The sequence below is a fragment of the Pezoporus occidentalis genome, unplaced genomic scaffold, assembly GCF_034315485.1.
Source record: "Pezoporus occidentalis ecotype Australia unplaced genomic scaffold, CSIRO_AGI_Poc_V1 ctg49, whole genome shotgun sequence".
NCBI lineage: Eukaryota > Metazoa > Chordata > Aves > Psittaciformes > Psittacidae > Pezoporus > Pezoporus occidentalis.
Genome location: NW_026915824.1, coordinates 2,725,957 through 2,849,334, shown reverse-complemented (window position 1 = coordinate 2,849,334; position 123,378 = coordinate 2,725,957). Strand labels below are relative to the sequence as shown.

General features: G+C 44.0%; 1 protein-coding gene and 1 long non-coding RNA gene across 2 annotated transcripts; one reads left to right on the top strand and one right to left on the bottom strand.

Moving 5' to 3' along the window:
- Positions 1-37,687: 37,687 nt before the first annotated feature.
- On the top strand, positions 37,688-111,449 carry TET2 (tet methylcytosine dioxygenase 2). The gene is made up of 10 exons (XM_062636703.1): positions 37,688-37,845; positions 87,017-90,401; positions 92,674-92,764; positions 96,360-96,453; positions 97,585-97,793; positions 98,610-98,760; positions 101,280-101,369; positions 103,890-104,027; positions 105,028-105,388; positions 106,692-111,449. The coding sequence occupies exons 1-10, from the start codon at positions 37,816-37,818 to the stop codon at positions 108,101-108,103; spliced, it is 5,961 nt and encodes a 1,986-aa protein (XP_062492687.1). The 5' UTR covers positions 37,688-37,815; the 3' UTR covers positions 108,104-111,449.
- LOC134173033 (uncharacterized) lies at positions 69,576-105,309 on the bottom strand. Its single transcript, XR_009968106.1, has 7 exons — positions 105,189-105,309; positions 102,304-102,393; positions 85,511-85,569; positions 84,738-84,814; positions 82,990-83,209; positions 78,792-78,947; positions 69,576-70,180 (listed from the first exon to the last, which is right to left on the bottom strand). It is a non-coding gene; the product is annotated as an uncharacterized LOC134173033 (long non-coding RNA).
- Positions 111,450-123,378: the final 11,929 nt, after the last annotated feature.

Sequence of the window (123,378 nt, the reverse complement as noted above, 5' to 3'; positions counted from 1 at the left end):
GCTGTGGGAGGAAGGTCTATGGCTGCCATTAACCTGCACATCCTCTCCAAAAGATGTGCTTCTGCAGAGGCTGATGCTGCCTGAACGTGTCCATCCCAGTCAGGGAGACAGCCAGCAGCCCTGTGTCTCCAGTCTCAGGGGCTGCTGTTGAGGCAGCACTGCATGCTGCTTTCAGCCCAGCTTGCACGGGTTCTTTTGTAAACTAGCTTAGCTGTTTTATACACACTCTGTTCCTGGCAGAGGGGTAAGCAAGAGGTTGGGAAGTCCCTCTCTTCTGCCACCCTCAAGCACATGCAGCAGTTTCACTAGGTCTAGATTTCAGCACTACAACAAAACTTCTGGGATTTGGTTTGTTTGGGGTTTTTTTCTGGTTTTGTGTGGATTTCTTTGGCTGGCGGAGGAGAGGAAGAGAGTGTTTTAAAGTCTTTTAAGGCAGGAAAAAGAAACAACTCAATAAATCAGTGCTTTGTTTTACTGCACTGGCTTAAGACAATATCCTTAGGATATTATTAATTAATGATCTGATCTTTACAGCTTCTCCACAGTAGGACAAAAGTTGGCAGAACAGAGAAGCTCCAGATGGAGGAAGCCTTCTGCATCAGATAAGGCTTTGTGAGTGACAGGCTCCTGCCACTCACAGTTAAGGCCACAGACATAAGCTGCTTGTTATGTTGCAAATCAGCTAAAAATACCCCAAATGCAAACCACTGTCTTCCTAAGCCACTTGTTGCATCAGAGGCACTCAGAGTCTAAAAAACAGTTCAATTTGGGTATAGAAAGCACTTCTTTTTTTAATTGAAAGAAAAAAGTTTACAGAAGTGAAAACTAAGAGAGGAAAGGCTGAGCTGCAGCCACAGCCCAGCTTCAAACACATCCTGTTTAAAGTTCGTGGAATAAAAAGTCACAGCACTTGCAGATGCTCTGCTTGCTAGAACTGGGTGAAATTTTAAACTGATTGACTTGCCCTTTTTTTTTTTCCCCTGTAAAAACTGTAATTTATTCTCTATTCTAAGCTCTTTTGAGTAAGCAGCTCATATGGGTTTGATGCCAAGTGCATGGTAATAATAATACTAATCTAGAAGCCATTGGCAAGGCTGCAGAGCTCTCTACAAGGTTTGTAGTGCACGGGCAGGAGACCTCTAAGCCAGCATCTGAAAGGCTTCTTCAAAAAGAGGAAAGTTAGACGCAAAATCTTTACAAAAGAATTATTTTCAACAAACTAAAATGAAGGTGATAAGACAGAAATAGAGAGCATGAGGAGCAATCCATCACCATACAAGCTACACTGGCCAAGCCACATCCCCTCCATTGCTTTGACCCCTACTTTAGCATTGTGGAGACACACACAGCTTGTCTTGCTCCTTTCAGGTTATTGAAACACTTTGGGCCATTGATGCATAAGAGGTCCCTGAATGAGCCCGAATCTCAATTTACATGGTCAGGTCTAGGTTTCACATGGACTGACCCACAGATATTGATTCAAACCCAAAACCCCTGCTCATGTCTCCTGTTCCCAGTTCTCATCATCCCAGTTTAGCTACGTTGCAGTAACCACTTAAACCTTCTCCTCAAAGCTATATGATCTTCCGTATTATTGGAGTGGCCTTTGTTTAACTAATGAAGATTAAGCATTTCATTTTGCCTTCTAAAATATGTGCTCTGTATCACCTCATGGTTTTAAAATGCCTGGTAGGATTAAATCTAAGACTTTTCTCCACTGGGTCCTCTAAGGCTTCTACAGTTTGAATCTGTGGGTTCTTGATAAGACAAGAGGATACCAAATAAATCACTGGAGTTTGTTAAACAGTCATCATTTCCCCCCCCTCCATGTTCACAAAGGAAAAAATAATCTGAATTTTAGATTTCAAAAGCTGATCTCACTTGAGTCTCCTTCTATTCCAGATAGGGATGTTATACTCGCTGTCTAATTAAGAAAGAGATGGATTAAGCAATAGATTTATCACCTACCTTGAAAATTACCATAACCGTTATTATAATAGTAATGTCTACATCTGGGAGGATCCAAAAATGCTTAACCAGATAAAGAAATCCTGTTTCCATTGCACATGTGTAACAGGAGTGGCTTCTGGAACATCTCCAGGCTAAACAATAATCAAGTCAGGAGTTAACCTGGTGTGTATTTGTGCTATATGTAAAGCACATGTGAAGGGTCTGCACTCTTGAGTTTCCACAGTGTAATTCCTCGGCTTGAAGATGTATGTGTACAGAAGGAATAATAGTGGCCCACCCCCAACAAAGGGAAAAAAAAAAACAGAATCACTTTGCTAAGGATGGATTTAGATCATTTAGGTGCCTAAATCACAGAATGGTTTGGGTTGGAAGGGACCTTAAAGATCATCCAGTTCCAGCCCCCTTGCCATGGTCAGGGACAGCTTCCACTAGACCAAGTTACTCCAAGCCCTCTCCAGCCTGGCCTTGAACACTGGCAGGGATAGGGCAGCCACAGCTTCTCTGAGCAACCTGTGCCAGGGTCTCATCACCCTCACAGTAAAGAATTTCTTTCTAATGTCTAATCTAAATCACCCCTCTTTCAGTTTGAAACCATCCCCCCTTGTCCTGTCACTATATGCCTTTGTAAAAAGTCCCTCTCCAGATTTCTTATAGGCCCCCTTTAGGTACTGGAAAGTTGCTGTAAGGTCAAACAGCAGACAAAAATGTTAAATCCACAGCCAGATCCTGAAATTCCTCCTTTAGATGTTGTGGGAGCCGTCTATGCATCTCTTTAAAAAAATGCATAGCTCCTCAAGAGCCTTCATCTCTGCTTCTGGAGAGACAGGAGTATTCCTGTCATGGCAGAGATCCTGCTGGCTTCCTACCTGCAGCAAAGCCCTAACAGGGTAACAAAAATAACAGCAGATAAATGCTCACATGCCCTAAGGTGTTGGATTAGAGTAACCTGTGAGGAAAGGAGAAGGCAATGGTGGCAGCTACTGTGCTAAGGTGGAGAATACAGAAAGCTTTCCCACAAACCTCATCCTTCAGGCCAAGATGCAACTGCAGAAACACATCTTTGTTACTGCATTCCCATCCCATTTCCAAAGATCATTTCAGAGACTCCTCAGGGCAGCACCTGGAAAACCCCACACCTCCAGAGCAGCAGATGCCCATGACACCGGCCAGCACGCCGGCACAGGAAGGTTTGGTTTCCAGGGCACAGCCAGGCTACCTAAAAGCTGCCGGCTGCACCTGGAAAGCGGGTGCTCAGCAGGTGCCTGTTTTAAGACAGAGGGGGAACCTAAACGTTGCACTTAAACCCCTTAAGTCAGAGCAACGTGGCAGAGAATGGTTTTAACAGAGCGTGTAAATCACGGCAGTTTGCAGTTGTAGCTAGCTTGATCGAATCGTGCGCTGCAGTCGGTATTTCTTCCAGGCCAGGAGGAAGATTATCATCTGTTGTAAATTGTCATACTTCAGAATAGCACATTAATTGCTGTGATAATTTATACCAGCTGAGAATCTCCCCCAGGGACTGTGTTTATTACTCAGCTTTGTGTCTCAGACAATAGAGGTTTCTATCAGGGATGGGGTCCTGTGGTACTTTCATCATACCCGTAATAATGGAACGCAATATAAACCTTCTGTCTTTCCATTTTGGGTAACCAATGCATCAACTGAATTGGACTTAATTGCACAACAGTGGAAGTGGAGCCTGGAAACACTGATGGAATTCACCTTTGGGGGGTTTCTTTCCTTGTCCCCCCTGGTTACCTTTTACCAAATGATCTCCCATCTATTTACAGTGCTGTGGAAAATGTGGGATTTTACTCACATTTCAGTGCACAAATAGCCAAGCTACATTCTGTCCTTTATAAAACCAATTTTCAAAGGCATGTGGGGAGCAGATGAGGAGGGTGCTTTGGGGGTTAAACTGCTCAGCACTTGAATTTACCCAGCTAAATAGTGAAAACATTTTTGGCTCACTTCCTCGAAATATGACCTGTCAGTTGTGTTCAACTTGATAAGGTCTTTTAGAGCTAAAAGTAGTTGAGTGGGTAGGGCTGGCAACACCCTGCGAAGTTGCTTTGCTTTTCTGTTAAAAGCTGAGCCCTGCAAAATGTTCTTTATTAATGATGTAAGCATTAAAAAAAAAACCAAAACAAACCCAAACTTGCAACCCAAATAACCAACTTACAGTGATAGCCCAAGGAAAATGCATTGCATGGGGAATGTCCTGGGGTGCCTCTCCTCGCATCCTTCTCCCTGGGTTCCCTACTTGGGCTTGCTGCAGCCTGTGGTAGGACCAGCCCAAGAGAGATGCTGACAGCCTGGCAGCTATGCAAACCCAGGCCCCCAAGCAGAGGCTGACCCATGTTTTTAGTAACTCATGGTCCAACATACATGGCTGCAGCTGGTCCCTGCTCTGAGCCCATGAGCAGCGGAATAAGGTGTCATTTCTAGAGGCATATGCCTGTTGCTGATAAGCTATGCTGTATTTTGTCCTAGTTGACTGTGCTGTGTGTAGACATGCTGTATAGGAATAAGCCAAAGCACCAAAAGCCTTGAACAAGCTGGTTAATAACACCATGCTCACCCAAGCAACACATTTCCCTCCCCAAATGCGCAAATATAATCCCAGCAATTCACACTCTTCAGACACGTTTGCCCCCAAGGAGCGCAGGGAGGGAGCATGACAAGGAGCCACAGTGCAGGGACCAGCCCCAGGGAGCAGCATCCCTGCAGGATCCAGAAGTGCAGGCGGGTGAGGTGAGCTTTTTGGCTTTGCTGGCACTGAGCACAGAGCAGGCGGGTGTGAAGGACTGGCACAAGGCCCTGCTTGGGGCAGGCTGCCCCACTGTACCGCAGTGCCCGCACACAAACGTACAGGGAGGGTGGGTGGGATAGCTGCTGTGCAGTAGAGTTAGCTGGGAGCAGGCTCAGGTCTCTCTGATGAGCTGCCCCTTGTTTCATGGGCTGTAAGAAGAAACAGCTCATTAATTCTCACTCCTGAAGGCACCTCGGAACCCACTGGAGGTGATTTCTGAATCCGAGGGGATTTCTGTAACCGGCCCACCTGCCCCCAAGCTGGAGAGCACTACAAGCTTTGCAGGAGCTCTTTTGTTTGCTGTGTGGCACCATTTCCCCTGTTCTAACAGGATCTAACGATCCGAACAGCACTTGGAAATGTTTAGACCCAACATATTCCCGGTGGCTGCTGGAGCTGCCACCACCTGCGAGGCAGATGGGAGGAGTGGGGAGGGAGCAAGTGGGGCCTCCGGAGGATGGCCAGCACCTCTAGCTTTTGATGATCTCCAGCTTTGATGGAGTAACGGGTGGAAACGCCCTTCCGACACAACAGGCCGGACCTTCCAGGAGGCTGGACCTGGGCATCTGCATATTGGCAACCAGCCTCCTCTGGAGATGGACATTTCATCTGTGTCCTGTGTTCCCGTTTGTGTAATGCTCTTGGGTATCAGGAGCAACACCACTGCCCAGCTGAGGGGTATTACTCAGCCTGAGAACAGTATCTGGGACAGAGCCCTAGCCCAGCACTGTTACTAGTTATTAACCTGAATTCTGATGTCCCTATTTGGAGAAAAAAACCAACAAAACGACTTTGTTGCATGAAATTGGAAAAAATTGGAGGATTTTTTGATATCGGAGGAGCCTAATACCAAGATGATTTCTTTCCAAATTCAAACAGGTAGTAGCAGCCATAATTTCTCACCCCCACTTCCCTCCGCTAACATGGTAAAAAGTCTTTCCCATACCCCAGCTTTTGGGAGGCTTGCTCCTGCTCTATGTGAGGCTGAGGGAGGGCACCCTGTGGGGCACAAAGCATCTGTGTGCCATCACACACAGATGTGCCATCACCACCAGGACATCATAATCTCCCTCCTGCTGGCCCCACCACAAGCTGTAGGGGCGCAAAGTCAACCAGGTTTTCATGGAGGTGTCTTTTGCGTAGGTGGTGTCTGTTGGTTGAAGGTGGCCATGGTAGGTCAATACCTGACAGTGAGACACTTCTGGCAAAGCCTTATTTTGAAGGGCCTTTGTACATCTTGCTCTCAGTCACTGCCCCCTTGGCCCTTTGTGAAAGTCTCCTGCAGACTCAGCCCTCTAATGGGGTACTTCCAAACAACTACCTGCCACATCTGCCAGCCCTTGCACTTGTGATGTATATACATGTGTGTTTGTACAGGGGGGTGTGCTGGGGGAGTCTACAGGGGGAAGACGTGCAATCAAAGCAGTGACCTCAGCACTTATTCCAGCCACACTTCCGAGGACCAAAGATAAGATCTACGTTGCCAAAAGACCCAAGGGCTATTGCAACCGCTGGGATCCTGCCCAGGCACCGTTCATCCTTCCTATCTCTGACAAAAACCAAAACAGGCTCACTTGGAAACTCACTGCAAAGGAAATTTGCTTTTAGAAAATTCAAGCCAACGAGTTAGCCAGGATCTGTAAGTGGACAATCTTCTCCAGAGACAGCAGCTATCTCAGAAAGGCCAATGTAAACTCACTTTTTAAATAAGAATTAATATTCATGGGAAGCCTCACGTCAGTTTTGTGTAAATCCTGATCTTGTTCATCTGATGGTGGCTTGTCACCTTGCACTGTGGGTCTAAGCTGTCCCACACTTTTATTGTCAGTGAAAATAAGGTAATTTTTAAGAGTTTCACTTACTGTTTCCAGTGCAGCCTGACAAGAGCATTGGAAATACTGGTGATGTTTCATAGTTTAAAACCCTCCAACAGCATCTGTGTCAGCCAGTGTGATCAACAAGCTGTCTGGCAATAGCCCCCCATGGTAAAGTGATTCAGACGTAACTGGAAGCATGGGAAACCAGTAAGGTGTGAGACAGTCATTGCTCCTGAGAGCCATGCTGTGCTGTAATGACAGCACTTCACCCCTGTTAGAGACCCCTTGACTCCCAGGCACCAGCACACACTTCCAGTTCACCCCAGTGACAAGGACGTGTTGTTTCACCTCTTTTTCCTCCAGTGCATGGCCACCAGCCTGCACGGTGCTTTGCTGTTAGAAATGTTGTATCCTGGATCTTGCCTCTTTGCAGCACCAAAGTGGGAAGGGTTGGGACTGATGAACAATGCGAAGGGCAGCAAAAGCCGTGCCACCTCCCCAGCCCTCTTCCAGCAAGGAAAGCTGGAGGCTGCAGGAGCAGCCACATCCTCAAGTTTGTACATGCTTAATAACTCGTTAGCTGTTGTGCTCAGCAAATTGTTGGTCTCGGGCTTTTTTCGCCTGGTTGCTGAAGCACAAACGTGATTCCCCATGAAAACATATGATTTTGCTCCCAACCTGTTGGTTCAGGTTTGTGCTCCCAGTACCGCCTTAGCAAAAAGCTAGGAGGGAAGTGGCTATTAAGCTGCTGAGGCCTTTGATCTGGTCTGTTATGTTTTACAAGGCTTTGGAGCTGGACAGAAGTTAGGTCCCTGTGCCTCCGCTCCACCGCTGCTTTGAGAGGGAGGGAAGCAGCAAACACAGCCAAATGAGCCCTCCTTGCCTGTCCTAAGGGCATCCTTTGGCCTCCTTGGGTTTATGGGATATATTGTGGTATCCAGGGACCAGCAGTGAGAATTAGCTCTGGCAGGGCAGGGCAGCAACAATCCTGCTCCCTCCTTGCCACATGGCATTGCCAGCAGGACACCCTCACCCTCTCTGCAGAAGAGGCTTTCCAGGGGCTGCAAGGGAAGGAAGATCAGGACCAGGCAACAGGGCTGGCAATAAACCTCCCTCCAAGGAGCCCTTTCTTTGCTTCTAAAGGTTTGCATAGGTGGACTTTTCTGCCACATGGTTTGTCTTGAAGCTCGGTTGACCTCACCCAAATGCACTCTGTTGCTTTCATGGTATTGATGACACACTTTGATACAAACTGAAGTTGTTCGGTTTAATGCCTGGCAAGGTTTCCCTCTGTGGGAAATCTGATATAGATCTCTTTAGCAAAAACTTAAAATACTTTCAAGACACTGCATACAAGAAAAAGAGCAAAAGAAAAAGAGAAAGAAAAAGAAAAAGGAAAAGAAAAAAAGAAAAAAGGAAAGGGAAAAGAAAAAGAAAAAGGAAAAGAAAAAGTCTTTAAAATAGCCCCAGCTACTGAGATTGCTATTTGTGCACTTTACAAAATGCGCTCTCCTTTGGGCTGGGAGAAGCAATGTGGTGAGCACATTGCAGCAAAGAGGTCAGAGCCTGTGGCTCTTTTCTTCCCTTTTGTTTGAAACATCTACAAAGTGGCTGCAATTTTTTCCAGCCATTGGCTATGGCGTGCTCAGCCCTCAGGCTTGTTCCAGAGCTGCAGAGGATCCCACTAGAACCCGGGGCAGCCACAGCTCCACACCACTGCAAGCCAACACTAGAACATGCACACAGCACTGCATGTTAGAGGCTGCTCCTGGAAATATGAGGCTAAAGGGATGAGGTTTTCTGCTGCAGAGAACCATAAAGTCAGTTGCAGCAAGCTTGGGTTGTGTTTTAGCAGCTTCACCCTAAAAAACCCCCTTATACTCTTGTACAGCAAAGGCAAGGCAAACCCTCTCTGCTCCAGAGAGAAGTTTACATGGAGAAAACTCAACCTCCATCATAACACGTTTGCAGAGTTTCAAAGAGTTTCACAGCATGGATAAATACCACAACTACGGTTATGTTATAACACCTGGAAAAGCAGATTAGGTCAGTCTGATAAGATGCTTAAACAATACCCCAGGTTAATTTTAGTGCAGTTAAAATTTCCTGCAGTAGTCCATTAATGCAGATGTCTGTGACATTTTACTGTCCAGCATATCTTGCAGTAACTCCCAGTGACCCTTGGTGCCCCTCTCATACCAGTCCTTGTAGTGGCAGTAAGTTTGCACAGAAGCATCCATTCTCCTGCACTGAATCCCATAAAATAACAAGGAGAGCATCTGGAAAAGGACTGAGCTTCCTTTTATTTGACAGTCTCACATTAACATTAATGAGGATGAAAAACAAACCAATAAGCTGTGAGGTGTAGCTGTTGGCAGGGGCAACACAAGTCCTATAAACAATAAAAATCAAGGTTGTCTGTCAATGAAACTTAGTAATTAATAATAAAAAAGCCCATTAAAAATAATTAAAAAAAATAGTAAAAAGGCATTGAGCATATTAGTTCTTCCTCACCAGGAAGTCTTATTGACTTCCAGAAACGGAAAAAATCCTGTTTGTGATTACACCTGCTTTGGCCAGTTTCTCTGGCAGGGAAGTCTTTGGGACATCCCTAAGCCATTGTCACTGAAAAGGCAGCATGGCAAGCCATGGTCACTGTGCATCACAGCAGCTTGTGAGAGCATCCCCGCCCTGTGTCTGCACCTCTGCACCTCTGACTCAAGTTCACACAAAAGAGATTTTTGGTGCCACCTGAAGATGCGGGCAGAGGTGAGGAATAAAGTCACAAGGCAAGAATTGCAGAAGACCAGGTTACATTTGCCCCCCTTAGTATGACAGACAGAGATTTGGATGCAGGAGAGATTCAGGGAGTGTGTGAACTATGGCCACTCCTTTCTTTCCCATGCTGGAGAAAAGCAGGGCAGCACCCAGTTCCCATAAGCACCAGCTCAACATCCCTTCCCATGCCCAGCACTTGGCTCAACCCTCCCAGTGTCCTAGTGGAAAACTCACTACTACTCCAGTGTTGGACCTAAAGTAGCTTATTTGTCTTCACCTAACTTAATAAGAAGGTGAAGGGCATATTCTCTGGTTGAAAGGTACTGATATACAGGGAAGAAAAGTTGAACTCTGTCCATTTTCCATCTGAATTGCATCCATCAGAGCCAACTCTGCTTTTCTGAAGTTGGGGATGACAGGGACAGCTTCTTTGCTCAGCATCAGTGAAAACCAAAGTTTCATATATAAAAAAGAACATTTCCCCATGTACAAATAAAGCCTTGGCTGAAGTCCCTGGGTAAGATACATCTGTGGTAAGTCTCTCCAGTGGATATAGAAATCTGTTAAACACTTCCATCTGCTGAGAAGTCTGGCTATCAATTTGTCCTTGTAAATTCTTAAGTGGCATTGGTTTTCCAACACTGAGAAAGAAAGGAAACTGTATTTGTGGGAAAACACAAACCCATAAATATTGCATGGACACTCACGTACACAGGAAAAAAGTGTGGCATGTAATGCAAAGGCTTGCTCTTGCCAATCAGCACGAAGATTTCAGGAGTGCTCACAAACTCTTCATGAAAATGGCCTTTTAGGCAGGCTGACATCACCCAGATGTTTTTAATTACAATGACTCTGGGACTAATTTCTCTCCTTATCTGTTACTGCCCTCCAGCATTGGTTCCTGTTGATTAAATCTGCCTCTGTAACAGAGTACAACTTTGCTTCTGGACATAAAATGGCTGGAGATGTTCAGTTTCCTGGTGCAGGGGTGTTAAGGCTTCACTGTGTTTTCACATGAGCTAACACAAATAAGGGAGATCAGGTCCATAGCAGGCTACCCCTTTTTCTGTGCTGTGGGTTCACACTGTGTCCCTGTCCCTCTCTCTTCTCAAAAGTAGCCTTACATAACTGCATATCCCCAGACAGAAGCTGTGGCCATGGTTTCCAGAGGAGACCAGGACCCATGGCTTCATGCTGAAGAGCAAGATCATCTTTGAACACAAGGTCCTGTGTCCTTAGCGTTAGAAATAGCTCATCCCATGAGTGCAAGCCCTTCTCCCTTCCAGAGGAGGGAATCTCACATACCATAGTTTAAGCCCTCTCCCAAATCATGCCTGCTGGGAGAGGCCCCTCTTGTGATGGGCAGCAAAACATTTCCATGGTGCAGAAAATGATCACTTCTCCAGGTGGAGAATGGCTGTGCTCAGAGGAAGGGAGAGGGAAGGCTTATGCACTGAGGCCCTGGCTCTGAGCTGGAGCAAAATGGCCATACCAGCACAGTCTGATAGGAAAGCAAAAGTGACATGAGCAAGCAGCAGCCCAGGGTCCCAGCAGCAGCCAGCGGTGTATTTTCTTTTAAACCATTAGTGGTTCTCCAAGTTTCCGAGCACTTTAAAAAGCCCTTTATGAGCGTGGAGCAGGATTTGGGTTCATTAAATAGTGTCATTCATTTTTTGTAAATCTCTGGGAGGACATAACATCAAAGCCTCCTCTGGAGAGGTATTTAGTCATTATTTTTCATTGGCTTCTGTGAAGAGGTGCATATTGCGTACAGCTTGGAAACAGATTCTCTGAGACACCTTAAGAAAGACACAGAGATGCCTCTCCTCTCCACAGGTGCACCCCCATTTGATGCCCCCATTCAATATCGAACATGGGGTCTAAGGTAATCTATTTCTCTGTTTCAACCCTAGAAATCCCGCTCCATGGTAACGTTATTAGTTTTTATGAACTTCCCTTTACATATTTAAAGTGACTGTAGTTCCAGTAATGACTGTAATTGTTCCAGGCACCCATTAATTTTGATTTATTAACTTATTCAATTTTCTGTATTGTAGTTTTGCCCACTCTATAAGTAATTCACTGGTTTAATATTGTGGGTCAATACTAATCATATAATCTGTAAATTGTTTAATTAATAATAATTAGCACCTCCCATCAAGAGCTTGTTTTCCTGCAGGAACACCATTAATGTGATTTTTCAGAATAAATCTACCTGTTCCCTCCCCCAGCTGTCTGGTCAATTTGTTTCACCATTAAAGATGCTTTAAGAAGCCACAGTAGCTTGCCACCTGCCATGATTTTACCAGGTCTCTTACCATGCTTTCTTAAAGCCTTGGGCCTTCAGCTGACTAATATCATGGGAACCTGGTTTCAAGTATAATAAAGACGTGGTGATACACCATATGTGTAGGAAAAGTCCTTGCAAGCATAAACAGCAGTCTCAAAACCCAGAAGGTAAATAAGAACTAAAAAGATATACATACATATACATATATATTCTTTTAATTCTTATGATTTTAAGCTGATGACGCTTTTTCTGAGCCTACCATTATATTTTAATATTGCCCATTGGCATTACTGCAGCATTTAACAAGGAATGCACCTTAAATAACAATATTTAAGCCCCCTACATAAAGATCTCTGCAACCCCTCTATGGCGTAGTCACTTAGTCTTTCTTGTCAGCACAATGATAAATCACAGAAATGAATACTCAACTTAGTAAATATCTGCAAACCAAATACTCATCTTCCAGGAGGGTTTGTTTTTGTTTTTTTTTCCCAGAAATAACTTAAAGCTACTTTCTGAAGTTAAACTGAAATTAAACCCCCAAACCCCACACATTAATATGCAGCGACTTGACCAGTAACAGCAACAGCAACAAGCTGGTACACATCAACAGGTTGGGATTGTTCACAACCATTTTAACATAGGAGCTGAGCAGGAATGGAAAGGAATTAGCAGGCAGTGGGCTGAAAATCGGAAAGATACTCACCTGCACAGTGGCTGGGCAAACCTGGCAGCACATCTTGTGGGTGCCAGAAGCTTTCAGAGGTTTGATAAAGGATCAGATGAACCCCTACAAGAGAAATCCCTCCAGTAACATTATACAGTGACTTTAGCTGGGGAGTTTTTGGTGGGAAACCCTGCCATAGCTCTTCTTTTCCCTGGGTGCCCACCAGTGCATCAGACAGAAAATGCTGTCCACTGCTACACCTCCACCTACTGCTGGGTGTGACTTCCACCAGCAGGTCTTGTCCTGCATGGCTTTTACACCCAGAAGTGAAGGCAAGGGATCAAAGGTCCTGCTGGAGGATATGTGCTACCCAAGTGGCTCAAAAAAAACCACTGCTAGCACAAAGCAACAATGGAAGCAAAAGACAAAATATACATACACCAAAGTTTTACAACATGGCTGTAACCAAAGTGATTGTTTCTCATCCCACTTCCTACTAGTATTTCACTATGAAGAAGAGATCTGCTAGATATAATCAGCTTAAACCACTTATCACTTTTGTTTCTACGCTAGTGTCAACCCGGACTTTCCATATGGTCAACAGAAATGCATACAGAGCAGCACACACAGCAGCTATTATTCTCTCAGTACCTTCTGAACCAGCCCAGGAAATGTGGTTAACCCTACAAGTGGTACAGCAAAGCTAGCAGTGAGACAGCAAATGAAACGACATGGAAAAAGAAAGATCAATATTCCTATTTTTACACGGGTAAGAGAGTGATGCAAAGGGAGGTGAAGGAAGAGCTCAAGCACCACAGAGGAAGCCCACAACAGACCTGAACAAGGTCCTCCATCTGTCCTTCCTCCTCGTGCTCCCCTGCATGGGACAGTCCCTACTTTGTGTGGTTTTACCACATACTTGCCTTTCCTCCCCTGAAACCAGCTCTCCTGAAGCAGGCGTCCATTCCCAGTTTGCTCTTTCCCAAAGGAATGGGAGGCAAGGGAGCAATTACTGCACATACGAAGTGTTTCAGAAAAATACGGGAGTTAACATTAACTGCTCCCAGGATGTTTTAATGCTGTCAAAACGATGTTTACTGCAACATAGCTGGAAAAGGTGTTACAAATGCAATACTTGGCAGTTGTTTTATCTTAATCTTCCATGTTAAAAATTAAAGACTGTATTAATACAGTGTCAGTGTTACTTAATAGTACTCTTTTATCAAGTTGATAAGATGGTAGCTAATTATTAAATGAGTTAATGTATGTCTTGTTATTTAATCTACCATGACTGATAATGAACTGTGTCAAATACTTATTAGATACTCATTCCCTCTACACCTAGCTGACACCAACATGGCCCACAATTAAGTGCCAGCGCTCGCTCACTGCCAGACACAATCAAGCTGTCAAACATGATCCTGTTAGCTATTCCTTGCTCCTAAGTGGGATATGTGTCATACTCCATTTGTCTGGCCCCAGAAACTGTCCAAGAAAGAACAAAACGCGGGTGAGTATGGCAGGTCGAACTGGTTTAGGTACACCCAGAGGTAGCCAAAACCATCAGTGAAACGTTGGTGACAAAACCGAAATAGAGTGAAATCACCATCATTGGGTTGGGGGTTTCTGCTACACCTTGCTCTTGAGGAGACATTGAGGCAGCATTTGGGCTAATAAGGGGAAGGGCTGATGTCTAAGGGCTGATGTCTTGTGGGCACGCAAGTTGAGCTCTCCTTCCCACCAGGCATTGCAGCCACCTCCTCCTCGCAGACCAACTTGGAGAGCACAGTTGTGCACAGACAAGGGTTGCACCCAGGAAACTCATCACAGTTCAACACCATCTGGGAGCTGTTGCTGCTTGACTACATGGTGCATGTATCCTTTTGTCACACAGACGTGACTATCCCACACAGACCCCCTGCTCTCAACCACCATGGGGTGGCCCAAGGAGCAACTGTCCCTGCTCCTGTCCCCACCTCCCAGCAGCTGAGAAATGTCCTCTTGGCTAGTCCTTCACTGTCTGACTTGCAGAATGGCAGCAAAAGCAACAATTTTGTCTTATACCGACATTCACACAGTTCAACATCAGCTTTTTCAGTGTGGTGGTAGCAGCAACCCAAACACAGCTGAGATACTTCAGGGTTCATCAGGCCTTAGAAACTTCATCGAAACATCCTTGAAGCTTCATTGCAAGAAGCAGAGCTGGAACCAATTCAGACATGGTTTTTGGTCGCAGCACTGCCAAGACTGAGGCCCAGAAAGAATGGAGAACAGGAGGAAGATGCAAAGCTCAAGATACCTGGTTTGCTTTAGGCCTTCTCAAATAGCTGCTCTCTCACCACTAAAAGAACAATTTCCAGTCAAGCTGACACTATTGTGCTCACCTTGCACATCAAAAAATGCACCCTTCCCTAGCAGAACCCCCTGGAATTTCCTCACAATCGTCTAGAAACACTAATACCATTGGGAAGATTTCAGCCAGAGGAGCATTTGCTGAACAACTGCAAGGGCCATACTGCTAGCTTACCAACCTGACCCATAGTTTTGTCTTTGTTTCAGGGAGCTGAAGCTTGAATTCATCACTTAGTTGTGAAGCTGGCTTCAGCTCACGTCCACTTTAGAATATCTTGGCCAGTGGAATGTTCCTTCAATCAGCTGTAAAGTCCTGGTTGCATGTCAGCTTGCTAAGTGCAGGGGGTGCATAGGATTTAAAAAGGCATCTGTGTCTCTGTTTATGCCTCTGGAAAACATCCCAGTGGGCTTTCATAGGAATCTGAAAGCTGTGAAAATTAAGGGTTTGAGTTAATCACCCACTATTCTCACTTCTGGAGAAGTTTGTATAGCATCTAGCAGAGTTAGGACGAATCTCAGCCAGGACTTTTGGCCCCTAAGTTGTAATAAGGCCTTGCAAGATGCTAGGGCATTTTGAAGTTCTTTTTATTGGGGAAAACCAAGAACGAAGCAACAGGGTATTTTATTTTATTTGCTGACTTACTTGAGGGAAAGGGCAGAAAACAGAAAGGATAATATTAAAAATCAAACATAACTTCAGCTCATATGAAGTCTCAGGAAAAGGTTTAGTCCTAAAAAAGTAAGAAAGTTGTTTGTTTGCTTGTCAAAAAGTCAATTTAAAATAGATTAAAATAGATTAAAATACAGCCTGTATAAGAACAGCTTCCCACCTGCTTGTGAATGCCTAAGGGAAATTACCTGAAAATGCAGAAATTGTTATAGAGATCAAACAAAAACACTTATCTGTGATTGCTGGACTTATCTGTTTGTCTTAGGACTAGCAGCAACAGCTCCCATTGTTACAAATAAATTTGGTGCTGTGATTTGTATTCTCTTCTTCTAACATCTCCTCCACCAAGATTATTCAGGAAGGATTCAGTTTATGAAGGAAAATGGTTTCCTTAGCTACTAAATAAAGGCAGATTGAAGAGACTTGGCCAGGTAAACGAGAAAGGGAAAGAGAGAAAGAAAAATAGCCAAAAGCTCTTTAGAGATCTTCTTTCCATTTAATAACTTTACAGCTGGACCTGCTAGTATCTTGAAGATGTTGGAAGATCCCCTGGGAAACTCCTCACATTTCTGCTATGTCCTGGCTCTCACCCTGCCTATTCAATAAATAATTATTATAGTTTTAAGCATTTGCAGAAGGAACTTCCTGTTGCTAAGACTGCTTAGGCTCCTGCCAACTTGACAAGCCAACACTGCACTGATGATACCAGCATCAAAGCCAAAGAATAATTATCCGGTTTATATGAAGCTGAAGGGAAGTGGGTGCCCCTGCTAGTTTGTAATCATTTGCCTTTGGCCAGTGGCCATAAGGACTTGTCTTCATGGTACGCCCTCAAGTTTACAGCTTTCTTCTGGGAAAAGCTGTGCCTGTGCAGCTCCCACTCAAGGATGAAAGTGGGTGATCATGCTCCGCTAGCTCTTTTAAAGAGGCAATTTTAAAGTGAATTGAAGAAATTTGCCCTCTATCTCCTGTGTATGCCCAAAATGTATCCTGAAACAGAGCAGGATGGACAGTGTAAAATACCAACATCCAGACAATCCGTTTGTGTCCCACTTCCCCCAAAGGCAGTTAGAGACCCTTCCTCCATGAGCTGTCCCACCTCCAACTGCAAACACACATGGGAGAAGACAAGTCGCTCCTGCCTGAGCTACTGCACAGTGTCGCTGATCTGCAGTGTCAGCAAACATCGAGGGGGTGTTGAAGAGACAGAGTGGGACTTTACTCAGAGGAGTAAGCTGCATGGGCATAGGGATCAGAGCTGCTCCTGGTAACTTCTAAGCCATGGAACTGTCATTTCAGGGAGGATGTAACTGTCAGAGGAGTTACTTAGTTAATCATCAGGGGACAGATCCATTATACAAAACAAAGGAAAGCTCTATCCGTGGGGCTCCCCAAAATCAATTACTGGAAAGAGTGCTGTGGCTCCCTGGAACCACTGTTGGCTTAACTGATTATTTCTGATTTAATACAAATAACACATTCCTCCTCACACTTTCATCCACTTGCTTCCTGAAGGTCAGCCTAATGCCTGTGTCAGGATAAAATGCACGATGAATCCCAAATCAGTGTTGCTGCTGCCTTTCACAGATGAAAATTTAGCCGTTACATATTTCTGAGGACTTGATTATTCCTTTAGGTGCAGTGCTGAGCTCCTCCTCCAGCCCTCTGTGCGAGAGCAGGTCCTGGGACATGCTCAGACCATTATCCATTTCCAAGGACAGTTCCTTCATCTTTCTTCCTTTTCCCCCAAAGGTGATAGAAAGTCTGTACTGAGGCACAACAACAGCAAACTGTGGTGCTCTTCCTGAACAGAACAAACTCTGTTCATCTACCTCCCAGTTACTCCTCAGAGGAAAGATGTAAGCAGATAGATAAACACACGTGTCTTGGCACTGCAAGTCTTCAGACAAGAGTTAGGATGAATTTCTGAATCAAACACAGTTTTAAGATAACATCAGATTTTCCACTAAGAAATACTTCTGCAAATATTTGGTAAGCTTGCTTTTCCATTAAAACATCTAAAATCAGAATCCTTTGATGAGGAGGAAGGAGAAAGTGAGAAATTTTGGCTATAAAGTTCTATAATTTAAATCTCTCTCACAGAAGCTGGAATTTATTTCTCAAGCACTGTTGCCTCCACACCTCAGGCTCCCTGGACGGACATACTTGTGCATTTTTCATCACGGGCTGTCCCACACATCCCACCAGTAACCCTAGAGGTGGTGCTTGAAGAAGTCAGTGTACCTGCTCAGCAATGCAATGCCACACACCCGGTGTACAACAGCATGTGGAGACCAGGGAGGTGACCCCACTGGTCAGTCTGAGGAACCCCATATTCCCAGGCTGGAGCCACCATCTCTCCCTGCCTCCACCAGCATCAACCCCTTTCCTTTCTCAGCTGCTGAGGAAGAGCATTTCACTATGCACTGTGGCTGGGGAACTGACAGGGAAAAAGCTATCTAGGAACCCTCCCTGGATCCTGGTAGCTCTGGAGACTTTCTAAGTGAGTTCTTTTATATCTGTAAGGAAACCAGCCTGTCTTCATGCAGCTGCAAGGGTTGTTCGTGCCAAGTTGGGGCAGATGTAAAAACCATTGGTTTGGCTCTGCAGTCTCCCATCCCACGGGTTTCAGTCACTCACCCATCAGCCTTCCCACCTTGCTTTCTCCAGCCTCACTGCAAAGGGTGGCACAACAGAGCACTGCACACCCTGAGGACAGTTAGCAAGATTTAGTCTTCTCTGTTTTTTTTCACTGTTAGTGCTTAAATTCACAGACCAGGTGTATTTGTATGGCGAGAGAGCAGTAGGCTCTGCGATGTCAATATTTTCCCCTTTGAAGGCGAGTGATACTGAAACTAGCCTCTTTTTCTTCATCTATTTTTTGCTAGCCTTGTTTTTTTTTTAATGTGCAGTAGGGAATATTTTAGGAAATGTTTTCTCTTCACAGCTTCTTTTTCCCCTGTAGTAACCCTTTTTAGAATGCTGAGTATATGCTTCCCCAGGTAAACGTGTATCTGAACACACAAGCAATTATTCTATTTTCATATAATCAATTATTTTTAGTTTCCATGTTCATTTCCTGCTCATTTGACCATGTAATAATTAATTAGCATTAATTATCTTAGATTGCACCTTCTCCATCTACATACACATTCAATTAGAAAGGCAGACTTTTTACAGCTCTCTTCCCTTCAGAGGCACCATACACAAGCATTGAAAACATACCCATGGTGAGGACCCGTGCTGCACCTGCTAGAGTATTCTGAGAAACTATGACTTGTTTTTCAAGAAATGCTGAAGTCAAAATCTAAACCACAAACCCACACGGTCTCTGCCGCTTCCATGCAGGGGCTGGAATTTCCCCCTCTCCCTTGCTGTTCCCCACATCTGTAGGGGTATTTCCTTCTTGGAAGGAAGCATATTTCTTTACTCTGGATATATGTCTACCTTCAAAGTCCTCTCAACCTCTGGACCGATCTCATGGCTCTTTGATGTCCATCTGCTCATCTCCCATCATCTCCAGCTGATGCTCGCAAACACCCAGTTTAAAGCCCTCATGCCCCCACCCTTGTTAACTCCAGCAGCTCTTTCTCATCACCTCATGGGCCAACAAGTACAGCAAAGGACCAATATCTAACTAGCTTTACTGCTGACAACTGAAAGCTGAGTATGTGCTTTGTCACTCCAGGTGAGTGTTTTGGTTTCCTTCATAGAGGGACTTCATAGTGCCCACTCACTCCAAGGAGAGGCATCTGGGGAGGCTTTTCTGGTAGTATGGCATTTGCAAGCAAACCATCTCACCAGCTTCAGCCAAATCCTGCATGAGTGAGACTGGAAGATGCTGTGGTAATTGCTGCCCTCCTAAAATATTAGGGATGAGATGGCAAGGAAGATGGTTATTCATGAATAGCTAATGCTATCTGGATACCACATAATCTCATCTGTAAGACAAAAAGAAAGCAAAAAGCAAAGAGTACAAACAGCCCAGTCGGCGCTGATCAGCATGGTGGGAGGGAAGTGGTGGCATGATTTTCCTAGAAGACCAACCACGGAAGACAGTACCCCTGGGACTGAAGCTTTTGAAGGGCCGGCACGAGGAGATGAATCATCTGGGCATTGAAGAAAACCATAAAAATAGAAAAACCCCCATTGAATGTGAGACTGTGCAGACGATGTCTGTCTGTGAGACTGATGATGCAGATGAATCATCTGCCACCTGCACTGACTCACAGGAGTGGCAGCCACGTGCCATGGGAAGCAGTCAATGGCAACCAACAATGCTGCTGAACCCCTGAGCCTGCACACCGGATGGGACCACCATGAACCTGCTGGAGGGAAGGAGCCAGGGATGGTGGGGGATGTGGCCCACTTCATCTCCTGATGTCACTGACTCAGACCTTGTTCATCAATAAATGTTTTGGTGTATAAACGCTGCATATGCATGTGTGTGTGTTTATCTCTCTGTATATACGTGTGCCATTTCCTCCCCAAACAGATGCTGCAAGGAACAAACCTGGCCTCTAGGAACAGCTGCAGGTGCAAAGCCCCCCACCTGCCCACACAGCCAGATGCTCAGCTGCAGCGGGGAGAGAACCACCAACACCCCTCTCACCCCAACAAAAGCACAAGGCAATGGGAAGGGAGTGGGGAGAGAGGTGCAGGAGCCACTGTTTTGCTCTGATCCCTCACAGGGCAGGGCAAGGAAGCCCAGAGAGCAGGGAAAGGGAAACACTGAGAGGGGATCCAGGCAACAACCATCAGCCCCTCCCACTCCCCATCCCACCCCCCCCCGACTCACTGTTCCAGCTAAAATTGTGCACATACATACACACATATTTTTATATACATCTGTATGTACACTGTTCTTGCTTCAGGTTACCCATTGCCAAGACTCCAAGCATGCAACCCTTCCCTCCCGATGGCTCAATCACATTCTCCTCCCAAAAGAGCTGCTGCAGGAAGGACAAGCAGGTGCTGCTGTCACTGCTGTTGTCCTCGTGCAAAACTGGGGGAGTGAGGCAAGGAAAGGGAGCCCCTCCCTGGAGCACATGCCTGGGACCACATCTCTCCTGTCGGCACTGGGGTGCTGCAGTACTGACAGCAAAAGGGGTTTTGCTGCCTCTTTCCCAGGTGGCGGTGCCCGTTGCTGCTTTCCTGGAGGAAAGTCACCTAACCTAGAATCACAGAATGGTTTGGGTTGGAAACAACCTTAAGATCATCCAGTTCCAACCCCCCTGCCATGGGCAGGCACTTCTGCAGCTTTTCCTTTTCCTCTCCAGTTTCCCCTCCTTATGCTGCCTTCCTAAAAATAGCAGGCATTTATTCCTTGATGTCACCAATGGCTGGGCTTGTTGGTATCAGATGAGGCAAGGAATGCCTACATCTCATGCCAGCTTCTGCTTTGGGCAAAAGCAACATAGTCCCACTCATAAGGATGGGGGCTCTGCTGGTTCCAGGCAGGACCAGCCTCCCTGTACACTGCCACCCCAACTGATTGAAGCTGTAGATCAAAACTACCTCCCATGTTTCCATGTACCAGAGGGATGAGGAGGCTTACCCTGCAGGAGGTTTGTGGGCTGATCAAGGAAAACCATGTTGAGGCTGTATTTTGAAGTCTCCAGCCTGGTTTTAACTGGTGGCCTTGACTTTGCCCTGGAGCATCTCAGAGCATCTACCAAAATGACCTTTTGTTCTCCCTATATCTGCAGGAGGATTTTTAGGGGGTGTCTCCCTGGGATTATGGTCTTTGATATCACAGAAACATGGTGGGATGGCTCCTGTGACTGGAGTGTTGGAATGGAAGGTTACAGGCTCTTTAGAAAAGACAGGCCCAGCAGATGGCGAGTTGCCCTTTATGTTAGGGATAGGCTGGAGAGTATGGAACTCTGTCTGGGGACAGGTGAGCAGTCAATAGAGAGTTTGTGGGTCAGGTTTAAAGGGAAAACAGCAATGGGAGACATTACTGTGGGGATCTGTTACAGACCACCTGGTCAAGAGGACTCTGTGGATGAAGCACTCTACAGACAGACAGGAACAGCCTCACGTTCGCAGGCCCTTGTTCTCATGGGTGACTTCAACCACCCTGACATCTGTTGGAAGGACGGTACGGCCCGGCACAAGCAATCCAGGAGGTTCCTCAACTGTGTGGAAGACAACTTCCTTCTGCAAGGAACAGAGGAGCTGACAAGGAGAGGTGCTGTGCTTAACCTCGTGCTCACCAACAGGGAAGGGCTGGTTGGAAATGTGATGCTCCAGGGCAGCCTTGGATGCAGCCATCATGAGAGGGTCGAATTTGAGATCCTCGGGACAGTGACAAGAGCGTGCAGCAAGCTCACTGCCCTGGACTTCAAGAGAGCAGACTTTGGCCTCTTCAGGAACCTGCTTAGTAAGGCTCCATGGGATACAGCCCTAGAGGGCAGGGGGGCCCAAGACTCTTGGTTGATATTCAAGGATCCCCTACTACAAGCTCAGGAGTGTTGTGTCCCAACCAGAAGGAAGTGCAGCAGGAGGGCCAGGAGACCTCCTTGGATGGATAAGGAGCTCCTGAGGAAAATTCAAATGAAAAAAGAGGCTTATAAAAGGTGGAAGCAAGGACAGGCGGCCTGGGAAGAGTACAGGGATGTTGCCCGGGAAGCTAGGGACCAGGTTAGGAAAGCTAAGGCCCAGTTAGAACTAAACTTAGCTAGAAGTATTAAAGATAACAGGAAGGGATTCTAAAAGTACATAGCAAATAAAAAACAGATGAGGGAGAATGTAAGCCCCCTCAGGAAGCTCTTGGGAGAACTGGCTACACAGGATTTGGAGAAGGCTGAGGTTCTGAATGACTTCTTTGCCTCAGTCTTCACTGGCAAAGGCTCTGACCACACCACCCAAGTCTTGGAAGGCAGACGCAGGGACTGTGAGAATGAAGACCCTAGGCCTGCTGTAGGAGAGATCTGGTTCGAGACCATCTTAAGAACCTGAATGTACACAAGTCCATGGGACCTGATGAAATCCATCTGCAGGTCCTGAAGGAGCTGGTGAATGAAGTTGCTAAGCCGCTGGCCATCATATTTGAGAAATCATGGCAGTCAGGTGAAGTTCCCAACGACTGGAAAAAGGGCAGTATAACCCCCATTTTCAAGAAGAGGAAAATGGATGACCTGGGGAATTACAGAGCAGTCAGTCTCACCTCTGTGCCTGGCAAAATCTTGGAGCAGATTCTCCTGGAAGGCATGCTAAGGCACATGGAAAACAACAAGGTGCTTGGTGACAGCCAGCAGGGCTTCACTAAGGGGAAATCCTGCCTGACCAATTTGGTGGCCTTCTATGATGGGGCTACAGAACTGATGGACAGGGGTAGAGCAGTTGATGTCATCTACCTGGACTTGTGCCAAGCGTTCAACACTGTCCCACACGACATCCTTGTCTCTAAATTGGAGAGACATCAATTTGATGGATGGACCACTCAGTGGATAAAGAACTGGCTGGATGGCTGCACACAAAGAGTTGTGGTCAATGGCTCAATGTCCGGCTGGAGACCAGTAACAAGTGGTGTCCTTCAGGAATTGGTGTTGGGACCGGTCTTGTTTAATATCTTTGTTGCTGACATGGACAGTGGGATTGAGTGCGCCCTCAGCAAGTTTGCCGATGACACCAAGCTGTGTGGTTCAGTTGATACCCTGGAGGGAAGGAATGCCATCCAGAGGGACCTCGACACACTTGTGAGGTGGGCTGATGCCAACCTCATGAGGTTTAGCCATAACAAGTGCAAGGTCCTACACCTGGGTCGGAGGAATCCCAGGCACAGCTACAGGTTGGGCAAAGAAGAGATTAGGAGCAGCCCTGTGGAGAAGGACTTGGGGGTGTTGGTTGATGAGAAAATGAACATGAGCCGGCTTCAGTGTGTGCTTGCAGCCCAGAAAGCCAACCGTATCCTGGGCTGCATCAAAAGGAGCGTGACCAGCAGGTCGAAGGAGGTGATCCTGCCCCTCTACTCTGCTCTCGTGAGACCTCCCCTGGAGTATTGTGTGCAGTTCTGGTGTCCTCAACATCAAAAGGACATGGAACTGTTGGAACAAGTCCAGAGAAGGGCCACGAGGATGATCAGGGGACTGGAGCACCTCCCGTATGAAGACAGGCTGAGGAAGTTGGGGCTGTTCAGCCTGGAGAAGAGAAGGCTGCGTGGAGACCTCATAGCAGCCTTCCAGTATCTGAAGGGGGGCTATAGAGATGCTGGGGAGGGACTCTTCATTAGAGACTGTAGTGATAGGACAAGGGGTAACGGGTTAAAACTTAAACAGGGGAAGTTTAGATTGGATATAAGGAAGAAGTTCTTTCCTGTTAGGGTGGTGAGGCAGTGGAAGGGGTCGCCCAGGGAAGCTGTGAATGCTCCATCCCTGGCAGTGTTCAAGGCCAGGTTGGACGAGGCCTTGGGTGATATGGTTTAGTGTGAGGTGTCCCTGCCCATGGCAGGGGGGTTGGAACTTGATGATCTTAAGGTCCTTTCCAGCCCTAACTATTCTATAATTCTATGATTAAGCAAGCCCAACTTATTTATTCACTCAGCCTCCCTTGAAATCATCTTTGGCAGACGAGATCAATCCAAACCACCCCACAGTTCTCCATCCCATCATGTACATGGGGACCAGCCACCAGTCCAAGTCCAACCAGTGCACAGAGCTGAAGGAGCGGGGGAGGATGGTTCTCACACCAAAGGATGCGCTGCTACCTGGGTGTATCTGCCTCTGTCACTTCTCAGACCCCTCCAAGAAAAGGTGTCTTCCATGGAGGAAATGTGTTCACCAAAGCATCCCTCAAGTCCTGGAGCAGGAGCCAGCCACATCCAATGACTCTCCTTGGCTAGGGGTGTGTGCAGCCCTCTCTCAGGGGGCAGTCAATAGGATTACTGTGGTTCATTACAGACAAAAGCGGAGCTGTCAGGTTTTATTTGCTTACATAGATTTTGGTGTGTAAAGTAACACCAAGGAGCTAAACTTTGCTGGGCAAATTATTTTCCTCACACTGGGTTAACGATTTGTACACAGATAGTTATGCCAGGTTTTCCATGCTGACAAGACACTTTCAGAGGAGGTGGTTACAGTCCACCACATTTTGAAGCCATGACCGAAAATCAAGCAACATTCCCTTGGGACAAGCTTTCCCAAAAGCAAGACTCAGGCAGATGGTGTTCGTATGAAGGTTGCCCATGAATGCAGATCCCTCCTGCAAAGCAGATATAGGGATGCAAAAGTTGGCCTCAGGGCCAGCATCCCAGCCAAATCTCTACAGGAAACCTCCTGACATCTTCATAGCTGTGCAAATGAGAGAGAGAGAGACTTACACACAAGCACCAGGGGGGCAGAATTTATGTCCCTGCGCATTTTAAAGCCTTTTAAACTGCCTTGCCTATAGTTAAATGGCGTAAATGAATTAATGCTTAACACTACCACAGGCTGCAGCAGTAGCTGACACCCCCAACAGCGTTTCACGCCTGAGGATGCCGAAATGGCAGGCGCTGAGCAGTGCAGGCAGCAGCCAGCAGCTTCACACCTCGGACAGCCAGGGGAGGCTTGCAAAGGGAAATCTTCCATAAGGACAAACAGCAGCGCCGGGAGCTGGCGCTTTGAAGCGTCTCCAGAACACAGTGTTTCCTCCAGGCTGCCCTCGCAAGCTGGAGGGGATGAGGAGGAGGGCAGGGAGGCTCAGGAGAATTTCCTCTCTGCTTGGCTAGCATAGCTCTGGGATGCGCCAACGAGGGCCAGGGCTGCATGAAGGAGAGGCTGCCAGGAAGAGGGGGCTCTCCCATTCTCCCTTTTTCTGTGTTGAGAGTGGAAGGGTTTGAGTGGGAACAACCTCCCTGTTCATGTTAAACAACACCTTGTCTTCATCTCTCTTTTCCAGAAGGATTATCTTCCTGCCTGACCCAAACTCCATGACAGTGAGCTCTTCCTGTGTCCCTCATGCTGCGCCCTCAGGCCAGGCAACCCCTCAAAACAGGCTTGAGCCTCCACAGGCTATGGGAACACCAGCATCACCTTCACCCATGTCTCCTTGGAAAACAAACCCAATAAGGGACAGGAACAGAGGATGAGGATGAAGAGACAGGTGGGACCAGCAGGCTGATGTCCCCAGCACACAGCAAGGCTCACATCCATCCTGGCTGCCCTTGCTGTGGACTACACCAGCCCAAAATCAGGCTGCCAGTGCTCAGCCCCACGAGCGATGAAGCCTTTCCCCAGACTGCCTTCTGGGAACCACAATGCTCTTGTTGGAGCAACAGAATAAGCCAGGATAAAAAAAAATAAATCCAAAACCCAACCACTCTTGGATGTTTCTAAATGAGAACTTAAGTGGCTGCCAGCCTATCTGCTGATAGCAGAAAGCAGATTGCAAGTGTAACAGGATGCAATCAAGTCAGACGATTCAAGGGAGAGCACCAGAAGGCTTAATACTGGGACTACTGTCATTCTCAGCCTTTGCTAATGACTTAACGATTGTTTGCACTGATTTGTGTTGGCTTCGATGCACAGAGAGCAACACTTTCTGTTCAACACTGGGGGAGACCATCAGGGATTTTACTGACTAGCGGATGGATGCCTTCTCTGAGATATATATCTCCAACACTTCAATGTTAAATAAATACGTTGAGGAAATGAACAACTGTCCCTCCATCGCCCCCCTAAAAAAAGTCAAGTCTCCAGATTGGGCACTCAAAGGGTGAGCATTTTATAGGCAATTTCCTATCCAGCAGCATTACCTCAGGCAGGACTCAGTAGGAGTTGGTGTCACTGAAATCCAGCAAGAAGCACCAAAAGGAGAGAAGAAGTTTCTGCTACACAGGGCCACCACTCTTTGTGGGGAAATCCCTCTCTAGATTCCCCCTCTTGCAACAGAGAGCTGTGCTGCCCTCTTATATTAGATGGGTTAAAGCACAGGCAGGGCTTTAAAGCTTTAAAGTTGGGCCAACCTGTCTCTCTCTGAAATTTCTCTTCTGACTAAAGATCTGTATGTTTAAATTAAAAGCATTTCTCTGTGCTTGGGTTGTGAGCTTTGTTGCTTGTTGAGCTGTGCTAGTGGGTGCCTGTCCTTCTTCAGGATGCTCTGCCCTCATGATTCATCCTTTGCCAGCACAGAGGCACTTTGGAAAGAGGTTCCAAACCCTCATCCTGGGAGGAGCAGCACCAAACAGAGCAGGCACGTGGGGATGGCCATCACGTGCGTGTACACTCCAGTCACATGTAGGAGACTAATTAGTGAGCGGGAGGTAAGTAATGACAGCTCCGTGCCTATTGTGTGGCACCTAACAGCAGGCAGAGTGTCAACGTTTTTTTATCAGGGGCTTGGAAATAGATGTTAATTGTTAATTCCCATTTAGCGCTTCCCTCGGGATGAGGCTTGGCATACGGTAAGTATATTTTCAAAATCCACTGGCAGAAGGGAAGCCTAAAAGTTAAGTGAGGAATAGTGGAAAAAAAGCCCACAACAACAACCTGGAAAACAACACGATAGTGGCAAGCAATAAATCTATTAGGAGGGACAACCCCATCGCCTCAGGATACTGCAACATCCCACCTGTGGCACCTGGTTCGCTTCTCCTCCCCTCACTGGACGGTAACATCAACAGCGTCCTGCTTGCCCCACACTCAGGCTGGCCAAAATTTGGGACCCCTTAAAACAGAGCTGGGAAAAGGAGACAGATGTAGGTCTCCCACTTCTGCAATTCCTCTGGGGGAGCCATGCCTTAAAAAAGAAGGCTTCCACAGCTGCAGCCTGTGGATACTGCTGCAGCTGCAGTGTTGGGGCTGCCAACAAGCTCCCCCAGAAAGAAAAGGGTGATGCTTTTCTGTGGGACCAGAGTGTGGAACAGGAAGGTGGCTGAAAAAAGGAGCATGGGAGGGGAGGGAGGGAGGACCAGAGGAAGATGAGGCCAGGACAAGCTCTTCATCTGTCAGATTTCATTACACCTCACCCTTCATACACAGGTCAGCGTGCCTGAGTCACCCCAGGACCAACCCTAATGCACCCATGACCCACACTCACCCCAAGAACTGGGCTCTGGAGTCGCCTGTTTTCCCAGCATCCTCACCTTCGAAGGGGGATCCAGAAAGCTGCTGCTCAAGGCTCCAGTTTTGGAGTCATTACCTGCTCAAACCCCAATGGTTCAATGCAGAGAACACAAAAGTTATCACAAAAGTTAAAAGTCACCTTTTTTAAACCAATCTCACAGGACTTTGCTGACCAGTTCACAGGGGCTTTCCTGAAAGCATTTATGAATACATGTGCATGTGTACATATCCTGTCACTAACCTAATACGCACATGTGTATATATGGTGTCTGCTTTCGCTTGAGAGAGGTGCTTTGCCTTCAGCACAGCTGACCTGGTGAATTCTCCCAGCCGATGCTCAGAGCTGCTACAAGCACTGGCCTCGGCAAACGTCAGCTCTGTTGCCTGTTCATTCCCTCTAATGCAATTAGAACAAATTAACATGGGTGACTAGATGTGAAAGACAAATGCACCTCACCATCTTCATTTATTAATTTGAGTCCTGCCCTTATCACAAACTTGCTGCTCTCTTGACCTCCCTCAGATGGAGCACCCCTTTTTTTGTTGCTAGAAGATTAAGAAGAGCTCTGGCAGGGAGGGACGGCCAGCTGAAATGGTCTAAGCCACGGGAGCCTTGCAACAATAGCCCACAGAGTTTCTTTTACGAAGCAAGACACAGGTGGGAGCTTCACAGGCTCACTGGTGAGCTAACAGCCGCCTCTCTTGACTCCTTCAGCAATCCCTAGCTTCAAAAGCCCTGGAAGGAGTGTGCAATTAATACCATTACAATTGTTCTGCATGGGGCATTGTGCACTTCACATCTTTGCTCTTGAACACCAGATGTTTGCTCACTGCAATGACATCCAGTGACAGGGCAGACATCCTGAGCTTAACCGCTCATGTTGTGCTTTAATCACAGTAACAACACAAATGACATAAAATCATGATCCACAGACTAGATCAGACCACACAGTTGTCTTGCCTGACCTGTCATACAGCACAGCCTTTAGGTAACCAGCTGAAGAACCACAGTGTGTCTTCTAGACAAACCCTTGATGGAAAGACTCTCTCACTTCCCCTGCTAAATTGTTTCACAATTTAGGAAAAGAATGCCACGTGCTTTTGAAAACAAGAACCTTTTGGACTGGATTTTCCTTAGCTTTAGGCCCTGTCCACTGTGTTTTGTTTTGCCTTTGCCCAAATTTGCAGCTACTGAGAACGTTTCCCTTTGTGGACATTTGAGGACTGTTATTTCAACCTTGCCTTTCCTAAAACAAATAGGTTGAATTTCTTCACATCTTTCAGAGGGAGACAAGATTTTTTGACCTCAGGAAAAAGGTCAGGAACTGACAGCAACCTCTCTGAACCCTTTCCAACCTGTCGACATCACTCAGATGTGCATCCCCCACTCCCAAATGCATATAGCCTTCCAGTAATCACTTTGAATATCCCTGTTCCCCTATGTATTTCCCATCAGAATTTTATCTCCTTAATGTGACTTCACATTTACATATTTTTATCATATTTAAGTCATTTAAAGATGAATCTTGGCTTTGTTGGACTACCATCTTTATAAATCAAAGAACGCTGTCCCTTCAATTCGCTCCTCAGTTTACAGATAACCGTATTTTCTCAATGCATATTTTAATATTCCAGGTTCAGTCCACGCCCCAGCATCCCAGAAAAAAGTAACTTAAATTGTGCCACCTCCTTCACCTGTGACAACGTGGCCTGTAACTCTGTGAGTGCAGACAGCCCAGCAAAGAGGACATCTGCACAATTTATCTTACTTTCAGCACCCAGGTTTTATTTTCTGCATGGTCTCCAACTGGGATGCTGCTGTTCTTCCTGAGACACTTAGAAAAGTCCATAACTTGTTGGCGTGATGGAAACATGGATCCTAGAAGGGCTGCAGCTCATTTCCTAGTCCACCCTTGTCCTGCATGGGTGGATGCATCCTGACAGGCTCCGTCCTACTGAGCTCCCCATGCAGCATCTTCTCTAGGTAACTTGTTTCAGTGCAAAACTCTCTTTACAGTCAGAAACTATTATATTGGCAATAGATGTGCCTTGTTGCCAATTATCCCAGGTTTTTCTTGCTTTATTTCCCATGGATATGAAGGGCAGTTGATGATCAGCATTTTAATGGAATTCAATACAGAGCAGATGACATACCATGTCCGGCTGCCAAATCACAATTCAGAAGTCCCAAACCCTTCTGCTTGGGGTGAGACCTTTGCTGTATAAGCTGTCATTACTGCAGGCCACCTCTGAACTCCTGCATCTAATATATTAACTGGACACACGGCTCTCCAGCTGGCTGCATTTCTCCATCTGACGCTTCGCCAAGCTGTGAACATCAGAAGCAAATACACTGTGGGGCGCAGTTTGCCCTCAGACAGCACTGTCCAGCTTCTGGCTCCAGCACAGCAGCCACCAGTGCCTTTGGATTCTTTTCTGCTGTATGTCCCTGGTGTCCCTGGGCACACTGAGCCTGTGCCCCTCTTGGGGACTGATCCCCCCATGGGCAGGGGGTAGGTGAAGTCCTTCACTGCCGGTGGGTGACTGCTTAGCAGATGTTCACACAGTACCTTCCCAAGCATCCCCCTTCCTACCAAGTGGGCTGTAACAACCTTCCTCTTGACACCCTCCTCTTTTCCCTCTTTATCTATCTCCAAACTCATTCAATAAATCTTCGCCTTGCTTCCTCCTGAACGTCAGATGAAGAACAGCCTTCCTTGGTATTTGCTGCAAAATTTAACTCCTGTTTTCTCAGCTTAGTTTTCCTGTGCCCTTTCCTATCTGTCCTTCCAAGCTGCAGTCTGTCCCCCAGAGTCTCCATGGTGTCTATTAAATCCTGCTTTGCTCCTCTGTGGAGTGCCCAAATACTTCCTGTTTATTTTCTGTACTTCTGGCATGATTTCTGAGGGATTTAATAACAAATCTGTTTATCTTTGCTAAATCCCTCTGCTGATAAGGGTCTTATTTACAAACAGAAAAGCAAAGCAAAGTCTGTATGGAAGTAAAAATCTCATAAAGCAGGTTTCTAATTCAAGGTGGCCCTAAAAGCATCCAGCAGCTGAATTTTCTGAAGATGCCAAAGAACTGCCCTCTAAAACCCCTGCCCCTTAAGCTGTTTCAGTTTAGGGACCTCTGGTCAGTAGCTCCCCCACTTGCTTAACACAGCAGAAAACTAAGGATGCTGTCATGCAGGCATCCACAGCTTTTTCTGGATGGAAATTAAATGAACACATTGCAGACTACATGGCATTTGGTGTCTGCAGCCACAGACAATCTCCTTCTCTTACAGCAATCACTTTTAATACATCTCCTAATTTTCCAGAGATGGAATTAGCAAGGCAGAGATTGTTCCAATTTTTTTTTTTTTTTACTTTTTACTAGCTTCATAAAATCATTTTTTCACTGTCTCCCAACTCCCCATTAAGGTAAGGAGAAGACAGGGCAGGTTGTCATTGCCGAGAAGCACTGCAGCTATTTTTCATTTTGACAGCCAGTGGCATTTTACATCGGAGGCACCAGCTGTGTGGAAAAGTGCACGATGCTGGGTTAAGGCTGACCACAGGCCATGCTTTGGTCCCCAGCCATGCCCCGAGGCACCCACTGACCAAAAGCAAGTCCCATCTGCTACTGCATTGCCCCACTGCCCACCAAAAAGGGAAGTGAGATAGTACGTTTTGCCCACGGAGAAAGGATGGCAAGAATGAAAGCTCTGCCTATGAGCCAGCCAGCTTTTCCCCACTGTCCAAACATCCCAAAAGAAGGGAGAATTTGGGATTTTCTTTTTAAGTTGCTCAGTGTGGCAAGTACTTTTGCTGGTACCTTGTAGCTGCGGAGCACTGCCAGCCTATTCCTCTCGTTCTTCAAATCCTCAGACAAAAATGTACTTTTAAATAGTTATAATGTGGTGATGGTGTGTCTGATGTATGTCTGCATCTTTCAGCAAAGCTTTCTGTGCTGGTTTTGTCTGTGACAGAGCTAATAATCTTCATAGAGGCTAGCATGGGGCTATGTTTGGGGTTTGTGCTGGAAACAGTGTTGATAACTCAGGGATGTTTTCCTCACTGCTGAGCAGTGCTTACACAGAGTGAAGGCCTTTTTCTGCTTCGCACACCACCAGTGAGTGGCTAGGGGTGCACAAGAAGTTGGGGGGGACACAGCCAGGACAGCTGACCCAAACTGACCAAAGGGATACTCATACCATATGATGTCATGCTTGGCATATGAAGCTGGGGGGAGAAGGAAAGAGGGGGATGTTTGGAGTGATGGGGTTTGCCTTCCCAAGTAACCATTACATGTGGCAGAGTGCTGCTCTCCTTGAGGTGGCTTAACATCTGTCTGCCCATGGGAAGTGGTGAATGAATTCCTTGTTTTCCTCTGCATGAGTGGCTTTTGCTTTACCTTGAACTGTCTTTATCTCAAACCACGAGTTTTACCTTTTACCCTTCCGATTCTCTCCCCCATCCCACCGGGGCACAGTAAGTGAGCAGCTCTGTGGGGCTTAGCTGCCGGTTGGGGTTAAACCACACTCTTTTCTACAACTTTTTGAAGAAAGTAGAAATAGACTGTATAGAACAGCCCCACATTCACCCAAGAAAAAAGGATCAAATGCACAGCTCCTTATCCAGTTGCAAAACCTCAGGCTATTGCCAAGGAGCTTCGTGTCTTGCTCCTGAGAAGCTGATAGCTCAGCTAGGACCACAGACAAACTGCTCTACCAGGGAAAGAAATCAAAAGAGACAGAGACAGGTATAACATTTACCTTCTTTATACATTGCTTCTAGATTAGAAAATCTGCACTAATGATATCACAGGTATGCACACATTTACATTGCTTTTGAATTTACATTTAGCTGCTTAAATGAACACTGCAAAGATGTTAGCTTTGCACATAGCTTTTATTTATAGGGCAAAATTGATTTAAGCAGTATTTAACTCAACACAATTGTGCCTGCACTAAGGGTATGAACAAATGTGACACAGTTGCTTCTGCTCAGGGGCTGAGAGTTTCTTAATCGTGGGGGCAATGACAACCCCACGATTATACTTAGGCTTCTCATTTGGGTGTGCTGGGAGAAAGGGAACCAACAAGGAGAGTGCCACTGAATTTGTTAAAAAGTTTGATGATTAGAAATGAAAAGGTAAAGCTCTTTATGAGTCTCACAGCCATGCAACCTCTGCCTTTTCACACTCCTGTCCAGACACACAGCTAAGGCTCCTTCCAAAGGGCAGCATTTACTGTATCACACCCAACTCCCTGTGTGTCACCCAGTTTAGCTGTTTCATCAACCCCTGCTGGTTTTTCCTCAGCCCTTTTCCCCTTGCAGAACTTTCTCAGCAGTCAGCTTTCACAGAATCACAGACCCATAGAATGGTGATTCTATGATGATTTTTATCCAGACACCTTAAGGTGGATAAAAAGGCACCTTAAGGATTACCCAGTTCCAACCCACCTGAAACAGGCAGGGACACCTTCTACTAGAACAGGTTGCTCCAAGCCCTGTTCAACCTGGCCTTGAACACTGCTAGGAATGGGGCAGCCACAGCTTCTCTGGGAACCTGTGCCAGGGTCTCACCACTCTCACAGTGAAGAACTTCTTCTTAACATGCTCTTGTAAAAAGACCCTCTCCAGCTTTCTTGAAGGCTCCCTTTAGATACCAGAAGGCTGCTATAAAGTCTCCCCAGAGTCTTCTCTTCTCCAGGCTAAATCACCTTAACTCAGACTGTCTTCAGGACATATCTGCCAGGAAATGGCAGGCTGCACTGCAAGAAGTGGCACATCTCCCTGGCTTCTCCAAGTCAACGGTGAGACCTCTTCCACCTACTTGGTAGATGAACTGTAGAAAATGACCGCATTTCTGACATCTAAAGGTGCATGTTTACACACTGGAAAGTATCTAACTATAAATGACCAGTACTGATTCCCTGAGACTGTCACTGGAGACACCAACAGACACCAAGCTTACCTGAAACAAAGCCACCTTTCCTCAGTGCCTAACTATAGACACAGAGAGCATGTCTTCAGACGCCCAGTTTGAAAGTGTGGTTGCAGGAAATAAGTGCTCAGTCACTCTTCATCTTCTACTGCCATTTAGGGCCGGATTCAGTTTCCAAAGAGAAAAGACACCAGAAGTCAACCGTAAAGTGCCACCCCTCAGGAGAAACCAGAGACCAGGTCTTCATTCCTCAGCCTGCACCTTCTCCTACAGGCCCATGAGAGGGGTCTCTGCTTCTCTTGTGTGAAGGATTCAAGATTTTACTCCCACAGCCATGGAAAAGCAAGCCTGGGCCCCCAAAAGGACAAGCTCTACCTTCAAATCTGGAGGAGGTGTTCCTGCTTCACCTCTCGTCTCCATTACCCTTGCTCCAGGGCCAGGGTCTTCCTCACACCAGGGCATGTGTCCCAGCCACAGCCCTGAAGACAGGTACGGCCCACTGGGTGCTGCCCAGGCTTTTCAGCCACAAATGCCCAAGCAGTCACAAGGCTACAGTCACCTTCAGAGCCATGATTAAAACAACACAAATTTAATTGTGGCCCTGAACTGGGTTTTGTGCAGAAATTTTAAGCCAAAGCTGAATTAGGCCCAGCAAGCTATGCAGAGCAGGTAGTTAATATAACCCCCCTGATTCTTCACTGCAGGGTAAAGAGTGAGAAATTATTTGCCCTGTACATCTTCCCTAATGTTTTCTGCAGAGGTCTGGGAGGGGGGCAATCACATTCCTTCAGTAAATCAGGCTTGCTTGTTGCAGCTCTAGAGTTAGGAGGAAACTTTGGCTGTGGCTCATGCCCTGGCTGCCCCAACATCCTTCATGGTGAATGAGCTTTCCCTCTAGCAAAGGGGCAAGGCCCACACTCTTCTAAACCATTGCTATAATTGCATGTAATTATGCGTTGTACTCACAAATGATCTAATTGCCAAGGGGCAGGATGCTTTTTACCTGACATTTTGCCTCACTGCAAGGACCCCCCCAGGTGCCTGTCCTGCGGTCGCACAGTGACCATCAGACCTCTGGGCTTTATCGCTATTAATTCCCTGCTCAAAGAGATTGAAACACATCATTCTGTTCCCAGCAGATCTCAGAGGACAGCAAAAGCTGTTCCTGCCCAGGATAGCAGCAGACACTCAGTCTGGAGTGAGGTTTTTTGATAAGATTCCCAACTCCATGCACTTAATCTGTAGAGATGTTTTGTTTGTTTTTGCTTTCCATTTCTCACAAAGTCCAAACAAGAAGAAATGTCTCTGGATTAGCCCTAGAAATAGCTCCAAAATACCACAAGAGCTAAGTGCATTTCAGCACATTTCCAAGGAAGCTGCATATCCATTCTTTACAGCAGACACTTGTTTCAAAAATGCCTGCAACTTCTGGCTGGGAGCAGCACATTTGGGCAGTAAAAGGCTTTCCCCCCCTCAACTCTCTAAGGATGAGAGCATGAGAGGGTTTTCAAAGTCCCTCTTCACTATTGGTCAAGTTCAGGCATTTTTTTTCTGCCCATTTGATAAGTAAAGATACGGCAAAGCAAAACGGATCAAATTTTTTTCATTCAATAAACACATTGAGGCCGACAGAACTCCAAGGGAGAAACCAGATCCCTGTCTCTCTCATTAGGCTGCTAACAGATACCAGGAAACGTGCACTGTAGAGCAAGATGCATTTGACAGAGGCATGCGTAACAGAAAGGTGTTGATTTGGGAGCCAAAAGATCCTGTGGCTTGTCAAAATGCGGCAGGACTATGGGATGGCACCGGGTCAATTAGGAGGCTTGTAGGTCAAGATAGCTGAGCACAACCCCAGGCGAGCAGGAGAGGCTCTGGTAAATGAGCCTTGTGCTCCGGGAGGGAAGACAGCACTGCTGGTTCAGCAGGATGGATCCCGTGTTTATAGAGCCTGGTGATTGCAACAGGCTGTCATTAGGGCAGTAAAGTTAAAAAGGTAAAAAAAAGAGAAAGAAAAGAACAGAGAAGTGAACCACACCTATGGCAGGAAGCATTTCAAAAATGCTAGCTTCTCTCACATTCATACGTGCAGGTCAGACACACATGAGCTGCCGCTTTCTTATGCTCAGCACAGGAGCACAGCCGGAAAAGAAAAGAATCGCAGCCCAGTGTGAAACTCCTGCTTGTGGCTTTGGAATTGGTGTTTGTTTTTCGTTTTATTTCTTTCTTTTTGCCCCTTTACACACCCAGTCAGCCAGGTTTGCAGCTGCTTCCTGGGGCAAAGGGAAGAGAGGGCTGTGCTCTCACTGGAGCAGGGAGCTGGTCTGGCAGAGTCCTGCCAAAACCAGCCACCTGCTTTTCCCAGCCCGACGGGAGTGCAGGCATGGACGGATCTGAGCCATGCAAAGGAGGGTCACTTCACTCAGCACAACGCAAATAAGGGAGAGCAGCACGGAGGCAGAGGCCCTGCCAAACCCCCTTGGTGCCCTGCCCTGGTTGGGCAGAACAAGACATGCACAGGATATAGGGATCTGCAGGTGCTTCAGGAGTGGCTCAGGAGTAGACAGCGCTTCACACCGCTAAATGTGCTCGATCTCGGCAGTGTCAGCTGGATGTGTCACACCAGTGGAAAACGCAACCCCAAGCTTTAAACGCAGACTTGAAAGAGTTTCAAATACTGATTAAAGCCTGATGGAAATCAAGCAAGAGCTGTAAAAGCACAAAAAAAATCTGGTAAAGTTGAGACGGTCTTTGACGGTTATTAGCATCATTTACTCTTCCAGAGGCAGAGGCTGAGCCTATTTGTACAGGTTTAGGCTGCACAAGACACTCTGAAGCCAATTCTGTGGAGGCAAACACAAGGACCTTTGTCTAGAAACCCCACGTATTTTCCTATGGGACAGGGCTAGCCAGATCAGCACCTTTCCAAGGGCCGGGGAGCATGAGCTGCCCAGTGCAGGTGTGGCAGGAATGACACTGCCACCTGTGCAGGGCTGTTTCAGCAAGTGGTATTGGCAACCTTCGGTCTCCACTCTGCTCCTGAAATGTTTCACCAAAATTAAAGCAAAACCAAAAACCAGAGAACAACCTGCGATGCAAAAACCTAATACCCGCCATGATCTGACCTTCCTAGAAGTCACTCTGATATGCACCGAGTGTGCAGGGTTTGGCATCTTGCTAATGCTCTTTCTCACCAGCCCAGGGGACAGTCGGGGATCCCGGGAATGATGAGCACAGCGGCTGCAGACCTCCTCCTGCTCCTCCTGGGGTGAAGAACACATTCGCGGGTGGGAGAGGGTCTGTCCGGTAACCTAATGCTCTCCTAAAATTCCCCCCCTGGCCTCGCAACGCCTTCCGGACAGGCCGGAGTAAAGCAGCTCGGGGTCTGCACGGCGAAGGGGAGGCGAGCGGGTCAGTACGCGCTCAGGGCTCCGGGGTTCGTCGGTGTGAAACCCCAGCGCCGGTTCCCTGAGAGGCGGGTTTGCTCACTCCGCTCCCCGCAGCCGCCCGGCTGGAAGGGGTCCAGCTCCTCCGGTGAAGCGGGGCGGCGCAGGGCGGCGACGGCAGCGGCTACCTGTCGCTCGCCTGGGGCGAGGTCTGGCACACCGGGGAGGGCACCGAACTCCGCTCCCTGACACCAGCAGCCAGACCTCCTGCGCGCGGTACGCACGGAACCGCTTCTCCTGCGGAGAACAGTGAGAGCGAAGTTCGGAGCGGTGCCATCAGTCCCGCTCACACGGCGCTGCGGGCTGTTATAGCCCTCTGTGTGTCCCGCTGTCCTGCGGTGGGACATCCCCGCTCACGGGCCCGGCTGCCTGCGGACACGGGACTTCATTCTGGGGAAACCTGGGCAGATTTTGTTATTTTAGATTGTTTTCTGTCTCTTCTGGACGGGAGCTTTTCTTTCACGCTGCCCGCCGGCTACCGAGCGGCGTTACCGGCTCCCAGCCCCCGCCGAGCCAGGGGGACGAGCAGGCGGGCTCCCGCGGCGTGGGAAAGCGCCGCCGGCCCCCGGGGGAAGAGAATGGCGATGGGGAGGGATGCGGGACGGGGTGCCCCGCGGACCCGGCTCCCGCGCGGCGCAAAGCGGTGCGAGCAGAAGAGGAAGGGGAGAGGGAGGAGAGGGCAAAAGGGGGGGGGACGGGGACCCCCGAAAGGGCAAAGAAGGGCAGCAACCGGACACCCCCCGTGAGGCGGTGCCGCGGGAGCGGTGACGGGGGCGCTCCCGCACCGGCTGCACGGGGGCGCCACGTGAAGGGAAGGGAAGGGAAGGGGTGCCATGTGGGGGGTGGTGGCGGGGGGAAAGGTGGGGGTGTGCATCGCGCGCTGGGCGGCGCGGCGCGCGGGGCGGGCACCGACGTCAGGGCGCCGCGTGCATATTGATGCGGGGGCCCGGCCGCTTTCGTCAAGGAGCAGAAGGAAGCAAGATGGCGGCCCTATAGGAGCGGGGAGCGCGGCGCCCGGCTGTGCGTGCTGGATGTCGGCAAGGCTGAGGGACGCGGCAGAGGTCAGAGCGGGAGCCCCCCGCACCGCCCGCTTTCCCCGCGGCACCACGGGGTGTCCGCGGGGCCGCGCCGCGCTGCCGGGCGTCGTTTTGGGGGGTGGGCGCCGCCGCGGCTCCCCCAACATGGCTGACTGACAGAGGCGGCGGGGGGCGCCGCGGGCCACAGCCGCCCCCTCCCCGCGGGGCCGGCCCCCAACTTTGCCTCGCCGCCCCTCCCCGCGCCTTTGTCTGCGCGGCGGCGGCGGCGGGGGACGGCGGCGGCAGGCGCCCCGCTGCTTGAGCCCGCTCCGGTCGGCCGGCCGGCCGGCGGCTCCCTGCCGCGGGACTGCCCCGCTGGGACCGGCTTTCCCATCCCCAACCCGCGGGTTCCCGGGTCCCGAGCGACAGCAGCGGCGGCGGGTCCCGGCTTTGTGCCGCTCCCCGGCCCCGGTCGGACACAAAGGCGGGCGCAGCCTCGGGGAAGGGGGAAGAGAGGGGGGACTTGCGGAGTTTGGGGAGGACGGGAGCGGAGGGACAGGCGAAACGCGGTGCTGGGGGGCTCGGGAGAAGTGTGTGCGGCGGGGAGGAGGGGGCCTCGCTGCGGGGCCTTCGTTTTGCCGTGCGATCTACACGCGCGTTTTGTCCGCGTTGCTAAATCCTGCCGTCGGAGCCGCTTGCACAATGTGGCCACGGGAAGGGGGAAAAAAAGAGTTAGTTTCTCGTGTATGTTCCCCTAAAATAACGCTTTCGGCGAGGTCAGGCTTGTTCCCCGCCAGATGACAGACAAGAGCAGGAACCTGACCACATTGGCGAGCCGGACGCGCGGCACTGTGCGCTCGCATCGTGGCATTTATTGGCGTTAAATCACCCCCTCGGATACTAGCAATCGTTCTCGTGCCCTTAGCTAAAAGAAGGCTTTTCGGCTCGCGGTCTGAGTCTTGGTAATCTAGCAGACCCCTTTCTGCTAAGTAATTTTCCTTTTCGGAGGGTGAGGTGAAGGGAGAAGTGATGTGGTCTAGCGTGTGCTGCTTCCATCGAAATGTTGCAACCAAAGATCTCATCGTAAGATTTGTTTTCCATGATGAGCGGCATGGAAACGTGCGGGCTTTGAGCAGTGATCAGCAGCTCTGAATATCGGTTCAGCGTTATTCTTTTTATTATTTTTTTCCTTTTTGAATGTGAAGTTTAGGAGTTTCAGAGGTTAGGAGGTAGTGTCCCTCCAGTGAAAGCAGGTCAGTGGGTGTTGTTTGTCGGCTAATGAGGCCGTTCCATTTGCATGTTAATGGCAGGTTGACTTACTGCAGCAGGGGGTGAGTGTAGTAACGTGTACATTCACATGTGTATCTGCATGTGTATTCCACTACGGCACTTTCTCTTGTGGTTGTAAAGTGCAAAACAGGACGTGGTTGCCGAAGATACTCAACAGGGAGATGTTAATGGTCAAGAGTCGTGTATAAACTGGTGATGGGGGGGATCTGACAAAGTTAAAAGGAGGGGGAAAACAACACAGTGGTAGATGTGGTGTCCTTTTAAGAGATGTCCTTGGCGTGTCATACTGACCGTAGATTATAAATCATCTCTTCTTCTGGGAGTTAGACAAATTTCCTTAAGTGGTGTGTGATGAACATACTGGTTCCTCTTACCAGTAGCCACGGAAAATGAGCACGTTTCTCTGAGCCCTTAGGGTGCCTGCCCCTCAACTACTGTTACATTTCCCAAAACTTCTTTCATTCTTAGTGTTTTTTTTTCTCCTTTTCCTATATGCCTTAATTTTTTACACCCCTCCAGGTAAAGGTAATCCTATGCAGTTTCTATATAGATTATAGTTTATATCTCATTGCTAAAGGTCCGTGACTAAAAATGGCCATGTAACAGTCTTTAATAGACTGCCACACAGAAACGCTACTTCTCTGAGCTCTTTCTGTCTGAAACGCATGGCTCTTTAGCTGCTACTGTCCTTTGACATTTTCTGTTCTCACTTGCTACATACCTGTCTGGTCTGTTTTAAAAAAAAAAAAAAGACTCAAAACTGGATACAAACACTGATACTTTGTTGCATCTTCATTAGACAGTTCTGTGTAGTTCTTTTCCTGCTCTCAATTTATAGTCTATTATGTGTAAGTCCCTTATGTCATGAAAACATTGGTAAATCTAGCAAGTCAGGAACTTCTAGTTTGCCGGATCTGCTGCTGTTAACACTTTGACAGGATGTGCATGTCTTGGATTTTATCCTCCAGAAAACCAACAATTTGGAATCAATGTAAATAAATCAGTGTTGGGCAATATTTTATCTCTTCCTCAGAGTCATGGAAAACATAGTGTGAACCCTGCCACTGAAGTCAGAAAACATTTAAACCTAGCAAACAGGGGGTAGGGAGGAGGAAAGAAAGGGAAGGCAAAGGTGTGAAAAATAACAGTGCTTCAGTAGTGGGACTAAACTGCTGTTTACATGAAATAAAGAAGTCAGAAGTCATCTTTTGGTGTAAATAGTTCTTTCATTTTGGAAAGTGACATAAAAAAACCTTCGTGAAGGCATTCAGGCAACCTCAGAAAGTGGCTGGGTATTACCCATTTCAGAACTAATTACTAACAAACTTTCAAAAGAAGAAAAAGTTGAATGGGAGGCACTGAGCCTCCCGAATTTGCCGAACTATCACTGTTCGTATTAAGGCTTTTAACAAGGACTTTGGCATTGTACTGATTTCTGGCTTTTAGCCAGGGAAACTGGTATTGTTTTGATATAGTGCACATGGTCCTAGACTTTGGCATGTCAACATTGTTTAAAGAACAAGAAACGTGTGCCCACTGAGGAGTTATTATGACGGACAGACTTCCAAGGTCCCTTGTTGGCACCAGTGCTGTGCTGGGTAGCAGAAATGGGAGGTTGTAAATGTTTTGGTTTGTGGGTGCAGAATCAGGAGACCCTGAAGTTGTTGCTGGGACAGAGATTTCAGCAGCCAGAGTTGAAGGAGCCGTTGTTCCCTCTCGCCCAGAGCACTCCAGATCCTGCTGGTATTGTGTCTCCTAAAGGAAGAGAAAAAACAACCCCCCACCTCGTCATGTTGTGAATGCTCCATCCCTGGCAGTGTTCAAGGCCAGGTTGGACAGAGCCTTGGGTGACATGGTTTAGTGTGAGCTGTCCCTGCCCATGGCAGGGGGGTTGGAACTAGATGATCGTAAGGTCCTTTCCAATCCTAACTATTCCATGATTGTATAAATCTACTGTTCAGGTGTTGAAAAACACAAAGTTGGGACTAGACTAATGTTACTGACCCTGTTTGGGATTACAGAGAGTGCTTCACTTTTAAGTTACTTGCATGGGCAGTAGAGTGGTTTTCTCAGAGTGTGCCTAAACAGTGACTTTAAATCCTATGCTCTCTTTCGTTCTGAGTAGGAGATACGTCGTGTGTTTCCACAAGTAAGGTTCTTCTTTAAAAAAACTGTCCATTTTTCAAGGTGGAATTTCAGATGAGCTGTCAAATTTGGCTTGTCACAGACAGTGACCCTACTGCCTCTCTCACTTGACTGCCACACAGTAGCTCTAAGCTTGGCAGCAGCATCTGTAAGCCAGCTCCACAATTCGAGCCTGAAAGTGGTAGGACAAAGTTGCCAAGTTTCAAGTAGAGTTGGTGGTTCTCTTGGAAACTGTGCTGGAGAACACAACGACAGATGATTTTGCCAAATAATATACAGTATTTATGTAGTCCAGCTCTCTGATTGCTGTTAAGGCAGTCAGCCAGCAGCAGTAAGTGTTGTGACATCATTCTGAAAGGCAATGTGCTGGTTCTGAAATGGAGTGGGATGTACTATGATTCATTATTAAAAAAAAATAAAAATAAAAGCTGTAGTCTGAACAGAGATAAGGCATATGACTGCATCATGGCTGAAAGCCAGAAAGGGAATTATATGAATCAATCACACTTGTAGCATTATTCCAATCCCATACTCCGTAAGGCAGTGAATACCTTCTTACTCATTTAATGATATTCTGCTGGAAAAATATCCTTTTGAACACTGAACAAGTAGCTAGTAACAAGTTGCCATAGTTCCAGTTGGTACAGTTTCAGATCATTACTGCTTGCGTGTTCGATTTGCATAGCTTGTCCCAATATCCTAGTTAATAAAATGTTACAAATGGAAAGTACCATGAGTAATCATCTTCTCAGTCATCCATTGAAAAGAAGTCACTTCTGCCTTCCCTTAGGGTAGACAAGTATCTTAAAAGAAAAATCCACCCGTTTCCCAAGGAATTGCTCTGTGGGTGGAGACAAAGGTGGTGGGTGAAGGAATAAAATTCTGAACCGTTAGCATCAGATGGACTAACCCCGAGGAAAGCTGATGACTGACCCCAAAAGGTTGTTTGGGTTAAAATACTGGGAGTGTGCCTCTCATTATGTAGCAGGGAGTAACAGAAGGAGAAGTAGGAAGAATGGCTAACTAATTTCACCCATGTATCTCTCTCTGTTCTTGGAAAAAAAAAATAAAATAAAATTAGAGCCCTGCCTTACAAGAGGCTCAGAAAGAGTGTTTTACGAGTTGTTCATGGTAGAGGACTAAAATCTGGGGACAATTTAAATAAAGCTGCTATACTTAGAAAAACATTTTAACAATTAAAAGCCATAAAGATTTAGATTCCTGTCTGTCATTTCAAGCAGGCTTGTTCTTCTCTGTCAAACACCTTACAAAAAGCTGAATCATCTCAGCAACCTGAACAAAATTCAGGCTGTCCTTCAAAACCAAAGTTTTCCATGGAGGTGTGGATTTCAAGTTGGAGTGTTATTGTCATGTAGCATACATATCACAAGAAACCCCAGCAGGAGTATTCTTACAGAGAAATAAAGACTTGCAGTATGGAGGCTTCAATTTGACCTAATTCTCAGTGTGTTGTATTCCTCTTATTAAAAATAATAATAGAAAAAATAAAGGCAGTATTTCTGTTGCAGTGCATGATGGAATAGGCTTGTTCTATGCTAAAGCTCAGCAAGAAAGGAAAAGTCATCATCTTAATCCCAATCAAGGATGCTGTTTCTTTTAAGACAATTTCAAAGAAGTGAGCAAGTGACTGGTCAGCTAGATAAGATATCCCGGAATAGCTAAATAACCAAATACCCCTTGGAAGTGTCTTCCATGGGTACAGGGCAGTAGCCCAGGCACTTTCTGGTTAATTACTGTGATGCAACGTAGACAACATGAAATAACATACTCTACAGCATTACCGCTGACCTCAAATATACTCCATGTGGGTTCTCAGCATATGAAGATTGGTTTCACCAGGTGTATACATCGGGGAGGAGAAGTTTCCAGGTTTAAGTCGAATTTTTTGGAGGCCTGTAAAGAAGATCATGACTTTACGTGAGCTACCCTATCCTTAAAGTTACATTTTGATGATAAAAATTTAAACAACTTCTCTGCTTCATCTCCTTTCTAATAATGCATAAACAGTCCAAGCTTTGTCTTCTAATGTCCTGGCGTGAGCTGCTTTAGGTCACATCATGTTGGAAAGTGATTTGGCTCCACTGCAGTAATAGTCTGGCTTACCAAGCGGGTAGATGTTTAGGTCAGGAGGATGACTCTCCATGCGGTTGCACGCACGTGGCTAGAGTGTTTACAAACAGTGTCCCAGCATCCTCGGCAGCTGCCTCGACGCAGCCAGTGAGGACAGAGTTCTAGGAATGTCCCTGGTCCTCACGGGCGGTGGAGGAGGGGAAAAACTAAAACCTCACAGTTTAAGAAAACATATCGCAGTTTGGATTTTGGCTGAGCTTTCTGCATCTGTGTTGCATTCTAGATCCTTGGGTCCTTTGTTAGATGCTGCTGTTTTTTTACCCCCGCTTGAGCGCAATGCGGGCTCTGTTGACGTGTTTGCCTGGAACAGATTGACCCTAAGTATGAGATGGGGGGTTAAGGGAATTGTTGCAAAGGTTTCAAATGATTTCTGTGCCTCCCCCTACCCTCTTAAAAAAATTATAAGGAATTCAATCCCTGAAAGTTTTCATGACAAAACAGCTCTTGCAATACAAGAATCCCACTGTAAATGGGTATATATTTTTCCTTAATGAGGCATGACTCACTGCCTGTTAGCATACTAGAACAATTCCCTTTTTAAAGAACAAAAAAAGAGACAGTGAATCCTACTAACTTTATAAGTAAAATCAAATAGCTGAAAGTCTTTATTACTTAATGAGACATGTTGACACAAAGAGGCGTTGCTGTTACGAAAGCTAATACCACTGCAAGGCAAGTTTTGGATTTCCATTAGACGTAAGAAGCTTGGTGGAGATTTCTGCATTTACTCAACCAAATGAATAATGCCACGAATGTGTTGTTTAAAGGGGGGAGGGGGGGGAGGGGAAGGGAAAAAGGAGGGGGGAAAAGTGGTGGAAATTATTTGGGTTGTGTTGCCAAGATGGTTTCAGGAAGCACAGATGAAAATACATGGTAGCTGGTCAGAAGCACCCAACCGACAATATGTTTCATGCCCTCCCCTGTGGACCTAAACCAAAGCTGTCAGACAGGTTCTCATCTCCAAAGACAAGTAAAGCCTGTACGGTGCGTGCACTGTGGGCAGAGATTCTGCTCCTTATCCAGAAACATTATTTTCCAGTCCCATGCAGAGTTTTCAGACTTTCTCATGCAGTTTTGCAGCAAGTGCTCGGGATGGTGTGCAAAGTGCATTGCTTGCCATGTAAAAAGAATCCTAAGAACTGTTTTTTCCTAAGCAGTTGGTCCAAGTGTCTCTTCCATATTCTGAATTTGTCTGGATGAGTCATGGTATTCACCATCATACAACACAGTATGAAGGCCAGTCCACAGACCTTGTTATACACATAACTTCTGCTATTAATTGTATGTTCACATTGGCTGCTTTCATGTTATGTTTATGTTCATTACATCACTGTATTTTTGTTATTACACTACAGTGGTTCTCACCTGTCATTTATGAGACACAATTATTCGGGTCACATCCAGAACCTGCTCCTGTTTCACTAAGCTCTTCACCTCCTTTTGTTTTGTTTTCTGACTTCTTTTTGACCCACAGTTTCAATTACTCTTGCAGCAGCTGGCTAGCAGAAGGTAGAAAGCAAGAATAAATAATATATGAAAAAATATGTGACAAAGGCATTTCTGAGTTTGCATTGACTACTTGTTCCTTCTCTGGCCACTTTTAGTGCTGTTAGAGAGATCAAAGGGCAAATGTTAACCCTGGGCCTAATGCTGACAGAAGAGTTTTGCCTTCAACTTCAGTGTCCTTTAGTAAAACTTCCCATATTTGTCCCTTAGCATGAGAGACATGCTGTTTGTGCAATACTCTCTCCCATTTCATGCCCCTGATACTTTTTTTTCCATCTTTGTTTAATCTATTTGTTCTTTCAGTACTACTTCACTTGTGTTTGAAGTCACATACTTTGAAGTTATACAATTTTTATACTTGCCAAAGGACACAAAACTCTTTCAGCTCTTATGTAAGCAAAAACGAGAAAAGAATGATTGCATATTTCCTCTTGTGTGCAAGTAGCATTATTGTCCTGTTCATGGTAAAATCAGGAAAATGTATTGTTGCAGTAAAGCAGGAGTTGCTCCCCTTCTCCCAAAGTTACTAAAGTTCGCAGAAGTGAGATAGATATTTCCTTGAAGCTTGAAGTTTATGTATAGCTTAACAAAAGGAATGCAATTTGTCCCTGAAAGAGAACATAAAAGGAATGCAATTTGTCCCTGAAAGAGAACATATGAAAGCTGGAAAATACATTGGACTCGCCTCTCCCTGGAACATGGAGAAGTGGGCGTGTGTGTATATATGTGTTACAGACCTTCACATATTGTCTTTTCAAATGACAAGCTTTCTGTTCCCCTAGCACTCCTTTGCTTATTTGTCTGTTTGACTTCAAACCAAAAAGGTCTGAGGTATTACTAAAATGGCAACGGTAAAAATCAAAACCACGAAAGCTGAACAACCGAAAAGGGTCAGACTTAACACTTATTTAACACACATAACCAGTAGACATTTTGGGGGAAAGAAAACCTATGCTAGTGATTCTCCATTCAACATGCAATCGGTTTGTGAGTGTACACATCAATACCCAGGAGCAAGTGAAAATATTGACCAAAGAATGAAGAGCACTCTCAATATTCATAAACGTGAAAAATGCACAACACAGAAAAATACAGCGTTTCAGTTCCTTGTTTTTTCTATGGTACTCTCCATACTTTCCACAGAACATTTTTTTCTCTTCAGATAAGTTTGGACCTGTACTTTTCTGTTTCCCTGTAATCCTTACTGCAGAGAAGAAGCTTTTGTCAGTGTGAGAAAACAGTAGAAAAAATAAAAATTGTGCTAATCTATTTTCTTTCTCTGTTACCATATGTAATGCCCAAGAAGTGAGAAACCAAGTAGGAAAGCAGATTTCTATGCATTTTTCCACTGTGCCTATGTTGTACAGTTGACAAGATGTCAAGTATAGGTGGCTTCCCTCCCGCCCCCAAATGCTGTCAGCTGACTTGTGATCCTGCAAACTGATGGCAGTCCTTGCCATTTTCACAAAGCTCTGTTCATTTTCCTTGGGCTCACAGAGCTGCAACAACCTGCTTGTGTAGAGGCACTTGCAGGAGTGAGGCACCTAGTCACATATTTCTTCTTTGAGCAGGGAGGAAATGGATGGAAAGATGCAGGTATAGAAACTCCGAGCTAATTTTTGCTTTTGAAAAACCCAACCTTTTCAAAATAGTTGCAAGTTAACATGGCTTTTTTGCTTTAAAATATAAGCTCTGGCTAATGGATTGAAAATAAGTTTTGCCTCTGGAAGAGTGAGTCTGTAACTACCTACCGAATAGCTGTTTTCTTCTTGAAACAACTGCTACTAGCTGGTTGGACAAGATAGAGCATGAGTTTAATTCAGGATGGCAACTCTTATGCTTCTAAATATAAAGAGAGTGGATAGAGTGAAATTAATTATTGCACGTTAGGAGGCACCTCATATCCCAGGCACAAAACAGAATCCTGCTGTGCTTGGGGCTGTACAAACATAGCATTTTTGTCCCAGTTTGCTATTTAATTCAGTAGACAAAGAAAAGGGGTCTGGAAGTGCACAAGAGGCCAGAGTGTTAGTAACTCTTGTTTAGAACGCAAAGCAGAGGCAGGCAGCTCCCTTCCAAACCCCAAAATATTTGCAGTAAATAAGGCAAAGCTGCTATTGCTACCTTCTCTGTCTGAGTATTGCAGAGTTCCTACTCAGCATTGCTACAGTCTTTTCCCTAGGGTGCCAATATTAATGAGCAGCCAAAACATCCAAAGAGTAAGAGACAGGATACAAAATTAATAAGCAACAACTGAGAGCCAAAGCACACACAGATCACGCAACATGGCACAAACCCTGCTGAAGCCATTCGTTTCAAGCGCCTTTTTTTTAACCCTAAAAGACATACAGGAAAGCTGTGGTGTAGATGGGAACTGAACCCATATCTCCTAAGCCCGAGTGCTTTACCCATGACACCCTCTTTCCTGCTCATTCAGAGGTTTACAGATAGTTTTCTCTGCTTACTAAGATAACAGAAGTATCAATTTTAAGAAACAGAAACCAGACTCAGAAAGCAGCAGCTTTTCACTTCTTTCACAAGTTGGTTTTCAGTAGAATTTTCTGTTGATTGACAGCATGTTCTTGGGTGTTGCTGCATCAAGCTTCAGACCTTTAAACCAGTAATGCTCATCCAAAACAACCCAGCAAATGAATTACTGTCACTTATCTCCTTAGGAAAGAGGATGGCTTTTTGTGCACTGCTTTGACTGCAGCACTGTTGAAACCCTCCACTCCCAAGTGAGAAAGGGTGCAGGAAAGGATGTTATCTCAGTTTTACTAGTGCTGCAGATGTCTCTGGGTGCCTCCAAATAAATAAGCAAAATGTCACAATGAGCTAATTATAATTAAAAATAGTTTGTTGTGCTGGTTAATTGCAGTGTGTGAAACAGAGTTGTGAAATGTCATTTCAATAAGTAGGTACTCCAATAACTCTCATTAACCTTTAATACCCTTGATCCTCCTATTCATTCAGGCAAGATTTCCCACAGTCTGCAAACTGTTCCTGCACATCAGCTCCAACCTACTACACAACTCCTGTTTTGATCTGTTTTATCAGTTGAAGGTTTGTTAAGGGTTCACAAACCCTAACACTAACATCATACTCAGTAGCAGAACTCAAGGGAGAAGAAATGAGCCACCGCCAAAACCAACTTTAATTTGTTGTCAGAAATTTCTGCCGGAGATGGGATGTGACACAACCGTAACAGTATTCATAGCTTTCTGTGCAACAGTCACCTGTTATCCTAGTCCTGAATCGAAGACAGGAAACTTTACTGTCTCCCTCTGGTATTTTGAGAGTTCTTTTGCTGTGGGTAGTCATAGCTCAGCCTGCCTGTTTTGGTACATAGTACATTTAACTGGGAGCCTACCCTAAGTAACTTCAGCACATTCACAGGCTCGTGATACAATCCCCGATGAAATGCATTTGGAAATAAAATCCAACGGGTAATTTAGCTCATGCAGCATCTCTGGATACTGACAGAGGCAGCTGACTGTGAAGAACAGATGGATTTTTCCCTGCCATGTTTCAAGATTCAATAGTGCTGCAAACTGCTTTGGAAAAGATGTAGCGGGAGCACTCAGACCTTCTTCCTGCAGTTGCTGTTCTCCCGATGTCGGTTTGGAGGCTCAGCCGGCCGTGTCCCCACGTGGCTTGCGTGCACGTGGCTGCGCTGTTTACAAACACCATCCCAGGTGTCCCCAGGGCGAGAGGGTGCCACGCTGTGGGACCCAGCTCCCTTCACGTAGCTTGTGAGACACCCTGGTTTTCACCCACATTCATGGCTGCTCATAGCAATTGTGACCAAAGGCAGGGCTGCGGTGGGCTGGTGGAGTCTACTAGCTCACATGGGTTTGCTCAGTTTACACTTAAGCAAAATTCAGGCCAGGGGTTTAGAGCAAGGTTGTCCACACTGAGTCAAAAATAGAAACTTCATTGCTTGATAGAGTAGTAGCACTGGAAAGCACTAGCTAGACACACACCAGTGAGGAAGGTGCTTTTCTGCTTTCCAGAGATGCTGTTAGGGAATTGGGTAACATTTACAGTACGGCAGGATTTCAGAAAGTCTGTGGGAATGAATGGGCCCTTTTTTTTTTCATTTTCCACTAACAAACTGGGGAGGATCACTTTTTTGTCCAGGTTGTTGATGGGTCTCAATGGAACACAAGTAGCTTGGAGCACTTAGTATTTGAAACTGCAGTTGCATTACCACTGGGAGAAGACTGTCTTGGTTTTGCTTTGTTTCAGCAGGCCGTTGGCTTACAGCAAGAAAAGAGGCTTGAACAGCTGTGTATTGCTGCATTAAATGGCTTCCCATAGCTGAGGCACAAAAAGACAAAGCATGCTTCTTTCCAGCCGCTCAGCTAAAATTGTATTGACTTACTTTTTGCCACTCCCCTCATGAGTTCAGAGTTCAAGGACTCATGTATCTACTGTACCTTGAGTTCAGATAACAATATACAGGTACATGGAGGGAACCAAACAGCAAAGTTCCTGTTCTTCAAAGACAAGCATTTTTCTGTGCTTGCTCCCCTGTTTTGTTTTGGGGTGTGCGCTGTTTATTTTTCTCCTTTTATTTTACTCTCCCTCCCCACACCCCTCCCGCTCACTCTCCGCTGCTTGCACACCATCTTCCAGCCACCTCTCTGGCTTGCCTGGCTGAGAAGTGCAGACTCAGCAGGGACTGGTAACACTTTAACTCTTTCTCCTATTCTCAGCTTTCCCAGCAAAGGTCAAAGGAAACGAGACTTACAGCTGCACTTGAAACAGAGCCACTATAGGAGGGAGGGACAGCAACCACAGGCTGTTGCGCCCCACCATTTTTTTTTTTCTTTTTCCTGAAGCATATAAAGTGCATGGCTAGGGTGAGACGAAACTTTCTATAGGCTTTGGGTGGCTGTATCTGCTAATTTCTCGTTAAGAGGAAATGAAAGACTTGGGACTTCTGTTTGTACCGGCCATATCTAGCTTCACGCAACCTCTACTGATACAAACAGAAATAATTTAGGAGTTACTTCCTCAAATGGCTGAAACGTGATCTTAATTTCATCAGTGCAAAGCCAGCAGAAAGCTGTTACAGGCACGAAGTCTCAGTTATCTGCTTCTGAAGTCATTTTGGAAACTTTGGCTATGTGCCCTTATACAATTATTTTTCCTAATAGCTATAGTTTTTCATTGTGTTGTGGGACCACACTGGCTCCAACTTCAGTGACTTAGGGCAGAAATGAGTTTTATTTTTCTTGAGAGCAATTCAGCACTGCCCTTTACTTAGAGCTGAGAGAAGGAACCTGCCTGGACACCATCAACTTTTGCACATGTGTGCCACATACAGGGAAAGGTTCCCATTTGCCCTTCAGACAACTCACCATGGTGTTTCACAGGGCTGCAAGGGGTGCACGCCAGTGCCGGGAGTGTTGGCGCTAGTTGGCTTAGTGACATCGACACTGGCGCCAAGGTTTACCTCTCGGCTCAGCACTCTAGGTCATGCTGGTGTCTCACCACGTGTTCCCACGCACGTGGCGGCAGTGTTTACAAACATGACCCCAGAACTCTTACGGGCAGTTATGAAAGAGTCAGCGAATGCCACATCCCGCGTGCAAGGGTGACCGAGATCGCCGGTGCTGGGAGTGAATAGCGGAGCGCTCGGACTGAACGCAGGCTCTGAGAGCACATAGGGTGTTCAAGGCAGATGATATTGCTCCCAAACTGTTTTGAAATATCATTGCCACCATGAGAGAGTTTTCCACCGTAATCTAAATATAGCTACTATTAACTAGCAGGAGTGGTGGGTAAGTGATTCAGCAGCTCAGGGATAGAAGTGACTGTGTTCTTCAGCTCCGTAAGTCTGTTTCTGTGTTGAACTGACTCAGAAAGCATGTAGAATTTTCAAAGTGGGAAGGAACTGCAAAGCTGACTTACTTTAGCTAAAGGAAAAGAACACCGTGTAATCATGTGGTTCCTGATTGACAGCTCCTTTTTTATTCCTTTATTAACACTTGGGCACTAATGAATGCTGTGTAGTCAGGTTGTGACCATCCATTTAGGAAATAGATGCCTTAGTAGTTTCAAATGACATACCTCCATCTACAAAATATGAATGCCACTATATGGCTGACCAGATTTTTTGACATGAGCCTTAAGAGAAAAATGCATAGAAATGCCCCTTTAGCAAACCAGGCACTCTATGCTCAACTGTCAAATGTCCTCATTCTATCTTCATATATCTTTTTCTTAAATCACTTTTGGATGCAGTAGATACATACTTTTGAAAAGTGTTCTTCCTCACCCATGAAGTTCTTCAAAGAAGTTTGTATTGTACCCCAAATTACTTTAAAGCAGCTTCTTTCCTGGAAGTTAGCAGTTTATTGTAAAATTGAAGTACGTGGTCAGAAAATTACTTTTTGTCAGATTCTAGCGTTCTTGAAGTTTTCTCAGAATTACCCATATGTGGAGGAAGACAGGCTATGTAACTGTGAGTGGCTGCCAAAGATAAACAGAGCTTTCTTGAAAAAGCTGCTAAGCTAGCAGAAATAACCCATGCTTGTTAATAAATCACTTCCAGTTTTTACTTTTGGAATCAAGGAATTTAATCCCAGCTTTGCAAAAGCCTCCTGAATGGTGAAGGATTTTTCTTTTGCCTCCCAAACAGAAAGATTGACCTTTCAGAAGCAGATGAGATGGTAGAAAGATGGTAGTTCTGTTTTATATTAGTTACTATGATACATCACAGCATTTGTAATTACCATAATGACAAAGCCGTTAGGAAAGGTACACTACAAGCTTCTCCATGCCTCTTCTCCAAAGCAATTCAATCTCATTACTAAATAAAAGTTTTGTAGGTATAAAGCCAGTCCGTAGTCTTCACCTTTCCCGTCCATACCCATGGCAGCTCTGCGTCAGAGTGTCGAGGCTCCTGCAGAGTTTTTCACTGTGTAAACAAAACAGGAGAGGCCAACACATGTCCACTCTGGCCTGGTCACTAACTCATGCCATGTGGTCAGATAGCTCTAACCCGAGCAGGTGGTGTGCTCTCTCTGCAGGCCGGCCCCTGGCCTCTTGCTGGGTTTGCCCAGTCTCCCAGCTGATTTTTAACAGTGCATTTGGGATGTGAGCAAATGTGCTTGCATCAGTTATTGATATCTTTTCACTACTGAATGTTCATTACAGTGTTCATTAGACTGTGTGCAATAGACCTAGAAATAGGAATGGAGAAATAGGCCACTTTTGTATGTTATTTTAAGAGTTCTTTGTGGCATTTCTCCTGCCTGAAGAAACCAAATCCACCATACTGTAAAACTGTACAAGTATGGGCAAACTTTGAGAAAGGAGAACTAGAGCCTTACTATAAAATCTTCTCTAAGTGTATAAAGCTTTTCTCATGAGTACATCATCCTACATCATCTGGACTCCTCCAGAAGCCCTGAAAACTTTAAAAAATGTTCTGAATCAGTAAGTACTGAGGTTTACAAGGACTAGTGTATTAGTATTTATGTTGTCTGTGGGCTTTACCAGTACATTTAAGTTAACCAGATCTATGCATATATACAAATTCTGTCTGGTACATCTTTGTTGTGGTTTAAACCTTGTCGGCTACTGCTGAACCCAGGACAATCTTTGACTCAGAGAATCTTTTTACTGTTGGACATTTTCTTTTGTTGACATTTTCTTTTGTTACACAAAGAGCTTCTTTTAGTCATCCAATGAAGAGAATAAAAGGAAAGAAATGCTGCTTATGATGAAGATTGTTTTATTCAACACTTTTAGTTGGGGGCAGGATAGAAGCAAATAATGTAAGATTACCATTGGATGCTACAGGGTGAATACCGCCATTGTGTCAGTTTAGATGAGTATCTCAAAATAAATACAGACTCTGTCATGGGTTTGTCCTCTAGGTAAAAAAGTAATGGAAATCTTGTTTAACAAGTTCAACAAAGGCACACCTAAAGTTTAATTATGTCTTGATGCATGGGTGCAATTCTTACTAAGAGTTTTACCCAACTACCAGAGAACAGGCTTGGCACTTCTGATTTTTCTTATACTTAGAACATATGCTGATCAGTAGTCATGTCAGTGGTGCATAGTCTGGGAAAAGAATCCTTTAGCATAATAAACAACTATCCCCAGTCATAGCTTTTTCTGCAACGTGTGTGTGAGAGAGAGCAAGAGATTATTCACCAATTTGTAGTTTTCTGCCAATCCCCTTTGCCCCCCACTCCCTTCAAAAGCCAATCTGCAAAAAAAGCAGGGGAAGATGGAGATGAAATAGTGCCTGTGGTATTTGCCAGAGGGATTTTTCATTAATGTCTCTTGGAGCTGGGAATCTTGGCTGGGATCTGAATTGTGCTACCAAAATTCGCAGCACTGAATGAGGCAGTGGGAGGACTCCCTGACCCAGAAGGTAGACAGACAGGGACCACATTGTTCCTCAGTCTCTCTTACTCATTGCTTTCTCAGCAGAAAACAGTTCCTTAACAGACCAACTACTTATTCTTTTTGTGCACAGAGAAGAAAACATACAGAACACCTGCTTGACACTACATTATGTTACATTAACAACTGCCCACAGCACTCAAAGGCAAGGTAGGAACATGCAACAGGCCTGCAGAATATCTGCTCAGCACAAGCCACAGGCAGAAAATGCTTCCCAGCACCCTACTTAAAACAAGTCCTGTTAATTTGAGAGTCACAAGAACTACAATGTGTGCAAAAGAGAACAAAACTAATGAAAGAAACAAAGTACTAGGGAACGCATGCAGGCAAATGCCCAGAGATGTTCTTAGGAAAGCAAGGAAATCCCACATTCTAGAGTAAGTTTAAAAAACATAAAAATTTTCTGAGCCATGCCAGCAAAGGCTCTTAATTTTCATGGTATTATACCACTGAGGTGCTGACATTTCTTCCCACGTCTTCCAGTACAAGAAACACTACTGTGCTTTGCCCACCAGCCTGCCTTTGGCCATGGCCAACCTCCAAAGTTTCAAAATACAGTGTAAGATTACCCCCTATTTCTAAAAGCCAAATTATACATCAGTGAAAGAAAACAGCATTTATAAAGTAACAGGCAAACGGAAGAAACCCTGATTTATGAATTCAGTAGAGATACACCAGCAGAGCAAAATCTTCTCCTCATGTTTCACTGTACTGGCAGCTTTTTTTTTTTCTTTCCTAATTATTTTTCCTTGCCATAAGTCCATGAGTATGGAGAGAATGGGTGTCTCAAGCATGGTAAGTATCATGAAACTCCATGTAAAAGAATGTAATGTAAAGTTCTGATACAGAAAACTGGGGTTTGTTTCATTTTTGGGGGAAGGATAGTCAGTGTCTTCTCTTTGTGAGCCCGTTATGGCCTGTTCAAATTTGCTTGCACCCTCATCCAGGAAAATTTTTACCAGGAAACTAAATGGAGTTTCCATGTACCAGTGCAGAGTGATGAGAAAGGTGGCCATGTTGTTCCTAAAAGTTCTATGGAATAGCCATGGAAGAGAGCATTTAATCCATTTTCTTCTTCCAAGGCTGATAAATTGTAACTTTCAGTTTTGACAAATACTTGGATAATCTGCTCTAGAAGACCTTTGCTAGCGCAGATCCTGTGTCCTTCCAAGTCTTCTCGTTTTGTTCAACTTTGTTCCTTTTAGGATAGATATAGCATTCCAGCTGAGGCTTTGCCAAGGCTGAGAAGAAAAGTAACTTAATTCCCAAGAAAGCCATACAAGCAGCTACAACCTCTGTAAAAAGTGCCCTTTTTCTTAAAAGGATTGACATCAAGTACTGATTGTACTCGTGATTATTCCTGCCTTCTGAGACATTGCATACGAGAAACCCCAGAACAACTTCAGGAAAAAGGCTAGTGTGTGAAAACAGAGAAGTTGCTATCATCAAGGAGGAGGAAATGCATACTGTGGGAATCTTAAAATAACTAATTACGCATTTTTGTGAGAGTCCGTGATACTCTATACTCCACATTTCTCAGAGAAGGACCATGTCTGTGCAGGCACACTGCTGGTATCCCATGCATAATGTGAAGAGCGCTCCCCCAAAGAAGATTTGGACCATGTCACATACAGCTTAGTGTGGGTACTTGCTCAATGTGGCACTAAAGAGAAGTGGCAAAACCAGATGCAGCGCAGTACTTAATAGTATGTATGATTTTGTTAAGCTGGTTTTGTAGTGGATGGAGATAGAAGCATGTTTCAGAGAATGCAAAACACTAGAAGAGGTTTCTCATGAGCTACAAAAGCCAGAAGCATGTAAGGGAAGATCTGAATTCTCCTCCTTTTGTTCCAGTGAAATTTTTGTATGAAATTCGCAGATTATGAGCACTGCTAGGGTATTCTGACTCCAAATACTCCTGGGCTGGGTCAGGGCCTCAAAATGGGCAGCACAGAACAAGGGAGGAGGAAGTTGAGCATAGTGAAAGTAACACTGGAGGGTGGGCTGGATACCATACATTAAAGGCAGAGAAGGGCTCTCAAGAGCTTACCCTTGGCTCTCTAGCACAGTCTTGAAGAACAAGAGTATTTGAAGAAGTAACAACCAACATATTTCACATTGCTGAAAGGAAACAAATACAATTGGGTGTGGTTAACCTAAGGACCTTGCTGTCAACCTGTTGCCAATGCAGATTCTTTTGTAAGTAGCAGCCATTTCTGTGAATTAGGCTCCAGCTCCTTAGGATACACCTCCCTCCATGCAGGGGTGGGGGGAAATATGTCTCATGGCTTTGGCTGTAAGCTGGAGGTTGGCTGAATATATTACTGAATGTTTATACCTTTCTCTGAGGCATCTGCCCTTTAGCAGACTATGATAAAACCAGACACTTGTTTGCTCTGGTGTGGCACTTCCCAGGTGCTGCTGGCTGTTTCCCTGTGTCCTCCCTCCTCTAATGACTTTCCACAGTATGCCTGGGAATCCTGTTATGAAAACAGGGTCAAGAAAAGCTGTTACTGGAGCAATATACACATAGTGACCACCTACCCAAAGAACTTATTTTCTTCATTTGTTTGTTTTTTTGCAACACCCAGAAAGTTGTAGTTTATGCCACCAGCAGCTAGTGTGGTCACTTAAACAGTTCTTTCTAAAGCAGTGGCATGAAATTGTTCTAAGAAGAGCAAACCACTGTTGTGTTTGTTTTATAAAGATTAGATTGAAGGAAGAGGAAAAAGCTCTCTCGTGTAGTTCTCTCCTTTTGTTTCTAGTTTCGATATTTAATGAACATGTGATATTGTTTTTAGCTAGTCCTGATGGTCTTGTGAAGTTAGTATTTAAAGCAGATGGCTGCAGTGCTTTAATAAGATGGTTACTATAGAAACATAGCACTGTGAAGGCAATAGTTTCTATAATGCATGGTATCCTCACTAAGCATTTTTAAGACTCTTGATCTACATGTAGCAGGCTCAAAGAGAACTAACCAAGAAATAGAAAAGATAGGATGCCTGCATGGAGTATTTGCTTCAGCTGAGGTCCACTTAAACCTAGCTGGATAGTTAACATTTTTGTGGCTCGCTAAATAGCTGCTTGAAACAACATGAAACATGAGAAGAGAGATAAGCAAAAATATCGATGGAGGAGACAACTGTGGGCAGGAGACAGATCATTTCTGTTACCTTTTTTTTTGGAAGGTGAGTTGGACTCAAACATTAATACAAACAAATTTAAAAGCACAAAACACCCACAGACAATCAGTTTAAACACCCAGATATTTACTTTGCAATCCTCAGGCTTCTTGTTTACTTCATCCTTGCATATCTAATGTTGCCTATCAACACACTTGTTGCAGCCTAATACATGGGGAAGGACACAACATGTACTTTCAGGGACTTGGGCTTTTTATTACTGCTTCTAGTTTTCTTTATTATGCCAAAACTGTTTTAACCTGAAAGTACCTAAATTCCTCTGCATGTGCCAAAGAATTTTACAGGCTATGACACAGACTTTGGAAATCCCTTTAAATGTTAATTATATACATGAGTATGAGTTCACCCTAAATCAGGATATTCAGGGGGGTAAATGGCAGTCTTTTTGGAAGCGTTACTGTTTCTCCTTTGCAGGACTGGGTAGGAAAGTGCTGCCTCATCTACCTGTGTCTGTCCCTCCAGGGAATGAAGTAGTTTTCAGCAGTCACAGAGAATGAATTCATGGAGATATTGGTTGTAGAACCACAGAAACTATGAAGCAAAGAAGGTTTCGAAGCAACAGTAACCTGATGTAGAGATAGCACTTGTGAGAAATACCCATCCTTTCATAAAATCTGGGCATCCTGCTGGAACTCATGTCTTGTGGTGTAGCCAGCAACAGTGCTGACCTGGACTAGGTTCAGAGGCAGCTGAAGACAACCTGGGCATTTTCTTTGCTTCATCCTTTCTCACGCTTCCTTTGGTTCTCCTGAACTTCGCAGGTGTTTGTGCTTACATGGTTTTGCTTTTCTTTGTACTTTAAAGCACCTAAGCTGGGCAGGCCCAGTTGAAGGGTTTGCCTCTTAGGAAGCTGAACACATCATCATTTAAATAAAAAGACAGAAGGGAAAAAAGCTGTGAGAACACTCAACTAATAGGGCTTTCCTCTACCCTAAGAATGAACTTGTTTCTGTGGTTCCTGTTACTGTATGGTCATATCTGATTCCTCCTGGACTTTTTCTGTGACTTAAAACTTTCAGAGGAGGAAAACCACACATGATCTAAAATGCCTCCCACCTTTCTGCTTTGTCACTATGGTCCTCACCACTATCATCCTCTACACACCAGTCAAAGTACATCTTGCCTACTTTGACTGTCCTTCTGTCTCTTCCCTTGGAAACATTCAAATATTATACCTTATCTTACACTTGAGGCTTAGCTTGCCTCATTCCTGGTTGTGTTTTTCTCTCTCTCACCACTGCAGAGAATTACGGTGAGCAGCACTGCCCACAGCTTTGCAACTTTAGCAAGTCTAAAAGTCGGAGGTATTCCCTGCCCTGCTTTGCATACTATCTGCCTTGGTTTAGATGTATTTATAGTGCAGCAGTAGAGCTACAGACAGATACTCTGAAACAAACATCAGGCCCTTCTTCATGGTGCTCACTGTTTTAGATAACTCTTCAGCACAGCACTGATGCTCTGTGGATGAGGAAGCTCACCCTCAGACTTATTATGCATGCACTTACATGTACACTAAACACTAAACCAGACATAGTATCTCTGTCTCTATTTTCACAACAGGAATATTTTTAGGCATGACAGATATTATGAAGGAACTCTGCCCAGCTGCACTCAGGATGGATGGGGCAGGTTATTTTAGGTTATTACATAGCAGTTCTCAAAAAAGAAAGCTTTGTAGCATGCACGCGAAAGCTTAGCAGGGAAATCTGTTCCTGGGACTCCAGCAGTAGGAGCCCTAGGGGAATGGGTAACCCTGTGGTCTATATGTGGATTTAGCCCCAGGCCCTTGGTGGTCTCAGGAGGGCTTGCTTGATGCACGAGCACCTATTTCCAGTCCTTGACTGCTTTGACTCTGACTGCTGCTCCATGTAGGATTGTAGTCCCTGAACAGAAAAGCTCTTTTATACTTTTCCCTTCCTTGACTATAGACCTGAACATGAGCACTTCTGCACGGCAATGATTAGTTAACCTCACAAATAATGTTGTTGACTGCCATGAGATCACTATGGTTTTAACTGCATCCATGTAAGAAACTCACAATATAGCCCTCTGGGAAGAAACAGCTATCAGTGAGGAAAATAAAAAAAAAAAAGCACATTATATGTCCTTACAGTGTCTAACAGAAGGATGTCCCTAGCTGAGCTGAGGCCTGAAGACATTGCTGTGACACATAAATAGCACATAAATACTTTTTTTTCTGTAAAATATGTTAATTATTTGTAAGTGCAAAGCAGAGGTGCAAAACTCAGGACCCCACCAAGTGAGACATTCTAAAGTTGTGAAAATCCTTTCACCATAGAACTTTAAATACTGCTTTTATGGGAGAATACAGGAGTCAGAAAGCTCTTTGTAGGAAGGTAACAAAGGAAAAAAAAGCAAACCCAGCTTTAGCACAGCTTGCAATAGTGATATTTTGCCACTTGTCTGTGGTGCAGTGGCTTATCATTCACATGAGCAGAAGTGGCAAAACAGTCTGGTGATCACAGCCTCTGGGAGTACTGCTGTTGTGATTATCTCATAGCACTATCTGCCTTAGTCCTACAGGGCTGCAAATCTTTTACGTTGATGCAGTCATAATTAAATGAGATCCCATTACAGTCAGTGCAGCTATTTATGGAATTAACTACTCACCAGTATGAGTAAGGGGCTCATAAGTCAGCCAGTAGTTACTGTGGGAAACCTCTGTGGGTTAAACGGAAAGCTGTTGAGAAATGTTGGTATTTAAATGGCAGACACAGTAGCTCAAGAACATGGGGAATAAGAAACTCTGCTTCTAACATTTCCTGGCATATGACAGTTTTGATAAGGGGATTACTCTAAACAAAATTCTCAGTCTGAAGCATGTTCATAGCTTTAATTAGAGCAAGTGTAGATGGAAATTTACAGTTTGCTTAGCCTTCTATTTAAATCTCTCTGATATGTTCCCTTTGCACACCTGTTTGAAATAAAGTGTGAGTGGAAAGTATAACCTCATGGTGCTCCTTCAGCCTTTCACTGTACAAGATAGGTGTCTGTGTCTGGCTAAGTTCTCTTAGTTGCTTAGTATTTAGAGTGACTTTTTACTAGACAACTGGGATCTGTGTGCACAGAATGCTTGTTAGTAGCTGCAGCAGGCAACTGCAAGGAGCTACAAGAGGATACCATAACCTAAGTAGCCTGAAGACTCTCCACTAGCTGAAGTCCCATAAATTGCCTGATAATGTGCAACTAATGTGTAATCCTGTCCCAGTTCTGTCTGTAAAGTTGTTTTTGTTGGTTTTTTTGAGTAAAAATACACTTAGCTCTTCTAAAACCACAAGTTTGAATGTTACAAGCAAAGGGAGTTACTTCTGATAGGCAGGACCTACCCTCATAGATGAAAGTGTAAATATCAAGTCTAAATGCAATTTCACAGTAATTTCACAATACAACAACTAAATGCAAGGGGGCTGAAGATCCTTAATAGAAAAAACCCTTCACTGTTATGTGGTAAAATTAAAAGCCAGAAGTGGCAGCTGACAGATTAGGGGATTGCAAGGTTTACGCAGCTGAACCCACCACACCTTCCAGCCTGACCAAAAAGACCACAGCCCGCAAGCTATGCTCTAAATGATAGGCGTTGCATACGTGCTGACACTCTTTTTACACATAAATTCTGAAAACACCTTCTCACAAGAAGCTGAAACCACATGAGAAGACTCTTGATTTATAAAACTAAAAGAAAAAAGTATGCTTCTTAAACACTCCTGCTGCACCTCCATGAAACCAGTGCTTTTTCAAACTTAATCCTAAACCCAGTCAAGGGACTGAAACAAATCTGATTTCAGTGATCTTGGGATCAAATAATTAAGTTTGATTAAGCAAATGCCACCCAAGTGCAAGGATATGAAGAATTACATTGACTTTTCATTAGAAAACTCCTGTTAAAATCCCACCTGAATTGTGTTTCTAATGAGCCCACCAACCTTCAGAATCAAAGTTTCTGATGATTTATATTTTAGCAGCAAGCTTTCCTGGACACGGCATATTCTGTTTGTCTGCTGACTTCCCTTCTCCCTCCCCCTTATTTACTCTGTTCTTTTCCTATCAGTACGTGCCACTGTACTGTACATTGTGCAGTTACGTTACCATTTATCTGATGGAGCTGAAAGCCTAGATCTTTCTCTGTAACTTTTGTGAGCCAAACTTTAAAAGCTTCTCTTTCTCCTTCCCCTCCCAGATCCCTTCAGGGAAGAAGCAATATGAGCAAGAATATGCACAGATCTCTCAAGAATACAGATTATGTTCCGAACAGAATGTTGGCTCATGCATGTCAATTACTTGTTATAAAGAATAAAACATTCACCTACAGTTAACCTTTAGAGGGAATGGAAAAAATAAAGCTATTGCTTGCTATATGTAATTTACTGAAGTGGCAACTAGCAGGATGAACTATTGAAAGTGGGGGAGGGAAGAAAAGTTGCTTTAGAGGATTCTGGGAGAGTAATTTTGACTAGCAGAGAGAGAGAGAGTCTCACAGCAAGAGACAAAATTGATTTGTTGCCAGGGTGTGCAACATGGGAAGAAGAGACATGCTCAGCAGTGGTGCTTAATTGTCCTTTTTATACTCGCTGCACTGTCTGTAGTCAGGCAAAAAGAAAAAAGCCCAGTCCTGAGTCAACTAATGCAAACACAGAGGAGTTTTGGCCTGCCTGATCCAATGTCCATACTTAAGCTCATTGCTCATGTGTGTTAATAAAACACCTGTGGTTTCAGTCACTAGGAAATGTGCCATGGATTACTGACTTCAGAGAAAGCTTGTGGCTGGCGTATCTATTAGTACATGCCTTTGCAAGACACTTTTGCTTTTACATTGAAGAGGATTCCTCCCCTCATATTAATACAAGTAGCATTTGAGGCTTGCTTTATTTATTTATTGTGGACTTCTGCTCTCTATTGCAAAGGCTATTTGGGTTCTCCAAAAAGAAATACTTCTGAAGAAGACTGCATTGGCCTGTAGTGGGACAGCTGTAAATCTGCCACTCTTGTTAGACGGGATTAGCATACTCTATGACTTCTTAGTGTAAACATCTGGAGAAGTAAGAAGTAGGAGGCAGGGGGAATAGAAGTTGCCTGGCCAGCACTAAAAGCCTCAGAATTGTTGGAGAAGGTGATGAAACATGCTGCCAACAGAAATCAGACAAACTTTTTTTGTGAAGATGCATAAATACGAGTACCTAAGTGCAAAACTTCTTTTGCCTGATGCAAACTGGACTTCACTCAGTTCTCTCCTTGACTTGAACCCATGCCACTCCACAGTGCCACAGAGAACAGACTCACAACCCTCACACTGAAGTGTTGTGCTTAGACTTCACCATACATGGCAAGGCCCAAGACATCCACTACAGTTTATTGGGTAAAATAAACCTCTTACAGCACACTATAAGCTACAAATGAATAGTAATTTATAATTTTGTTTTTTTTTTAAGAATAGAAATATTGTTTGCTTGGATCTCTCTGGTGACTGTGTACAGGTATAAAGTCTGGCTCAATAACAGAAGCCAGAGGCTTCTGTGTTCACAGTTCAGATGCAAGTGGGAAGTTGACGTGTGAGGTTATTTAGTAATCTAGATCCTGATCTGGTGATGTGTGCCTCAAAAGGCACGAGGAGCAGTTCAGTCCCACACTTGCTCCAGACACATTCCTGAAAGGGAGAGTCTGGTGCGTAACTGTAATAGTACCCAGGGTGACAGTCAGGTGATGGGGATGTGGCTGGGATTGCTCAGGTCTTCATATTACTCTTGACTTCTGGTCACCTTCTGGAGATGAAAGCAGAGCACTTGAGCCAGTCATCCAGCTAGACCACTGGGATATCAAGGGATGCAGGAACTGCGATAAGTCATTCCTGGTTTGTTTGGGGTGGGAGGTGTTAAACAAGGGCATTTCCTTCTTCGGGAAATGGGTACTTGCAATAGAAAGTTATTTTTAGTCACCCTGTGCTCCAGGAGTTGATACACAGAGCTCTGACCTGTCTGCTGATAACACATTACCTCATTTGCAGCTCCACCGTTGACGCGCGCTCCTCTGTGTCCTTGCTTGAACCTGGCAGGCACTGTGTGGTACAGTTGTCATGGCACTGTTTGAAGGATTAAACTGCAGCAAAGAGGTTGCTGTTCAAACCGATGCAGAAACCCCAAACAAACCCTAAGCACCAACGTGTCTTAGCAGTAATGCACAAGGGGACAGGCTTACATCTACATTATACCAGAAATAGCTGGAATGGCACCGTTTTACAGCTGCATATCTAACACTCTCATTGTGCTAATGCCATTGCTCAGACCTTGAACCAAAACTCAACCAGTATGACTCCGGTGAAATCAGTGGCGCTACTCTGATATACAGCTGTGCAACATCTGCCTCGTCTCCTCCATTTCTTGCAAAATTAATAGTTTGTTTTTTTTTTTGCCAAAGTAAACAGAGCATCTTCAGCAAGTGTTCAGTCTCCTTAGAAAGCTGGTCATGACTGGCCAACAACTACGCAACAGACTCCCTCCCTCCTGTCCGCCAGGTTTTCACTGCTGCCAGCACTGTGCCACATCCATCTGGACAGGCAGACAAGTTGCTCCTTTCGGAGGCAGCCTGGTTGCCTTTCCATGAATTGGCGCGGGGATGGCGTGGCGGCATGCCGATCGGCTGGAAGCCTTCCACCGGGACTACGCGCGTCACCTCTGTGGCACGCTTGACATCCCTTGGCCCGAGGCCCATGGCCTGTAATCCCAAGTCAATGCTCAAACTAGGTTTGTCACCCAGCTGACAGTGTAGTGACCTTACTCTGTGACACGGATTTGGTTCCATGGGTCACAGGAAAGATATTGTATCAGCCACTTGATCATTTTGAATGGGACGTTCATAGCAGCTATTACAAATTAGCTAGACAGGTAAATTCTTCCTCACATGTATTTTTGCCTGTGTAGTTACTAGAGACCTTTCTCTCATGTCCATCACTGTTACCATTTGGGCACACCATGGTAGCTCTAGAAGTCAGTAAAAGCAACAACTGCCATTCACAGAAAGCCGAACCGCATGGTTCTTGTTAATAACGTCGTTTTAAAAGGAAGAAAACAGTCTCATTTCTTTATTGACTCCTTTCTTGGCTATGTAAACTTTCACCTCTCACTTGCTCTGTTTGCTTTCTACAAGCTGAAAAGCATCACTGCTTTATTCCAAAACTTTTCATAAGCTTTTTTCTTCCACTGTATTCAGAACCTCTTTTTTCATATCTGTTCTTTCTCATTTCCCATTCTCACTCATCTATTCTTGCCCTCCTTCAAGATCCTTCCTTTTATCTTACTCCTTTTTTTTCCCCAAAGAAGGCCAGACATCTGATTTCTTTAATCTAACCAAGGTCAGCATCTGTATCTGGGTACATAACAGGACTCTGTTTACTTAATTCTTTGCAGCCTGCTTGCTCCTAAAACACCTACACACTTTTTGCTTGTCTGATTACCCTGCTTCCCTTCACATCCTTCAAACTTGTCTCTTCAGTTACCACCACTAAACTTTGCAACTACCTTCTACTACCTTCAAACTGTTTGCAAAACAGTTTCTTCCCTAAACTAAAAATCAGGAAGGGACTCCCAGCTTCCTGTTACTTTTGGTTTGGAGGCTCTCCAGCCTTTCTCATGTGTCACTTGAATGTGTGTGAAATTGTTCACTGGGAAAACTTGTTGACCTGCATAAAATTCCTATCCTGCAGTTGCATGACTTACATGCATTAAAAAACCCCAAAATTTCTCTAAACTGCACCACCTTTCTGCCTTTCCCCTTTCTGAAGCACTGCTCCAGGTGTGCTGTTAAACTCTGATTTGCTTTCCCCAAAACATCAGTTACCAAGTTTCTCTCCATAGAAGACAAGCAAGCTATCAATCCTAAGTACTGTCCTCCAGACAGTCCCAAATTACAGTAAGTTTGTTGCTTTAAAAAAGCTTGCTTGGTTTTACCTCTTACCTTCTCACCTCTTTCTGTGAACGTGAGTGGTCAGTATCTTCCATGAACCTGTTCCAGTTGTATCCAGATGATCTCCTCACATAATCCCCATTGACCTTGCAGGGTGCAGAAGTCAACTACTGTCCAGGATTGTTAAAAAATTGCTCTTCTCTGCTGTCTTCTCTCTACTTTACAGGTAGTGTTCCCCGCTGTCCTGTGACTTGCGGTTTAGGTGGTATATCTGACAGCTTTTTACTCTTTGGTTTAAACATATTTCCCTTACCCATTAAGACCAGCAACCATTCTGCTCACTACCACAAGCAACTGCTGTTATACATCCATCTTGTGACTAGAAAAATATGTATTAAACTAGTTTCCCAGCAAAATGAATGATATGGAATGGTACCATGTATACGTGCCTGTCCGTCCCCCACAAAGAGTGTCTGAGTCAACTGGCTGGTTTCAGCCATGTGTAATCAATTCAGTGCTCCAACTGTTGGGAAGACCAGAAGCTGGGTAAAGGAGAAAAACCCTGTAAACATCCCAAGTGAAGGAACAAGTGCATAACTTCACATGTTATTAAACACCAGAGAATCCTCATGGGAGAGAGCTCTTATACATGTGCCAGCCACAGGAAAAGCTTCTGCTGAGACTCACAGTCGCCTGAGAAAAGCAAACCCATGGGACTCTTAAGCTTCCCGAAGCATGCTGCTCCCTGAGCTTCCTGCTTGGAAAGCATTGCATGGGTCCCAAATGAGGAATAGTTCCCACTCCAATCAGAATCATTTTAGCATTTGCATTTCAGCTGAGGAGTAACAAATACCAGTTCATAGCATTGTGTTCTTAAAACCTCAAAATACAAGTAACAGCACTGAAACCCTTTGTGTGATTGCATGGCCTGGAAAGACATTATTTCTAAGGTTAGCATTCAGGTCTAAAAAAAGCTCAAAGAAGTCTAAAAAGGTCTAAAATTCAGGAAAATCATAGGTATGTACCAACTCTGGAGGAATTATAAGGTGGGGTTATTGATCTATTGACTCATAGCATTTCTGCTTTTGCAGCAATGATTTTTTATATAATCTGCTCACTGCAGAATAACCTACTCTAATGGGACAGAGGTAGAGCTTTGCAAGACCCTAATAAAGGTATTTATTCAGTAGAAACTGCAAGACAAACTGGGAGGTATTGAGGAAGTTTCAGACTGCCTACTATTCATGCAGAAATAACTACCGTAAAAGGCAAACCCACCCTATTTTAGATAATGCTAAAGTGATTTAGAATAACCTATGCAGGCTAGAGGGGAGGAAGGAAAGCACATGGCTGTAATCACTTGGGAATATTCTGGCTTGCACACAGTGTCACGCTCACTAATAAAGTTACTCACATGTCTATATATAGCTCTGTGTATCCCAAAGATCGTCAAGGTGTTCTGTATAGTTTATATAAATAAAACCCCAACCCTTTCACTCCCTGCCCTCTCCTTACTCTGAACAAAATAGTTGTTAACTATTTCAGAGGAAGACAGATTTTTGTGCCTGTATGTCAATCTACTTTTTCTTTCTGTGTTGAAGGTTTGGTGCTAATGTAAGTGGAAGGTGAGTTTACATATGGAAATATGAGCCCTGCTTCCTGCAGCATTTGGCTTTCCCTTGTAACTGAGTTAATTTACCTGCTTAGTGAAGGAGGCCCAGTGTCACGGCCCAAGGTGAAATGCTACTGCACTTTTCTTTCTTCGAGTTGACACTTTGACCTCGGCTTCATAAGGCTGATTCTGGCAACTGTCCACATACTGACTTCTCACGGAGGTCAGCAGCAGTTCCATAAGCTTCCTACAGGACTGCTGATCAAATGCCAGAGGCAGGCATTTCAGAGGGGTGCCCACCAAAACACCAGCAGCACACAGCAGAGCTCAGGTTACCATGCAGGACAGTTGCATGCACAAGCATCTGATCCACACGTACTGTAGTCACCAAACCCGCATACCTGACTTCTGGGGAAACAGGCCCTAAGGACCGCCTCTCCAGAGAGACATTTAAATATCTAGAGAGTCAGATGTGTACCTCTGTAATTCCCATGGAGTTTCTAATTACATTAGCTACCAAAATCATTTTCTAATGCCCCATGAGGTGCCCATCTGCATGTCTGTGTGCATAAACACCACTGCAGTTTTTGCTCATCTTCTGCTCACTTCTTCAGTCACGCACTTAAGTTTTGTTAAGGTTTCCTGAGCTGGGAAGAACAAGGCTCACCAGCCACCTGGAGGGTGGGCCCTGTGCCACACTGTCATGCCTTCTAGCCTCGGCAGGAATAAACACGGCTTCCCCTCCATGTCCCTGTGATTGCGGGCACTCGACCAGCAGCCTGGCTGCACATGGAGCAGAGAGCTGCTTCCTCAGCATGTTCCTATCGGGCAGCTGGCAGAGACCCAGCTAGGAGGCTACCTCCAAAGCACGTGAATGCACATGCAGCTTTTTCCAGCACAGCAGAGCTGTTCCTCTCTGAGTCTAGAGATCAAGGTCCTCACAAGGAGCCAACTCCTTTCTCCCTTAGGGATTTGTCCACTCTGCCTACAGGAAAACTCTTATGTGCTTGAAAGTTTCACACCAATTATTCCCAAGTTCAGACAACAATGAACACGCATGCAGTGGAGTAACAGTGAAAGCAGTTCCTCGGCATTTCACGTACGCACAGAGCTCGTGTTAGTCACATACAACAGCTAGATAAAAATCCAGCCTGTTGCTTCACAGTCTCCCATCACTGTGGAAATCATTCGGTTGCTCACTTTGCAGCAGTCACCTCCTCATTGCATTCTTCTCCTGCATTTGCTGGTTTTCCCCATTACACAACCCACTTAGCTATTTTTCCTGAATTAAAGTTACTCCCATTCCTTGCATGTTTCCGTGATTACACCATGATTATCTATGATGTAATTAAGAGCTCTGCCCATTTGGCATCATGTGTGCTTTCTGGAGTACCACAGCACTCTGCACTCCTTCTTGGTGCCTTCTGGTTTCCAAGCAGGGCCGTGGGAGGACAGGCACTCAGCTGAGCAGCAGAACTCAAAGGGCTTCCTCGTCAAGACCTAACCTTCCTGGCTTCACAGAAACCTCTATTCTCATATTGAACACCCGAAGTACTTTGGGACAACAGAAACAGAACTCTAACACTTAAGCATATTTCCTCCTCTTTCACTATAATTAAAAGTCTCCTGAAATTACCTCCCTTTCCCCATACATCCCCTCTTGCTTGACTTGCTCCTGGTTTGTACCTTGCCAGCAAAACAGGCAGCTATCAGGGTGTGGGGAAACAAAGGGACAACCACCCTTGGTATTTTCTCCAGACAAAACTGTTCCTGAAGTGCTCCTTCCTCAGTGTGTTCGTTATTGTTGACCATAAAATAATGAAAGGAAAAACATGCCTATGTTAACTTGTCAAGGGAAGGAAGCAGGGCAAGAGGCTTGTTTTTAATTAGTCATTTCATGAACATTTGTGCAAGGACAGAGTTTGCTGCCAAACAGCATCTCAATTAACATGTCCCTGTGGGCAGACATTGCTTGGGCTGATCTGTGGCTTACAAAGGTGTCAGAGGGAGAAGATGCAAAAAGGATTTGTTTGCTTTCTTTTATTCCCCCTCCTCCCCTTTTTGTGTTGCTAGGAGAGGAGACTGGTACAGTGGGTGGTGTGGGAGCAGTGACCCAGTTCAGCAAACCTGGCTTGGATTCTGTGGGACTGAAGTGAGGTGGTACTGAGGAGCCAGCTGGGACCCCACCAGGCACAGAGCATGAAGCTGCTACTAGTGCTTTGTAAGGGAAGAGAGGGGAAACATGAATTGGGAAGACAAGGACAAGGAAGGATCTGAGAAGGCACAAGGACACTGAGCAAAGACATACATAGCCAGACAGCAGTTTTTGTCACTGACTGGTATTTATCAAGTTCTCTAAACTTGGAGGGGATATTGGGGGTTGGAAGGGAGAAAGGAGAAGAACTGAAGGAAAGGAATATATTTTTCCTGGTGAAAACAAGGTGTGCACCCAGGCTTCAGAAAACACAGGCTGTTTTACCACAGAGGATATATGAAAGGTTTTGGCATTTTGTCACACAACAAAAACACCAGTGTTTTGCATCACTGAAACTCCCCGAGGAGCGCAGTAGCATTTTACAGCATGTTAATTGTCACATAATGCAGCCAGTAGCTTCTGCTCAGGAGAGAGGGGTGGCAGTGACGAGATTAAAATGATGATTCAATCAGGAGACTCTCAGAAATCTGCCTAGTGACAACTTTCTTTTTTTTTTTAAAGGCTCAGGCTCTGTGGCATAGTTACAAAGGAGGAGCCTTCATTAAAATTAGCAGACAGATGAAGCATTTGAATGGACATCTTTCAATTCTTTTCTCTTTCAGCTCACAGTAAACCCTCTTCTGTCTTTTCTCACAACAGCTTAAGTTTGCTTCAACAGTTTTGCTTGTCTGTTTTCTTTCCATCACACACAGACACACACACACACACACAAAATCCCTAAATTACACTCTCTCCAGAATAGAATGCAAATAACGTACATTTCTATGATTTCTTTCAGCCAGGAACAATTTAAGAGGCAGTTCTGCTTCTTATCAGCCTGCAAGTTAGTGTGTGTATCACACTATCCCCCATTACAATTTGTGAAAGAGGCACAGAAATTAACTTAGGGTCTGCATCATGATCAGCTTTTGCTGAGCATCCATAACAGAAGTTAAATGTGGTTTATTTGCAAGTTTATCCGATCAGCACAGAAATGTTGTTCAGCTCTGGCTCCAGCTGCTTCTGTTTCTGACACCTGTTGACAGTTAAGGATAAAATTTCCTGCACTAGGGAAGGCAAGCAAAGACTCAGACTGTGCAGATCATAAAGCTAAAATAAGCCCTTGAGCATTCATACATATACTATGTAAGATTCTACTGTTAGTGGTAAAAATCACGTCATACTACATGACTTCAGATATAGGTGTTACAAATGAGGGTAACCAGCAGTTTAATTTGCACCCTCTGTTTCACTACCCGTTAATCATGCAGGAAAGCAGGCAAAGCTCCACTGAGTGCTTTCACCAGAGAAATTAAATGGGGTTGGGTTTTCTTATTTATGCTGTCACTTCCTCAAACCAATTTGTCCAGACAACAGATAACAAAGAAAGCACGTACTCTTGTACTCCTCAGTAAGTGACAACATGTGAAGGTCATACTGATGAAACTCATTTTCTGATTATCATCATCATACAGTTAAGCAGAGCACAAAGCCAGGTAACTTGGCTTTTAAGTCTGTTACATTCCTGGATTTTGGAACAGCTTTCAGCTCAGCAACTTGCTATGCGTGTACTTTGCCAGGCAGAGCAAACCAGCTTGCTTCATTTCTTGCTTGGGTTTGGAATGAAAATGTAGATTCAAAGCAGATGGGGATGTTTCTGCAGCAGCTGAATAGAAATACACAGAAATTGAGAAAACACCCTTCTCCCTCCTCTCCCCCTCCCAAACAAAGTCAGCTATCATCTCATTCTGACAAAGCCTTATTCTTCTGCAGACCACATAAAATTATCTATCGGGTGAAGATCTGAATCTGTGTACTGCTGGGGCTTCCTGCAATGTGCTGGTGAGCCCTTCAGCTAGCAGCAGCAGCCACGTTGCTTGAAGTGCTGCTATCACAGAGGAGCAGGGTGACCTCTGTTCAGGATCTCCTTGAGTGCTTATTTGACATAGAAAAAGAGGGGAAAACAAAACAACAAGAACCAAAGTCAGTGAAACAGAAAATTACTTCCTAGATGGCTAGTACCTCATCGGCATTTACTCTAACCTGTTCTGTATCGGAGCAGCACAGCAAAGCCATCCTCCTAGATTAGAGGTTAGTAAGTACAGACAGCTGGTCTCCCCATGGATATCTCCCCTGCACTGACTGACCTTGCATGGGGAATCCCTCCCTCCTTTATCCTTAGATAAACTCGCATCGTCCCTGAAACCTGAATAACTGTACCATCTCACAGTCACATTGCTTCGGCATCTGTCATGCATCATTGTGAACCACCTTTGTTTTCAGCAGGGAGTTTCAAGTCATTACCTGCCCCAAACAGGATTTGTTCAATGCATTAGTGACTCTGAGGGTTTTCTTAACCCAGGCACAGGAAGATTTCCTGTATTTGCATTTTTTGTTTCTTCTCTGTTGAACAAACAGTTCCTCAGATGATGATTAAAAAAAAAATCCTCATAAAGTCCTCTATATCTCTAAAAACCAAGAGTTTCAAATCTGAATTCTGATCTCTGCCATTCCACCCTGGGTGGGTGCATTTTCCTTGTGCAAACTTTGGATCCCCCACTAGTCTCTCCATGTCTTTTTACTGTCCTCTCAGTGTAATTGATGGCAGCTGTGATACTATGTATTTTCTTCTTCCTCTGGGCAAAACCTCTCCCCCATGCAGTTTCTGTCTGTTCTTTCCCTCCCTTCTTACATAGTAACTTACCTTTTAGGACAACACAAATGCCTCCCCCTGTGATACTGTCCTTATCTCCTCCATGCACAGCAAGAACAAGAATTTCTTCTTCTTGAGAAAACACCCATAAGCTCAAGGAGAGAAAAGGTCAACTGTGACAAGGATTGTGTGTTTCCGTAACTCCTTTTTCTCCTAATCTAGAAAGATTCATATTTACATCTGAACTGAAAAACCCTTGCAAGAACAATAATCTTGCTACACCACATGTATCATCTGCTACAAGGTGAAGAAACTGCTTTTCATTATGAGCGAGGTTTGTTTTTCTGGAATGTTAAAATACCATTTAAAATTAAGAAATGGTCTTTTTTCTTCACCCCTAAAGATAGCCAAGAAAAGTCTTTTTTTTTTTTTTTTTCTAAACCTGGGAATAATAAAATAAAAAGGAACATAGAACTTTTTCTGTAGGGCAAAAAATATCAGCATGAGATTTGCCTAGTTTTTCCTCCTTCTTCAGCAACTCTCAAATACAACTAACGTTGAAATGAAAACAATAAAACAACCAACTGTGAGGACTGTGGAACTGAGGGAAGAAAGAGATTTCTGACCATCCGTTACTGATTCAGTTTCCTGCTGTAAAGCATTTTGCAATTGTGCCTGTAAGACAGACATTGACCATGGGCTGAAGTAATACAGGATACAAAAGTACACACATTTCTTGGTATGGGGTGTCTTTTAGGAATATACCTCTTATCTGAGACCTTGCAATATCATTTTGACTTCCCTAGGCTTTGACTCAAATGCTAAGATACTAAAATGGCATGAGCAGAAATGCAGCAACACAGATGAGTGGGATTTTGGAATACACACTCAAGAGCAACACTGTACAGGGCAGGAAACTAATGCAACTACTTTGTGCCTTTTAAAGTCACCCATGTTTTTAAGTGAAGAAACACAGTTTCTTGTTTGTCACCTGTGGTGACTTGATTTAACTAAGTTTTGTATCATGACTAGAAGATAACAAATGAAAGAGCTGTGTAAATCTTCCCAGCAGAAGTTCTATTTGACAGCGTAATGTTGTCGAATGCACTTTCTATCTGTAATACTGAAAGGGAAAGCTGATGATCTTTGCTCTTTGGAGGTGTCATATACTTAATAATATCCATATTCTTTTCTTTATTCAGATATTATAAATCTATTTTTTCCCTTTGAGAAGATGAGAAATACAGAAACCAGATTTCGAATTAAAGTGGGGTTAAAAAAAAATAAGTCTCATAGAAGAATTTCCCTTCAAGCAAAAAATACAAAGAATGCAAATAAACATTGTGAAGCAATGAAAGACTCCGTTTTACAAAAGAAGAGTACTGTGGGAGCTACTGGGGCATGACCAATATGAAAAATACCACCACTGACAACTTTTCCTGTTATTGAAAGTAGCACCTATAATTTACTAGAGTCTGTAGTGTTTCTATGTACAATCTGGCCTCTGGTCTAGTCAGTGCCAGTTTTCCTGTCCATCGCAATGGATGCAAAAGTTTATGCTCCTCTTTTCCGTGTATAGCACACATAAGTATAAATAAAGTAACAAATCACTTTGCACTTACTGAAGTAGTTGTACCTAAAACTAAATAAATGACAAGGCCACAAATAGTACAAAAGTTAATGACAGATGTTATGGCTGCTCCTCTTTTCAGTCTACTTATTGAAAACTAGCTAAATCTCGTCAACACAGTTGATTTAAAACTTAAAAGTACAGCTATTTCTTTTCCAGTGTCTATGAATAGTTCATCCCTGAACTTCTGGTCAGAGAAAATATCCTGTACTGTCTGCTCTACATTTTTCCGTGCCAAGCTGTACACGGTGTGTGGCCCGCAGCCACTGTTTCACAGAGAGGCGAGCTGTGATTTGAAAAGGCAGATGCACAGCCTCCCACTTCTCAGGTTAGGTCCAAAGTACCTGGAAACCAATGGGGATCCCAGCAGCTCTTGAGCTCCCTGCCCCAGTCCTTGTTACTGGAGGCATGAAGGCAGGGATACCTTCAGAGCTGTCAGAAGCTTATGACAGATGACCTGTATGATCAGGATGCTGGCTACTCTGATGTTAAATATTTGTTTGCTCTTTTTCCTCCTGTCCCACTTCTTCATATACTGCATATAACCAGGCAGCACAAAGTCTTAGTCCATGCTTCAGTTTTTCTGGCTTCATTGAAAAAATTCAGTGTCTTAAAACCATCTGGTACTACTTAATGATCTTTTGGTAACTAAGACTGATTTCTTTTGTTATGCTCTCTGAAGATTAAATTTTGCTCTGGACTTCATTGCCTGGAGGAGGCTATTGTAAACCAAGATACTCAGAAATCAGCAAAAAGATGTTAAAACTAAAACACAAAACCAAAACACTTTAACTCTAGTGGTACTGCTGCCAGTGAGTTGAAGAAAATATCCTGAGATTATGCTAAAACCTGTCTGGTACTGTGGGCTGATGGCTGAAGAACTACTTTCTAACAATGCGCACAGTCTTGCAAATGAATAACACCTCTGTGAGACAAGAAATGCTTCTTTGATGTTAGGTTTTAAATCCTGATTTACTCAAACAAGCCATCATGCAAATAACTAGATTCTAGTAAGCATTACTATTGCTTTAGATTGTGAGGAGGGAAATACAAAGCTCAAGGATTTGCAGTCCCTTTTACAAGAGACTCATTGGGAAGAGCCTGTATCTACTGAATACTGAAAAGCTCCATCAGGATTACAAAGGAAATTGCTATAAAAGATTAAAATATGTGGTCAGCAGTAATAACTCTCCCTCTGTTTATTGTCTGAGATTGTATTTGTGTTGGAGGGAAGATCGGTGTGCTTCAGATATCAGCAAGGAAAAGAGAGAGAGGCTTCAAGAAGGATTTTCCATGGCAAGGTTAAGAAGAGGAAGTGGATGGGGAAATGTGCTGCACAGAGCTGCAGGAAGTTGAAGCTGGAGGAAGGCAGCACAGCAGCTAGAGACTGGAGCTAAAAAGTTTGCTGAGTACAAACACCAACAGCAGTTTTTGGAGATGAAGTTATGAAGCACTGCCAACTGACCTGGTCTTCAGGTCTCTCTTTGTTGGGATGCTCCTGTGGCACCTGCCAGCATTAGCTCATCCCTCAGGGACTGGCAGGCAGTGACCTTTGTTGGGTGTTTATTACACAAGGCTTCCCACTTGCTCAGGGCAGCTAGGAACTTACTGTGTAGTTTGCACAGGCTGTGGAACTAGAAGGTATCACTGTTTTCACTGGCTATAACAGGCTTTTGCTTAAAAAACAGCAAATGCATACATACAGAATACCTGTGTGTACAAAGAACTCAGAGAAGGACTGTAATGAAATTCTGGCTGAAATGATTGCAGCATTTTATCTTCTGTGTTATCTGTTTGTCTGTTGCTTAGAATTACAATAGTGATTTAAGGAGATGAAAAAGGCAGGAGAATCAAGCTAATTCCTCCAGATATGGCTGTTGAGAAAAGCCTTCCTTCTTAATTAAAAGTTTAAGCTTGCGCTTTGCAACTATGGCACTCATTTACAAGTAACTGAAATAACTTTGATTAAAATCAGCCATGAGAAACCATCAACCATGCCCCACATGGCCCTCTGTATCTTCCAGTGCAGAGCAACTCTATGTTTCCCTGATCCTAACAACTTGCACTGAAATCCTTCCTCCAATCTAGCCTGGTACCAGGAGACATGCTCATGTGAACTGAGATACTAACTGTAGGATTTATGAAGCCTTTGAGCTTCATAGTTAGCCTTTGAGGCTGTCTCTGGAGAGCCCTTCCACTCCCTACAGTGAGCAGTGAGTTACTGTATGATACCAGGGCTTGCACGAGACACCACTTAGCCTTCATTTTACATTACAGCTGAAACAGGGCATCAACCTTCTCCAGTTACTTTGCTTATACAGGCCACAACTGCAGATACAGATTCACAGAGAATTACAGTAACCAATCCATAGCAACATACAAAATTTAGGAAACATATTCTGTAAGCACTTGAAGTACTTTCTGTTACTCCTCAGTGTCCCTGCGGGTGGTGCTGACACATGCTCCGTACCACGCGTGTGCCCAATGCCCTCATATAAGGCTGGCCCCGGGTTTGTTGTGACTGGCCAGTGAAAGGAATGTACTGTTGCCAAAGGGAGAAGATGGGAAATGGGATGGGCTGGGAGGCATGAGCACTGTAAACGTGGACTCTAAAGAGCTTCATGCCATAATTTCTCTGAAGGATGTGGTACGCTGCAGAGGTGAATCACAGCAGTCTCTAGTGCTCACCTTACTTGCTTTAGTCCTTCACATGCTTTTTTAAAGAGTAACTGCAGGTACTCCAGAACAGCTGTTTCTGCTCATCTCATTTTTAATTCTAAGTTTGGGTGCAACTAACTTTTCAGAACGTTTGCTTAATCATCAATACTTATCATAAACTTTTAAGATTGTATTGGTTTGGGGAGCTGCGGCATGATTCTGATTTATTACACATCCATTACACGCAAGCTTTTGTGAGCTGGATGAGGCTGTTAGGAAGGGTTGTTTGCTGGGGAGTACAATAAGCAGATAAACTTTGCCATTCATCACTGTCTCCCACTCTTCCCACAGTAAAATTATTAGCTCGTTTTCTCATAATCAACCTGGCTGACCCTCAAATTGTTAACAAACCAAAACTAAAGTGTCCTTATATGCATTCCACAGTGGCATGCATGCTAGCTTAAATGACTGCACTAGACATTTAGTATCCTGATAGCTGTCTCCTTTCTTATCCCACACGATCCCCCCTTTCTCTTTTTAAAGGAATAGCAGCTTTCACTGCCCCCAAAGGCTGTATGGAAGTAACACTACCAAGTGCACACTGTGCATTTTCTTCTGAGCAAAACCAGTTGCATGTCAGAAGCTTTATGCCTATCATCCTTGCTTTGCCCCCAACCTTATTCTCCCCCTGATGTGTTTTAGGGGAGGGGAATGGAAGAGGAAGTGAAGGTTTGTGTTGGCAAGACAAGCAGTGACTGTGCTGCACAAGCACACTTCACGTATAGGCTTACGGGAACCTGCCCAGCACAATGCAAGGCGTTCATCCCTTCACCTGCATTCCTGAGCTCAAGACCACCACAGCTATTAGACTTCTGGCTGAAGGACTCGCCTGGCAAACACTTGGCGTAACCTTGCCAACTCGGAGCAGCTCTGCAGGACTTGCGGGATCAAGTCCTCGTTGCTGGAGGTGTGGATTTAAGTTAACGAAAAGTCACCTGACCCTTTTGAGGAGAGCTCACCTGCCCCCTCCCAAGGGAGGGTGAAGAGAGGCATTTAAAATGCTTTCATTAATTTTCACCATCCGTAGTGAAGATGTTTACTTAAGCTGAAAAGAAGTCTCAGCTATGATTTATGAGTTCCATACAAAGTACTCCCTTGGCTTAGATTTGTCTGTAGTTCCCAGCTTTCTAAATCCAGTTGAGTGTGTATTTTACAATGGTGAGCTTTTTATCCACACTGCTTCTTTGTGCACTGAGAGCATGACTGTGTTATGAGCAGACAATAATCAATTAGTGAAATGATATCTTGTGACTGAGAATGTGAAGTGGGCTTTGCAGGGACTGACAACAGCTCTTTTAACTCATCCCTTTCTGTATGTCTCTTAAATATCCCAAAATATCAAAGGTCTTTCATTAGAGCTTCAAACTCTCTCAAATCCACATGGGCCACTGGATACCTCGGAAGACTAGGAACTGAAGTGAGCCGGCAGCAACTGGCGACTTGCCAGAATGAAGAATAACCGACTGTTTTCAAAGCTTTGAAAATATTTGAAAAGGAAGGACAGAGAGAGGAGTGTTGCAGTTCCCTTCAGGACTCCTCAAATACCACTCTTCCAAGTGTCAGCTGCAGGAGTCTCAGAGTCTTAGTGAGAGCTAAAACACAATCTGCCAGCTTTTACCCCCCTCCTCTTTTAGCTTGGCGGCAGTGAATTTTCTGTCTCTTCATGTTGCATCTCGCCATAAAGAGGAAAATTTAAACAGGAGAAAGAATGTGCTTTGAGTTATTGGAAATTAAAGGAAAGCAGGAATGCCAGCTCATTCTGGGATCCCAACCCTTTCTCTGCACAACAATCCTAACTATCCAGTCTTGTAATTTGGTTAAAGGGAGAAACCTTCATGTTAGAGCTGTGTTTTAAGACAAACATTTTGTTCACAAAATCTAGACTTTTTACTAGTTTCCAGTTAACCTGAAACACCAAAAGGAGATCCCACAGGAGAGCAAATGTGTGTCTCCCTGTAGTAAGATTTTTTCTCTATTAGCTCTCTAACAAAGTGTTTCTTGCCACAAAATACATACAATTCCTCCTATACTGCCCATTTTTGCTTAAATGTGAAGATGCTTTAAATGGCTGTACAGAAAAAATGCATTCTATGTAAGCAAGGATGTAACAAGATAAGAAGGAGCTCAGAAATGGCCTCAGTTGTATGGAAGCACAAACTGGAGCCTGTTGCTTGGTTGTCAGAACAGGATTAATAGTGGCCTTCTAAAGAAAGAAACTTAAAACTCTCTTGCCAAGTAATAAAAACCTGAAATTAGAAGGGGGGGGGGGGGGGGGGGGGGGGGTGACTGTAGCCATGATAGTAACTATAGAAATCTGTTTTTCAGGCCAAGCGTAAGAAGCTAGGCTGTAACTCCTTGATAAATGCTGGCATGATGTGAAGTGAGCATCTTTTAACTCACAATTTATTTGGGCTCTGGGTCATTTTATCTAAGATTAGTCAATGACCAAATTCTTTCAAGCTCGCTTGTTGGGCATTCAAAATGAACATGTAGTCCCACATCTTCATCTCCAACCTAAAACTGAAGGGGGCGGCCAACAACAGTACCCATGCTAGGCTCTCTTCTGTGCTCAGAACCATAGTAAGGCAGCACTGGCTCTCACTTTTCATTTCTCTCCCAGAGCTGTGCTTTTATCAAGGTTAGATCTCGACTGCTCTTAAATTGTCAGCTGGCTCTGGTCATCAAAAACACCTTCTCTTTCATCTCTTGTACATCTGGAGAGGCAATTGTAACTGTTTTCTCAGATGTAGATTTCAGCACGATAATCCATGCCATTGTTGCATGTAGATTGCAATAACCCACATGAAAACTGCTCCTGAAGACCACACACGAATGCAGAAAGAAGCTGAATGGCAACCATAGCTCCAGGGAGCATCTTCTAATGGATCTCTAAAAATGCATTAGATTCTTATCTTCTGTGGTGCCTCTGAGGTGTTTGTGCCAGTGGCTCACAGACTTAAACATGCCAAAGTCAGGTTTTAAGGAAACAACTTCCTCCGTAAAGCGGTGTAAAGTAACAAGCTTGTTCTGCTGATTTAAATGTGATTTATACAGTCCCTCTTACACTGGCAGAATAAAACTGATTTTAATTACTGGGGTAAAGCCAAGCTAATTCATACAGGTATTTGAAATATTATGTAGGCACATGTTATAGCTGCTTGTATATCAAATATCTGAACCCAGGGAAAATCTGGCAGAATGTGGCATGTGCATTAAGGTCTCCAAAGAACAGACTGTTGCATTTGCTTTGTGACCTCCATGCATCTGGTCAGGGAACAAATGGTATGGATACAGATCCACCCAGGGAGGAGATCAGATGTCATGAACTGGGTTGTTTATTTTGTCTTAGAGGGGGAGTATTGATAACAGTCTTCAGTTACATAGGGAGAAAGGAGGCATAGCACAAAGAAAAAAGGCTGCTCTGCGAGTCTGTGGTAAATGGGAAGAGACAATCTAGGGTTATATTTTAAATGGTAGAAGCTTTCTAATAAGTAAGGCTAATGAAGCACTGTATGTGTTATTATACAACCCTCATCATTACAGACCTTTGGAAACAAGTTGGAGTGGACTGGTACAGGTCTGGCTGCTGCTGCCCTAGAGCTGAGAAACAGGGCACTCACATCCTCAGGCCCCTGACAAACCTGTTTTTCCCATGTATTTATGAGCAATTGGTTTGACTTGTAAGTTGTACAAGGCACAAACTGGAAGGAAGGAAGAAGAAAAAAAAAAGGCAAGTGGGCATGAAAACACACATGAATCACACAACAAAACAGCACAAGATCTTTCCAAAGCAAGTACCCTTGGTTTGGCTCAACTCTTCCAACTTCACCATCTGGAAATAAATCCCTAGAAGGGTGTAGGAAACCATGCAGAACCTGTAGTTCACTACAGCATCCCAGCCTAGGTGTGATTGAGGTGTAAAAAAAAAATAGAGTAGAAATGTGTAGAGGGGTATGAATGATACTGTAGTGAGGCTAGTGAAGGGGCTGAAAGCTATGCTGTATCACACATGGGAGCAACAGTCATAGTAATCCTCAGAGCCATCAACCCTTGTCTCTGCATTTTCCCCTCTTCTGTTTTAAACAGAACTGGGAGACCAACAGGACTTCCTACTGTGAAGTTCAAAGGATAATGGAAAACAGAGATGCATAAAGACGCTTTCTGAGGATGCTACAGCCCACAGTGTTTTACTCTTTTCTATCAGTTCTCCCACCCACATACCAAACAGGACCGTTTTTGTTCCTATTTTCTAATGTTAGTGTCCCAACACAATGAAACCCTGAAATCTTTAGCTTGCCAGTGGTTTTTTGTTTGGGTTCTCCCTTTCTTCTTTATTAATGGGGTGAAGAGAGCCAGGAGAATATCTTCCACTGGTTCTAGTTCTTAAGAGAGATGTACTAGATAGTGAATAACTTTACCAACAGCTGTGATGAAATCATTATGTATAACTAGCCTTTGACTGGTGTTAGGAAGTCACCAACCCAATAAATCTGTGCTATATCCAGGTCTGAAGCCAGATGGACAAAGATCACAGAAATGGGAAGATAATGATGACACTGACCTCTGAGTAACCTTCCCTAAACAGCAGGTTGATAACATCAAGTGTGTCTTAAAGAATGGTTCAGTCACCAATACTTGCTTACTCTGGCATGCTCATACAGAGGCAGGCTGTACTATAGAGATCAGTCAAAGTAGCATGAGCACTTAGCTACTGCTTTCCAGTAGCTGATTTTAATCAGAGACCAGTGTCACATTACCATCTGACACATGGGGTAGTGGAAGTACTGAGAGGAAAATCATCCCTCAAGTTACAGCATCTCTCCAGAAATCTAAAACCAGGTCTGAGCACCAGTTGTGTACCTGTGTCGTGGTTTAAACCCAGTCAGGGGTAACACCACTCACCCTACCTTGCCAGCCTTTGCTCAACACACTTAACCTAGCCTGGAAACTGGCTCAGATGAAGAAAAAAAGAGACCAGGTGGTCTACCTGGATCCTACCCCAGTGTGGTGAATTACCTGAATGATGCCCTGTGGGGTCACAATTTGAAATACTGCTAGTCCAGACTTAACAGTCACATGGAAAAGTGTCTCATTATACCCAGGCACAGAAGCATCTCACTAAGCCCATGCTTATTTGAGCTTTCCCAGTGTTTCAGACTATGCCTTCCATCCCTGTAGCCTTCCTATTACAATTATCAACTGCAGAGACTCTCAAAACCAGGTGAAAGGTTGTTTTAGTGCAGCTTCCTTGTATTCTTGAAAGATGTTTAATAGTCAAAGTGGTGCTCAAGAAATTGAGCAATCCTCATCTTAACAGTGTTGGCATACCAACACCAATGCCAAGTAGGCTACCTTGACAAGTGATACAGCTCTGTGGTGTGGCTTGTCAGTATAAACCAGCCAGATCCACCACACTCCACATCTAAACCACAGAAACAAGCTCACCACCAGCAAGAAAAAGCACAGGTGCCAACCTCATCTTGAATGTTCTGGTTATTACAGCAGGAAGGTCCTTAAATCCAACCTGGTTCTAAAGTTCAATGGTTTGGGAAACATTTCTAATCTAGTCATAATAGGGTGGCATTACAAGTGACTTGAAGAGTTGTGTTATTCTGTTAGAAGTGCTACATGGTACAGTTAGGTGCAAAGTTTGCATAGGACATAAATCACAAAAAAATAGGAACTGGAGAGCTGTGTGATGATACATTAATAATTCCTACTTAGATGCTCTGCTCCCTGAATTAATTTCCTTCACATACTTGTTTTTTTTTCCACCTGTGTCGTTAAGGCATTTAATTTTCACTCCTGTTCATTTTATGCAATTGTTAAAATAGTGCAGTATTCATGTCTGGGTATATATTATGCAGTATCCAGTCTTGTTGATGGTTATATAATGTAGCAAGGGGAAATCACTGTGCAGACTTCAGCTTTACTCTCTTGCCTTCTCTATTAAGGTCAAAAAATCAAACTGATTCAAGTGCTTTTGCGATTAGATCATCACATCACTGAAATGCAAGAACTGGTGTCAATAAATTGAGGGGGGGGCTTAGCATTAGTTGATTTAAAAACGCATGAATTATAAGGCTTCTGGCTTGGGTAAGATTTAATGAATTATTAATCTTCATATTTCACAAATCCTGTGCTCTTCATTCCCTTATGTCTGCTTATAACTATATTTGCTAGTCACCATTTCCCTGTAAATTAAGGATAAGTTAGCTATAAATCAGGTCACAAATTTTAGCTATTCCACATTTTCTTTTCTGTTTGACACAGATTATTCGTAGATCTAAATGCCAAAGAAGACAATTATATTCATTTAATATGACTGCCTGCAGAATACAGTCTCATGCAGTAGTTTCTAGATTAACCCTTAACTGCTACTTAAAGCTACAATGAGAAAGCGATACAATTAGAAATATAGACTTAAAAACCCTCACGGGACAGTGAAGTTGGGGCATCCTTATGCAAGTTTTTCCCAAAGCATTATGAATCCACTGAATAAATATACTATCCAAATGAAGCGACAGCTGAATGTAGTGCAAAAGGATCCCATTGTAAGGCATGGAGCCCAACTAACAACAGAGTATTATTGTCCTTCTGAGGCCTACTTTACATCTGCCTTGAAGTTTTGCAGTGTTTTCCTCAGCTACAACCATTGCAGAGGGCAGCAGTGGTGCTGGTAGAGAGCAGAGCAAACCCCTTAGGGCCTGTTGTGGGGTTCAGAGCCTCAGTTCAACTTGAACATGAATGCAACCTCTCTTTCAAATCTGCTTTGGACAACAGGGTTTAAATATTTTCTCATGGGTCCTTGGCTTCAGAAAAGCACATTGAACCCCTATTTAAACAGCAGGCCCACACAGGGGTTTGTTTCTGATGGTGTTGTATTTATTACAAACTACCAGCAAACCTGGCTTGGGAAGGAGCTGTTCTGCTAATGGCAAATCACCCAGAGTCTGGACAGGTGTAGTCCCAGTCTTGCCTCTCCCATTAGCTCCCATGTGGAAGCTTGCTTTATTTCTCAGTGTATAGACACGGTGCACCTTAAGCACAAAACATACAGGTAATCCTTAAACTATACGACAGTTTTCATGCATGCAACATTTTATCTCAGCAAGAATGGAAATATCTCACTAATAAGGAGCTTTCATGTGTTGCCTCACCCATTAGCCATCTGAGTTAACTGCACATCTTTTCTCCTCTAGTGACATTTGCAGCTTCCTTACAGATGTAAACCCAAGGCACAGCTGAAGCAACTACTAGTTAGACAGGCCAAGGGAAAATGACCACCTGGCTATAAATCATGGTATTGAGTGTCATAACTGCTTACACTTTTTGTTCCCCAAAGTTAAAAAAGAGAAGACTTTGGTATAGAGTTAATCAGAAACAGTTTCACATCTACGTAAATCCAGGAGATTTGGTTTAGTGCAGAAATTGAGCTTTCTGATACTTCCATGTATGAGTGTCCTTACTTAGGAATAAGTACTCATGCCTTTTCTCAAATTTTCATTCATTCTTGAATTAAGAAAGAAAATCCCTTCACTTTAGGAGCTTTTTCACTTGTTGAAAGTTGGCAGCATGAGGTTCAGAGGAGAGAAGCAACTGCACAATGGCACATAAAAATACATAGCAAATTATGCCAGAAGTGAAGCCAACTACTGTAGCCAGGCAACAGGAGCAGGAGAGTGTAAGCACAAAGTACAACTTACCAAACTGGAGTTTAGCAAGATATATAGGTAAACTTACCTCCTGTCTCAAAAGTGCTACAAGTCTGGGAGCAATTTAGACCTCTGTGTCATCTAGCGGTGGCAGAAGGGTGCCAGCAGGATGGAGGCTGTGGCAGCATGCCAGGAACAACCCAGTGAGCTATCTACAAGCTCCCAGGTATCTGACTTCTGCTTTCTTAAGTCTCATCCTGGTAAATGATTGAGCACAAGTCAGTTGAGGTCATGATCTGAGGATATTTCTGCCAGGGAGAAAAATCTCTGAGGAGATACATTTCTCTCACAGCCAATCTCAGAGGGGGAAACAACTCATCTGACATGCCACCTTTTGGTTCTTTTAGGGCTACAAGTACTCTGACACAGCATCTCCCACCTAGTTTTTCTACTGGGAATCCTGCCCAGCTTTGCAGGAGATTGTACTCCCCTGCAGTGGGTGTATTTGTCCATTTCATTCATTCATTCATCTGAGCTGCTTTGCATTCACAAAGTCCCCAGATATGTTGTTATATAAAATAAGGTATGAACCTCTAGAACTGGCTAAAAGTAAAGAAAGATTTTCTGTGAAAGAAAGTGACATTAATTAAGAGTACTTTTGCTGCCACAGAAATGTTTGTTACACTTGTAACACCACCTTCTGCAGTCTTTTGGTATTCCTTTATTGATAGAGGGGGCAGGAATAAGCAAAACTTGCCCATAAAACAAAACAAAAAAAAAAAAAAAAAGGAAGAAATCTCAAACTGTTTCTCAGTACCTTGTTTCCAATTTGTGCCCCACATGTGCCAAGAAATAAAGGTATATACATTGATTGCATCTGAAAAAGTCAGATGGTGGTGGGCTGAATTACAACTTGATGCATATTGGTGGGATGAGATGCTGATCCGTTTGCACAGTAATGTGCTATATTTAAGTCACGCATTGTGGCATCTTCAAAGAGGCCAGTCATAATTATGATGGATTAGACTGCAGAGTCAGTCCTAGATGCAGTAATTGTTTCACAGATGCTGCTGATGTGACTTGAATATCTAATGAATTATAGCTGAAGAAAAATACATGGAGCTTCTAAATGGCCTGAATAAAATTCAGTTATGGAAAAGAGAAAAAAGTCTAACTGCTACGCTTAGGGAAAGGTAGATTTACGTTGAGAGGCAGACAGTTCACCCCACAACAATTACAAAGAAGAGCACAGAAACTTCGTAAAGCACAACCAGGTCTACTTAGTAGTAGCATCAAGAATATCTTCCTGGTGTCCCAGTTGAAACCAGTAGTAAGGTACTGCTGCCATTTGTTTTTTTCCAGTTTTAAATTGCAAATAATCGTTGTGATTTGTAGCTGCTGGAGCAAGATTTGTACTGAGGTGTGACTTGAGGATTGTGAATAACTGAGTGTAGACTGAAAAGGAAGTATAACATCAAGTCACCGTAATCCCAGATGCATTTCAAAGAATGCAGATCTGCCCCTTTTAATCAATGGATTCACTTTGTATTTTAAAGAACCAAATGATTCCTACATCCTTTGCAATGTCTAACACTGGTGCCTTTTACACTGGAGGTGATCAGAATCTGGGGGAACTGGTTGACCAATACCATGAGGTGTTTGAGAATACTGTGAATAACAATCCATGTCACACAGCAAACTTCACCTTGTGATTTCCAAGGACCGCGTGAACCTAAGACTCTTTTCTGCAGCACAGATGTGCTCCTTTGAGGGGTTTGCAAGCCAAGCTGAGAGAGGTCAGGCAGCCCCCACTTCTAAACAGAAAGGTGTTTTTACTTATCAGTAAGGAGCTGAGAAGAAAGATTAGCTGGCAACTCTCAGAAGGGATTTAGTTGCAACCTACATGGTTGGTTCTGGTACACCAGAACACAAGCAGCAAGGCAGATTCTGAAAGCCAGAGTTTCTCACAGCTAATTCATGCAGACTAAAACTTTTTTAAATAAATGCTTTAGAAGCTGCTTGGCAGCACAGTGTTAATTACTGTGGGGCCTTTTATTTCATTTCATACTTGTGAAATACACACAAGTATTGCCTACACACTCATGTCTGAGTTGTGGTTCAGCTGTAGTTTCTAGGTATGAAAAGTGTGAAGGCAAAGAATGGTTTCCAAATTAGGCTGACATTTTATTTCTGAGACACTCCGAAAGCATCATTCTGCTGCCCAGCCTAGAATGACATGTCAGAGGAATCCTTTTCATGCTGCTTTTCTGTTAAGTGTGGAATACCGTCTCCCTGGAAAGCCGAAAAGGCTTTTGTCTTGTGGTACTTTAAAGCTAGGCTGGGAAATACATTGAAATATATTTAGAAGGGAAGAAGCCTACCTTACCTTGTCAAGAAAATAGGTAAGATGGACAATCTTTTCCGTCTCCCTATTCTTAGCTTTCCCTTCAGAAACTCTTTTTTAAAGTACTGTTACTTGTAGAGAGAACATCTCTACTTCTGTCATACAAAACATAAATTGGGTACAGAAAGAAAAGAAAAAAACTTTAGGAGGTCAAAAGTAAATCTAAACCCAAATTTGGAATAAGGAGGAAGTGGGTACAACTCACCATATAGGTGCCTGCCAGTCAAAATGTATGTTTGAATCATCCTGGTGCTGAAATTGGAGCTGCAAGCAGAGGGAATTCTGCTGGATGTAATGAATCTCATGAATTAATATTACTTTTAAAAGCAACTTAGTAAGGAGATACTGCACTGAAAGCTGTATAAATTACGTGTTCCTTTGCATTTAAAGAAAAATAGAAAAAATTAGTGTGGCATAAATACGTAAGCAATAGCAACCATGTGTAGTGCTTCTCCTGACTGCTGCCCAACCAGAGGTGACCTGGTGATGGAAAACCTTTCAGATTCCCCTTTATGCAAACTGAAAACAAAAGCTTCAGGACAAAGACATGCATGAGTCCAGATTTTCTCTGTGCAATCTCACATCTGTAAAACCCTCTGTCAGTCTGTCTTCTGTCATTCGCGACTGGTTAAGAACTTTAAAGCCAACAAAGAATAAATTACAAGCAGAGTCAAACAAGGGCTTTATCTGAGTTAACTGGGATTGTGAATCCTGGGAAGACCCATGTGAACAGGATCAGCTTGTCATTATATGGAATTTGTTCACTGCACACTGTCTGTACTTTATCCAATGAAAAACTTCATTTTATAAATAAAATGTAAAGAGTATATGAGAGAATGGGATTTTCCATCCAAACAAAGAGGAAAAGAATCCCAGTTCCACAGCTGTGGGGCTCAGTTCAAACCCGGAATGCATAGTTTAGGCCATGTTTGATGTCTACATGTAAATTTGAAAGGATATTAATACCTGAAAAAAATACCACTTCCATCAAACCTTTCAGAAATCAGATTTCAATTTTAGGTATTTCAGAAACCAAACCTTTCAGCTTTGTTTCTGTCAACGTTACCAAGGTGTTGATGGACTGTAAGAGTTCCAACGGACAGCAGTCAGGCATGGCTTTGTCTCACATGTATCGCACCACTTGCATGGTCTTTAGGAATGCTGGTCTTAAAAGACCTTGTCAGACAGCTGAAGACAGAAAAAAGGAGGTTTTCCCTTCTAATTGGCAAGCTTGGTGGCAATAATCCTTCAAGTCACACAAAAGAGGTTTGGCACACTTAATCAAGTAACAGAATTAGCACCAAGTCTGGGAACCATGGTTTCGGCATGACTTTCTGCCTTACCACAGACAAGAAGTGATGACAGAGGAGTATATGTAAATCATTCAAAAGCAAAGACTATTTTTTTCACCATTCGGAGAGATTTTTTTTTGGCAAAATATCTGTGTGTGCTAAATAGGGTAAGGAACCACTCTGTATTTTCACTCTCTTTTCATCTTGAAGAACAAACCTTCAAGAAAAAGGGAGACATGGGGCTGCAAAACATCACAGGATAGTGAAACACCCCTCAGGTGTGCCTGCGAGCTTGCATTGTGTGGTGGAGCTGGTCAGGACAGAGATGCTTGAACGCTGCAGGAATTGTCCATAATTGGTTTCCCATCAATGGAAACTAAAATTGACTAAGATTCTCTCCTGTTTCTTTCCTCTTTCAGATACGTTCAGAGGGTAGCCTTGTGGATGGCCCCGGAGCAGGCCAGATGGAACAGGACAGAACCAACCATGTTGACGGCAATAGATTGAGTCCATTTCTAATACCGCAATCTTCTCACGTTTGCCAAGCAGAGCCTTCTGCGGTGAAGCTACAGAATGGAAGTCCAGCAACAGAGAGGCCTGAAGTTGAAGTAAATGGAGACCACAAGCAGCTATTCATTAAAAGCAACTATGGCATGCCCCACCTGAAGGGAAATCCAAACAACCGTGTTAGCCCTGACCTTTTACAAGAAAAGAAAGTATATTCCAAATATATGCAAAATGGTGGGATAAAACGCACTTTTAGTGAGCCCTCTCTGTGTGGACTTCATGAAAGCAAGAAAGTAAAACAAGACAAAGAGGTAAATGGAGGAAAAGTTGAGCCAGAGGATAGTAACGAAAAACCAAGCGTCTCCAATTGCTACAGTGAGAAGAAACCCGAGAGTTTTACAGGACAAGAAAATGAAGTTTCAGATTTGATACAGTCTACAAGATGCAACAGTGGTGGTTCAGAAAACCCTCATGACCTCCTGATTCAGGATGAGCAGGACCGGGAAAACGTTCATTGCCACAACAGGGACATTGTCTTACTACTTAAGAACAAGGCAGTGCCAATGCCTAATGGTGCTACAGTTTCTGCCTCTTCCATGGAAAGCATGCATGGTGAACTCCTGGAGAAAACACTGTCTCGATATTATCCAGAACATGTTTCCATAGCAATGCAGAAGAACACATCTCATATCAATGCCATTACAAGTCAGGCTACTAACGAGTTGTCCTATGAGGCAACGCCTTCATCCCATACCTCAGGGCAGATCACTTCCCCACAGACCTCAAACTCTGAGCTGCCTCAAGTGCCAGCTGTAGTGGTTACTGAGGTCTACAATGCAGAAGACTCCAGTAACCCGCCTGTATTGCCAGGTAGCTGTTCACTTCAGAAACCAGAACTACAGCTACAGCAACAGATTCCAGGCTATGATCCACACCAGTTGCCCATAGGAAACAGTACTGTTTGTGGAAGTGTAGGGCAGGTTCCCAACCAAGACCTCTCTCTAAGTTCCAGCAGTAACCTGCAAGCTCAGAGTGTCATGCTGGAAAGATATTCTGAGCAAGCAGAAAATAATGGTGCTCTCTTTAAACAGAACTCAACCTTTCACAAAGATTCCTCCACTCCTCCTGCTCCGGAAATGAACAGTGCACTGTCCGTTGTGGTGCAAGAAGGACACCATTCCTATAACAACAGATGTGATGAAACTCTTCCTGGGGAGATAAAGAATGAAGGGCAACAGCAGGGACCAATGTCAGAAAGTCCCAGCCTCAGCCAACAACTTCACCCTCAGCAGAGACTTCAACAGCAGGCACAAACATCACAAGATGACAGTGAAAGCAACCCGCAAGCTGCTGTGGCCGCCTCAATTCAGCAGCACCCAGAAGACATGGCGCCGGTGTCAGAGCCTCCCCTCCAAAGCCTGCAAGCATGTGGAAACAAGGGTGAGCTGCAGCAACACTATCAGCATTTCCCAGGACAGAGAGAACCCGAGATTCCTCCTGACAAAGAAAAGGACCAAGTGAAAGAACCTGTGAAACAGGCTCAATGTTATTCAAAACCAGCCTGGATAGAACTGGTTTCCACCCAGTTCCACCAGGGAGACCCTCCCAAAAAAAACAGCGAAGCATTATTGCGATCAATTCTTCAGTTCCAGGCAAACAGAGCCAAAATAGCCTATACAAAACAGTATGCTGGAAGTCCTGGTGCATTAAAGGGGCCTTCAGGGCAGCCCCAGAGCCAGAAGATAATGCAACAGGAACAAATTCCTCCGCTGTACAAAAGCGAGACCTCCCAGCTGCAGCCGCATCCCACAGCTGACCAGCAGCTGCTGTTCCAGAAACACTCACCGCAGCCACAGCTCACAAAGATGGATTCCCTACTGAAGTCCCAAGTGCAGCAGCACCCTCCACAGCAGCTCCATTTCCAGCCAAGACCAGAACAACAAACCGAACAGCCTTTAGGGGCCCTGCTGAAACAGCAGCACTTGAATCCCAAGCCAGGGGAAAAGGAGCAATTCCTGCATTCACACCTCTTGCAACAGATGCTTAAAAAACCCTCACAGCAGGTGCAGCTGCCGTGTAGTGCACAGCTAACCCCAAACCAGCAACAGGCTCTGCAAATGAAGAATAAAGACCTGCCCCAAACCATATCCCGCTCCCAAAGTGGTGCTGAACAGTCACTAAACAGGACATCCTTCAATCAGCATAAAGTAAATGAATGTTTTCAAACTGGGAATAAGTACATGAAATCACCCGCATTCCCACTGTATAACCCTCAGCTAGGCCTAGAGCAGGGACAGGGCATGAACAACAAAGCTCCCCTTTACACTCAGAAGGCAAACGCCAGTCTGCAGCATCCCTGCCCAAACAATGTGCACTTGATTTCTGAGAAGAAAGAAAACGCCGCAAATATTGAACACTTTGGAGCCAACAAAATGCAGGACTTACAACATGTGCAGTATTTTTCAAATAACTTGACCGCAAAGCAAGATGTGAATCACTGTTTTCCAGAACAAGAGCAGCAGACGCAACAAGCTTCAGTTATACAGCTACCACCACTCCAGCAGACACAATGCTACGGTGGTAGACTGAACCAAGATCTCCCGAGCCAACAAGCTTCACAGATTCCTCAGCAGTACTTACCACACAGCCAGCAAACTGCCCCACACACCCAAGACCAGAGAAGCTGTCATTTGCAGTCCCAGCCCCCTAAGGATTTTCAAAAGCATGCTGCTCTAAGGTGGCATCTCTTGCAAAAACAAGAGCAACAAGCATACCAGCAACCCAAACCTGAGACCGGTCCCAGTGCAGTGCGTAAGCCTATAAAACTCGAGGCTGGCACAAAGCCTAACGTCTGCATGCGTCCATCAGCTGGACAGCTGGAAAACAAAATTTGGAAAAAAACAATTAAACAAGAGAATCAGCACTTTGGCTGCGAGAACATGCAACAAAAGAGCATCATCGAGACAATGGAACAGCAGCTGAAACAGATACAGGTCAAATCACTGTTTGATCATAAGACTTTTACTATCAAATCACCTAAACATGTGAAGGTTGAAACAGCAGGTCCTATTACCATCCTCTCAAGAAATACTGGTGCTGCAGATTTTGACACTCAGACCCCGATCTTAGATCAACAAACAAACTTGTCTGCTGAGAAAACCCCGACCAAAAGAACAGCTGGAACTGTTCTCAATAATTTTTTAGACTCACCTTCCAAGTTATTGGATACTCCTGTAAAAAACTTGTTGGACACACCTGCCAAAACCCAGTATGATTTCCCTTCGTGCAGCTGCGTGGGTAAGTGCTGCGATGTATTAAAAAATGTACTAATTTACAGGAAGGAAACGAATCTCCAAGTTAGGATCATGGAGTTAGTTGGGTATTTTTGTTGGAGGATTTGGGGGGTTGGAGGTTTTTTAGAACATTAATTAGTAAAGATATGAAATTGCAATTTTATGCACTTATGCCTAGTCCACTTATCCAACCCTACACACAGGCCCTTTCTCAATAATTCATAAAGCAATTACCTATTTGCTTTCTTCAGTCAGAATGCTTATGGCCAGTAATGTATCCTCTCACATCCATTCTCCTTCAGCAGCAGACATGTAATGACAACATGTTGATAAAAAGTAGGTCATAACTGTACAATCTAATTTATTCATCAAGGTTAGATACAGCATTTGTAAAATAACTCTCCAAAACTCAAGATCCTGATGCCATTTTTTGCTCTAAGAGTGAAATTGCAGACGTTTCCATCAGTAAAGCCTAAGCAAAGAAGCGATGACGGATTATTCCTCATTTGTTGCGGGAGTTTATCCTCCCTTTCACACCCTGTCTCCTGCAAGGCTAAAGAGATCAGCAGTTTCTTAGAGAAGCCATGAAAGCAGTGACAGAAAAGCAGTGAGAGGGGCCCTCAGTATTTCTTCATGGCATACCCGATCTCCAAAAACTGGAAGAATAGAGCAAAGGGAAGCAAAGTAGCGTGACAGGTATGGGCCCATAGCCTGAGCTTCCATACAGCACTGATACTGCACAGAGACAGGTCTAACAGGCACTTTCAGACTCTACTGGATGAACTATTTTGGCTGAGACAAAAGGTTCAGCACCAAAAAGGGCATGCAGGGGGAAATCCTTGTTATAGTTTCACTTACTGGGATTTCATACCAACTATAAAGGAGGAGAGTTGACCCAGTGCTCCTCCAGAACTGCAAAATGGACCTTTTTGCCTTTTCAAACTCTCGGGGCTATGTCTCAGAGAAGATCCATGGGAGCAAAAAGAGCAGGTAGTAGATTTGTGATGCTCCCAGGAAGAAAACTGGAAGCCAGTTCCTTACTGTTGCTTGTAGTTTTATAAGAAACAACCTACAAAATGTAGGGGGTTTTGAAAAAAATTAAGTTTTGTTTGTTATTTCTTTTGCTTGAGAAGATTTTGCCAATGTAGTTGGCACAAGATTTTCTGGCAATCAGTTATTCTCACTATTTTTTTTAGCCAGTATTGCAACCGCTAACTAAGCAAAAGAGCTTATTCTCTCTTCACTTGCATTTTAATTCTGAAATCTTAGCAGAACCTCTAGGAAATAAAGGAGCTTGAAACTTAGTTCCTGTCCTCTTTGAAGAACCCAGTGCCACAGCATAATTCAATAGGGTTTACTGCTCTTTCCCACCAAGACTTCTCCTTAGGAAGATTAAATTAAGCCATTCCCCCACTGACACATTGAGGTTTATAGAATGCTTTCATCATGCTTCCACAGGCTGTACGTCAAAAGCAGCATCACCTCATCCAGCCTTTGGAGTCAGCATGGCAGAAAGCACAGTCAGCCCTCAGATTAAGTCAGCCCTCAGATAAGTCAGCACAGCTCCACTGTCTCCTCCTGAACCCAGGCAGAGCCTGGCCAGCTCACTGCTGGAGCCTGCCTCCTGGTATCAAGCCAGACATAATAGTGTATAATGTGAATGCCGACATGGAACTACCTACACACAGAAAACTGAGGCCACATTCTTAGCATACAAACATTTTGACTAAGCCTTGTGCAGGATTTCTTTCAGCAAACTTGCTTTTTTGTTTTTCATTTCACAGAGTCTTTCTGTGGGTGGCAGAAATTCTCTATGTAACCTACTGGCCACTTTCTCAAGTTGTAGGTCCCTACACTGTAACATGTCTGCTGAAAAGCAAGTACTGTACAGCTCACTAATGTCAATATTTACCATTGTTATCCCATTTGTCCTCCTTTCTAGATATTGGGAGAGGGGGAAGTGGGAGAAGGAGAAGCAATTGTTTGGTGATAACAGGAAAATGCCTTTTGAATTTCACTGTAGCCCGAGATGTGAAACAACTGTTTGTGCTAGCGCAAGGCACACAGTCTGTATCATGGCTACTGGCAGGATTAGCCACGTGCTTTGCATGTTTTGTACAAATGGCATGGGCATACTTTAGACAGAAGTGTTTGAAAACTCCGACCCCAGACCCAAAGAGCAGTATTCTAACAAGCGAGACATAAGCTTTACAATGTGAATTTTTACATTAAAGAATTAAGCTTCAAAGTAATAACTTTTATTTTGTTTTAAACAGAGCAAATTATTGAAAAAGATGAAGGTCCTTTCTATACCCATCTAGGAGCCGGTCCTAATGTGGCAGCTATTAGAGAAATCATGGAAGAAAGGTAATTAGTGCAAAGGCACAGGGCAGATTAACGTTTATCCTTTTGTGGATGTCAGAATTTTTCCAGCTTTTGCACATAAAGAAATAAACAATTGCAAATCAAGTGATTACTTGTAGGCTTAGCTACTCCAGTGTTGCCAACATTACGCACTGTGCTATTCACCAGAGAGTCACAATATTTGACAGGGCTAATAGCCTGCTGGCTGGCACAGGCTGAGCACTTTGAGACAGATGCCAGCAAACCCAAGCAGGAACGAGTATTCACCAGCCTGCCAAGCAAGACGGTTGGCAATGGCTGCAAAAGCAGGCATGGACCTGGTGTCCTGTCTGGGTAGAAGAATGCCGAGGTAGAAGGAAGATGAAGAGCAGAATACCAAACCCCCAAATTAGCTTCCCCCCACCAAATTACTAAGCATATAGTACAATCCTAAAGGGCTAAATCTAACTCAGTCATGTCAAAAGGAGTGCCACAGAGTTGCTGGGTAGGATTTCAGCCCAAGAACTGATTAAGTAGTTCTGTGAAAAACATCCCACTACCCCAAGAGTGCTGCAGAAAACCAGCCTTATCCTGATGGTGGACAATCCCTGTATTGTGCTGCATCTTGTGATGTATTTATTATGTCAAAACCATCCAAACTGGGAATTTTAAATGGCACAGAATGGGTACACGATCTGTGCTATTTAAAAATATGTGGAAGCACAAAACCTGCCAGCCCTTCTAAAGTATTTGATACTGTCACAAAAGTGACTTCTGCATTACTTGTAGTGTGCATAGGCATTAATAGCCAGGTTTTGAGAGGTATCCGGGAATTTAGTTCCCCCCTGAACAAACAAACAAAAAGCCACCCAGTAAGTCAGGGATGGAGGGGAATCTGATTTGTTAATACCTTAAAAGTCTGGACTCCAGAACTGCAAAGAAGCTCCAGCTAGTTGCAGAATCTAAAGCAAATGGGCATTACTGCAGTGCTGTGTCTGAGCTAAGGAGTAATGTTCCGTAGCTTGTGCTCACCACTGCACGACTATGAGCCACTTAGAGGGTATTAAACCCTTCAGATTACCTCCAACTCTTAAAGTCCTTTCTCTTTCTTAGCACCTTCTTCCCTGTGACTCCAGTGCAGGGCTTGCCCCAATACTTGTTTTCAGCTTTGTGAGCAGCTCAAATGCATGTAAGCTACATAAATCCGCTTCTTCTTGCAAAGGGGGAGTGAACACGGACCCTCCCGAGAAGCTTCTTACAATTTGTTATCTCCAGAGCTCTCACTATCTGGTTAATTCTTTAGTATTTACCGATAAGAAAGAAAAGAGAAAAGTTATTCACGTCATGATGTCAATAATTAGAGATGCAACTTCTTTCATTTCTTTACTTTGGAATGTAATTTTTCATCCTTAATATTGAACTCACCTTCTCATCTTTTCTCTTTTTTTTTCTTTTTTTTTTTTTTTTGCATTTGATTTCATTTCATGTTGGCAGAAGGAAATCCTGAGAGATTATAGATAACATGCATCTATTCAGCCAGGTTCAGCAGAGTGTAGCAGCAGCCACTTGAACAATGGCTAGTTTTCAGCTGTTCATATGGTATGAGCTGTATGATTCCCTCACTGAAGAACTCCAGAACTCCTCCACACTAGTTAATTCTGTTTTCCTAAGTAAAAAAAAGGCACTTAAAGATACTCTTAAGCACATGTGTGCAGTTGGTGACACTAATCACAACTGAAGCACTTTTAAACTGGCTTTCCAGGAATATGGATTGACTTCTAAGGTATCAGCACTTCCAAACAAACGAGGATTTGGATCTAGACTTGCAGTTAATGTTTTACCTATATCAGAACAAATTTCTTGCAAAATCCCTGGTGGATATATATATATACACATTTTACCTCTTCCTTCTCCCAATTCCTACTTCATGCTCAGTCAGTTTTGCACTGGTTTTAAAGCCAATCTGCTTTGGCCTGAAAGTAAGCATGACAAACATCAGGCACAAATCCCTTTGTGACAGTGGAAAAGATTTGAGACAAAGTCCATTTCATTTCCAGTGTGTAACGTACAACGTATTACTATAGCATCATCTGCACAGTTGTCCTGCAATCCAGATTAGCAAATTGATAGAAAATATTAAGATTTAAGAATGTTTTTTAATGTGGTTAATTAAAGAAACAAATGCATACTAACATCCAGACCTAAGTAGGAAAAACTGACCTAACAGTTGCCTGCAGAACATGTGTAGTACAACTTGATTTTATTTGTCTAATTTCCTGTGACACTGAAATTTCAGAATGAGATCACATCTAAAAATAAGCATTTTCATTTCCTTTACAGGACAGACGTTTAAATACAAACATTTGCTCTTAAATATGTCACCAAGACTTTAGTTCAAAAACAAGAGGGCTGAAAGGTCAAAAGTTCTCAAGGCATGAGTAAATGGCTGCAGAACAGGAAGGAACTATCTTGATTGCTCTATAGGTAACAGGCAAAGAACAAGGAGATTGTGATTTAGTCCCCACGCTTGGTTATTTAATAAAAAAAAGTAACACGAATGAGAGTGGCAGAATTCAAGAACTAGTGATGAAGTGCAGTTTACCCAGCTGGCCAAATGCAGCCAAATCAACATTGTGGCTGGATCTATAACATTGGAGACACTGAGGTTTCCAATACATAGCCTCACCTGTGACCTGGTGTGCTCTAGGGCTCAGCAGGTGAGCAGCCCTGAGCTGCAGCAGCCCTGGGAGAGGCCTGGCCAAGCGAACATGGTTGGAAATGGCTTTATAGGTCTGATGCTTTGTGTTGCTTCAAGATTTTCTTAACATTTGCTGCATATTTGCACCTGGTCCATCAGAGGATGTGGAAAGCAGATCCTGTTTGCTCTGGGTAACAGCACTACTTGCACATGGGCCTAGATTCTGCCTTGACATGGCATAATCACCTTGATTAAACACTTCAGCAAGACCTGAGCTTGTCCGGGTTTGTTTAAAAAAGGCACAGACAAACAGCCTCATTTGAGGCCAGCTTGTGATCCTCATTCATTACAGAAGTCAGTAAATGAGTAACAATTCATGAGCAGATGAGAAAGTAAAGGAAGTAGATATGATGCAATTATTAATCATGACTTAACTGATTCACACTGTATCTAAGCCAGAAACAAGCACAGAAAAAAACAAGTCACACAAAACAAAGTCAGAGTGACTACTGCATGCCAGCTGTTCCCTGACAACTTAATTGTATAATTTCAGAGTAATAACTTTAAGTTTAACCCAGAAATTAAAGAAAAATGTAAAATTCCTTCCCAAAATAAGAGACTTCAAGTCCACGTTTCAAAATGTCATCTATAACAAATTCTTTACAGAAACAGCTGAAAGATTTGGGAATATTAATATGATATGGATAATTTTGACATCTGTAATGTATTAAAGACATTTGCTTCTCTTAACGTATCAATCCACCACTATAATAAAATCAGCAAGATAAACCACACTGCAAATCCCTCCCTGTAACTCAGTGTTTATTTTTTAAGATAAGACTGGCAAATGTGCTCCATCTTTTCAGTGTTCACGCAGAACCAAATGAATCCACTTACTGTGCGTATTTTTGTTTGTTTAAGATTTGGACAGAAGGGTAAAGCTATAAGGATTGAGAGGGTTGTCTACACTGGGAAAGAAGGCAAAAGTTCTCAAGGATGTCCAATTGCTAAATGGGTAAGTGTTGTACACAAATGTTAAGACTAATGAGTTCAGTATGATGGTTCGTGTAAGCAGAGAGCAGTTGACATGTCTGTCCTCCCCTTAGTTGACACTATGAAACTTAAAAGAGCTCAACAGCAGCAGTACCACAAGGCCTGCTCACACCCCTGTCCCTCACAGTCCATTTACTTTTGCATGGAGAACAGCAAGAATAAAATTTGGCTTAAAGCTATGAAAACCTGAGAAGGAAAGCAGCTTCACTTAGACTAAGATTCACACACCAGACATTCTCATTGCTCTTTAACTTTAGCTTACAAATAAGTCCAGTAAGTTCACCACAGTGATGTTTTTCAAATGCACTCCCAGTTAGACAGAGGCATTAGGACACCCTCTTAGCAAACACTGCTGTGCTTCCTCACAAATTACCAAGTGGTTTGGGTAGGCTGGGGAAGGACAGGATGAGGAAAAAATGATACATGATTGTAGTCTGTATGCTTGCTAGACTGCACCTTTTTTTTCAGAAATACCCACAGAAGCACAAGCACTGAGAAGCAAGGATGCTCTTTTATTTGAACATTACCACTTCCATCACTGTGATGTTTGTATGTAGTAAGGGCAGGTCACAAAACTGAGTGGCTGATTATGAGTTTAGCTGGAAGAGAAGGAGAGCGAGCTCCCATGTCCAGTTACTTAGTCCCATCCTTACCTGCCCACCTTTCCCCGCATGGGTCTTGCCTTAAGTGCAGGTGTCCACCATCCATCTCTGTGCAGGGGGACATCTCGCTGTTCATGTCCTTTTGCCCACTAATCAAATTGGGCCACTTGTACCACAGTGCAGATTCAGGGGAGGGTTCCTGCTGAATCGGAGCATGGGGGATACCTTCACAAAGCTGTTTTCCACCACTATGGCTTTCCACGCCACTAGCCAAGCTTAGCCCCTTAGAGTCAGCTTCATTAACAAAGGGTAGCCCTGGCCCATATCGCTAAATGAGAAAATTGGACTGAGTTGTCAGAAACAAAGATGATGACAGAAGTAACCATCCCGGATGCGCACTAATGCTGAGGCTTCCTATTCTTTTGCTCTTCACGTTAAGAAACACACTGTTTGTGTTGGGGCTCTGGGGGTGTGTGTTGCTGTGCATGCAGGTAGTCCGCAGAAGCAGTCAGGAGGAAAAGCTACTCTGCTTGGTGCGTGAGCGAGCAGGCCACACGTGTGAGACAGCCGTGATCGTGATTCTCATCCTGGTCTGGGAGGGAATCCCAACAAGCCTGGCTGACAAGCTCTACTCTGAACTCACCGAGACCCTGAGGAAGTACGGCACGCTCACGAACCGGCGTTGCGCCCTGAATGAAGAGTAAGTGGAACAAAGGGTATGCTTGCCAAACTTGCAAGCCCACTTTTGGCCTCAGACCATTCACCTCCACTCGTGCTATTGCCCTGAAATACACATAACCTTTCCAGCTACTGCAGGAAGTCTGAAAACCCACAAACCTTGTGATCAAAGCAAAGTGAATGTTCTTATAGATCTGGGAAAAACATCTTCCCAGAGTTGTGAAGCATCTCAGTGTATTTAAAGGAAGAGATCTCAGCCCAGGACAGCAAATACCTCAACCTTGAAATAAAAACTAGATGCACTAAAATCATGCTGTAAGCCTACAGAAGCTAGCCTGAACCTGAAGAAACTGCAATGTATTGTTTCCCATGTCTTTCTGACAGCAAAGAACATTTAGACCCAAATTAACATAGCTATCATTGTATGTTACTTGGCTTCATGGGTAGAGTCATATTTCAGGAATTATTGCCTAGCCCCTGTCAGAGTGCTTCCACATTATTGCAGTGCCATGAGCATATGCCCCTTTCAGGTACCATGAATATCAGTACCTAACAAGGCACCACATGAAAATACCTGCTTTCGAGCAAAGCCAGGTTTCTCACAGAAGTGTAGAAACCCCTTAGTCCTGGCTTTGCAACCATGAAATTATTATCTCCAATAAATTCTCCTGTTCTAATGCATACAGTGCCTCCCTCTTTCATTTCTTCATTATTTACTGGTGGCAGGTGATCCAAGACACATGACTCCCCAGAGCGCTGGCAGAACGCCGATGCCCACTGCGGGAGCACCCTGGGGTGACCCACCTGCTCCTAACAGCCATATTCTCTTGTTTTTCAGGCGGACTTGCGCATGTCAAGGGCTGGACCCTGAAACTTGTGGTGCTTCATTTTCCTTTGGTTGCTCCTGGAGCATGTACTACAATGGTTGTAAGTTTGCCCGAAGCAAGATTCCAAGAAAGTTTAAGCTGATGGGGGATGACCCAAAAGAGGTTGGTGTCCATTTCTAAAATGAGCCTCATTTGCAAGGAGATGTTTTCTGTCACTCTGCAAATAGAGATACAGTACAAGAGACCAGGGGCCAGAGTCCTGCCTGCATGGCATACATGTAGGGTAATTAAATAACTGCCAGACAAAACTGATTGATTCCAGTCTCCGAGCCAGCTGAATTGACTGTCCAAATTCTGACATCTGGTAAAAGCCTGAGACTTGAAACCACATTTGCAGGCTTTCACAATTAGAGGGGAGGGCACAGCCTGAATAATTGTGACTGCATGAGGCCTGCAGTTGAGCATTCCCCAGTGGCAGAGTGGATGGTTTACCAGCTGAAGGCACATAATAGTGTAGTGAGGAGTCAGAGCAGCATAGGGACAAACATGATGAAACTGTGAGATGACAATAGGAAGAGAATAGGAAGATTCATTTTACATACAGTCCTGTCCCACTGAATGTTTCCAGACTGGTCTCTGTGTTACAGCAAACTGGCAACTGTTTAAAACAAGTCAGAGTAATTAAAAAAAATCACTGACCTTAGCCTGGGCACAAGATACCACTGAAGTCATGACTGCAGTGACTCCTGGACACTTCCAGCTAGTCACATGTCTGGGAGGTTCCAGTGACCTACTCTGGTTTTTGACAAGCGCATACAAATCCCTTGGTTATGTACTGATGCATGAGTCCACAATTTTCACTGTATTCTGGTGTCTTACACAAATCCAGACATTTCTTCCACCAGAGAAATAATTTCATCTTTAATCAGGGAGCCAGGTACTTCTGCATCCTACGGCCTGTGCCTGTGCTGAGAATAGCACACTGTTTAGAATATCATAGAATCCTAAATGGTTTGGGTTGGAAAGGACCTTAAGATCATCTAATTCCAACCCCCTGCCTTGAGCAGGGACATCTCACACTGGACCGTGTTGGCCAAGGCTCTGTCTTGAACATTGCCGGGGATGGGGCATTTACCACTTCGTTGGGCAACCTGTGCCAGTGCCTCACTTCCCTCACAGTAAAGAGTTTCTTCCTTATATCTAACCTGAATTCCCCTGTTGAAGTTTGAACCTATTACCCCTTGTCCTATCACTACAGTCCCTGGTGAAGAGCCCCTCTCCAGCATCCTTGCAGGTCCCCTTTGGATATTGGAAAGCTGCTATGAGGTCACATAATTAGCATACAGCTTTTCCTCCCCACCACTGCTCTTCTACAGCCCCAAGATTTACAGAATAGCTCTCCTTCAATCGTGCTGTGGCACAAAGCCTTCTTTATCAGAGCTTGCAATCCTAACTCCTCTAAATTTTCTAAGCTGGATACCTGGCCAGAGCTCACCAGGGCACTCTTCCAACTTGCATTCTTGGATTTACTTCCCATGGAAGCCAGATCTGGGCTGGGAAGATGGTTTTACCCTCCAGTCTTGCTGCTACACAAAACTGGGGGCAACCAAAGCATGCACCCAGAGCAGGGACTGGGTCCCATAGCACAGACACAGCTTACGGACAACCCAAACAGGATCTTCACCAATAAAATTATAGAAGTAACACTTAAAAATGGCAACCTGCAAAAGGTCCAAGTTCTGGCAACAGCACAAGGTCACAGCAAGATATTTCTGACAATTTTATAATGTCATTTTGGAGTCCCAAACTAGGATATAGTCCCATAGGAGTAAATAAAAACTTAATGCACCAAACATCTCTCTCAAACGCGCAGGCTTTTCACAGCTGTTCACACATTCCTAAAATACGCAAGTATACCACTTCAGTATGCCACTGTTCTTTATGTGCTTGTAATTAAATATAAGGGCCTCATATAAGCGAGGTTTTGAATTTGGGATTCTCATCCTGAAAGGATGGGAACAACTCTGGAGTATGTTATTATGGTACTTCATTTTTAAAGAGCCTTTCATTTTGAGAGTGTGTACCTCTCTGTAAAGGAAAAAAGTGTAGTCATTCCTACCTCCATATCACCAACTACTAGGCATGTCCACAATTCTTCATTGCTTAAGAACTGGGAACCTTCTGAAGTCTGAAATATTTAAACCATTTTAAATTGCTGCATGAAAAGATGTTGAAGTGCTGTCATTGCAATGTGCAAACCCCTCAGATTAGCCACATCTACTTTATGGACCATTCTGATACTATTTCTCCCAAGTTTCTGAAGAGTATTATTTTCCCAAAACTCCAGTAGGGAAAATAATGAGGATCATCACACTTAGATCTAAGACATTAGTGTGTGAAAGACTGATTCTTCTTAATATTAACCAAGTTAATATAGTATGTGATTTCCTCTTGCAAGGGTCACACTACACTATTTCACTACTTCATTACTTTAAGTGCAGTGAAACAATAAAATTGAAAGGAGAGTCACAACAGTTGTTGTCTAAACAGGAATAACGGTCTAGGCCTTTATACAACTATCAGTGTAAACATAACTGTGTACAGACCCTAACTTCTTAGATCCCATACATGCAGTACGGAAATGTCATTGGCATTGAAATCTCTATTTCATCTCCTAACAGGAAGAAAAACTAGAGTCCCATTTGCAGAACCTGTCAACCCTGATGGCACCTACCTACAAGAAACTTGCACCTGATGCATATAACAACCAGGTATGCTGGGGAAAAAGGGAATTGGAGCGGTCATGTAAATAACCTGATCTTTACCACACTTTCCAGTGCTTCAACCTTGCCCCAGATTATCACATACATTTTGGGCCAGTATTCCTTTGACACTGGAGTTAAGATGAATGGAAAAGAACAATTCCACTTAAAATGCTTTCAAAAGTAAAAGCAGTAGAATTTGGTGCATCAAGTAGAACTTTTCACCTGCATCAACACCATAAAGCTACTTCAGATTTGATCAGAACTCTTCAGCTCCACAACACAAATTTCTGGATTTAGTGTGAGTAACCAGCCAAACTAGAAAACAGCCATGAAGATGGTGTGAGATCGGTGGCAGAGCCAGAAGGCAGTGTGTAATATTGCACTCGAGTCCTGAAGCCACAGTTTCAGTTCTGCTCTCTCAAGTGGCAGGTGAATTTAGTTTTCACCAAAACAGCCATTTCAAACATGCTTTTAACAAGAGGTTTCACATTTGGACACACTCAGCCCTGCCTATGCGCACAAGTGCCTGCACCAGTCTTCCAGCATGAGGGCATCACGTGCACGTATTTTCTGTGAAGCAGTCTCCACAGATACTAGCACATTCAAAGTCTGTATGAGGTTCCCATCATGGCTGTCTCTCACCTGCATTCCTCTACCAAACATCCTTCAGGTATTTGCATCAAAATTTAATACCTGTTGCAAGCGCACAACCATTGTCCTTCATTTTTGCTGCTCAGGTTTGCTACAACATTGCAACAGAAGTTACGAGTCCCCAAACTATCAGCGTCACTGCAAACTATGACATCTTTCTGTCCTGCTGACAGTGTTATGATGTAGCAACCACCACAAGACACATTTAAATCTCACTCCTTTACTTCATATTTAGTATCAACTAGGCAGGGTAAGCAGATTCAGGGGAGACTTGCCCAATTTCGCTTACCTGATCAGACAATGTTTGGAGCCTCACGGAGGAAACTGTGGCCGTGTGCCCACGAGCTGTGGTTATCTGTCCACGTATCTAAGAGACATTCTGCAAGAGAGGAAAGGAAGAGGAAGAAGAAAAAAAAAGCGAGGGAGTGGTGAACAATAAAATGGTTCTTTGCTTGGTCTGCTTCTCCATTACTGCAAAACTTCGCAAAAGAACTTTTCTCCATGTAAGCCACGGTCCTGCCCAACACTTGTTGAAGATACATGCTTTTACAAGTTTCAGTTTCTACCTTGTGTAATAAGGTGTGTGCATGGCTTGGCTTAAGTCAGGAGTTTTATGCAGACTTTGTGGGGAAACCCTGATCAAGCTACTGTTAGTGGCTTTTAAGAGAGGTGACTGAGGCTAAATTTGAACGGTAATATGAAAGGTTCTAAACCCAGAAAGCCTTAAAACCAATCCCCCTCTGAAGCCTGAAAAGAAATTCTAAATTCCCAGGTTTATTCTAATCCAGGTCTGGATTGCTACTGGATTAAAATGTAGAACTGGAAAGGGTGTGTTTTTCTAACTGGACCCAACAGCACATCTCAGAGAACAGTTGCACCAGGATACTTTAAGCAGACAATTATAGTCTGGCTGACATTTCAGATCACTCTCGTTTCATTCTAAAGAAGTTTACATGTTTCAAGTTTTGGTTTGTGGTTATTTTCAGATTCGAGGGACATAAACATTCCAAATTTTAAAAAATAAAGGTCTATGAGCAAACTACACATCTTTTTAGGGAAAAACTTCTACTTTCAACTTAACTTAAAATGGGATTCATTAAATTCCATTATGTTCCATTAAGTTTAGATTTTTTTGCATTCACTTGAAAGGTTCAGGAATTTCAGCAAAGCATTTTACAAACATGGCTTAGTTTTTTACTTTCTAGACAAAATACAAACCCATCATTTGTCTAAGGCTTGATCTTCTATTACAAAATCCTTTCTTTTTGTGTAAGGTTTATTTTTTCATTATGAACTCTTTGTAAAGCTCCTTAATAATGAGTGCTTGGGTAGAAAGCGCTCTCTTGACTCAATTATCTGTCTTTTTGGTCTAGGGTTAGAGTTGTACTTTAGCTAACGAAATATACGTTTAGTGTACCAAAATATTACAAATCAAAAAGCAAATTATTATTTTTCATGAAGTCATTCTGAAGTCAGTTTTCTAAAGCCATTTTCCCTTAATAGCTTGGTGTATTTCCAGTCTACACAAACACATCACTCTTACAGTGCCAGACTCTGAAACCATGCACTGCATTTGTCATGTAAAAACACCAACCACTGGCAGAGTATCAAAAGTAATATGCAAGGAAAAGTATTACTGGCCAATTTCACAATCAAACCAGAGACATAAGGTAACAGGGAGCAAAGCAGCAAGGAATGAAGTATGGGTACTAAATTGCCATCAAGTTACTTGATTTTAGTTGCTTTCAAAATCTGTGTGTTGCCACCTCCAAGATGTTAGTAGACTTGCATGTTGTCACAGTAGAGTGTTCAGTGCTAATTCTGTGTACTGGGACACACAGCTCAGCTGCAATGATATCTGTCACCTCTTTCCAGATCGAGTATGAACACAGAGCACCTGAGTGTCGCCTGGGTTTAAAAGAAGGTCGCCCATTCTCAGGGGTCACTGCCTGTCTGGATTTTTGCGCTCATGCTCACAGAGACTTGCACAATATGCAGAATGGGAGTACACTGGTAAGTCTGAGATGCATGTAAGCCTCCTTACGCCAGCACTAATTTCATACATTTAATTCATTATCTCCCCTCTGTTTAAATTTACGCTTACGTTAACGCAGATTGCTAACAAAAGAAACATTAAGCAGTAACTGAGCTGACTTACTACCCCCCACACAATTTTTCATTCAAATGAATGAGACGTACGATGTATTTAAGAAAGCTTTAATATAGAGCTGGTAAAAGAAACTGTGGAGACAGTGGAAAGAAGGTCCCCGCAGGGCTGAAATGCGGGGTTCCTGGCACAAAATGGTTTATGTTTGTCCTCTTGAAACATCTTTTTTTCTAACAACTTTGGATCATAGCTTTAAATAAAACAAAAATAGTCCAGGGTATGCCTTCTCCTGACTTCAGTCTCCTGACTGAGAAGTCAACCACAACCAATACAATACGTATTCCTAACTGATCTTTCTTCCTAAAACTGGCTGATGCAACAGTTTTGCTACAGAGGAATTCTGTATCAGCATCTTTTTTTCACTGAAATCTTCCCAATACCTGTTTTAGCTGCAGCTAACACAATGAGCACACTGCATGACATAACAGTAATTTCCTTAAATCTTATTATTAACATTACAGTGACTTGCTCCTTTGCAAGCTCCTGGAAGTTGCCATTGCAAGAGGGTGGGAAATACAATGGCAGTATGTTGCATTGCACACTATTTCCAGTAGGTAGCTATGTATTATAGTGAAAAAATCTTCAGGTGAGTATAAAGTCCCAGGTTTATCTCTCTGATCATAGTACAATGGATCACACAGTTTATTTCACATTAGGCTAATCCCTAACTATACTGTTAATTTCAGCACAAGAACAAGAAATAGATATAGATATATGTACACCTTCTGTTTCTACTAACGCTGTCTAACAGAGCAGTGGAAGAAATTAAATTGCAGGCTTCTGGTGATATGCATAAATTAGTCATTTGAGTGGTTTGAGAGACAGTCTAACACACCTTTCCAACAGGTTTGCACACTAACTAGAGAAGACAATCGTGAAATTGGTCAAACCCCAGAAGATGAGCAGCTCCATGTACTCCCATTATACAAAGTCTCTGATGTGGATGAGTTCGGAAGCACGGAAGGCCAGGAGGAGAAGAAGAGGAATGGCAGCATCCAGGTCCTTACCTCCTTTCGCCGAAAAGTAAGGATGTTGGCAGAGCCCGTTAAGACATGTCGGCAAAGGAAGCTAGAAGCAAAGAAAGCAGCTGCCGAAAAGCTTTCCTCCTTGGAGAATGGGTCTAGCAAATCTGAAAGAGAAAAGTCTGCTGCAGCACGCAACAAGCAAGGCAACTCAGAGGTGGCAGGTCATGCAAAGCAGCTAGCAGGTAAACACGTGAATCTGATTGGGGTCTTTATCAGCAGTGGTAAGCTTCCTAGAAATCGGGGCCATTTATAACAAATCTCAAGAAAACCATTGTTCTCAGCCCAAAACCATTTTAAAGTAAAAAGAAAAGAGAATTCTTCAAAGTAACGGCAATATTGTAGGTTTATAAATACTAGAGTGCCAAATTGTGGTCAACTCTGGAGAAGCAGGGTAAAAAAAAGTTGTAGGAGAAACCCTTTAGTTTTGGATAGTTAACACCTGTAGAAAGCTGGTGCTTCTGCAAACTGCAAACTCTTGCCATCCAGTGTAATGTAAAGTATCTTTAAAAGAATAGTAGTGCTAGAAGCCATGAAAAGGAGTTTGTGATGCTGCTGCCAAATTAAAAATGACCTACGCATCACTCACTGTCTGCCACTCTTAGAGAACCTCCTAATTTGAGGGGATTCAAGCTTAACCTCTTTCCTACTATTTGTACTCTCTGCTTCAAGACCAAAAGCAGAGTAGGTTTTTCCATAGCGGAGGAAGAGTTTTAAAATCCACTTAACAATCCCTGGCAGTTTCACCAGTAGATTTGAGCATCCTGAGCAAAGGAGTTCGTCATGTCTGTTTTATTGTTACAGCAACTTTCTCAGAGAGGAAAACAGCAATGCACCCAAGGTCACCCAGAAGGTCACTGAAATACCTATGAATAGAAGCCAGTTGTCCCATGACCCAGGCTAGGGTCATAACCATTGAATGAACCATTTCACTTTAACAAATGATGGTTCTGCTCTTACGTCTTCAATTCATCTCACTTGTTACTAAACTGTAGTTTCTGTCAGTGAATGCCACCATTGGTTTTTTACATAAAGCTAAGAACATTTTTTTGAGACGGTTCTATTAATACAGATGAGAAGAACTATTTATTTTTGGGAAAAAGAAGGTCACTTCGTGCACGGCTGTTTGGAAGCACTTTGATGCTGCATTTCATGGGCTACTTAAATGATGATTCAACTCTTTGGATTGTATGCATGTGACTCTGAACAGCTTGCACTGTCCTCTTTTTCCCTGTTGCCACTAGCATCTGATCTCACTGGATACATGCCAAAAAAGATGAGTAGCCTTAGTATTTATTCAGCTTCTTAAGGATGGTATTTGAGATATGAGAAAGGGAACCTCTGTTAACCTATCATATGATATATGTTTCTTAGAAATGTCATGGATATGTATAGTGAAGGGTCTATAAAGTACAGAGTTGGTTGTTTGGTTGCTCGGGTTTTTTAAAGCTTGTTTGTTGTGTGGATTTTTTCTTTTCACATCTACAGATCTTTTACGTCTTTCAGGACCAGCCACACAACAACAGCAGCAGCAGCAACATCCACAGCGCACTCTCCCTAACAACCCTCAGTCAAATCCTATTAACTCATACTCGGGTTCAGGTTCTGCAAATCTCTATGTAAGGTTGCCTAATCCAGCCAATGCTTATTCAAGCTCTTCATACACTTCAGATCCCTATGGAGGGTCCAGTCCCATGAACCTCTATACAACCTCATCACAGCCTGCGGGGTCTTATTTGAATTCTTCCAGTCCCATTAACCCTTATTCAGGATCATTAAGCCAGAATAACCAATATCCACCTTACCAATGCAATGGAAGCATGCCTATGGACAACTGCCCCTCTTACTTGGGCTCCTACCCTTCCCAGCATCAGCACATCGACTTGTATAGTTGCCAGAGCCAAGACCATATGTCTAAACTAAGTCTGCCACCCATACAAACATTATACCAGCATAGGTTTGGGAATAGCCAGAGTTTTGGTCCCAAGTACTTGAATTACGGAAACCAAAACATGCAGGTAGACTCCTTCAGTAATTGCACCATTAGACCAAATGCACACCATGTAGGGTCTTTCTCCTCTTACTCCACCCACGAGGCTGATGGCCATTTTATGGAGGTTACCTCAAGGTTAAAATCTAATCTGAGTAATCAGAGCATGGATTATGCCTCCATGACTAAAACCAGTGAACATCATCACATGCAACCCCTTCCACATTTAGCACATGACTACCATTCTGCTCCAAGTATGTTCAGTGGCCCTCCCAATTCACTGCATCTCCAAAATAAGGATAGTGAAATAATTTCACATGCAGTTAACGGTTTGTCTAACATGCTTCCAGGTCAAAACCATGATAGGACTACTCCCCAGGGTGGTTTAGAGAAAACTGATGTGCTGAATCCAGAAAAAGCAGAGGATCCCGATGATGTCTGGTCAGATAGCGAGCAGAACTTTCTGGATCCAGAAATTGGAGGAGTGGCAGTTGCTCCATCTCATGGGTCAATTCTCATAGAGTGCGCAAAGCGTGAGCTCCACGCAACAACTCCCTTAAAAAACCCCAACAGGAACCATCCCACCAGAATTTCCCTTGTCTTTTACCAGCACAAGAGTATGAATGAGCCAAAACATGGTCTGGCTCTGTGGGAGGCAAAGATGGCTGAGAAGGCAAGAGAGAAGGAGGAAGAATGTGAAAAGTACGGTCCAGACTACGTGCCTCAGAAATCTTATGGCAAAAAGGCAAAGCGGGAGCCTGCTGAGCCACACGAACCCTCTGAGCCAACGTACTTGCGCTTCATCAAGTCTCTTGCACAAAGGACACTGTCGGTCACCACAGACTCCACAGTAACTACATCTCCATATGCCTTTACACGGGTTACAGGGCCTTACAACCGATATATCTAACTTCACACCTTTGTTGGTTACCTCATTTGAAAAAACACCCTGTCAGTAGGGTAGTTCCTCTTTAGGTTTTGGGGAAGGCAAGGGTGGAGAAGGAAACAGTGTTTTTACAAAACTCATCAGTGGAAAAAGCCTCAGCACACCAGCAAAAGGAGGTAATCTCACTAGCGCACTTATTTTCCACTGGTTTTTAAGTGGCCACAGATGGCACGTAGGAAACAAGACCAAAGCATCCTATGCAAAAACGAAACAAGAAAGTGTTTCACAATTTACATTTGAAAACACTGGCTCCATTACTGAAAGAGATAATCTGCAAATGGATTTTTTTTTTCCTTACAGTTTTGCACATCTGTGGCCACTTTTAATGTCATCAAGTTTGCATAGTCATGGAACAGGAGCAAAAAAAACCCCTAAAAAATAATACTGTAGTATTACAACTGCAGGAATCTTAAAATAACATCTGGTGCTGAATCTATAATGTACTGAAATACTGGAATTATGACTTTTTAACATGCAGTTTTTACTGTAAACTTATTAGTCTCTTGATTTTATTTAACTAAGTAGTTAAGTATAAAACATAATGAATAGACAGCAAAACACTGAATTTATTTGGATATTCTAAACCCATGGTGCTATCTATGAGAATGTTGTCTTTATTTTAACAGTCGAACAGTTAATGCCTTTATAACAAAATGTCAGTGATGTAGTCAGATGTTCTTCAGCAACAGGGACGACCTTTTCATTCATGTATGTATTGAATTTACCTGGTGTTAAAATAAGCTTACTTTTTAACATATGAGAATTGCAAAGACCTCTGGATTTTGCTCATCCAGTCAAGTCCTAGAAAAGGACAATAAAATATATAGAGAGATATTTTTTTGAACTAGTGTTTCAAAAGCACTTTGTCTACCTAAGCTTGGCAACTTGAACAATGCTGAGGTACTAAGACATTAAAAAAAAACCTTAAAAAAAAAAGGAAAAAAAAAAGAGTTTACTTTGATTTTAAAATGCAAAGATAATTTTTTTAAACAAAAAAAAGCTTTTAAAGACTTTTTGTTTTAGCCATGCATCTGCTAGTGGGCTACATATCCATTTTTAATACAGTCAGTTATGGTAAAAACGGGGCTTACTGGATATAAGGGAATACTTTAGTACACAAAACACATGTTTTTCTGGTGCTCATCTCACACAGCTATACTGTAAAACCGTTTTCTACAATTATTATGACAAGTTCATTGCTCAAATATGTACAGTTTTAAGGAAAGGATTTTATATTAACCACAGGTAATAATTAGCAGCATGTGACAGACTACAACTAGCTAGCTTGGGCTTCTGCTGTTTCTACAGATCTGTATGCTCTTCAACTATCGAATGGCAGATTGCTTTTGTGTTGATAATTATGTACATTGTGGTGTAAGTCATTTCTTGGTGCAAGTGTCCTCTTTTTCCAGGAAGATCGAGCAGACCAATGCCTACACAAGCTGAATGAAACAGGGTTAGTTCTGTGTGATTCCGTTGATTAAATAGATAAAACATAGGCAGCTGGCTTGCTGTGGTGGTTTTAACCATTAATTTCTATTAAAAAAAGAAAAAAGCAGGAGAGTTGTATAGTAAATTAAATTGTAAACAAAACTTTTTTTAACGCAATGCTTTAGTATTTTAGTACTGTAAAAATATTAAATCTATATATATTTGGGTTTTGAGCTGAATTCACATCATGGTGCTACTCAGCCTGCTACAAATATATCATAATGTGAGCTAAAAAAACACATTAAAAAGGTTTGAGTGATGTTCCTACTTGTCATATACCTCAACACTAGTTTGGCAATAGGATATTGAACTGAGTGTGAAAGTTTATATATTGTACACCATCTTTTCCCCCAATAGCCTTTGAAAAAAGAAAAAGCATAAAAAAAAAAAACAAAACACAAAAAAACTCTCTCAATACTTGACATTTTAGCAAGTATCACTTGAACTTCAGCTTTGGTTTTTGTTTTATCTTGTTGGTTCTAAAAATTCAGGGATATTTCAGCTCATGTTCTCCTATGCCAACGTGTCACCTGTGTGTGTGTAAAGCTGTTGTAGGTTAAATATCTTATTCTTGGGTTTTTTTGTTTTGTTTTGTTTCTTTTTCCTTCAGGGATTTGATGCTTTCCTTTTGAATCCCTTCTCTAAGTTTTCTTGTACATTGTATTGCTGTAACTAATTTTGTAAATTCGTTAGCTCTTTTTATTGTAATGAAAGCGTTTCAGAGATTTAGAATGTTTTGCCTGTTTCAAACGAATAAACAAAAAGAAAGTAGAATGCACTGAGCTGATTAAAGGGAAAAATGTAAGGCAGGGGTTTGGCAAGTGACTGTTTGCTAGAGTTGTTCAAGTCGCTCTCTAAACAAGGCTTCTTGGATACTGTAATGAATAAAATAAGATATAAGAAGGTACAGTCTGTACAAGGGCTTCCCTAAACATGCAAACCTCCATGTCCCAGATGTATCTTGTGCAATATACTGTAAGATTAAGTTTGGTCAAAAGAAATTTTACCTAACAGAATCACAACGTGAGTAAATCAAAGGAGGCCTTTGGGTTTAATGGTCAAATATTTATTGTGGCAATTTTGGTTTTGAATTCTGTCTGTGACTTGACCCACTGCATTGAAACAAAAGTTTCACCTTTTTTAAAGGAAGAAATTAACGATGGTTATATGTCAGATTGATTAAATCATTATAAATCATCATCTTTCGGTGATTGTGTTTAAGTCCTCTATTGTTCATGTAACCCATAGCGGATGTTGGTGACTATGCCATGCACCGTCATTTGCCAAACTGCTGGCAGCAGAAAGCTTACCTGGTGAATCAGTTTTGTATTGTAAATACCTGAGCTGTAATTTTTGGTGTACAGAACCCTGCCTCAGTTGGAACGAATGACAAAGCAGACATGAAATTGCTTGTATAGGATTATCAGGTTGACTATAGCCATACTTGAAGATGCTTCTGAGTGGTGTCAACTTTACTTGAATGAATTTTTCATCTTGATTGACGCACAGTGGTAAAAAGTTCACTTCTAAAGCTAGCGGTTAACTTGTGTAGGAAACTTTAGCAGTTTGACACTAAGGTAATGAACTTCTGTGTGCATTTTCTATGCTTATGTTCTACTTTTTTTTTTTTTTTTACTTTAGTTTCCTTGTTTTGAGATGTTTGGTATATCTCTAAAAAGAATCTGAGGAAGGTTATAAATACTGTAAGTATTGTAATGTAATGCAGGTTATTTGAAAGCTGTTTATTATTATATCATTCCTGATAACGCTGAGATGTGGGTGTTTTTAATAAAATTTATATTTATTTAATGCACTCTAAGTCTGTCTTGCAGAAACTTGTCTTTCCCTGCCGTTCGTATCAGTGAACAACAAAGCCAGCGCAGTGAAACGTGGTCCTAGTACCAGCCACAGAGCCCCAGAACAAGACAGCAGTTCTATGGCTGGGGAAGCTGCTAGCCTGGTGAACTTAAATCTGAAACTGCACTCTGAGACTCAGAGGAAGCTGCATACTTCAGCAACTTTGAAATGGAACGCATCCACTGACATACCAGGATAACCCAACTTTTCCAGGAAGCAGACCCACATACCACATGGATTTAGCCCACCTCTATCTTCCCTAGCTCAAGCATCACACAAAGAAACACATCACTAGGAACTTTGGGATGGGAAGTCTTGACAGCATGTTCATTCCAAGTTCTGTTTTGACTCTTGCCTCTAATGGGCTGGGAAAGTAGCTACCCAGCCCAGTGCATGGCTCAATAAATCCTGTGCTTACACTGAAGGAGGGTGGCATTCTTATGGGCAGGAAGAGGGTATAAAGCATCGTTGCTCATTTCCTGCTGATTTTTGTGGACACGGATGAACACGGCATATTCACTACTGGAATTTCCTCACTGCTTGAGTAACAGCCACAAATGCACACCTGGCAGAGGCAGGACAAGAGCTTTATTGGTTTGTCTGAGGTATTTATCTCCAACTCTTTAGGCAGTTTTTGGTTGATTTCAAAATACTCCCAAGCAGTGGGATGCTCCAACAGACAGTATTACTGCACTGAAGGGGTTACATTGGCTATTAGCAAAAATTTCTTCACCAAAAGGGTTGTCAAGCACTGGAACTGGCTGCCCAGGGAAGTGGTGGAGTCACCATCCCTGGAGGTATTCAGAAGACGTACAGATGTGGCACTTAAGGATGTGATTTAGTAGTGAACTTGGCAGTGCTGGGTTTACAGCAGGACTCCATGACCTAAAGAGTCTTCTCTAACAGAAATGATTAATAAGAAAAAACAAAATGAAAAAGGCTAGAACCTCATGTGTTATCTACCTCACACATAACCTAGAGAAAAGGAGAAGCAACAAGAAAGTGCGTCTGAATCAACAAGAGGACATACATTCTTGCAGGCACCAAGCAAAAGCCTGTTTTCATGGTCCCTTCTTTTAACTTCAAGAGATACCAGGACTGAATCCTGAAAATTCTCTTCTGTAGAAAGAGACAGAAATTGCTCTCTCTGCGGCCACAAAGTGTTTCTGCAACAACTGGTACTTGAAAGCTTTTAAACTCTGTCTTTGAAGACCCCAAGTTTGTGCTCAGCCCTCATTACCCTCCTTGTCAATATCCACACCTTGGGAAGGCTGCCCTACTCTGTACATTCACTTGAGTGATTGTCTGGGGGAAGCAGTGATTTAAGAATCCAGTAATGTTCCCCCTTGGCTCTCAGCGTATTCCCAGATGGCAATGTCCTCAGGCAGGCTAGCGCACTGCAGCAGACAAGTGTTGCTCTTTTCCGTGCACAGGTGCACTTTAATGGAACAGGCAGCTGGAACCAACAGGTGCAGTAGCTGTAACAAAGGTCTGTCACCCTTCAGCCACCCCTGGAAAACGCTCCTGCCATTGATGAACATTCCCACCGGTCACCTTTTAACATCAGTGGATCTCTTCAGTTGTGGGCACAACATGCTCCCAGCCAAGGCCACTGGCTGGGAAGTCAAACTCACCTCCTGACCACACTTCTCCCGCAAACACGGGCTCTCCCCAAGCTGCTGATGTGCCTCATTGGCTCTGACGGGGGCACCCCGACCATCGCCACCCAAATCACAGGCCTGATAAAGTAGTTACAACAGGGGATGCCCAGAGGCAGCTTCTGCCTTGACTTTCCTCCTCTCTTACCCATCTGTTCTGTCACTTTCTGCCTTTAGACTTCTCACAGAGAGAGCAATACAGTTTTTCTATGGGAATTACTGAAAAGCCTGTGACAACGAGCCAAGCCAGGGTGAACCAACCCCAGCCAACATTTAAGAGTAACAGATGACTGTGCTCAAAGATACAGAAAAGTATCCAGCCTGGAAGAGTGAGGAAAGGGGGAAAAAAGCCCACTTAAACAAAAGGATTTCTTTTGGAGAAGGCAGCCAGGGATCAAGAAGCAGAGGGTGATGATGGTGCCTCTGTATGCACGTTTTCACTGCTGCTTTCAAATACAAACTAGAAGTTATTTAAAAAGTCTCCCGTCTTTTCACCCCAGTAAAACTCAAATCAAGCGAGCAAGTCCTTGGATTCAAGCGCAAAGCCCATGGTTTTAAGCCTAGCTACAAAGCAGATAACGTAGAAATGCACGTTCTCTTGCCTGCTGCAAGCTGTCAGAAGAGCACAGCACAGCGCCTGGCGTGAACCCGCAAGGCAGCGCTCCCCGATACTTCTACACTCGCGCGACCAGCACCACACCAGACTCACTGGAGCTTGCTGACTGTGCACCAAGATCAGAACTGGTAGATATCATCTCATCAGTAAATTAATACCTACTATTTAACTGACACAGTGACACGGAGAGTTTCCCTGAAAACCATGTGTCTGTCAAGTTTCTGTTACACTCAACTATCTTTACCTAAGGCAGGAACAGCTAATTGAGGCACTCAGTAAATGACCATTTTGTCTCAGAGGACTGACAGTTTTACCCCCCCCCCCCCCCCCCATCACATCAGCTACAGCAACAGCTCTCTCTCCATCACTCTCTATGAGACATTTAGGTTTTCAACTAAGTTTATGTATTAAATCGGTCCTTTTACTTTGGCCTGTAAATGATTCCCTAAGTTGGTTTAATTAGGGCAAATATTGTACTAGGAGAGATTCCTGCAGAACTTACTGCAAGTCGGACAGCTTCATGTTTTACTTGCCTCACCTCTAACCAGCAAAAGGAATAACTGATATGGATGAAGTTAGCACACAGTGTTACTGATTTAAAGAAAAAACACACAGCCTTCTGTTTGGAGGGAAGAAAAACCATGCACTAGGGTAAGAAAGTGAGAAAGGAGGAGGAAAAGGTCTATTAAGGATCTACTGCTATCCTTTCTGCTCTTTTTCCAATCAAGAGAGAAAGATGGAGCCTGAAGCTGTGTAGGTGACTTGCACATTGAAACCTGTAGCTGTCCTGCAGCAGAGATTACTGCTGGTGGCCCTGTCCTCACAGGGGAACACAAGGAAGAGATCCCCAGATGCCAGGCCATGGAGAAGGGAATGAGATACTTCCTAAAAACACACACAAGGCCTTTCAGTTGAGAAACGTCCTTATCCTTGACTTCAAAGGGTCTCCTTCCTTCCTTCCAGGTTTGGAGCCTGCACCCATTTCTTTCAGACACGGGATCAAGGCATTACTTTCTCCCTGAGGCCATCTTGCCATTAGTTCAGCTGTTTGAGTACTCATGACCTGGCCACTCAGGTCCTCCCTGCCTGAACAGATTCAGAGCACCACCTTACAGGATGTCAAAGGTTTGAAATATCCTGGGGCACACACAGGCACATCGCATCACCCCTCCTGCCCGTGTCACGTAAAAAATACTTCCAACCACTATATGAAGGAGCCGGGGGAGGCAGAGCCTGCTGTGCCACTTCCTTTTACGATAGGTTTAATCCTCACTGTAAAAGAAGTGCCACTCTCTGGATTCATAATCCCAGCAGAAACACAGCGCTCGCTGCTGGAGAAGGCCAAGAAAGGGCTCGCAGGTTCTCTTTCACAGTCCAGCCAAGCTATTCAAGGTTAACCTGTTTCTCCCACCCAGGATTTGGTTTAACTAGCACTGTAAGTACCCTGTCTTCATAGTACTTTACACAAGGAAAACCATCCCAGGGTAAGCACATTTCCTTCAAATGTCATGGCAACGCAGCTGTACACTCCTAAATCACGGCACAAAAGCCAGCCCCATGCCTGGCGGGAGCAGTTTGGGATTGCGGTTCAGCTCTCTTTTAGTTCCCACTGCATTAGCAACTGGAACCTCACTGGATTTTCAGGTGTAATCATCTTCCTCTTATTTTTCTGCTCCTGTTGTGATTATTTGTACAAATGACAGCACCATTATCTTCCCATATGTAAGCCTCCATACAGACCTCTTTGGTAAAGAGATTTAACTGGAGGGGATGGCTTAGAGTGCAAGCTGCTCTGAAAAGGAACAGGAAAGTGGCATCCTGGGGCTCCCAGTCCACATTTCAATTACTGTTGTAGCTAACGCGCCTGATTTGGAAGGGGGAAGGGTGTCCCTCCATCCATCCCTGCCCAAACAGGCACAATAGATCTCCTCTGAGTAGCCTTCTCCCCACCTGTGTAGTGCTGGCTCTCTTGATATTTGTACAGGCACAAAGCTGGTCAGATGGCAGGAATCCAGTTCTAATTAATGGGAGCAAATGGTTTGCTATAAACAGAGGAAGGGTTGGCATGGGGGGAGGTGACAGATGTCAAGCAAAGGGAAAACATCTATTAGCTGTTCCCTCCTCCCCCACTGCCCCCAGCACATTTGTTTTGCATGACAGCCCAGCAGTTGAGGGCTGGCTTTAAAACATCCAGACTCCACACACTGGGTCCATATGTGAACCTTCGCAGCACTCACTCAGCCTTCCTCAGGCTGAAGGACAGGAGACTTAAAACCTCCGGCTTGCCTGCTCCTCAAGAGCTTGTACAGTCTTATAATCAGTAACCCCAGCAAACCTCCCCTCTGTCTCTGCTGTTAACACTCTCCATCCCAGAAGCACACATGCGTTTTGTCAGAGGGCTGCAGTTTGCAGGCATGTGTTCTCCTAGCTTTTAAGATGAAAACAACCGCTTGCTTGCCCCAAAGCACTCCAATGTCTCAGGTACAGGATGCAAAACAAAGGCATTCTATTCCAATCTCATCCCAGGATGCCACAGCACCCTTGGGTGAGCTCCAGGGATCCCTTGGCTGAGCTGGTCCCAGGAAGACAGGGACCAAGGCTGTGGCACAAGACACGCACACCTCGCAGAGGACACTTTGGGCCACTCCTGTCCCACACTCCAGGCAACAAGTACCAGCCGATCTCATGGTAGCACGGAGGAAACTCATCTGTGTCGAGACAACGACACTGTGAGGAGGTGCCGGGTGATACCAGCCAAACAGAGGCAGTACAAGGAGGAAAAGGGGTCTTGACAGTTCCTGCAGCACTCCAATTGCCGGGTGCGAATCCTGACACACAATGTAAGCAAGCCTCTCTCAGCACTACCAAGAAGAGCACACAGGGAATGTGTTAGATCTGCTCTCTTCAGTTTCCCCACCAGCAACACACTGGTGTTTTACACAAGGGTTTGTACTCGGGATTCCCAGCCCCGGCGCGGGCAGAGGCATGGTTTCCAGGTTCAGTCAAATTGAAAACCAGATGTGCTTTTGAAAGGAAATCAGGTCAGGGGTAGCCATGAGGTTCTGGAGCTCCTGCAGCTGTGCCTGTTACATGAAGAAAGCAATGCTGCCTCCACGGCCCCCTCCACATTCACTATTGCTGCACCGCAGCAGCTGCTCCTTGGGAAAGGCAGCAGGCAGCTCACTTACACACACATAGGCCCTCCCAAAACCCCCATACTTTAAGTGCCAAGGAAAGAAGAAAACTCCATGAAGTCTGAAGAGAACCTGCAAAGTTTCTGTGACTCCGTCAAGTATTCCAATGCGCTCTTTTCATGCACCTGTAAGGCGCTATAGAACAACTCGCATACAGTCAGGTACAGCTGACATCTGACTAGCTGGGATTGTTAGCAGCTGTTTTCTTTCTAGAAAGTGGTTTGCTGCCAGTTGATAGTCACCAGTGACACATGTCTGTTACAGTTCTCTGCAGGTAGGTCACCACTGCATGGACTATCACTCTATGAAAGCCACTGCTCCCTTTTGGGGGTGTTACATGTAATACTTGTGCCGATAAAACAAACCAGAGGGATTTGCTGAGTATTTGGTATCTGCCTGCTTGCCTCTAGATCATGGACTAAGCAGTGAGCAGACACTGTGTGGTCCATAGAGGTCCCTGCTGCTAGCAAGCATTCCCCAAATGCTCCTGGGAAAGGGCAAGCAAAGTTCTTGCTTGTTCAGTTAACTCTGATCAATCAATTATAGTTAAGAAGAGACTATACACGAGACATGACCCCTTGCCTACCACACACAAACATCCCCCAGAAAGGCAGCACGGTCACCATTTTTAAATGACTGCCAGAAGAGATCCAAGCCTTCAGTGCAGGTGAGAGTGTGAGTGTGAGTCCAAGACATGCCCCTCCTCTAGGAAGGAGATTCCTCCTGCCACTCTACCCAAATTACAATAACGTACTTGTTGGGCCAGAGGGGGAGAACGATGCCTAAGGGGAAGCATGGCTTTGTAGTACGGGAATGGAGAGCTCTGCTGCCTGCTCTCATTTCTGCTTATGGATCTGATGTTAATATTAAACAGCACATTAAAAGACGGTGCTCACTTGACCCTTGCCTTCCTCTTCATAGGCAAGCACCCTCCCCAGAAGGCTTCCTCCTTCTCCAGCTACGCTTTAGAAGCAGCCAAAACAGAGGCATGATGCTTGTGAGGAGCTCGGCTCCCATGAACAATGAGTCCACTTTGATCAGAACTCAGGCAGGGGAACACTTTGCTTTGGGGTCAGGTAACATACACAGCAGTGCTGTGGGACTGCCATTCTGAGCTGCCCTAGGCGAATATGGAAGCAAAATCCAGCTGTTCACAGATGTCAGGGAGATGCATCACCTCCAGGGATAAGTAGTGACTGCACAGGGAACACAGACCACAGTTTGGGATTTCAGCATCTAAACTCTGCTTAGAACCTGCTTTAGGTACCCAAGCCTCTTAACCGGGTTTCTCAGATGCAGTACCCTTGCAGAAGAGACTGCTCCAAACCACATGGGAATGTTATAGCAGTAAATACATTAACTATTTGAGTGTTCAGAGACTATCGTAACAGCACCTGAACTACATGTCCTTGAACTAGGAGAACACAAGTGCTTCTTATTCTGTTTATGTTAACCTTCTTCGGTTTTGCTTTACAATTCCACCCCTTATGAGATGAGGCCTATTAAAACACTTGGCTTTTCCTCATCTTTGCCTTAAAAATACCTCCTTTAAAGAACTGTTCCACTGTCAATCTGCAGTGTATTTAAAAAAAGGAAAAGGTGGGGTGGGGGGAGAGGAAGAATGAAAGAGATGGTTTTCTATAAAACCTTCCAGTTCATCTAGCCCATCTCAAAGCAGGTATAGACAAGAACACTTGAACACAAGAACACAAGAATTTTACGCACACGCTGCTCAGCGTGTGCGTAAAATTGTTTTATTAAATGTGGAAGGAAAAGCATTGATTCAAATCTCACAGACACGAGAAGTCAGAATTGCACAGAGCTGCCATTAGTGCTCTTGCTGCTGTGAAATCTGAAAGGAGTGGAAGGGCCACTCATGCAGAGGCCAACACAAAGGCAATGAAGGAAGCCAAAATTACTCTTCTGAATTTCCCCTCTCTGCTGCTGTAATTGGGCACCCCAAGGTATTCTCTTCTCAGCCACAATGGCGAGCAGTCAAACCTGTCACTGCACACCTCGTGGGTAGCACAGAATTGACAGCCAGGGCAACTTTTTCATTGGTTTTTCATAATATGATCAATAAAATAATTCATTACGACCCATAAAATCCTATCTGCATCATCAAGAGACAGCAAAGATGCTGTCACGTCTGAGACATAAATACCCTCCCAGAGATGCAGATCTGCTGACTGCTTTTTTTCTTTTCTTCAGTAAAAATCCATACAGAATTATTCTTTTCTGATTCTAATCATACCACATGAAGCACTGGCTAGCTGCAAGAGGAAAAAACCCAAAGCCCGCTGGTCATAATCAACTTTCAGCTAGAGAAGTGCCACATAATTCAACAAGGATGCTTCTAGATGTCTCGGAGAGCAAGTTCAATGTAAAAGGACCAGGTTTCAGCATTACAGGCATGCTGTATTGCTGTCTTTGCATATAAGGGCACCAAATGCTAAGCAGAACTGCCCACCATGCAAAACTTTTCCAAGCTGTCTTCACTGAACTGCCCCAAATGTAAAGTGAAGAAGTGCACCTTACCACTGGTTTAGAGCTCTGCAGGCAGGAGGGCTGTGTGCCAACTAACCAGTAGTGATGCCTAAAGAGCTGGTAGGGGCTGCAGATGCCTCTGGGGCATAGGGTATTTCCTACTTAAATGCACTCCCTAGTCCATTGAGGTAAGACAATTTGAGGTGAAGATACTTAATTCTCTTCCTTTAGTTTAACTTTATATGTAGAAAGCAAACCCCTTACTTTCCCTCCCTCCCACTCCCATCACAATGGTTTAAGGGAAAGAATGAAGAAACACCTTGAAGTCTGTAGAAACTACATGGCCAAATACATTACAAGTTCTTGGAGCCTTCCAATGTTTTCAGAATGAGTAGCGTGAAACCTTTTAAAGCCACCTGATTACTGGAATATAGACAGCTTCCTTTTTAATGTCTCACATTAACCATCCATAGCTTAGCTTTACACCCAAGTGGCTCAGCTAGCCACTTCCAAGTATATTTGAGTACAGACTAGATCAGACTACAGTAACATCTATTTCCATACTTCTTAAAACGTCTTTTTTCTTCCTCCAATTACAGATATACAAATGTAGGCCTTGTTTCTAAAATTTCTGATTGCTTATGAAGCAATAGTCTATGGTACACTGCAAAACCTGGGATAAGTAGTACAGATTCTGCGAGACGGTTTATGAAATGCAGTCTTCTCAGAGCCTTGCTTAAAAGGCTGAGCTCGGATTGTGAGAACTTTCAAAGACAGTGCTGCCTTGACCTTCTCTCTCGCCCTTTCAAAATCCAAGCACCCTCACAACAGCTTAGTTCTTCAAAAGTCCTTCCCAAAAGGCAATTCATAAAGTTGTAAAACACTAAGATTATACTGGATACAGGACTTGTGGGAAAGTTCACAGCAAGACAAAGCAGCCGCTCTTCAGAGTACTACACAATAACCATGAAGGTATAAGCAAAGACACAGAAGCACCCGGCACTCACCCTTGCCCATTTGTCAGTGTTACAACCACCAAGTAATTTCTGCACAACTCCAGCCAGGCTGGCCATGGTTTTTACTCCAAGGTGCACACAAGCTGTATCGAACAAGAAGCACCGTCTTGTAACTGCTACCAATCAAAGCGAAACATGGATTGGGCACTTCTGAATGGATCATAAGTGACAGAGGACTCAACAGACTGGCTTGAGAGAGAGAGAAAGGAGAGAGCTCCACCTCATTCAATTTCCTCCTTAAAGAAAGAAACAGAACTTGCGAAAATTAGTTTAATCCTGGCATGCTACAGAAAGGGAGAGGAGAGGAAGAAAAGCCTGCGGAGAGACCATAACACTTTCTTGCTGTGGATGCAATTTTACAGTTGTCTGTTGCAATACTGCAGGAAGTCAGGCTGAGACACAAGGATCATTTACACAGTGAAGGTAATCCACTGAGTGTCCAGTTTCTCCTTTATCCCATAGGCCTCCAGCTGATCATCTCCACAAGCGGGTACCTGAATGCAAACCGTGATCAGACAATACTACCTACAGAGCACATGCCTGGGAGCTGAACAGTAGGAGAGCAGGTGTAAAGTGAATCCACAGGAATGGCAGAGAAATCCATCTGGGCAGCCAGAATACAGCTTTCAGAGCTGGCACCACATGCAGTGTGGGACTACTAAGACATCAATAAAGATCACAAAGAGGCTTAATCCTCTTTGGGGCCACCCGAGTTTCTGCAGCTTCCAAATTCCTCCAGGGACTCTCTGAATCCGTTTTCAGGTGCCAAAGGGATCTATTTGCCCCACGTACTAGAAACAGGTTCGTCCTAAAACAGGAGGCACCAGAGTTTTTTTAGTCAGCAACACTACCCACGCTGTTATTTCTGCGTGGGACACCCAGAGTCTCGCACATCAATAACAAGATCTCTTCCTTCTACTAAGGAATAATGCTCTCCTCATCCCTCAGTAGTCTCAGCAGTCTAAACCTCACCATATGCTGACTGCAGCTTTGCAGAAGCCATAGCACCCTTTCAGAGCTCTCCACTCTTTTGCCAGCCTCATCCCCCTGACTGAGGCAGCAGCATTAGCTGGCAAAGAGATTTTGGGGAGGGGGAGCAGGGAAGGCTTTGTGAGAATTATTGGGTGACTTCTACTTATCATCTATCAGGAATGGGATCTCAACCAAGATGCTGTGTAGAAGTCAAAATTCATTGATATGCATTTTGACCCTTTTATCTCTTTCATTTTAAAGAAAAGCACCAAAATATGAACATGAAAGCCCCTCACTTTTGGATACTTTCAAAGCCAAGTCAGTGAGCAGCATATCAATCCAATCACTTCAAGTACTCTCACATGGGAGCCGCACCCAAAGCGTGGGGGTTTATATTTGATTTCAAGACATCTTGAAAATGAGAAAGTAAAAGGAGTTGGGGACAACTAATTCCCTTTAGGCTGAAAGATGGCATGATAACTGGATTGCTAATGAAAGAAATTATATTCAGAAGTCTAGGAAAAAGTAATATACTTCAAGGTAACAATTAAACAGGAAGAAAGGAAACCCCAGGCGTGAATGTCAGAACTTCCATGCACATTAGAAGAGTCAGTTTCACCCTTCTTCAGCATCTTTCCTAAGAAGAAAACACCTACACTTCTGTAACCAAAACAGACATCTTGTGAAGTGACCTGACTGGATACAGTCAGCATGCAAGTTCATTTAGTTGGTTGGTTGGTAAACTGTCAGTAAGTTATCTAAGCAGGTTAAGATCATCTAGTTCCTCCACCTGTTCCGTGCCAGCCTTGCTCTCATGAGTCTTGTCCCCATTGAGAGGTGCACCCATTTCACCACCGTGAATGAGTGCTGCCAAACTTCTGCCCAGCCCAGCTGGGAGCTCTGCCTTGTTTGAACAGCTACACTCCTAACACAGCTTGCTCCTTATCAGCAGAAGGGAGAGGTTTCACCCTGCAAAGTAAATGCTTGCAAGCTCCACAGGAAGAAAGCATAAGCCCTGATTTCTTGCTGTAATGCTCAGAAAGCATTAGAAGCATAAGTAAGCAGAGAGGAAGGTCAGTAATAGCCACTTAATAAACCAATTCACAATTCTTAGCTGGAATTCAGTCTCTTGAAAAAAGAGTAAAAATCCAGCTGAAGCCTTTCCAGAGGCAGGCAGTGTCTCCTTCGCTTACTAGCTCAAATTTATCTTTGGTAACCTGGGATTAAACAGTATCATTCCCCTTGATAAGGGGTCCTATCCATTTTCTTGGGCCTCAAGACGCTAACCTAGCTTAGATACAAACTCTTGTGCTCAGCTGCATATTTACTTCCCAAATGTGTTAATTATTGCACTAATAAAATGGCCCTATCAATGCTGTGGTCAAAAAACAGACAATCATTAGCTGTAAGAGCATTTAATCACAGCCTGAAAACAGCTCAACGCAGGAGCAGACTCCTCCATACTTCACCAAACTCCTTTTCTGTTTCCACCAATAACACACGAGCCTTTTCCTTTCTCACGGGATAGTAAAGAGCCTTAATCACAGCCTCACATTCATTTCCCTGCCACCTCAAACCATAATACATGACACGCCCGACATCACAGCTCATCTTGGGTTTTGCTTATGGAACACTTCCAGGCAAGGAGCCAGGGACATGGGCTTACAGACACCCTACTCTCTCCCAGGTCATTTTAACACATGGAGGAGCACAGGAAGAACACGGATAGTGACACCACAGGACACAGCAGCAGAACCCAGAGTGCTCTGCTGTTTATAACTGGATTATTTTTTCATTTAATGGTTTTTATTTTTTTAGAAGTCCTCTACTAAAAACAAGCAAACAGCAACAAAGAAACCCAACTATCCCCTGTCAGTTGCCAGGTACCCTGTTACACAAAGTATTTTCACGCATTTCAGTGATTTCTTTCCTGGCAGGGCTGGTGGCA

What these genes read in the sequence shown, in the direction of transcription:
- TET2 (XM_062636703.1), top strand. Translation starts at nt 37,816, where the DNA reads ATGTCGGCAAGGCTGAGGGACGCGGCAGAG. An exon ending in GGCTGAGGGACGCGGCAGAG is followed by an intron (nt 37,846 to 87,016) that starts GTCAGAGCGGGA and finishes TTCCTCTTTCAG; the next exon opens with ATACGTTCAGAGGGTAGCCT. An exon ending in AGAGAAATCATGGAAGAAAG is followed by an intron (nt 92,765 to 96,359) that starts GTAATTAGTGCA and finishes TGTTTGTTTAAG; the next exon opens with ATTTGGACAGAAGGGTAAAG.